The sequence below is a fragment of the Thalassophryne amazonica genome, chromosome 9 (assembly GCF_902500255.1).
Source record: "Thalassophryne amazonica chromosome 9, fThaAma1.1, whole genome shotgun sequence".
NCBI classification, from domain to species: Eukaryota; Metazoa; Chordata; class Actinopteri; order Batrachoidiformes; family Batrachoididae; genus Thalassophryne; species Thalassophryne amazonica.
Genome location: NC_047111.1, coordinates 8,614,628 through 8,751,546, shown reverse-complemented (window position 1 = coordinate 8,751,546; position 136,919 = coordinate 8,614,628). Strand labels below are relative to the sequence as shown.

The following is a 136,919-nucleotide window of genomic DNA, read 5'->3' as shown; positions in this document are numbered from 1 at the left end:
ACAGAGCTTCTGTGCTTCTTCTGCAACCTGAATAGCATCAGCTGCATTTGCTATGCTAGTGACACCATCATCAACATAAAAGGCTTTCATGATGAACTGTGAGCCGAGGGGGAACAGATTCTCATTGTCCTTAGCGAGTTGCTTCAGTCCGTAGTTAGCACAACCTGGTGATGCAGCACCAAAGAGATGGACTTTCATGCGGAACTCCTGCGGCTCTGCATTAAAGTCACCATTTTTCCACCAGTCAGCTTCATATACATAGAACTGAAGGAACATCTTTTCTATGTCACACATCAATGCGATATTGTGCTGTCTGAATCTGAGAAGAACGCCATTCAAATTATTCAGCAAGTCTGGACCTGACAGAAGATAGTCATTCAGGCTAGTTCCCCTGTACTGAGCCGAGCAATCAAAAACCACACAAGTTTGTCAGGTTTTTTGGAGTGGTACACTCCATGGTGGGGGATATACCATTTCTCTTCTTCTTCACCTTTTCTGAAGATTTCATTCATAAAGTTCACAAGGTGTTCCTTATACTTATCATCCTCCCCCAGCTTTCCTTTAAGGTGTCTGAGCTGAACCACACAGGTAGGAATGTGTGTTCTATTCGCTGGTATACAGTCCTTGGTGTAAGCAGGAGGGAGATCAGTGGTGATTGCAGAATTGTAACCTCTCACTGTCAGACCTGACACTCTTTGACTGTGCACTAATGCATCCTTTCCCATCATGTCGTTAACTTCAGCCTTACAGGATGTGTCTAAGTTTGTAGACTACTGTTAGATATATTTCTGTGTTTTATTATGGTTTTCTTTATTTGTTTTCTGTATTTCTTTTGGTATTAAGGTACTTATTATATTTAGGGTTATATTTTTGTTTCATTCTTATTCTCACTTTCCTTTGTTCTTCCTTGGTATGTGTAGAACTGGATTTAACCAGTTTGTACCACTTAGGATAAAGAGAGTTAGGTTACAATTATAAATCATAGTCTCCTGTAATTGCGCAGGCTTGGGGCAGGGGATGGACCTCCCTGAATGCCCACGGGGGCCAATAACAAGGATTTTGCGAAATAAGGTCCGCCTTTGTTACGCATATGTAATCCTGTATAAAAACTGCTTGTATCCATTGTCCAGGGTTCTGTAAGAGCGGCTCTTGTCTGTAAGAGAAGTTCTTGCAGGGCCCAGGCCTGATTATTTTTGCTGTGACTTTAATTAAATTTAAAAGTGCGGAATAGTTTGAGTTCGTGCTTTGTAAGGGGCAGGCAGGGTTGGGTAGGATTACTTTGAAATGTAATCCAAAAGTAATCAGATTACAAGTAATCCAAATGTATGTACATACATACATGTAATCCACATGTATTCTTTCAAAGTAATCCTACCCAACCTTGGGGGCAGTATTACAGAAAGAACTGGGGGAAGAAATAACACTACTGCTAACTTCCTGGTGGTCAATGAAGACTGTATCGCTTTGGAAATCAAGCAGTGCATAAACAAGCTTTTCCACATCTGGATTGTTGACAGATGAAACCCACACTGGGACGATCATTGTAGTGTTGGGAGATGATTCCTCAGTCTCCACACTGAGAGACAGTGTGGTTGCTGTTTCCTCTGTGGTGCTCTGATTTGTGATTGGTGTGGGTTTAGCTTTAGTGTAATTGTCATCGTGGAGAAGTGTAGGATGTCTTCCTTTACAGTTATCACATGGCTGTCTACTGCGGCAGTCTTTAGCATTAATGCCTGACTTCAGACAGCCATAGCAAAGTTTCTTTTCTTTCACATATCTCCATCTTTCCTCCAGAGATATTCCTTTGAACTCAGGACAGCGATGAAGATGATGTGTACTGTCTTGGTAAAACATACAGGGTGGTTTCAAACTTGTCAACTGTCCACGAGTTTCAATCTCTGTAAGTCTGTGTATGAAAAACACTGTATTGAGACTTCTTACTTTCAGATAACATTTCTCTGAGTTAGTCTCTGATGAGTGGAGAGCGTGGAATGAGGTTATAGGATTACATGCCTCAGTTACAATGAAGATGACAAAATCTTGGAAGTTAGGAAACTCCTCATCTCTCATGACTTTACGGTTCCACTGTGATGCAGTCCAATCAGGTAGCTTTTGAACCAGTTTCTGATCTTCACAATCTTTCAAAATGTCAAGACCTTTAACATAAGGCACGGCTTCCTGACATGAGTGTTTTTAAAAAAAAATAAAACAGCAAATGCCCTGAGTCCCTCAGCATCCCTGGGATGGATCTTTGGCCATTTTGCTAGTTTTTCTCTGAATGCTCTCTGTATAACAAAACGTTGGCCGTAACGTTGGTTGAGACGATTCATGCATCTTTATAGGCTTCGTCATCATTTCTATAAAATATTCCATTTAAGTGTCTTTAGAGCTGGACCTCCTACCTAGTAAGTCCTTTTCGGCTGCTCCCTGTTTGCACTTGGGGTCGCCACAGCAAATCCAAGGTGGATCTGCCAGTTGAATTGGCACAAGTTTTATGCGGATGCCCCTTCCTGACGCAACTCCACATTACATGGAGAAATGTGGCAGGGGTGGGATTTGAACCCGGAACCTTCTGCACTGAATCAAGCGCATTAACCACTTGGACACCACACCCCGCCTCTGGACCCTACATATTTTTTTCAAATAATGCATTTGTCAGCGAAGCAATGTTCTTTTTATCTATGAGCGATGTGAAGGAAGCCTTCCACTCAGTAAACTGTCAGGAACTGTGAGGACTTGGCACGACAGGCAGATGGACACAAATACAGCACCATGTGGTGGGGACACGGCCAGAAACTGATGGTAAGGGGGTCTGTCAGGAGAATCACCAAAAGTCGAAGCTGTGAGACCTGGAGGACTAGGAGCAGAGCCCTGAATCCAAAAAACAGAGGAAACCACAGGTCTTGCAAAAACTCTCAAAATGGAAGGGGCAAGAACCCCAAACAGGGCCCCGAGCACAGTCAACCTGCTTCTGCTGGGCGCAACAAAATAAGGGAACAGATTAAACCACCAAGCAATCAAAAGCATACAACCAAAAACACATGAATCCAAAGAAAAAAAAGGATCATGGATGAATGAGACAAGAAACAAAACAGAGTGCGTCTGAACCCAAGAACCATAGTACCTCAAAAACCAAGAAAACTAAAGAACTAAATACGACGAGATATGCAATGTCTTGACAGATGGACACATCACTTGCTCATGGAATGCAACAACTGAAAAAAGTCACAAAAAGCAATGCAGTGAGAGCTGAGTACAGAAAACAGATTGGTAAAGCCACCACATGGAGGCAAAAACTGCATTGGCCAAACACACATAACCCCCCCCACAATGCACAAAGTGAACATGAGCAAATAGGAAAAAACAAAACATATATGTACGCAAGGAGTAGATTAAGGTAAGTACATAGTGAAATGAGTGGGAAACTAATTCAAATACTGAACTGTGAGCAGGCAAAACTGAAAATGAACACCATAAAGCGGCACAAAGAAATACTGAAAAGGATGATAAAGCTGCAAAAAGAAACTCTGGGACCAGTCCCACTTGGAAAAGGTAACAAAAAGACAGTGAGAAATGCAGAATAAAGACTCAAGTGAAAAAAGAAACTGCCAACTCCAAAAAGACAAAAAGTAACCCACCGTAACAAATCACAAAAACCAGTAAACAAACGTGAGGAAAAATGTTTGGCAAAAGAACACAAAAAAAAAGTGAAAAACCAACACAGAAGAACCAGGGAGCGATCAAGAACAGAAAACTTTATACTGGACCCGCAAAGGAATTTACCAAACTAAAGTGTGGCAGCTTAAGCTGTTTTGAACATAATCCTAACCAGAAGAAAACAACTTACTACTTAAAAAGTCAAGTCATTGTCATCATGAACCTGGCTTGATGTTTTAGCAGATAAATTGGATTTAACCAGATGGATACTAAACAGTTTATCCAAAAGACACAAGATGTAGAAAAGAAAAGCAAGATCAAGACTAGAAAAAAATGAAACACCAACCATCCAGAAAACTGAATCCAATGGTGGTTGAGGAGATGACACTGATGGTTGGACCAGGACAGGAGGTTCAGGAGATGCTGGCTGGACTGCAAGTTCAAGTGGACGTGTGTGCTGAGGGCGCGTCGGATGGTTGTGCTTTCTGGTGCGGGTAGTGATTGCTTAAGTACCTTGGATAGCTCTGCTACTGGGAACGAAAAGGTGCCTGAGCAGGTTGTCCTGCAGACGCCACAGGAGGTCTAGGAGCAGAGCGCGCTGAGGAGTGTGATCCGGACTACTCTGAATGGTGCTGGGAATTTTTCATCTGGTTCTGCTGGCGACTTGGTCGGCGAAGAAGTTGCATGCGGGGCAGAAGGCGTCAGTCGGCCTAATTCTTTCAGCAGGCTCTTTCCGTCTGTGGTTCTGGGTCCCTGGATGCACGGGGCCGTAGAAGGTGCTGGGAGCGTTGCAGATGGACCCCTCTGTTCGGGCGATTCTGCCTGTGGGGCTGTGATCATCTGGATCGCTGATTTTGTGGGAGAAGCACTCACTGCTGGACTTCAGTCTGAGCACGTGCCGCCGGTTCTGCTGGTGAACATACAGTAATGCGCTGAGCTGACAAAGTTTTTCCTGATGGCTTTGAAAACAGTGCTGGTGGTGCCGTGGTCTTCAGGAGCGTGGACTCAGAGGGAGGTGCTCTCACAGCTGGATGAAGTGGTGGCGCGCGTGCTGCGAGTTCTGCTGGCAGACAAGCAGCGAGGCGCAGCACTGACGAAGCACTTCCTGGTGGCTCTGATGAAACTTCCAGAGTTTGTGGAAGTGGAATCACATCAGATGTGTCAGGCAACAATGAAGCTCCCGCTCCGGTGTCAGGTGCGGCCGGGCACCGCTGCAGTTGCGCTCAGCGTTTATGTGGTGTTGGCACCGGGGGCGTGGCCGAAGACGGTGCAGATACGCCTCGGTGCAGGTATGGGTGGCTGGCACGTCGAGTGCGATGTGAGCACAGAAGGCTGACTGGGTGCCGGCGAGGAAAATCTGAGAAACGAGGCGGCTGCGTCAGACAGAGTGACTGATGAAGGTGTGTCACAACAGAAGTCATTTAGCTCTGATTCAAAAAGAAAGTCCATCGGATGTTCAATATAGGGAGGAACTCGACCCTGCTTGAACCATGTCTTAATCTGAGCCAGATCCGGGTAAGCAGACACAACATCAGGTTCTGTTTGCAGGATTTGATCAAGCGCAGAGAAAATCCGTTTTCTGTTCTGCCGGTCTGGGTTGTCCTGATATTCAAAAAATAAGTCTTGTACCCTGAAAAAATATATTTGCTGTGTCTTGGAGAGCCAGGCCTTCAGCTTCGGATTACGTGTCATCTTCGAGGTCAGTCCATTCTGATTCGCTGTCATCCAGCGGAGGGCTGGCCGGCAGGTGCAGCGCTGGTTCTTTAATCCAGCCTGGAAGCTTTTGCTAAGAATAAGTTGTCCAGATCTTCTAACTCTGGAACAGATCAAACAGCCAGGAGTTTGCCTCTAGAGCTGCCCACGCTTGATGTAAATAATCAGATTTCTCCCTTGAGAGATACAGTCACAAAAACAGATAAAAAAGAACTGTAGATCTGAGAAAATCCTCTTGATTGCAGCCATATCCGGGTTTGGGTCCGCAGAATGACTGCTTACTGACATGACGGGATCTGAGTCCGCTGTATCCGGGTTCTGGCTAGTTCGTACTGCCAGGAACTGTGAGGACTTGGCACGACAGGCAGGTGGACACAAATGCAGACTCATGGCTCAGAGGACGGATTTAGAAAAAGGTTTAATTAAAAAAACAGGCTCTGGTCCATACACAGGGTCACAAGCAGGCAGGCGGAGGTACAGACAGTCATGAGGCGGCGGGGGCGGTGGTCAGTAACGAGCAGAGTTCCAGCACAGACAAACAGGTGTATCAGAGGAGGCAAAAGCAGAGTCAAAAAAACAAGCAGGGTTCAGGCACAGAGAAGCAGGATAACTGGCTCAGGCAAAAGGCAAGGTCAAACAGGCGACGGTCATACACGGCAAGAAAACAGGCTATGGCCAGAAAACACGAGAGGCTTGGAACGAGGGCAATATGCACAACGAACTAGCAGTGAGTGGTGGAAGACAAGGGGTTTAAAAGCAGAGGATAATCATGGCGTGATGAGATGCAGGTGCAGGAAAGAAGGCGTGGCTGAGTGAGACGAGTGGAGTGACAGGTGGGCGTGTCAGACAAAGCAGCAAAAGGAGGATGTGACAGTGACAGAACAATGTTAAACAATTAGGAAATAATGATACCTAGAATCAAAATGTGAGAAACAAAATAAACAAATGAAAAGGAAGAAACAGAACAGAAAATTAAGGCTGGATCAAAACTAGAGAAGAACTCAACATGTGGCAGGAGTGTATAGAAAAACCTGAGGGACTAATGTGCTCAAAACAGAGTGACTGAATAACAAGAAAATGGGACAAAGACTAAACTAGAACGGAACTCAATAAGTGGGCTGACACAGTTCCTAACGTGATAACACAGAATGACTAAATAAGAAACAGAGACTAAACTAGAACCAAACTTAACATGGGTGAAGTGTAACAAATCATAAAACCAAGACTAAGAAACCGAAAAATAAACACTCAGAGCTAAACAGAAGGATCAAGACAGGGAAATGGACGGAGGACTGGGGGACAAACCAGATTCTGGGCAGGTCCAGGGCTAAAACCTGACATAACTGGATTGGGTTACCAGTAAATACAGACGGTTCTGGCATAGGGAGCCTGTTCATAGCTATGCTGTCTTTTGGACTGCTTGAGCCAGATAACCCACATCTGTCTGTGGAAGTGTTGCTGCCACTGTGACATTAGTTGGCTGCTGAATGAGAGCTGAAGACACAGGTTGTTGTTCACTTGTGTTATGATCACCAGAATGAACACTCATACGTCCTGGTCATAGATTGTAAACCTAGCTCATGCAGCTCTTATGTCCTTTCTACCTTTAATCTTTCCAACTCACGTCTTTGAGCTTCAAGTTCTTTTCACTGTTGTTCCTGTAGGAGTTGAATCTTTTCCTTTTGTTTCTCCTCTTCCAACAACACTTCATACTCCGCTTCCTTTGCTGCTAATTCCGCTGCAGCATCTGCTCTTTTTGCTGTGATGATGGAGTTTGCAGAGTGTTGACTGGAACTTTCACTGGACCTTGACTTGCACGTGAAGCTGTAGATCCATAGATTGAGTGAGCGTAATCTCTGTTAAGAATCTCACAAAGGCGTTGCTTTACTGTTTCACCATCATATACTCCATCAATGCCTGCTATTCTTTCAAAGGGAATCTTAACAATGTCTCTTGTGACGGCCTCACGGGCATCAATTCGACGTCTTGTCTCACTAGATGGAGTGAGGTGAGTTCTGATTTCCATATACATGTTAATAACATCCTCCTTTGCTTCCTCTAGTGTGTCTATAAGAGCCGTGATGTGGCTCTCAGAAATGTTTAGCTTAGCTGCTCTCTAGCCTTACGTGCCTGGGTCTTCCATTCATAAGGCGGTTCTTTAACTTGGCCAGACCTAGGCATTTGCCTAGGGCCTCAACCAAATCTGCCATTCATAGGGGCCCCCAATCTGACCATCCCAGCCACAGTAAATACACAAAAAACTAATCTTAATTTGTTACTGATGTAACGTAACAAAACATATTTATATTAAAAAAACACGAAATATCAAATCAATTTTATTTATATAGTGCCAAATCACAACAAACAGTCGCCCCAGGGTGCTTCACATGCAAGGCAAGGCCATACAATAATTACGGAAAAACCCCAACGGTCAAAACGACGCCCTGTGAGCAAGCACTTGGCGACAGTGGGAAGGAAAAAACTCCTTTTAACAGGAAGAAACCTCCAGCAGAACCAGGCTCAGGGAGGGGCAGTCTTCTGCTGGGACTGGGTTGGGGCTGAGGGAGAGAACCAGGAAAAAGACATGCTGTGGAGGGGAGCAGAGATCATCACTAATGATTAAATGCAGAGTGGTGCATACAGAGCAAAAAGAGAAAGAAACACTCAGTGCATCATGGGAACCCCCAGCAGTCTAAGTCTGTAGCAGCATAACTACGGGATGGTTCAGGGTCGACCTGATCCAGCCCTAACTATAAGCTTTAGCAAAACGGATAGTTTTAAGCCTAATCTTAAACGTAGAGAGGGTGTCTGTCTCCCTGATCAGAATTGAGAGCTGGTTCCACAGGAGAGGAGTCTGAAAGCTGAAGGCTCTGCCTCCCATTCTACTCTTACAAACCCTAGGAACTACAAGCCTGCAGTCTGAGAGCGAAGCGCTCTATTGGGGGTGATATGGTACTATGAGGTCCCTAAGATAAGATGGGACCTGATTATTCAAAACCTTATAAGTAAGAAGAAGAATTTTAAATTCTGTTCTAGAATTAAACAGGAAGCCAATGAAGAGAGGCCATATGGGTGAGATATGCTCTCTCCTTCTAGTCCCTGTCAGTACTCTAGCTGCAGCATTTTGAATTAACTGAAGGCTTTTCAGGGAACTTTTAGGACATCCTGATAATAATGAATTACAATAGTCCAGCCTAGAGGAAATAATGCATGAATTAGTTTTTTCAGCATCACTCTGAGACAAGACCTTTCTAATTTTAGAGATATTGCGCAACATGCAAAAAAAAGCAGTCCTACATATTTGTTTAATATGCGCCATTGAATGACATATCCTGATCAAAATGACTCCAAGATTTCTCACAAGTATTACTAGAGGTCAGGGTATATGCCATCCAGAGTAAGGATCTGGTTAGACACGTGTTTCTAAGATTTGTGGGGCCAAGTACAATAACTTCAGTTTTATCTGAGTTTAAAGCAGGAAATTAGAGGTCATCCATGTCTTTATGTCTGTAAGACAATCCTGCAGTTTAGCTAATTGGTGTGTGTCCTCTGGCTTCATGGATAGATAAAGCTGGGTATCATCTGCGTAACAATGAAATTTAAGCATGCCGTCTAATAATACTGCCTAAGGGAAACATGTATAAAGTGAATAAATTGGTCCTAGCACAGAACCTTGTGGAACTCCATAATTAACCTTAGTCTGTGAAGAAGATTCCCCATTTACATGAACAAATTGTAATCTATTAGATAAATATGATTCAAACCACCGCAGCACAGTGCCTATAAGACCTATGGCATGCTCTAATCTCTGTAATAAAATTTTATGGTCAACAGCATCAAAAGCAGCACTGAGGTCTACAGAACAAGCACAGAGATGAGTCCACTGTCTGAGGCCATAAGAAGATCATTTGTACCTTCACTAATGCTGTTTCTGTACTATGATGAATTCTAAACCCTGACTGAAACTCTTCAAATAGACCATTCCTCTGCAGATGATCAGTTAGCTGTTTTACAACTACCCTTTCAAGAATTTTTGAGAGAAAAGGAATGTTGGCAGATTGGCCTATAATTAGCTAAGATAGCTGGGTCAAGTGATGGCTTTTTAAGTAATGGTTTAATTACTGCCACCTTAAAAGCCTGTGGTACATAGCCAACTAACAAAGATAGATTGATCATATTTAAAATCGAAGCATTAATTAATGGTAGGGCTTCCTTGAGCAGCCTGGTAGGAATGGGGTCTAATAGACATGTTGATGGTTTGGAGGAAGTAACTAATGAAAATAACTCAGACAGAACAATTGGAGAAGAAAGAGTCTAACCAAATACCGCCATCACTGAAAGCAGCCAAAGAGAACAATACGTCTTTGGGATGGTTATGAGTAATTTTTTTCTCTAATAGTTAAAATTTTATTAGCAAAGAAAATCATGAAGTGATTACTAGTTAAAGTTAAAGGAATACTCGGCCCAATAGAGCTCTGACTCTTTGTCAGCCTGGCTACAGTGCTGAAAAGAACCTGGGTTGTTTCTTATTTTCTTTAATTAGTGATGAGTAGTAAGATGTCTAGCTTTACGGAGGGCTTTTTTTATAGAGCAACAGACTCTTTTTCCAGGCTAAGTGAAGATCTTCTAAATTAGTGAGACGCCATTTCCTCTCCAACTTACGGGTTATCTGCTTTAAGCTGCGAGTTTGTGAGTTATACCACGGAGTCAGGCACTTCTGATTTAAAGCTCTCTTTTTCAGAGGAGCTACAGCATCCAAAGTTGTCTTCAATGAGGATGTAAAACTATTGACGAGATACTCTATCTCACTTACAGAGTTTAGGTAGCTACTCTGCACTGTGTTGATATATGGCATTAGAGAACATAAAGAAGGAATCATATCCTTAAACCTAGTTACAGCGCTTTCTGAAAGACGTCTAGTGTAATGAAACTTATTCCCACTGCTTGGTAGTCCATCAGAGTAAATGTAAATGTTATTAAGAAATGATCAGACAGAAGGGAGTTTTCAGGGAATACTGTTAAGTCTTCAATTTCCATACCGTAAGTCAGAACAAGATCTAAGGTATGATTAAAGTGGTGGGTGGACTCATTTACATTTTGAGCAAAGCCAGTCGAGTCTAACAATAGATTAAATGCAGTGTTGAGGCTGTCATTCTCAGCATCTGTGTGAATGTTAAAATCGCCCACTATATCTTATCTGAGCTAAGCACTAAGTCAGACAAAGGTCTGAAAATTCACAGAGAAACTCACAGTAACGACCAGGTGGACGATAGATAATAACAAATAAAACTGGTTTTTGGGACTTCCAATTTGGATGGACAAGACTAAGAGTCAAGCTTTCAAATGAATTAAAGCTCTGTCTGCGTTTTGGATTAATTAATAAGCTGGAATGGAAGATTGCTGCTAATCCCCTCGGCCCGTGCTACGAGCGTTTCTGGCAGTAGTGTGACTCGGGGGTGTTGACTCATTTTAAACTAACATATTCATTCCTGCTGTAACCAGGTTTCTGTAAGGCAGAATAAATCAATATGTTGATCAATTATTATATCATTTACTAACAGGGACTTAGAAGAGAGAGACCTAATGTTTAATAGACCACAGTTAACTGTTTTAGTCTGTGGTGCAGTGAAGGTGCTATATTATTTTTTCTTTTTGAATTTTATGCTTAAATAGATTTTTACTGGTTATTGGTGGTCTGGGAGCAGGCACCATCTCTACGGGGATGGGGTAATGAGGGGATGGCAGGGGGAGAGAAGCTGCAGAGAGGTGCGTAAGACTACAACTCTGCTTCCTGGTCCCAACCCTGGATAGTCACGGTTTGGAGAATTTAAGAAAATTGGCCAGATTTCTAGAAATGAGAGCTGCTTCATCCAAAGTGGGATGGATGCCGTCTCTCCTAACAAGACCAGGTTTTCCCCAGAAGCTTTGCCAATTATCTATGAAGCCCACCTCATTTTTGGACACCCACTCAGACAGCCAGCAATTCAAGGAGAACATGCGGCTAAACATGTCACTCCCGGTCCGATTGGGAGGGGCCCAGAGAAAACTACAGAGTCCGACATTGTTTTTGCAAAGTTACACACCGATTCAATGTTAATTTTAGTGACCTCCGACTGGCGTAACGGGTGTCATTACTGCCGAACTGAATTACAATCTTACCAAATTTACGCTTAGCCTTAGCCAGCAGTTTCAAATTTCCTTCATTGTCGCCTGCTCTGGTCCCCGGAAGACAGTTGACTATGGTTGCTGGTGTCGCTAACTTCACATTTCTCAAAACAGAGTCGCCAATAACCAGAGATTGATCCTCGGTGGGTGTGTCGCAGAGTGGGGAAAAACGGTTGGAAATGTGAACGGGTTGGCGGTGTACACGGGGCTTCTGTTTAGGGCTACGCTTCCTCCTCACAGTCACCCAGTCGGCCTGCTTTCCCGGCTGCTCGGGATCTGCTGGAAGGGAACTAACGGCGGCTAAGCTACCTTGGTCCGTACCGACTACAGGGGCCTGGCTAGCTGTAGAATTTCCACGGTGCGGAGCCGAGTCTCCAGTTCGCCCAGCCTGGCCTCCAAAGCTACGAATAAGCTACACTTATTACAAGTACCATTACTGCTAAAGGAGGCCGAGGAATAACTAAACATTTCACACCCAGAGCAGAAAAGTGCAGGAGAGACAGGAGAAGCCGCCATGCTAAATTGGCTAAGAGCTAGTAGCTGCGCTAAGCTAGCGGATTCCTAAAAACACACAAAGTGAATAATGTGTAAATAATTTAGAGGTGATTCAGCAGAGGGAGTGCTTTAGTTATGGCACGTGAAGATTACACTGTGAAACAAATCGTTATCTAGTTATCTAGGTCAATCTAACTGCACAGATTAAACAGCTAACAGATACAGCAAAACACAGCTCTGCTCCGGAACAGGAAGTGATACAATACCGCAGTGAGAGCCAACCACCAGTAGAGGCCCATATCAACACAATATTGAATTAATGTCTAAATAATAGTTGTCTAAGCACACATACCCCTCCATTGCTGTTCATTGGACTAGTCCATAATATGATGACGTAGCAATATGCGACATGACGTGACTTCAAACCAAAGCAGAGAGAACTGTATGCGACTAGGTGAAAATGAAGCGGAATTATGAAAGCAGTTATGCTAAAAGAAAGAAACGAGAGGAAAGCAAAAGAATTGCAGATGCACTGCGGAAATTAACGTCCTTTTTTACACCTCCTGCTGCTACAGCATCCGCTGTAGCTCCTGAACTTGCAACATGCTCAGGCTCCGCTGTTGAGGAAAATGTTGAAGTGGAGGAGGAAGGAGAGGTGGCTTTGGAAGCCGAAGCAGAGGAACAGGTGACTCTGGATGATGCAGATGAAGACGAACATGATTTGGTGGTGAGTAGGCATATGCCACCTCAGCCGTTAACCACCAGCAGCAGTGGAGACAATTTCATAATATTAGGCGACGACCCTGCACATTGGCCAGAAAAGTTGACAGACTCCGAGCGTTGTTCAATTGTACAGAAAGGACCAGTGCAAATACGAGGAGATTTCCCCCAGAACAAACAGGGCAGACAATTTACAAACACGTACTACTATTTGAACATGAAGAATGTTGAAAAAATCCAAAGGTCCTGGCTTGTGTACAGCAAGATGAAAGACTATTTGCTTTTGTTGTCGGCTGTTTGGAGATTGCAACAAACAGCAGTTCAGCTCCGATGGCACAAACGATTGGAAAAATTTATCAGCCTTCCTAAAAGATCACGAGAAGTCTGCCGATCATCTTGCGAATATGGCTGCTTGGCGAACACTTCATCAATGGGTTCAAACAGGTAAAGCCATAGATAATGTGAACCAAGAGCTGTTTATAAACGAAGTGAACAATCAATCAATCAATCAACTTTTTTCTTATATAGCGCCAAATCACAACAAACAGTTGCCCCAAGGCGCTCCATATTGTAAGGCAAGGCCATACAATAATTATGAAAAACCCCAACGGTCAAAACGACCCCCTATGAGCAAGCACTTGGCAACAGTGGGAAGGAAAAACTCCCTTTTAACAGGAAGAAACCTCCAGCAGAACCAGGCTCAGGGAGGGGCAGTCTTCTGCTGAGACTGGTTGGGGCTGAGGGAAAAAACCAGGAAAAAGACATGCCGTGAAGGGGGGCAGAGATCGATCACTAATGATTAAATGCAGAGTGATGCATACGGAGCAAAAAGAGAAAGAAACAGTGCATCATGGGAACCCCCCCACAATCTACGTCTAAAGCAGCATAACCAAGGGATGGTCCAGGGTCACCCGATCCAGCCCTAACTATAAGCCTTAGCGAAAAGGAAAGTTTTAAGCCTAATCTTAAAAGTAGAGAGGGTATCTGTCTCCCTGATCTGAATTGGGAGCTGGTTCCACAGGAGAGGAGCCTGAAAGAACAGGCTTGAACAAATGGAGAGAGATTCTGAAACGACTGATTGCCATTATTACACATCTGGCCGAGCGCAACTTAGCTTTTCGAGGGCATTCAGAGAAGCTGTATGAGCATGGCAATGGCAATTTCTTAGGCCAAGTTCAACTGATGGCTCAGTTTGACCCTGTAATGAGGGACCACGTGAAGACGGTAGCTGAGAAAGCAGTTGCTGAGAGTTACTTCAGTAAAGTGATTCAAAATGAGTTGATTTGCGTGGTCGGAAGCTGCGTGATGAAAACAATAGTGGAGAGGGTGAAGAAGTCCAAATACTTCAGTGTCATCATGGACTGCACCCCAGATGTCAGCCATTATGAGCAGCTGTCCGTGGTGCTGAGGATTGTGGACTGTATGCCTGGCAAAGGAGTGTCCATTCATGAGCACTTTGTTGGCTTTCTCGTGGCAGAGGACACAACTGGGAAAGGCCTACGCAGGTTGTTTTTGGGACACCTGCAGATACTAAATTTGGATCTTGCTGATTGACGTGGGCAATCCTATGACAACGGCAGTAACATGCAGGGGAAGAAACAGGGGGTCCAGAGCAGAATCCTGGAGCTTAACAACAAAGCACTCTGTGTCCCATGTGCCAGCCACACATTGAATCTGGTGGTTGGTGATGCTGCCAAGTCTTCTGTGACAGCTTTAAGTTTTTTTGGACTGTTACAGCGACTGTATGCTCTTTCAGTGCTTCAGTTCACCGCTGGACAATCCTCCAAAAACATGTGAAGGATTTTTCCATTAAACCTCTCTGTGCACCAAGATGGGAGGCTAGGGTGGAGTCCGTGAAAGCTGTCCGATACCAGCTGCCTGAAATTCTGGATGCCCTGACAGCTCTGAAGGAGTATGTAGAGGAGAAGCAGGACTCTGAATGTGCCTCCAGTGCTTACAGCTTTCACAAAGAGATGAAGAAATGGTCTTTTCTGGTGAGTACTGTCGTGTGGTACAATGTCCTTTTTCACATCAACAAAGTCAGCAAGGTCTTGCAGAGCCCCAAGGTGTCAGTGGAGGTAATGAGAAGTGAGGTCCTTGCAGTGATAGCGTTTATGAAAGATTATCGAGAGGATGGATTCAACTCTGCTAAAACAGATGCCAGGGAGATAGCAGAGAGGATTGATTTGGAGATGGCCTGGCCAGAGATGTGCCAGAGAAGGAAAAAAAAGGCAGTTTGAATATGAGGGGAGAGAGGAGACAGTGTGTACTGCAGAAGAGCTTTTCAGAAGAGAGTTTTTCCTGCACATGGTGGACACAACCCTTGTGACAGTCAGGGAGAGATTTTCACACATGGAGGCTGTTTTTTGAGCTATATGGCTTTCTGTACTTCACTGACCAGATGCAAAATGCCATGCAGGGAGAGGAATTAGAGGAATGTTGCCACAGGCTCGAGAAGAAAATGAATGATGTCGATGCAGAGGACCTAAAGCAGGAAATCATTCATGAAGTCAAAGCATTTCCCCCACATGTCTCTTCGCCTTTCCAGATGCTGGATTATGTGTACAGGGAAAACAACCTTGACACTTACCCAAATTTGAGTATAGCTCTGAGACTACTGCTCAGTCTCCCTGTGACTGTGGCATCAGGCGAAAGAAGTTTCTCATCACTAAAACGACTCAAGACTTATCTGATATCCACCATGTCTCAAGACCGCCTGTCTGCCCTTACTGTTATCTCTATTGAGCATGAAATCACAAAAACACTGGACATGGACTCAGTGATCACAAGATTTGCAGAAGCCAAAGCTCGCAGGGTCAGACTGTAGAATGTATACAAGGCCTCTCAGCTATACACAAGTGATGTCAGATGATTCAACCTGAAATGAGAGAGAATGAGACTGTTGAAAACCCAAGAAAGTTCAGAAAGTTCAAAAACAATAGAAACTTGTATTAATGGCAGGACAAGAACACGAAGAAGAGACTAGTAAGACAGGCACAAAGGATAGAATGAGACCTGATAAAGGGCAGGAAAAGTACATGAAGAAGAGACGAGTGAGACAGGCACAAAGGAGAGGAGACTTGACGGCAAAACAGGGACACAGATGAATCATTAAAAAACATTTTTTGACTTGACTTGAGTTGGATATTTATTTCTAATGCTCCATGATTGACCTGGTGTTGTTTTTTGTCATAGTGAGAAGACAACAAGGGAAAAGACGGATGAACAACATCACCTTCTATCAGTTAGCCCTGGCTGAACAAGGTATTTGATTTGACAAAGTACATTCCTGTTGTATAAAGATCATTGACAAATGAAACACAGTGTAGTGAGTGTTTTTGTTCTAATGCTGTGTTTATGTGTGTTTATTTCAGGTTGGGTTCCATACTGCTGCTCACCACTTTTCTATGATATGAAGACTTCTGAGAAGACGACAACAGTAGAACTTTGCGTTTACAAATGCTTGTGTGCTCTCTGTTTCGCTCTCTCTCTCACTCACACACACACAGTTTTGCCACTCACTCACTCACATGAAATGATGAAGGCAACATGGAAAATGGACATTTGAAGATTGAGAACTTAACTAGCTGCATACCCAATCTCTCTCTCTCTCTCTGGTTTGATCTGAATAATAAACATCATTTTGGCAAATGCTGGAGTAATCTTAAACTGTTTTTAATGTGGAGAGTTAAGACCATTGTGTTGAGACCATTGAAGTGCAGGCTTCAGGCACGAGAGGGCGCTGCCGCCTCACAGGAACAGCCGGGAGTGACAGCTGTCATTCATCAACTCCTGACAGCTGTCACCTATCACCATCTCATCAACCACAGCATAAAGGCTGGACGACATCTCCACCCCGCTGCCGAGATATCACCTACCATTGGAGGTAATTCCTCAGCCATAATCTGTGCCGTATCGCACGTATTTGTTGTCTGATCCTCTACAGGAGTTCCTGGTAGCTTGTGTCAGCGGGAGGCTGAGCTGGTCGTGGACGACAGGGTGATAAGCCGCACCCTTCCCGATCCGTTCAGACAAGTGTTTGTATCAGATCTGTAGAGACTCTGTGTTCGTAATTGCGGAGGTGGAGGTGTAATTTCCACCTGTATTGCTGACTGTTACTGGGTGTGCACACACCCACACCTAACTGTTTCTGCTTCCTGCCAGCAGTACCAGATCCGACAGCCAGAGACGGTGGCCACCTGGGGACTCGGGACGTGGCGGCTCCAGTATCTTCCGGGTTCGGTGGCAGTGGAAATCGTGTGGGATCCGGTTCTTGTCTGGACAGACGTCTTCTATCCTCGAGCCTGCCCACACGTCACCTCAGTGGATTGACTACATATAAATTCCGTAATCGTCTGTATTTCGTTGTGCACATTCACAACAGTAAAGTGTTGTATTTTGGCTCATTCATTGTCCATTCATTTACGCCCCCTGTTGTGGGTCCGTGTCACTACACTTTCACAACAAAAACTGCATGAAACTATGAAAAGAAAAAGAAACACAATTTGAGCTGGGCACGAAAGGTGGCATGAAAAGAAATGACCACAAACCTTGTGCCCTTATCAGCCAGGCACTAATTTAAACAATACTGCTTTTCTTGCCGTCACCATCAGCTATACAGACACACTGACCATAAAAAAAAAACTTCAGAAACGTTTTTCGGTGAGATGCCTTTCAAAATAAAAGCAGCAAATCTAATGTCTTGTTATAACTGGAGAAATAACCTGGCCTTAAATAATGCTCAAAAACAAATGAATTAACGTGAAAAAAAACAACAAACAAGTTTTAGAAATTGTCTGATGCAAAAGGTCATTTACAGATGTGACGTGACTAGCGGCGTGTGCACGGCGGCCATTATTAAGGGTGGAGAGACCGCCTTGAGCCAGTAAACAGAAGCGAAATGAGGGGAAAAAAGGCAGCCAGTGCTTCACCATCAACTGCACAAACTAAAAACAACAAATTCTGGAATACTAAAATGAACTGTACAAGAGCCTGTAATTATGTAAAACAAATGTCCATTTAAAAGTCGTTATTGTTATGTGGGCCGCTGAAGAGGAGGTACTGCTGGCCCACCACCACCAGAGGGCGCCCTGCTTGGAGTGCGGGCTCCAAGCACGAGAGGGCGCCGGACCCTGAAGAAGTGACAGCTGTCATTCATCCCCTGCACCAGCTGTCACTCGTTCATCATCAGCATCACCATCTTAAAAGCCGGATCGGAACTCCACCTCCTCGCCGAGAAATCGACTACCGTAAGGTAATTTCTCTGCTGACTCATACGTTGAGTAATAACCTGAACTTTTGTTGCAGCCGGTATCCTGTGGTGTTCGCCCTTATCTGGGAAGTGGCGTGGAGCGTGACGACGACAACCGCGCTACAGATAAGTGGTCACACCCGGAGCTGCACGAGTGTGTGATTCGGAGGTGGAGGTTCTCCTCCTAACTGTGTACAGACTATAGACCACTGAGTGTAAGGAGTTACACTCATTCATCTTTTCTCTGCTTTCTGCCAGCAGTACCAGGGTCGACAGCCGAAGACAGAGGTCACCTGGGGATTCGGGACTTGGCGGCTCCGGTGTTCTTCAGACCGTTGGTGGTGGAGGCCGTGTGGGACGCGGTCTCTCTCTCGTCGGGGTCTTCTATCTTCGAGCCTGCCCACACGTCACCTGGTGTTAATTGACTTTGCAATTTCTGTACATTTCGTTGTGTATTGTCACAACAGTAAATTGTTACCTTTTGGCTTACTCATTGTCCGTTCATTTTGCGCCCCCTGTTGTGGGTCCGTGCTACGACACCTTCCCAACAGTTATGTCGCAATTGTGGGGACTTTGAATGTTGGTAGAATGACTGGTAAAGGGAGAGAGCTGGCTGATATGATGGAGAGGAGAAAGGTAGACATATTGTGTGTGCAAAAGACCAAGTGGAAGGGAAGTAAGAGCAGGAGCATCGGTGGTGGGTACAAGTTGTTGTAACATGGTGAGGACAGGAAGAAAAATGGTGTTGGGGTCATTTTAAAGGAAGAGTATGTTAAAAGTGTGTTGGAGATTAAGCGAGTGTCTGACAGGGTGATGAGTGTGAAGTTGGAAATTGAAGGGGTGCTGATGAATATCATCTGTGCATATGCCCCACAGGTAGGTTGTGAGATGAAGGAGAAAGAAGATTTCTGGAGTGTGTTAGATGAGGTGGTGGAGAGTGTGCCCAAGCATGAATGAGTGGTGATAGGAGCGGACTTCAATGGGCATGTTGGTGAAGGGAACAGAGGTGATGAGGAAGTAATGGGTAGATATGGTATCAAGGACAGGAATGGGGAAGGACAGATAGTAGTTGATTTTGCAAAAAGGATGGAAATGGCTGTGGTGAATACCTACTTTAAGAAAAGGGAGGAGCACAGGGTAACATATAAGAGTGGAGGAAGGTGCACACAGGTGGACTACATTCTTTATAGGAGATGCAAGCTAAAATAAATCAGAGACTGTAAGGTGGTGGCAGGAGAGAGTGTCATGAGACAGCATAGGATGCTTGTTTGTAGTATGACTTTAGAGGTAAAGAAGAAGAAGAGAGTGAGAGCTCAACAAAGGATCAGATGGTGGAAGCTGAAGGAGGAAGACTGTTGTGTGAAATTTAGCGAGCAGGTGAGAGAAGCACTGGTTGGAGGGGAAGCAGTTTTGTACAACTGGAAATGTACTGCAGATGTGGTGAGGGAGACAGCTAGGACAGTACTGGGTATGACATCTGGACAGTGGAACGAAGACAAGGAGACTTGGTGGTGGAATGAAGAGGTCCAGGAAAGCATAAGGAGAAAGAGGATGGCGAATAAGTTTTGGGATAGTCAGAGAGATGAAGAAAGTAGACAGGAGTACAAGGAGATGCAGTGTAAAGCAAAAAGAGAAGTGGCAAAAGCAAAGGAAAAGGCATATTGTGAGCTATACAAGAAGTTAAATAGTAAGGAAGGAGAAAAGGACTTGTACCGATTGGCCAGACAAAGGGACGGAGCTGGAAAGGATGTGCAGCAGGTTAGGGTGGTAAAAGATGCACATGGTAATGTGCTGACAAGTGAGGAGTGTGTGCTGAGAAGGTGGAGGGAATATTTTGAAGAGCTGATGAATAAAGAAAATGAGCGAGAAAAGGGTGGATGATGAGGTGAGAGTAAATCACGAAGTACAAGAGATTAGTAAGGAAGAAGTGAGGGCTGCTATGAAGAGGATGAAGAGCGGAAAGGTAGTTGGTCCAGATGACATTCCAGTGGAGGCATGGAAATGTTTAGGAGAGATGGCAGTAGAGTTTCTAACCAGATTGTTTAATAAAATCTTGGAAAGTGAGAGGATGCCTGAGGAGTGGAGACGAAGTGTGCTGGTTCCTATTTTCAAGAACAAGGGTGATGTGAAAAGCTGCAGTAACTACAGAGGCATAAAGCTGATCAGCCACAGCATGAAGTTATGGGAAAGAGTAATAGAAGCTAGGCTTAGAAAACAGGTGAAGATCTGTGTGCAGGAATATGGTTTCATGCCGAGAAAGAGCACTACAGATGCAATGTTTGCTCTGAGAATACTGTTGGAGAAGTACAGAGAAGAACAGAAAGAGTTACATTGTGTGTTTGTGGACTTAGAAAAAGCTTATGATAGGGTGCCAAGAGAAGAGTTGTGGCATTGTATGAGGAAGTCTGGAGTGGCAGAGAAGTAGGGTAGTGCAGGACATGTACAAGAATAGTGTGACAGTGGTGAGATGCGCAGTCGGAATGACAGACTCATTCAAGGTGGAGGTGGGACTACACCAAGGATCAGCTCTGAGTCCTTTCTTGTTTGCAGTGGTGATGGACAGGTTGATGGATGAGATCAAACAGGAGTCCCCATGGGCTATGATGTTTGCAGATGACATTGTGATCTGTAGTGAGAGTAGAGAGCAAGTTGAGTCTATTCTGGAGAGGTGGAGATATGCTTTGGAGAGAAGGGGAATGAAAGTCAGTAGAAGCAAGACTGAGTACATGTGTGTGAATGAGAGGGAGCCCAGTGGAATAGTGCAGGTACAAGGAGTAGAAGTGGTGAAAGTAGATGAGTTTAAATATTTGGGGTTAACTGTTCAAAGTTATGGAGAGTGTGGTAGAGAGGTGAAGAAGAGAGTGCAGGCAGGGTGGAGTGGGTGGAGAAAGGTGGCATGAGTGATTTGTGACCGAAGAATATCAGCAAGAGTGAAGGGGAAAGTTTACAAGACAGTACTGAGACCAGCTATGTTGTACGGCTTAGAGACGGTGGCACTAACAAAAAGACAGGAGGCAGAGCTGGAGGTGGCAGAGATGAAGATGTTGAGATTCTCTTGACAGTGACAAGAATGGACAAGATTAGGAATGAACATATCAGAGGGACAGCTCAGGTGGGACGGTTTGGAGACAAAGTCAGAGAGGCGAGATTGAGATGGTTTGGACATGTGCAGAGGAGGGACCCAGGGTATATAGGGAGAAGGATGCTGAGGATGGAGCCACCAGGCAGGAGGAGAAGAGGGAGGCCAAAGAGGAGGTTTATGGATGTGCTGAGAGAGGACATGCAGGTGGTTGGTGTGACAGAGAAAGATACAAAGGACAGGGTGAGATGGAAACGATTGATCTGCTGTGGCGACCCCTAACGGGAACAGCCGAAAGACAAGAAGATACTGAGGATATAATTCAACGCCATAAGTTCTTTTCATTAAGCTGCGTTCACATGCATACAAATAAGGAAACAAAAATGTTTAAATATATTTATGTGTGTGTGTATATATATATATATATATATATATATATATATATATATATATATATATATATATATATATATATATATATATATATATATATATATATATATATATATATATATATATATATATATATATATATATACACCTCTACTGGTGGTTGGCTCTCACTGCGGTATAGTATCACTTCCTGTTCCGGAGCACAGCGGTGTTTTTCTGTATCTGTTAGCTGTTTACTCTGCGCAGTTAGATTGATCTAGTTATCTAGATTACGATTTGTTTCCCAGTGTAATCTTTACGTGCCTTAACTAAAGCACTCCTTCTGCTGAATCACCTCTAAATTATTTACACATTATTCACTTTGCGTGTTTTTAGGAATCCGCTAGCTTAGCGTAGCTACTAGCTCTTAGCCGATTTAGCATGGCGGCTTCTCCTGTCTCTCCCGCACTTTTCTGCTCTGGGTGTGAAATGTTTAGTTATTCCTCGGTCTCCTTTAGCAGTAACGGTACTTGTAATAAGTGTAGCTTATTCGTAGCTTTGGAGGCCAGGCTGGGCGAATTGGAGACTCGGCTCCGCACCGTGGAAAATTCTACAGTTAGCCAGGCCCCTGTAGTCGGTGCGGACCAAGGTAGCTTAGCCGCCGTTAGTTCCCCCCTGGCAGATCCCGAGCAGCCGGGAAAGCAGGCTGACTGGGTGACTGTGAGGAGGAAGCGTAGCCCTAAACAGAAGCCCCGTGTACACCGCCAACCCGTTCACATCTCTAACCGTTTTTCCCCACTCGACGACACACCCGCCGAGGATCAATCTCTGGTTATTGGCGACTCTGTTTTGAGAAATGTGAAGTTAGCGACACCAGCAACCATAGTCAATTGTCTTCCGGGGGCCAGAGCAGGCGACATTGAAGGAAATTTGAAACTGCTGGCTAAGGCTAAGCGTAAATTTGGTAAGCTTGTAATTCACGTCGGCAGTAATGACACCCGGTTACGCCAATCGGAGGTCACTAAAATTAACATTAAATCGGTGTGTAACTTTGCAAAAACAATGTCGGACTCTGTAGTTTTCTCTGGGCCCCTCCCCAATCAGACCGGGAGTGACATGTTTAGCCGCATGTTCTCCTTGAATTGCTGGCTGTCTGAGTGGTGTCCAAAAAATGAGGTGGGCTTCATAGATAATTGGCAAAGCTTCTGGGGAAAACCTGGTCTTGTTAGGAGAGACGGCATCCATCCCACTTTGGATGGAGCAGCTCTCATTTCTAGAAATCTGGTCAATTTTCTTAAATCCTCCAAACCGTGACTATCCAGGGTTGGGACCAGGAAGCAGAGTTGTAGTCTTACACACCTCTCTGCAGCTTCTCTCCCCCTGCCATCCCCTCATTACCCCATCCCCGTAGAGACGGTGCCTGCTCCCAGACTACCAATAACCAGCAAAAATCTATTTAAGCATAAAAATTCAAAAAGAAAAAATAATATAGCACCTTCAACTGCACCACAGACTAAAACAGTTAAATGTGGTCTATTAAACATTAGGTCTCTCTCTTCTAAGTCCCTGTTGGTAAATGATATAATAATTGATCAACATATTGATTTATTCTGCCTAACAGAAACCTGGTTACAGCAGGATGAATATGTTAGTTTAAATGAGTCAACACCCCCGAGTCACACTAACTGTCAGAATGCTCGTAGCACGGGCCGGGGCGGAGGATTAGTAGCAATCTTCCATTCCAGCTTATTAATTAATCAAAAACCCAGACAGAGCTTTCATTCATTTGAAAGCTTGTCTCTTAGTCTTGTCCATCCAAATTGGAAGTCCCAAAAACCAGTTTTATTTGTTATTATCTATCGTCCACCTGGTCGTTACTGTGAGTTTCTCTGTGAATTTTCAGACCTTTTGTCTGACTTAGTGCTTAGCTCAGATAAGATAATTATAGTGGGCGATTTTAACATCCACACAGATGCTGAGAATGACAGCCTCAACACTGCATTTAATCTATTATTAGACTCTATTGGCTTTGCTCAAAAAGTAAATGAGTCCACCCACCACTTTAATCATATCTTAGATCTTGTTCTGACTTATGGTATGGAAATAGAAGACTTAACAGTATTCCCTGAAAACTCCCTTCTGTCTGATCATTTCTTAATAACATTTACATTTACTCTGATGGACTACCCAGCAGTAGGGAATAAGTTTCATTACACTAGAAGTCTTTCAGAAAGCGCTGTAACTAGGTTTAAGGATATGATTCCTTCTTTATGTTCTCTAATGCCATATAACAACACAGTGCAGAGTAGCTACCTAAACTCTGTAAGGGAGATAGTATCTCGTCAATAGTTTTACATCCTCATTGAAGACAACTTTGGATGCTGTAGCTCCTCTGAAAAAGAGAGCTTTAAATCAGAAGTGTCTGACTCCGTGGTATAACTCACAAACTCGTAGCTTAAAGCAGATAACCCGTAAGTTGGAGAGGAAATGGCGTCTCACTAATTTAGAAGATCTTCACTTAGCCTGGAAAAAGAGTCTGTTGCTCTATAAAAAAAGCCCTCTGTAAAGCTAGGACATCTTTCTACTCATCACTAATTGAAGAAAATAAGAACAACCCCAGGTTTCTTTTCAGCACTGTAGCCAGGCTGACAAAGAGTCAGAGCTCTATTGAGCTGAGTATTCCATTAACTTTAACTAGTAATGACTTCATGACTTTCTTTGCTAACAAAATTTTAACTATTAGAGAAAAAATTACTCATAACCATCCCAAAGACGTATCGTTATCTTTGGCTGCTTTCAGTGATGCCGGTATTTGGTTAGACTCTTTCTCTCTGATTGTTCTGTCTGAGTTATTTTCATTAGTTACTTCATCCAAACCATCAACATGTTTATTAGACCCCATTCCTACCAGGCTGCTCAAGGAAGCCCTACCATTATTTAATGCTTCGATCTTAAATATGATCAATCTATCTTTGTTAGTTGGCTATGTACCACAGGCTTTTAAGGTGGCAGTAATTAAACCATTACTTAAAAAGCCATCACTTGACCCAGCTATCTTAGCTAATTATAGGCCAATCTCCAACCTTCCTTTTCTCTCAAAAATTCTTGAAAGGGTAGTTGTAAAACAGCTAACTGATCATCTGCAGAGGAATGGTCTATTTGAAGAGTTTCAGTCAGGTTTTAGAATTCATCATAGTACAGAAACAGCATTAGTGAAGGTTACAAATGATCTTCTTATGGCCTCGGACAGTGGACTCATCTCTGTGCTTGTTCTGTTAGACCTCAGTGCTGCTTTTGATACTGTTGACCATAAAATTTTATTACAGAGATTAGAGCATGCCATAGGTATTAAAGGCACTGCGCTGCGGTGGTTTGAATCATATTTGTCTAATAGATTACAATTTGTTCATGTAAATGGGGAATCTTCTTCACAGACTAAAGTTAATTATGGAGTTCCACAAGGTTCTGTGCTAGGACCAATTTTATTCACTTTATATATGCTTCCCTTAGGCAGTATTATTAGACGGTATTGCTTAAATTTTCATTGTTACGCAGATGATACCCAGCTTTATCTATCCATGAAGCCAGAGGACACACACCAATTAGCTAAACTGCAGGATTGTCTTACAGACATAAAGACATGGATGACCTCTAATTTCCTGCTTTTAAACTCAGATAAAACTGAAGTTATTGTACTTGGCCCCACAAATCTTAGAAACATGGTGTCTAACCAGATCCTTACTCTGGATGGCATTACCCTGACCTCTAGTAATACTGTGAGAAATCTTGGAGTCATTTTTGATCAGGATATGTCATTCAAAGCGCATATTAAACAAATATGTAGGACTGCTTTTTTGCATTTACGCAATATCTCTAAAATCAGAAAGGTCTTGTCTCAGAGTGATGCTGAAAAACTAATTCATGCATTTATTTCCTCTAGGCTGGACTATTGTAATTCATTATTATCAGGTTGTCCTAAAAGTTCCCTAAAAAGCCTTCAGTTAATTCAAAATGCTGCAGCTAGAGTACTGACGGGGACTAGAAGGAGAGAGCATATCTCACCTATATTGGCCTCTCTTCATTGGCTTCCTGTTAATTCTAGAATAGAATTTAAAATTCTTCTTCTTACTTATAAGGTTTTGAATAATCAGGTCCCATCTTATCTTAGGGACCTCGTAGTACCATATCACCCCAATAGAGCGCTTCGCTCTCAGACTGCAGGCTTACTTGTAGTTCCTAGGGTTTGTAAGAGTAGAATGGGAGGCAGAGCCTTCAGCTTTCAGGCTCCTCTCCTGTGGAACCAGCTCCCAATTCAGATCAGGGAGACAGACACCCTCTCTACTTTTAAGATTAGGCTTAAAACTTTCCTTTTTGCTAAAGCTTATAGTTAGGGCTGGATCAGGTGACCCTGAACCATCCCTTAGTTATGCTGCTATAGACGTAGACTGCTGGGGGGTTCCCATGATGCACTGTTTCTTTCTCTTTTTGCTCTGTATGCACCACTCTGCATTTAATCATTAGTGATCGATCTCTGCTCCCCTCCACAGCATGTCTTTTTCCTGGTTCTCTCCCTCAGCCCCAACCAGTCCCAGCAGAAGACTGCCCCTCCCTGAGCCTGGTTCTGCTGGAGGTTTCTTCCTGTTAAAAGGGAGTTTTTCCTTCCCACTGTAGCCAAGTGCTTGCTCACAGGGGGTCGTTTTGACCGTTGGGGTTTTACATAATTATTGTATGGCCTTGCCTTACAATATAAAGCGCCTTGGGGCAACTGTTTGTTGTGATTTGGCGCTATATACAAAAAATTGATTGATTGATTGATATATATATATATATAATATTATATACTTGCAGTTGTTTAATATAATATGAAAATTCAGTAAGGTATATATTATATTCCAATTGTAAGGTGGAACTATGCTAATATATAAAGGTATATCTAAAAAGGAAGAGTAAAATAGAAGAGTATAAAAGAGTAGAGCAGAGCCAGTTTGGTGCCTGGTCTTGAGAACCAGGGATGGTGAAAGGCTTAATATCTACTTGTAATAAAATGCTAGTAAAAATCATATACGAGGTCTATTAGATAATAAACCGACCCTTTTATTTTATTTTTTTAACTATATGGATTTGAATGACGTGCGATTACACCAATCATGCTTGAACCCTCGTGCGCATGCGTGAGTTTTTTCATGCATGTCGGTGACGTCATTTCCCTGTGGGCAGGCCTTGAGTGAGAATTCCTTTGTTTCACACGCTGCTCGAGACGGCGCGCGTTGCTTTATCAAAATTTTTTCTGGACCTGTGAGGAATATCCGAGTGGACACTATTCGAGAAATTAAGCTGGTTTTCAGTGAAAAGTTTAACGGCTGATGAGAGATTATGGGGTGTTTCTGTCGGTGTAAGGACTTCCCACAGAGCGGGACGTCCTGCAGCGCTTCCAGGCGCCGTTGTCGGCCTGTTTCGACCTGAAAACATCCTAATTTAAGGCTTAATTCACCCAGGACGTCGTGAGAGAACAGAGAAGATTCAGAAGAGGCTGGCATGAGGACTTTATGCGGACATTCCACTGTTTAAGGACATTTTTTAATGAAAGACGTGCGCGCAAATTCGCCGAGTCGTTTCCGTGACGACTCGGCAAATCTGTGCACCGAGACAGGAAAAACACCTCTGTGTTGAAAACCATTTGTAACATTCAGGCGGCTTTTGATGGCTTTCAACAAGTGAGTAACTGAGAAATTGTTTAACAGCATGGGCATCTTCCAACTTGCCCATTAAGGTTTCCAACGGAGGTGTTTTTCCTGTCGCGACCCCCGGCGGTCGGGTCTGGCCCGACATGCGACTCTGCCCGCACGTTCTTTCATTACAAAATGTCCGTTAACAATGGAATGTCTGAATAAACTCCTCATGCTGACTTCTTCTGAAAGTTCTCTGTTCTCTGACGACTTCCTGGGTCAACAGAGCCTGAAATGTGGAAGTTTTCAACTTGAAACGGCGAGACGCTGCCGCCTCGAAGTGCAGATCACCATCAGGTGCCATGGGCCGTCCTTACGGCGACACTACCAGACCAAAATCTCTCATCAGCCGCTAAAATTTTTACCAAAAACCAGCTGAATTTATCAAATGGTGTCCACTCAGTTGTGCCTTACAGTTTTGAAAAAATTTTGATCAAACAAAGCAGCAGTCTCTGAGCCATTCCTAAACAATGAAAAAATCGACGAGAGGGTGGGCGACTCCTCACTCAAAGACTGCCCACAGGCGAATGACGTAACCGACAGGCGTGAAAAAACTCTCGCATGCCCACGAGGGTTCAAGCATGTCTGATGTAATCACACGTGATTCAAATCCATATGGTTTTTGAAAAAAATAATAAGGTCGGATACTTTTCTAATAGACCTCGTATATGTTGTCATTAAAACACTAGCAGTAATATTACAGTGGAAAAAGCAGCAAGGTAAATGACAACAATGGCAAGGCATACTTCAGATTTATATTTTAATACATAAGGATTTTTTTATCCAAGCTTTTAATCAGCTTGAATACAACTTACAAGGCTTAATTTATAAAAATCCATTGAGAATTATGATGACAGGAAAAAAAAACACAGTAAATTCCCCAAATTTCCAGACTTTACATAAAACATTTTTTTCTACCCAGGCGTGTATGGGTTCATTAGAAAAATCAATTAAAGGGCTTTAAAACAAGCCTACTTTTATTAAAATCTGTTAACAAATAGCGACAATAGAGCGAGAAAAGCAGCACAGTTTGTCATAATTTCCCCAAATTTCTGCATTTTACATAAAAGTTTTTTCATCCACACATGCATAGGTTCAATGGAAAGAGCTTTCAAGGGGCTTTAAAACAAGCCTACATTTATTAAAATCCGTTAAGAAATAGCGATGCTAGTGCAAAAAAAGTGGTCAGTTTATTATTTATGATCTGCACATTTCCACCCTTAGTAATGGTGCCTTCCTGTCCTGAGTGACAGGTTGAGGCGCGCACGTCCATTCCAGGTCTATATTTCATGGTGCAGGGCATTCTGGGTAAAGGTGATAGTAAATGTGTTTAAGGGCACTGATGGGCTTTCTGAAGGGCGTTATAGGCGTTGTGTTCATCTGGATAGGTAGTTCCAACTTTGTTGCTTCGTTTATTATTATCGTTGTTATTTTTGTTTTATTGCTATTATTTTTTATGTGCACTTAAAACACACCAGAATGTAACCTGGAGTATCTATACATCCATTGACACATCCGGTACAGTCGGTGGCGGTATGGACCTAAGGTGATGGTTGCCACCCGCCAATCAAAGAAGGGAAGAAGAAGAAGAAGTAGTAGCTCTCGTCAGCTGACCTCCGTGCGGAGGAAGAGAAAAATCCATGAAGTGCGGATTAAACTGGAAAAGGTGAGTTACGAAAATGACTGAAATATTTACAGCGACCTATTTAACGTTGAACATTCAGACTTTGTTTTAGGTTTTTAACAACAAAAAGATAACATGTCGAGAAGAAACATGAAATTGTATTCGCCCTGTGGGTTGGACAGAGAGTGACGTCAACTCAGAACATGGCGCCATTTTGGGTCTAACTGCTGAATTACTGAATGAACCTTTTATGTTTTCAACAGTTTTTAAGTCATTTAACTACATACAGCAACACATCCAGGTACAGGTGCTATCAAAATATAAAAATAGTTAAGATATCAAATTTATAATTTATGATGATTTATTTAATTAATTTAAAGTCTGATTTATGCAGCTGCAGCTCTGTAACTCCGTGTCATGCAATGACGTGTGTGACAGTTTAAAGTTCTCTGGATTTTGCTTTATTCTGGACTAATTTGACCATCAACAAGCTATTCTTTCTGCACTCATCACTTCCAAATCAAAGGTAAGCTGTACATTTTCCTCTTACCGACTTTGTGCTGTAAATGTGATGTGGGCTTTTCTGATCCATTTGTAATCAGCGTGTGCGGACGAAGGCTCAAAAGCAGAAAAGTGTCAAATCAGTCTTTTGTGTCTGATTTAACAGGTGCATGTCAGGCTGCGGGTGCGAATCTGAACATGGTGTGAAAAAAATAAACAGTCCAACTTTTAATCACAGAAATGACTGCGGTTCCACTTTCCTCAAATTGGCGAGTGTCAGAGCTGAACTTTAATTTGTACCTCTGTTACGGTGCACGCCCAGACTGCTCTGGGTTTTTAATGTAAATACGTTGAGATCGGACGGGACATTTTATCTGATATGAGCGAAAAATCCCCTGTACAAAATCCGTTATATATGATGTTTATTACATGGAAAATAATACAAAAACGTTGGGACTTTTTTGTCTGGTGACTAGGGCTAAAACGATTAGACGAGTAATTCAAATAATTCAATTACAAAAAATGTTTGAGGTAAATTCTGTGCCTCGACGCTTTGTTTAACGTTGTAGTACATATGCCAGGCCTGTATGTGGTGCTGTAAGTCCCCAGAAAAAAAACAAGTAGACTAGAGCATGCATAAGCTGTGTAAGTGCTAATCAAATTAGCACAACACCTACAGCTTTCCAACGCAACGCAAGAGTGCGTGAGATAACTTACTGCGCATTTAAAGTGAAGCAATGTGTTTGTTTGTCCGCTGCCTGCTCTCCACTCTACGTGGGAGTGGCTATTTGCGCGGCGGCCTCTCTTCTGTGCAGGGGCGTGCTAGGAACATTTTTCAGCCCGGGAGTTTCATATCCAACCGGCCTACAAACCGCCAGCGCACAGGGATAATAAGAGTTCTGCTGTGGCATTTATGTGCTGACTGACTGTGAAAATTCGGTGGCTTATACAACCCCTGGCAAAAATTATGGAATCACCGGCCTCGGAGGATGTTCGTCAGTTGGAATCACTCAATTCTGAGGAAAAAATTATGGAATCACCCTGTAAATTTTCATCCCCAAAACTAACACCTGCATCATATCAGATCTGCTCATTAGTCTGCATCTAAAAAGGAGTGAACACACCTTGCAGAGCTGTTGCACCAAGTGGACTGACATGAATCATGGCTCCAACACGAGAGATGTCAATTGAAACAAAGGAGAGGATTATCAAACTCTTAAAGAGAGTAAATCATCACGCAATGTTGCAAAAGATGTTGGTTGTTCACAGTCAGCTGTGTCTAAACTCTGGACCAAATACAAACAACATGGGAAGGTTGTTAAAGGCAAACATACTGGTAGACCAAGGAAGACGTCAAAGCGTCAAGACAGAAAACTTAAAGCAATATGTCTCAAAAATCGAAAAATGTACAACAAAACAAATGAGGAACGAATGGGAGGAAACTGGAGTCAACGTCTGTGACCGAACTGTAAGAAACCGCCTAAAGGAAATGGGATTTACATACAGAAAAGCTAAACGAAAGGCATCATTAACACCTAAACAGAAAAGAACAAGGTTACAATGGGCTAAGGAAAAGCAATCGTGGACTGTGGATGACTGGATGAAAGTCATATTCAGTGATGAATCTCGAATCTGCATTGGGCAAGGTGATGATGCTGGAACTTTTGTTTGGTGCCTTTCCAATGAGATTTATAAAGATGACTGCCTGAAGAGAACATGTAAATTTCCACAGTCATTGATGATATGGGGCTGCATGTCAGGTAAAGGCACTGGGGAGATGGCTGTCATTACATCATCAATAAATGCACAAGTTTATGTTGATATTTTGGACAATTGAAAGGATGTTTGGGGATGATGAAATCATTTTTCAAGATGATAATGCATCTTGCCATAGAGCAAAAACTGCAAAAACATTCCTTGCAAAAAGACACATAGGGTCAATGTCAGTGAGCAGATCTGATTTGATGCAGGTGTTAATTTGGGGGATGAAAATTTACAGGGTGATTCCATAATTTTTTCCTCAGAATTGAGTGATTCCATATTTTTTTTTTCCTCTGCTTGGTCTAAAAAAGTAACCGTTACTGACTGCCACAATCTTTTTTTCTTGATTTCTTATAGTGTTTCTTAAAGCCAGAAAGTTGCCATTTGAAATGACTTTAGTTTTGTGTCATGTCTGTGATCTGCTTTTTTTGATTGAACATCCTCCGAGGCCGGTGATTCCATAATTTTTGCCAGGGGTTGTAATAGAAAGTAAAAGTTAGTTAAACTGGGCATACATTGTACGATATTTTCAATTGTTGTACTTGGCTCCAGCTGAAACTGTGCGACAGAACCGCAGGGTTTAAAAGTTCAGAGCGCACGATTCATGTTCTCACACTGTATGGCCCGATGCTCTGATGCGATCTGACTGCTCACATTGTACGTTCAGAAACCACGTCGGGAAGCAAAACGTAACAATGTTTTTTTTTTTCGTTTTTTTTTAATTTATTTCATGCCTATCAGCGCGCACAGTGAGTAAAATCAGGTGGGGAGACTGAGCGCATATGCGCACGTGCGCACACACAGCAGACAGCAACATGATTCACGAGAGGATGGTAAAAAAGAAAACATAAACATTCATAACAGGTGTTGCTACTTACACTGTTGTATAAATAAACTATAGTTCATACGGAGTCATACAGCTGTGCTCATCTGTCGTAAATCCTGTTATTGTCTGCTGTGTGTGTGCGCGCACGTGCATATACGTTCAGTCTCCCCCCACCTGATTCCACTCACTGTGCGCGCTGATAGGCATGAACTTTAATATGATATTAGGTTATTGTGAGGGAACGCAAAAAAAAACAAACAAAAAAAAAAACAAGACTTTACATGAGATCACTGTTTGCTCTCTCCGGTGTTTGCTCTTGGACAGTGCGCGAGGTAATCAGCGCGTAGACGCTTGTAGCGCTGCTTCAACAGTGCGGGCATGCCCGGCCCTATTTACCATTTCCCTCTTTGCTCTGTCTTCTTGAAAAAATATCTGTGAGCTTTGCACACTTGGCAGCATCTTCCTCCAAAGCTTTTCTTTTTCTTAATCTAGCTTTGTCAGCTCCACCTGACTTTTTTCTGTCCATCTTTTCATTCATGGGCCACTCCTCCTATACTTGCTAGTAGCACAAGTCCCATCTGAGCGCACAGGGCTTGATTGGACTGAACTAACTGTAATGAATGCATAGGGGTGTTAAATGTGTAATGGTATGTCCCTACCTTAGGCTTTGGAAAAGATAACAGCGTTGCAAAAGAAGCAGTTTGAAGTTATTTTCTTGTGAATTTTCGTGATTGTAAAACATTTATAACACTTAATGTCTTCTCTTTAAGATACAGCAGCCCAAGTTTCTTGCTGTGTAGCCTAACAGTTAGTGATGGTCATATATGTATGCATATATTAACAGCGCCTCACAACGGCCCCAGGTTGGACCAGCCCACCGGGAAAACTCCCGACTCTCCCGATTACCCAGCACGCGGTAGCTTCTGTTTCCCTTAGACTCACACTGTTTCACTTTTTTAATTTTCACTTTTTTGGGCAACACACAACACTTCACAAATACAGTAACTCAAATAAAATAATGATTAAAACCTCCAGCTGAAATGCATCTACTGAATCGCAGAGAAAGAGGGGAAAAAAAAAAACACACAGGGACCCAGTCCACCAACCAACCCAGCGGAAGTTGAGCTGTTTTCGGATGGTTTATTTTTATTTTTTTTTTAAGTGTGGAGCTTTTTCTTTAAGTCCAGTCTTAAGGTGTTTCTGAAGCAGCTACTAGAGGGTTTCTTCAACTATCATGGGAGTTTCATGGCTCTGAGTGGCTCTTAGAGGCATTATCTTCACTTAATGAGGTGCCTCTCTGAGCGTGGCGCTAATTTCAAGAAGTTCAAAGTTTAGTAACAGCAGCGTTTGGCAGTTTGTGTACGAGTTACTGCGACGACTTAGAGGCATGTGTGGTGCTTATGAGGCTGCTAAAATCCCATTAACCGTGGGCCTGGCAGCTACGCAGGACCTGAGAGGCTGTTTTTGGAGCGGCTGCCCTCTTGCACACACAATTCCACCTGCTCTGTGCTCCGGACTCTGTATATAGAATAATTATTTTGTGGCGGATTAATCATTTTCTGCCAAACCTTGGATCCTGAAAACACCTCTAATCTCTTCTGGAATCACAGAGGACTGTTTCATCTGGACGCTTTTTTCTTCTTTCCTGCTCCATGTGGAATGTATTTTGAACAGCTTAAGGTAGCTCACTATTTTTTAATGTTTTTAGAGCTTGATAAAATAGTTGCTAGCTGTGTCTATAGTTGATTTAATATCTTGTTAATGAATCACATGAGCTCCTCTCGGTAAGTGCACAATCAGGTGTTACCATTTTAATAATGCAATGTTACCAACCTATATCTCATAAAATAATGTCATAGACATTAGAAGCTATTGCTAAGGACCCTTGGGCATACCTTTATCTGTGCCCTGCTTTTTACAGTTTGGAAATGCATTAAAAAAAACCTTAAAAAATGGTGAAAAAATGCAATTTTTTTTACGTTACCTCATTTCATGTGAAATTTGCTCATTATATAATAAAGCTGATATTTATCCTCTCGAACCTTTCAAAGAACTACACCAATCAGTGACATTCCCAGTATTTCTCTGGTCATGACACACATTACGGAATCAAAATATCTTCACTTGGAGCCAAGCAGCAGTCATTTGAGTAAAATAATAGGTTTGTAACCAGAATCCAAATTTGTCAATTCATTTGAGAAAACACTATGTTCTAAACATAAATCCTTTAATTTCATAATTCCTGTTTATTAGATTTGACACCTAAATGGATCCCCTACAAAACAGTGCTAGTAATTTGTTTCAGTTTTATTGCTGGAACTTCTGGGAAATTCACATAATCAGGGATGTGGATGTCCCCCAAAATATTGTAGTCTCCGTAGTAGCATACTCACAGAGAGGCAACACTAGGTGCAGGAATGATACCAATATATTTCACTAGAGTGTCTTTGTCTCAACTATGATCTAGAAATTGGAAGTGATATATTTATTTTTAGTACCTCAAGAATGACAATTTGTGCCAAATGTAGTCTCCGTAGAGCCTTGTAGTCTCTGTAGTAGTAGTTCTATACTGGAATCACTTGTAAAACTATGATGGAGGTTTTACAGCAGAAATTTTGGTCCAGTCTTTTGACTCACATTATAGTCTCCGTAGTACCTGTTTTTGTTCACAAGGATCAAGCACTCAGTCTGTCACCGAAAAAAATCTAAATGGTATTTGCTCATGAAATTCTGCATGAAGATCCCTTGGGATGTTGTTATCATTGTGAAACAAACTATTAAGCATTATACTGAATTTCATTTTTCGCCAAAAGTGAAACACTAGTGGTACACCTGATTGTGCAATTACCGTCTGTGTGTGCACGACCTGACACAGTGACTCATCACGCTCCAAAGGAGCATTTAGGCAGTACGCCAGCTCACAAAAGAGTGATTTTTCAGTCAATATTGGACAAAAACAAAGTTAAAATCTGGATGACTGTGTTAAAGCCGCAAAAGAAATAACTCCAGTGAAGCCGCTAAAAGCAGAGCAGAGCTGTGCAGCAACACAGAAGGAGCAAAAGCGCGCAAAAGACCGATTTTGAAGACCAGGGGTCGAAATACATTTTTTAACCTACTTGCACTGGTGCTAGTAACAAAAAATTACTTGCACCAAAAAAAGTTACTTGCGCAACCAAAAGTCACTTTCACACCGGGCCCACTTCGAGTTGCTTCTTCTTGTGGCTAGGGCTGTCACGATTAGGAATTTCTGGAGACGATTAATTGTCAGGCAAATAATTGTGATTGACGATTATATTGTCTTTTTTTTTTTTTCTTTTTTCCCCTTCTTTATATTCTGCTATCGTAGTATGATTACACAACTCTGGAAGAACGTTTGGCTTCTGTGAGTGTAGAAACTGGGAATAGTGCAACATTTTTATTTTTTATCTTCATTTTACATACAGTCCCAACTTTTATGATTTGTGGTTGTTTCTCTTGCATTTCTGAAATTACAGAACTGCTATAAAGAACAGTGTGAACATTTTATATTGTGTTTTAAAACTTTGTGGAGCAAACACCAAACTCTTATAAAGAAGGAAAAACACCTGGACATGTGCAGGAAAACTGATATAAACTTAACAGAGCAATGCAGGCTGATTACACTCCCTATATATATATATATTTTTTTTTTTGTATAAATAAATCAGAATACAATAAGAGGCAACTCACTTTGAAATAATTAAAACATATAGCTACAGCTTAATAACCTTGAAAAATAACAGAAATCAGCAGCTTGTATTTTTTTCTGACTCCAGTTCATTTTAGTGTGATGAAGTCATCCTTTTTTTCTCATCAGTCACGTTTTGTGCTTGAACACTACATTAAGCTCAAGATTGAACAAATACATACCTTTGGAAAATAAACAGCTGTTAAAGTTCAGCTTTTTGTGATCTGTGCCTCTGCACAGCTTCTCCACATCATTTTTTAAGGATGTTTTAAGGATATTTGACCGTTTATTTCATCTCGTGATCTCATAAATTCAGTATACGACGCGCACATGGTGTGAACAGGTCGGTGCCATCAGAACCCCACGTGTAGAGAAAGTACAGAGTAAAGGCAGCCCCAAGGTTTTTTTTTTTTTTAACATGTTCACTCAGGTTAAAATCCTCTCTCTGCTCCACGCTCGCTGTCTTAAGTGCACTGATGGTTCACAACAGAGCGTAACGTCTCGTGCCTCCGTTCAGGAATCTCACTCCCTCACCTGCTCCCTCCCTCGCAGTCTGTAGTGAGTTGACTCTGCGCGCACACACGCACATACACACAGCTCCTTCCGTAAACTACCCATTTTAAATGGCTTTGAATAAGACGGCCACTGTTTTAATCGGCCGTATTATTCAAAATTTGAATGTCCAAATGACAGCAGGACGGCTGCCTAAAACTATGAATTGAGAGGAAAAACAAAGACTTAAATAAAATAAATGACTCATCAACTACTAAATTAGTTGTTAACGATTTCAGTCGTCAACGTAGTCGTGACAGCTGTACTTTAAACTGAAATGTATCCACAGCGGTGCCGTGGTACGTGGCTTTGGAACCAGAACCTCCTCACGCTCCGTGTTATTATCCGAGCCTCGCCATCCATCCGACCAAGACGAGAGGAAACAGAGTGAGTCAGGCAGTGAGGCTGTGTGTGGCTGCTGCAGCACGATGACGTCAGATTGAGTCATTTTATGCAACTTTGTGGATAAAGTAAGTTATTCATGGTAATCGCGATTATGAAAAATATTCGCGAATATGAAAAATAATCGCTATTGGCGAATATTGTAATAATTGTGACTGCCCTACCTGTGGCGTCATGACGACGCAGGAATTTCTGCATCAGGTGCGTGCATCAGGGGGCAGAGAGGTGAGAACGCAGCCTGCAGGTTCTCCGCACAGAGAACTCAGAGTGCACGGTTTGGCTGCAGCCAGACTATGCACTTCTATGCACAGTCCTCTTCTAGTTTATATTTGTTCTTGTGCTGAGCTGCAGGTCTGCGCTCTGAGTTCTGTTGTAGTTTATCTGGCCTCCTGTGACCGCGAGGTGCGCGCGCATGTGCGCACGAAAGAACCGTCCGTGAGTAAATGTGGAGATGTCTGAAGTTATACTACATGTGGACATGTCCTGTCTCTGGCAATCAGTCTGTGAGCAGGACTTATGTCCTTTTTTTAACACAGTGATGAGAGAGTTTGAGTGGAGAGCAAGGAACTAACAGCCTGCAGCCAGTTTTTTTTTCACGTGCGCATGCGAATCGTCATAGCAACTCGCTCCGTGTGTGAGAGTCATAAAACGCAGGGAAGACGAAGACAACACACTGGAAATTTTTTCCCCTTATTTATTCCTTTATTGGTTCATTCTACTGGTGCTTGTAGTTGATAAAACTTGGAAAGTTACTTGCACCAGTGCTAGTACAGTATAACTATTTCGAGCCCTGAAGACATAACACAAAGTTAAGTTGTATCACAGTCACTTGTAAGCTGCGGAAGAAATAAAGAAATATATATTTCTTTTTGAAAGTGATCCACAGTATATAATTAAAGTGGCCACCTCATTGTGTATGCAGAACGGCACCGCGCACAAAAGAGCGATTTTGCAGAAATAAACGGATGAACACAAAGTTTAAAGTGGGATCCTGGTGTGAAAATGACTGTTTAAAGCCAGGGAAAAAATAAGCCAGCAAGCTGTGGATGGAAAGGAAGCCAGTGAGAAGGAGCACAGAGACAGCTGTCCATGAATGGAGAACAGCAGCGTGCGCAAAAGAGTGATTTTGCAGAAATAAACGGACAAACATCAAGTTAAAAGTGGGATCACGGTGTGTATGTTTAAAGCCAGGGAAAAAATAAAGCCAGCAAGCCGCGGAGCCAGCGAGGAGCACAGACGCGGCTCTCCAGGAACCCGTGGTTTGGTTCTAGCTGGTCTGGTGCATTACAGGTGTACAGCAGCCTGGTGCACAGCGCACAACCACGGGACTGTACTGGAGCATCTATTTTTGGACTGCGTTTAAAAAAAAATGCGACATCATTAAATGCTGCTGTGAATCTGTGAATTGAAAACCCACACTTTAAAGGGACCAGGTGTGGGAGGGCTGAAGGTTTGGACCAAACCCATCATGCCTAAACGTGCGGCAACATTGTGTTATTATGGCGCTATCACGACGCTACTTGGCTTAGTGTGGCTGATGCGAGCCATCTGAGGCTCTAATGACAGGTCAGTCGTGGCTCACTAGAGGTTGCTATGTGGCACATGCGGGGTACAGAGGGGCACATAGAGGCACCTTCATAGCGGATACGTGATAGATGAAAACGTGGGTCATTCTTCGAATAATCGCTGACACACCCATGCGTGGCTCATTATTCATCCATCATTATTTGGTGGGACCTAGGCTTTATTTGGACCACAATGGAGAAGAAACCTTGGAGGAAAACCTTCAGTCTGACAACATTGATGATATTGGCAGAGTTCAGAACACAAAATGGTGACTATAAAAACAAAAAACAAGCAAAAAAATAATGCATGTGATTTCAGCATGCGGGTGGAGATTAATGAATATTGAGCTTGGTACATAATTGCAATGTATTTTGACATTTTGGATTTAGCATAAATTATGTGTCTTCCAACTTAATTGGTCATCAGTAATAACTCCAAGATGTTTGATTTCAGTTCCAATTTCAGTTTCAGCATCATGTATTGTTAAGCTGTTACTTCAATTCCTGGGCTTATTTCCAGATATAATACGCTTTGTTTTATGAAGATGAATGTGACTTTTCAGGTTTCTGCCAGTGACTTTTTCATGTGTTTTTTGTAGGTCATTTACTACAGGAAAACATGGGCGACTCCACTCGCCGTGTTTTGGTTACTGGAGCAACTGGTCTCCTGGGTCGAGCTGTGTGTCAAGAGTTTCAGAGCAATAACTGGTTTGTTATTGGAACTGGCTTTAGTCGAGCCAGGCCCCGCCTTGTTCGCTGTGACCTCACAGATGAGGATGCTGTCCGAGAACTACTGCAGGAATCCAAGGTACAGAAGACGGGGTTCGTGCAGGGTGTCATAGGTCAACTTCAGAGAGCCAAACAGATTAAAAAAATGTTTTTTTTTTCTCTGCTGCTTCAGTGGATTTCAGTGACTTCCTTCTTAGTCTTAATTTTGACATCACAGTTACTTATGGACATTATGTGAACAAGCTTGAAGACACTTTACAACCAGAATGGAAATTTCAAATTGTCATAAAAAAATAACTGAAAATTAATTATTGTTACAATTGTCCCAGAATCCTTTGCCCTGCTGTGATGTCTACACATTGCTGTCTTTATTAAGGTGAAAATAACATTCCATTTTAAATTAAAATTTGCAGGAAGGAAAAGATTTGTTTTTATGCCAGTATAGCAGGCAGGACTGTAACAGTTCAAAGGATGGCGGTAACCCAGTCGTGGAACATATTTACAGTTCTGCTGCTGTAGTCTGCATGTACCGTTTAGATCTGAATCGGCTTATTTAACATTTGCACAATCACTCTGGAATAATTACAGCTCACCGTTCAGCAATGCTATGTTTTTTATTTTTATTTTCATTTAAAATATAAATGCAACACTTTTGTTTTTGCTCCCATTTTTAATGAGCTGAACTCAAAGATCTAAAACAATTTCTATATAACACAAAAGACCCATTTCTCAATATTGTTCACAAATCTGTCTAAATGTGTGTTATTGAGCACCCACTAGATAATCACCTCACCTGTAAGTTGAGATACCCGATGGAGGCATCTAATGTCTATCAGTTGTATCTGTGGCCTTGCGCTTTTAGTCATTTCCCACAGTTCATGACTGTAGGTGGGGATGGAGGCATAAATCGAGAGTCTAGCCTTCAGCCTTTGGAGGCAAAATTTCAAACTTTGGACCAAAAGGACTCTGGCTGTTTGTGGAAGGAAGAGTCAGGAGGTTGCCTGTTTATCAAAATTAACAGGTTTATTATACAAAGCGCTTTGGACACACCAGCGAGCAGCATACAGCAAGTGTCTGAGCGTGTGTGTGAATCAGCACTTAGAGTGCACCCTTATGCACACGTCAGGACAGTGTTTGTACACAAGGTCTCATGAGCTGATCTCCCCAACCTGATACTGGTAGCTATCTGAAAATGACTTCATCTGGAAACCGGCTGTGGAGAGACGAATTCCCACAAAAATGTTTTGTCTCAAGGCTGCAGTTAGGCGCCCATCAGAACAGACTCTGTGTCACTCTGGGTCAGACAGAAACATGTCTGCGCAAACTGCATGAACAGTCTCTGGAATAAGCAAGGACATTTCACAGTGCATTCCCACAGTGATGAACACAGTATTAAATAAACATGGCGTCACATCAAGACTATTATTTTGGTTTCACAAGCCTCAGCTCTATCTTCACTACCAGTCCGGTACAGCATCCGCAGAACCTCAGATGCAGCCCCAATCCTTCTGTTTATGTTGAGCTTCATGTGACACCCCCCCCCCCCACACTCTCAAACAAGACCCCGAGATATTTGAATTTCACTTGAGGCAGTAACTCTCCATTAACCCAGAGGGGACAATCCACCCTTTTCTGACAGAGGACCATGGTCTCAGTTTTTAGAGGTGCTGATCTCCATCCTATTCTCTTCACACACAGCTTCAAACCTGCTCATTGTACATTGGAGGTCACTGTCTGTTGAAGCCTATAGAATCATCTGCAAAAATCAGACATGTATCAGACATGTAATTTTGAGGTCGCCACTCTGGACACCTCCAGTACCTGACTGCTGCTTTAAGTCCTGTCCATGAAAAAGATTAACAGCATTGGTGACAAGGGGCAGCCCTGACAGAGTCCACCACCTACTGGGAACAGGTCTGATGTGATGCAGAGAATGCAGACACAGCTCCTACTTTGGTCTATATGACCAAAGTAGGAGGCCATATAAACCATTGCAGCGGTTCCACTACCGCTAGGATGTGCACAGTTGGGGACAGTGACATTTGAATGTTTTGCCAAGATGTATGTAAGCTTAACGCTTCCAACTGTACCTTTACTGATCACACAACACTGAGGGCAAACAACAATGTTGTGATAAATTGTCCTTTGCATTTATATCATGTATTTCTGATGTGTCAAAGGCTCCTTTTAAGGAGTGTGTGGGTCATTCAAAATAAAGTTATTGGTTTCAACGCCTCTTCCCCATATGAACAGAGCTCAAACTATGCCCCCCCCCCCCCCCCCCCCCCCCCGACAATGGCCATCCAGTAGGTTTTGTCTCTGGAGTCTTCCCATGGATTAGTGGGATCCAGCGTCTTTGGACATTGAGAATGATTAGCCAAAAACTGGTTACTGACTTTGGTGCTGGTCCAGAATAGATTGTGCCAGAGTTTGGGGTAGGTCTGGAGTAAAGAGGCAAATACTGGATTATTGTCTGGATAACAGTACTTTTGTCTTTAGTTGGAGGTATGGTTTCAGTTTCCATATCGAGTTTTACTGATGTCTTGTGACTGTCTGTCAGCCTGATGTGATCGTCCACTGTGCAGCTGAGAGACGTCCAGATGTAGTTGAGAGACACACGGAGGCAGCTGTTAATCTCAATGTGCATGCCACAAGCACGCTCGCCAAGGAGGCAGGTTGGTCTGTCTTTGAGTCTCTGTCTCACTGTCTGTAGCTGTCTTGTCTCATTGTGTGTCACACTGACTGTTGTGTCTTGCTGTCTGACTTGCTCTTATTTCTCACTGAGTCTTGATGACTGTCTTTTCCTCTAACTGGCTCTGACTGTCTCACTCATTCTTGTCTCACTGGCTACGACTGTCTCACTTTCACAAAACACAGTGACAGTTTCATGATGCTTTGGTCAGGACCTTCCCAGCAATGAGCACAACGTGAGTGTAGTTCAAACAAAGGACTTTGTTGCAGTTTGGTCTCAGTTCACAACCAATCTACAAAGGAAAACAAGACCAAGTCCAAGTAAGGCACAAAGGAAACTAAAGTCTCGACACTAAGGTGGCCTGCGCAAAAGGTCCTGTAATATGAGGCAAACTTAGTTCTGGGGCCCCCCTCGAACTGCCACCTTATCATGGTGGGGGAGTTTGCATACCCGGATGATCCTAGGAGCTATGTTGTCGGGGGCTTTATGCCCACGTGGGCAGCAACAGTGAGACCTGGAGGGGGGTGATCGGGAAGGACGGCCTCCCTGATCTGAACCGGAGTGGTGTTCAGTTGTTGGACTTCTGTGCTAGCCACAGTTTGTCCATCATGAACACCATGTTCGAGCACAAGGGTGTCCATAAGTGCATGTGGCACCAGGATACCTTGAGCCGGAGGTCGATGATCGACTTTGTAGTTGTATCATCTGACCTTCGGCCACGTGTCTTGGACACTCGGGTGAAGAGGGGGCTGAGCTGTTGACCGATCACCACCTGGTGGTGAGTTGGATCCGCTGGGATGGGAGGAAGCCGGTCAGACCTGGCAGGCCCAAACATATCATGAGGATCTGCTGGGAACGACTGGCGGAACCTTCTGTCAGCGAGGTCTTCAACTCCAACCTCCGGGAGAGCTTCTCCCAGATCCTGGGGGAGGTTGGAGACATGGAGTCCGAGTGGACCATGTTCTCCACCTCCATTGTCGATGCGGCCGCTCACAGCTGTGGCTGCAGGGTCTCTGGTGCCTGTCGCGGCGGCAATCCCTGAACCTGTTGGTGGACGCCGGAAGTAAGGGATGCCGTCAAGCTGAAGAAGGAGTCCTACTTGTCTTTGTTGGCAGGTGGGAGTCCGGAGGCAGCTGACAGGTACCGGCAGGCCAAGTGTACTGCAGCCTGTGTGGTCACAGAGGCAAAAACCCGGGTCTGGGAGGAGTTCGGGGAGGCCTGGAGGGGAGCTGTTGGTCGGCCTTGAAGAAATTCTGGCAAACCGTCCGATGCCTCGGGAGGCAGAAGCAGCTCTCCACCAACACTGTCTACAGTGCAGGTGGGGAGCTGTTGACCCTGACTGGGGATGTTGTCAGGTGGTGGAAGGAATTCTTCGAGGATCTCCTCAATCCCATTGTCACGTTTTCCAAAGAGGAAGCAGAGACTGCGGACTCAGAGATGGACTCATCCATCACGCAGGCCAAAGTCACCGAGGTGGTCAGAAAGCTCCTCGGTGGCAAGGCTCCTGGGGTGTATGAAATCCGTCCGGGCCATACCTTAAGTCTCTGGAAGTTGTGGGACTGTCTTGGTTGACACGTGGTGGTGGTCCCTCTGGTTAAGAAGGTGGACCGAAGGATGTGTTCCAACTACAGGGGGATCAGACTCCTCAGCCTCCCCTTACCGGGGAGTGTACAAAAAAGGCCCGAGTCGCCTCCACCTCCTGAGGAGACTGAGATCCTTTGGAGTGAGCAGGCCTCTGCTTAAGACCTTCTTCGACTCTGTTATTGCGTCTGCTGTCGTCTGTTGGGCCCCGGGCATCACAGAGTGGGAGAGAGAGAGACTGAACAAGCTGGTCAGGAAGTCCAGTTCTGTTCTGGGTTGTCCTCTGGACTCTCTGGAGGAGGTGGCTGAGAGGAGGGTGTTAACAAAGTTCAAATCCATCATGAGCAACTCCTCTCACCCTCTGCACCGAACTGTAGTGGAGCTGACCAGCTTGTTCAGTGACAGACTGAGGCACCCTCAGTGCAAGAAGGAAAGATACCGCAGGTCGTTCCTCCCTGCTGCTGTCAGGCTGTACAATAACACTGTAAAATAACCACATGCAATAATATGTCCACATATCCCGTGCAATATTAATATGTCCATAAATCATGTGCAATAACAAGTCGTTTACAAATCACTGCACTGTCACCTTACCACACCTAAACTCCATTTCACATATTGTAAAGAAGATGCTCCTATCTCCTTTTCAATCCCAATCACGTGTGTGTGTGTGTGTGTGTGTATATATATATATATATATATATATATATATATATATATATATTTCTTATGTCTCGTACTGTTACAAGTATTATTATTATTATTATTATTGCTTATCTTTGCACACTGGTTGATGAACATTTTCCTCTACTTGCACCCATCTTGTGTGTTTTTTAAGAGCTGACGTAACATGAATTTCTCCTCTGTGAGATCAATAAAGTTTATCTTTAAGGACTATTCCAGAGTACTGGAGAGGAGAATTTGACCGATAGTTGAACCTCAGATTCAGGAGGAGCAGTGTGGTTTTTGTCCTGGTCCCGGCACACTGGACCAGCTCTACACCCTCCATCGGGTGCTCAAGGGTTCATGGGAGTTTGTCCAACCAGTTCACGTGATTTGTGGATCTGGAGAAGGCATTTGACTGTGTCTCTCAAGGCGCATTGCCGGTAGTAAGTCAAGCCTGTTCCCAGTGCACGTCGGCCTCCGCCAGGACTGCCCTTAGTCACCGGTTCTGTTCATTACCTTTATGGACAGAATTTCTAGGCGCAGTCAGAGTGTTGGGTGGGTCTGGTTTGGGAACCACAGAATCTTGTCTCTGCTGTTTGCGGATGATGTGGTTCTGTTGGCTTCGTCAAATCAGGACCTTCAGCGTGCACTGGAGCGGTTTGCAACCGAGTGCGAAGTGTCCCGGATGAAAATCAGCACCTCCAAATCCGAGACCATGGTTCTCGACCGGAAAAAGGTGCTTTGCCCTCTTCAGGTCGGTGGAGTGTCCTTGGCTCAAGTGGAGGAGTTTAAGTATCTTGGCGTCTTGTTCACGAGAGAGGGACGAATGGAGCGTAAGATTGACAGACGGATCGGTGCAGCATCTGCAGTGATGCCGTCGCTGTATCGGACCGTCGTGGTGAAGAGAGAGCTGAGCAAGGGGGCAAAGTTCTCGATTTACTGATCGATCTGCGTTCCGACCCTCACCTATGGCCATGAGATTTGGCTCATGACCGAAAGAACAAGATCGCCAGTACAAACGGCGACATGAGTTTCCTCCACGGGGTGGCTGGCCACTCCCTTAGAGATCGGTTGAGGAGCTCGGAGTCGAGCCGCTGCTCCTCCACGTCAAAAGGAGCCAACTGAGGTGGCTTGGGCATCTTTTTTGGATGCCCCCTGGATGCCTCGCTGGAGAGGTGTTCCGGGCATGTCCCATCGGGAGGAGGCCCTGGGGAAGACCCAGGACATGCTGGAGGGACTATGTCTCGCAGCTGGCTTGGGAACGCCTCGGGGTTCCCCCGGAGGAGCTGGGGGAGGTGTGTGTGGATTGGGAGGTCTGGGCGGCTTTGCTTTTGCTGCTGCCCCGGTGACCTGACCTCAGGTGAAGCGGAAGAAAATGGATGGATGGATAGTTCTGGGGCAGGCAGTTCGTCAGTAACTCTTCGTACTGGAAGTCAATCAATAACTGTTTAATACATAACAGAATTTTTGAACAAAGGAAGTCGGTGAAAGGGGACTTAAATCCAAACCCATGGATACCGTACTTAATAGAACTGACTGGGCAGTTAAATGCAAATCCTCTAACCGAGAATATATTACAGAAGAAAACATCAAGTTCAGATACCAAAAACAGCTTTTGAACGGCACTGGGAACAATAGTGGCACTGAGAACCTTATGCCGCGTTCACACCGGGCGCGATGCGAGTGACAGCAGCAACAGGTTGCTATGTAATCCCTATGGAACGACGTGTTTTGGCGCCAAGTCACGCAGTGCGACGCGAGTGAAGCGATTTTGAGCGATTGCGCGTTTGTGGCACGATATTGCGTCACGTCGCGTTGCCGTCCTCCCCAAGTTGAAAAATCTGAACTTTTTCATCTCGACGCGCCACGATGACCAATCAGGGACTGAATATGTGGTGACGTGGAGATGTCTGGAGTTTGACTGAAGATGTGAACATGTCCTGTATCTGGTAGCAGCCTGTGAGCAGGACTTATGTCTCTTTTGTCCTTTATTTCACAATTATGACAAAGGTTTTGGAGCGAGCAGCAGGGGCAGCGGAGTTTTTTTCCGTCTTCTTTTTACCTGCGCGCACGAGCAAATCGTCTGTGGAGAATATTTTATTAATTAACTACACAGATGTATAATAAAACAAATGGTGACTGATTTCTAAACACAATTATGACAGTTTTTTTGGGGGGAAGAGCGAGCTGCAGCAAACGGGCGAGTTTCTTTGTTTTTTTAAATTGTTTACATGTGCGCGCGTGAACAGGACAGGAGGTCCTCAAACGGGGTCCCTCAGAGGCGGAAGGACCGCTGAAAGCAGCCGTCATCCAGACGCCGCTCCTGTAGCAAATAATGATACTCCCTGAATTGGGAGCTTTCCACAACAACTCGCTCCGTGTGATCAAGGTCCGTCATGTTAACTTGACTGACAACCGGAGCCGGCTAGCGGAATGGAAACTCCTCCTATTTGATGACGCACCGGGCGAATTTTCGCAGCAAAAGCAGAGCGACACACCGGGCGAAGGAGGCATGTCCGTTGCCATGAGACCCCCGCGAATTTGTAGCATCTGATCGCGCCCGGTGTGAACGCGGCATTAGAATCAAGAGCAAAATGACACAAAGCACTGAGTTTGTTAAAGTAGAGCTGCATTGAAATAAATGTGGTCAGAGCTGAGAAATAAATAGCTATGTATTTATATGACCCTTATGAATGTAGTAAAGTAAATCTGCAAGCCCAAATTTGTAATTCAGCGGAGAAATCTTCGTTTAAAAATTACAAATTTGCAGCTAAAATTTGGCCATCCACAAAAACTATTTGTACATCCGGGACAAGACAGAGCACTAGCGCCTTCAGTCTGATCCCGCGTGTTGAGTGAATGTAATACTAGCTATTTCTCAATAGAAATTAATTTTATCTGTTAGTAATGTTACACATCCTGGTTTCAACATCCAAAAGTAAGCTGCAATGAATGCCAGATACAGCTCTGCATGCTCAGATCAGCAGCGACATCGACAGCGGGCGACGTTCTTCCGCGACCCTTACTGCGCCAGCCCGCGCGCCTGCTCGCTAATCAGCATGGGAGCGGGTTGTTGCGGTAACCCCGACCCCAGCCCTGCCCCGTGAGAAAATATTGGCTTGCATGGAGTGCCTTCATCCGTTCACTCATACTGCAGCTGCATTGATCATGCAGATTCTTCTTACATTGCAAAAAGTCCAGAAAATATCATTTTTATGCAGTCCATAAACATTCATTCAGTCTTAGAGCAAGATAATATAAAACTCACCAATAATTGTTTTTTACAGGGAAATATGATCGAATATAGATCTAGTCTAAAGGCAAAACAATCATAAACAACCTCGAAACGGCGGTAAGCAGTAGATTTTCAATGCGACACCACAATCAAATGGGCGTATGAAAAAGTCCCCAAAAATAATTTGCAGGCAGAAATAAAAGAAATGTATACTCACCAAACGTACCGCAAGACAATATGAAGTTTTAAAAAAAGTCAATCCTTCCGTATAAAACAATAAAAAGGTGCTTTTGTAAGAGATGCAAACTGACATAAATCCACAGATTACAGTTGCGCAATGCATGCTGGGATAGGGTCTTCTCGCTGACATCTCGGCAATGTCCTGAATTTGATGACAGTTTTGCAGAGGGCCAAATTTTATCTGTAAATCTGTCATTTTTTTTAAACGAAGATTTCTCTGTTGAATGACAGCTCTGGACTTGCAGATTTACTTTACTACATTCAGAAGGATCTTATGTATAAATATGTAATTTTTTGGTCCAAAGATCTGACTGCATTTATTTCAATGCAGGTCTACTTTAATGAATGAGCTACCAAAATATTAACCCAGAAAAGTAGAGGCTGTTCGTATAACATCAAGCACATCAGCCACTGAGATTATGAACTGGAAATAAGGAATTAATTGAGGATGTTCTTCCAAAACACCAATAACAATAACACAGAGCCAGCTAACAGATACAGTACAGTAATAAAAGAATAAGCGAGTAGCGAATGTTAGCACAAGCTAAGTGCTAAAAAGAAGCTAACCACTCCTAGGATTCACACTGCAGTTAAAGTTCATAACTGCACATCCAGCGTAAGAACTGTATGCATGGGGACACCCCAGGGCTGTGTGCTGAACCCCCTACTCTACACACTCTTCACATATGACTGTGAAGCCTCCCGGAACAACACCAGCATCATTAAATTTGCGGATGACACTACAGTAATCGGTTTTATCTTGACATTTCTCAGTGACCTTGACCTTGGATTACACAAACGACCCCATGAATGAACTTCCCAAACCCAAAAAACATACAACAGAATGATACCCCATTTGCTGAGATATATCAAATATTTCTCATTTCATGAGCATTTTTCAGTTTCCCTACTCCTCCAGAATTTGACCCTGGGTGTTATATGGCTGGGGGGGCCTGGCTGCCGGTTTGTTGCTGTCTTTTGGTTTTCCTCCCAGGTGGCGTGCGTTTGGGACTGAGTGGCTGTGTTGCTGAGGCTGTCAGGACCTCACCCTGATCACCTGCGACTCGTCAGGACTCACAGCTGTGGTGCATCTGGATGGATTGGAACATGTTGGCATTTAAGACTGGAGTGCACAGTGTGTATTTGCCAGAGACTCAACCTTGTGACCAGACGGGTGAGATCGTCGTCTCGGGAGCCATCTCATCAACAGCGGATGCTGAGAACGTCCAGGTTTGATGCACAGTCTGTGAAAGAGGAGGGGGTGAGGTTTCACGCTCGTCAGCACACTTCCTGAGGTACGTTAGATTTTGTGACTAACATTTATACAGTCAGTAAATGTGGTGTCCCTCACACCTTATTATATTGAGCTGTTTGTTAGTCATGTATCAGCTTTCACTGCAGTGGAGTTTTGTGAACTGATTGTTCCATGCCTGCAGGTTGGGAAGCTGATTAGTAATCAAGCCAGGAAGTGTTTGCTGTTTGTACACCTTTAAGTGTTCTGTGTGTAGAGTGTGGACTCACATAATGGTTCCTTCTTTCACAGACTCAGTTGTTGCGGCCACCTGGGGGGTGTCGGCGGGGTCCTTGGGTCCGAAACAGCTTCTGGCTCCGGACCGTTAGCGCTGCTGGGAGCGCACCACGCCAGGCCGCACCTTTTATTATATTATCACTGTTATGTATTAAATTCAGTTAGCCTTTGTACCGTGCTCTGCTTATTTCATACTGGGTCCTTCAAACGCTGGTCGGTTCTCCGAGCTGCGTCCGACACATAACACTGGGAGGGCAACATATGAATTTTGAAAAGTTTGAATAACTGAAATATATACAAAAAGTTCCGCCAGATGGACAGTGAATCTTTGATATCTGGAGGATGGTTGATGATGCCCCATAGGCACTTTTTCAAACCACGCACTTCTAGATGGGCATTGTTGCCTCAAATTTGGGCATTTTTACTATATCAAATTTTGAATTGACCAAAACTTAAGTAAAATTTTGCCTGATGGGAAAAACAAATTTATCATGCCCAATCAGTCTGTTTGAAGGGTAATTGGTGATAATTTGATCAAAATCTGAGTCGGGCCATGCGGACACCTACATAGGCAGCCGCCTTTTTTTTTTTTCCTTCCTTCTTCTCAAGCTCCCGCAGCCGCTATTAGTACCAGTTTTGGACTGAATATGTGTGTGAACTATAGCTTAACCGAACTGATGGCCATCAGAAACAGTTCGGTCTGCACCATATCACCAGAGCTGAAATCTGCATTCGGGAGACAGCGGCTCCTGAGGACAATGGAGTGGCACAGCAGAGTGCGGGGAGCTCCCCGCAAGAGGAAGTGATGCACCTGAAACCAGAACCCCTGGCTGAATGCTGAGGTGAGAGCTCTGCTGAAAGCTAGAGATGCTGTCCTCAGGGCATGTGAGGCATCAGCGCTCACAGCGGCAAGGAAGTAGCTGAAGGCCAGCCATCACATGGGCCAAGGCCACATACGAGGGCTGTCAATAAAGTATAGGTCCTTTTTATTTTTTTCAAAAACTATATGGATTTCATTCATATGTTTTTACGTCAGACATGCTTGAACCCTCGTGCGCATGCGTGAGTTTTTCCATGCCTGTCGGTGACGTCATTCGCCTGTGAGCACTCCTTGTGGGAGGAGTCGACCTTGTACGCCCAGAAAATCCAGGGTCACTTTACCACCAACAACCCCCTGCGCGTGTGGCAGGGCATAAAGTGCTTCATGGATTACAACATCAGGGATGCACAATGCCCAAGACGCACTCCACAGGTTCTTCGCCTGCTTCGAGGACCTGAACATGTTCCCCAGTACCAGACTCACACTACTTCCTGGTGACACGCCCCTCAGTGTGACCGCAGCAGACGTAAGGAAGAACCTCCAGAGGATTAATCCCCGGAAAGCTGCAGGCCCCGATAACATTCTGGGGCGGCTACTGAAGGACTGCACACACCAGCTGTCTGAGGTCCTGACAGACATCTTCAACACAGCGCTAACTCTGGCATCTGTCCCCACCTGCTTAAAGACAATTGTCCCCAAGTGCTCCACAGTGAGAGGCCTGAATGACTACCAACCTATAGCTCTAACGGTAGTTATGAAGTGCTTCGAGAGGCTGGTCATGACTCACATCAAAGACTCCATCAACATCACTGTAGACCCCCACCAGTATGCCTACAAGAGGAACTGCTCCACTGAAGACGCCATTTTATCGGTGATTCACACAGCTCTCACCCATCTGGAGAGTGGGAACTCACACGTCCGCCTGCTCTTCCTGGACTTTTCTTCCGCCTTTAACACCGTCATCCCACAGACTCTGGTGCAGAAGCTCCCCTCCATTGGTCTGAGCTCCACACTGGGGAACTGGGTCCTGGACTGTTCAGCAAGGCATTCCACCTGTCATATAGTGAAGTTTGTTGACTACATAGCAGTAGTGGGACACATCAAGGACAATGATGAGTCCATATACAGAAAGGAGGTGGAACATCTGGTGCAGTGGTGCAGAGATAACAAGAAGACCAAGGAAATGGTGATGGATTTTAGGAGGAACAAGTGCCCTCCCGCTCCCCTGTACATCGGATGAGCAGCTGTGGAAGTGGTCTCCAGCTTTAGGTACCTGGGTGTGCACATATCCAGTGACCTAAGATGGGATGCCAACACCTCCTGTTTGGTCAGGAAAGCACACCAGCACCTCTACTTCCGCAGGAAGCTGCGGAGAGCTGGACGTGGGAGTTCCATTCTGAGGAGCTTCTATTATTGTGCAGTGGAGAGCATCCTCTGCACCTACATTACTATGTGGCACAGCAGCCGCACGGCTGCTGAGAGGGGGGCTCTGCAGAGGGGGGTAAAGGCTGCACAGAGGACTGTAGGGTGCAGCCTTGCCTTCAAATTCAAATGTATTAATTTATGTAGCGTCAAATCACGACAGGTCACTTCAAGGTGCTTCACAAACATTATTTAAAAGGTAGAATAAAATGAATTAAGATTTAAAACATAAGTAAAAGAAATAAAAGGAATAAAAGACACACAATCGTATAAAATACTAATGATAAAACAGGACAGAAACCACCACCTCGGATCTCTACTCATCACGGTGCAACTCCCATCCTGCACACAGTCTGTTTCAGACCTTCCCCTCAGACAGGCAGCTCAGGAGTATTCAGAGACAGTTTCATCCCTGAGGCTGTTAGACTGTTGAACTTGAGCCGTGCGCCATAGAACCTATGTCATATCACATCTCATACAGACTGCACTAAAACACCTTAATTGCCCATGTGCAATAATCTCCTGTGTGTAATATACATACATTGTTGGTTTTCACTTCATTCCCAGTGTAGTAGTATAATCTACACTCAACAAAAATATAAACGCAACACTTTTGGTTTTGCTCCCATTTTGTATGAGATGAACTCAAAGATCTAAAACTTTTCCCACATACACAATATGACCATTTCCCTCAAATATTGTTCACAAACCAGTCTAAATCTGTGATAGTGAGCACTTCTCCTTTGCTGAGATAATCCATCCCACCTCACAGGTGTGGCATACCAAGATGCTGATTAGACACCATGATTAGTGCACAGGTGTGCCTTAGACTGGCCACAATAAAAGGCCACTCTGAAAGGTGCAGTTTTGTTTTATTGGGGGGGGATACCAGTCAGTATCTGGTGTGACCACCATTTGCCTCATGCAGTGCAACACATCTCCTTCGCATAGAGTTGATCAGGTTGTCAATTGTGGCCTGTGGAATGTTGGTCCACTCCTCTTCAATGGCTGTGCGAAGTTGCTGGATATTGGCAGGAACTGGTACACGCTGTCGTATACACCGGTCCAGAGCATCCCAAACATGCTCAATGGGTGACATGTCCGGTGAGCATGCCGGCCATGCAAGAACTGGGACATTTTCAGCTTCCAAGAATTGTATACAGATCCTTGCAACATGGGGCCGTGCATTATCCTGCTGCAACATGAGGTGATGTTCTTGGATGTATGGCACAACAATGGGCCTCAGGATCTCGTCACAGTATCTCTGTGCATTCAAAATGCCATCAATAAAATGCACCTGTGTTCTTCGTCCATAACAGACGCCTGCCCATACCATGACCCCACCGCCACCATGGGCCACTCGATCCACAACATTGACATCAGAAAACCGCTCACCCACACAACGCCACACACGCTGTCTGCCATCTGCCATGGACAGTATGAACCGGGATTCATCCGTGAAGAGAACACCTCTCCAACGTGCCAAACGCCAGCGAATGTGGGCATTTGCCCACTCAAGTCGGTTACGACGACAAACTGGAGTCAGGTCGAGACCCCGATGAGGACGACGAGCATGCAGAGGAACTTCCCTGAGACGGTTTCTGACAGTTTGTGCAGAAATTCTTTGGTTATGCAAACCGATTGTTTCAGCAGCTGTCCGAGTGGCTGGTCTCAAACGATCTTGGAGGTGAACATGCTGGATGTGGAGGTCCTGGGCTGGTGTGGTTACACGTGGTCTGCGGTTGTGAGGCTGGTTGGATGTACTGCCAAATTCTCTGAAACGCCTTTGGAGACGGCTTATGGTAGAGAAATGAACATTCAATACACGAGCAACAGCTCTGGTTGACATTCCTGCTGTCAGCATGCCAATTGCACGCTCCCTCAAATCTTGCGACATCTGTGGCATTGTGCTGTGTGATAAAACTGCACCTTTCAGAGTGGCCTTTTATTGTGGGCAGTCTAAGGCACACCTGTGCACTAATCATGGTGTCTAATCAGCATCTTGGTATGGCACACCTGTGAGGTGGGATGGATTATCTCAGCAAAGGAGAAGTGCTCACTATCACAGATTTAGACTGGTTTGTGAACAATATTTGAGGGAAATGGTGATATTGTGTATGTGGAAAAAGTTTTAGATCTTTGAGTTCATCTCATACAAAATGGGAGCAAAACCAAAAGTGTTGCGTTTATATTTTTGTTGAGTGTACTTGCTGTTCACACTTATATTTGGTAGTAAACATAGTTAATTTCAGCTTTTATTTTATTTATTTAATAGCTTAGATTTATAGTTTGTTTGTTGTTGTTTTTTTTTTTTAAATAACCAAGACCTGAGTAGTAATTTCGTACCATTAACATGTAAATGTTAGCTGGCACAACAAATAAAGTTCCTTGAATCCTTACATGGACAACTCACTCACACACACTCATCTTCAACTGCTTAGTCCAATTAAGGGTCAGAGGGGGCTGGAACCAATCCCAGCAGTCATAGAGCGCAAGGTGGGGTACACCCAGGACAGGACACCAGTCTGTCGCAGGGCCACAAACAGCCAAACGAACACATTCACACCCACTCGCACACCTGCGGACAATTTAAAGATTCCAATCCACCTAACCTGCATGTCTTTGGATGTGGGAGGAAACCGGAACATCTGGAGGAAACCCACGCAAACACGGGGAGAACATGCAAACTCCACAGAGAAAGGCCACAGGTGGGAATTGAACCCATGACCTTCTCACTGTCAGGCAACAATGCTAACCACTAAACCACCCTGCTGCCCACATAGACATCATTAAATAGAAAATAAGAAGCTGCAGTTCACTATGGTACTATGGTATTCAATAAAATGACAAGGGTGCCCATATTTATGCACCTGCCTAATTTTGTTTAAATAATTATTGCACACTTTCTGTAAATACTAGAAACATCATTTCACTTCTCAAATATCAGTGTGTTCGTCTGCTATATGATATATTTAACTGAAATTTCTGATCTTTACAACCACAATTCCAATGAAGTTGGGACGTTGTGTGAAATGTAAATAAAAACAGAATACAATGATTTTCAAATCCTCTTCAACCTATATTCAATTGAATATACCACAAAGACAAGATCTTTAATATTCAGACTGATAAACTTTATTGTTTTTGTGCAGATATTTGCTCATTTTGAAATGGATGCCTGCAACACATTTCAAAAAAGCTGGGACAGTGGTATGTTTACCACTGTCATCACTGTTACATCACCTTTCCTTCTAACAACACTCAATAAGCGTTTGGGAACTGAGGACACAAATTGTTGAAGCTTTGAAGGTGGAATTCTTTCCCATTCTTGCTTGATGTACGACCCTCAGTTTTTTCAACAGTCTGGGGTCTCCGTTGTCTCCACTCGCACACTAATGTCAATGTGTTATTGTGCATGGTGCTTAACTGTACACTGGGGATTAAGGATCTTGCCCTAGGGTACTTTATGGTTTTCTGGTCTGGCAGTGATTTGAACTGAGGAGCCCCTGGTCACAACAATTTCAATTCAATTTCAGTTTACTTTCATTTATATAGCACCAAATCAACAACGTTGCCTCAAGGCACTTCACACAAGTAAGGTCAGACCTTACCAACCCAACCTTACAACACCACTTCTTCAACCTTTAGATCATCACCTCCCATTTACATGTGGATCCACTTCTGTCTGTCTGTCCCTCATGCTCTCTGTCTCATTGACTTTTGGTCTTTTGTCTTTTCTGTGTTGTGCAGCTGTATCTGGAGCATTCTTCCTTTATATTAGCACTGACTATGTATTTGATGGCCGGAATCCTCCATACGGGGAAGATGACAGTCCAAACCCTCTGAATCTGTATGGACGGAGTAAACTGGATGGAGAGAGAGAAACATTGAGACACTGTCCAGGTACTCTTATGTGTCCATCTTTTGCCCACTTAACCCTGGTGTGTTAAAGGGGAACAAACGCTTTTTGAGAATCTGTTTGTGCATTCCTTGGTAAAAATTGTTATTCATACACTTGCAAAATGTTTGAGCACAGTGTAGATAATATTTGAATCAAATTTGCTGCTAAATTGACATGTAAATAGCCATTGGCTGAAGTCAGTGTAGGACACTTCTGGGTGACGTCACTGGTTGGGGTCTCCTCTGCTGGGAACGAGTGCAGTTTAAAGCTGGAAAGCTGCGCATGTTGGCAAAGCCACAAATGGAGGAAGAAGGGAGACAGTATTTCCTTCCATAAGTAAGTGGTTTTGGTTCTTCTTGTCACTTTGTCCGTGATATTTGGTTGATAAACAGGTGTGTGTTTCCTGCCTTTGTCATCCGAGGACATGGACCACACTTGCACACACCACTCACACACAGATGTGCACACATACACACGCCACTGACTTCATGAATGAAACTCAGTCAATAAAGGATATTGTCTATATATAATGTGTGTGTGTGTATATATATATAATATATATATGTGTGTGTGTTTGTGTGTATATATATGTGTGTGTGTGTGTGTTTGTTTCGTAATGGTTTTAGGAGCCGCGCTGTTAACCCCCAAAACATGAATCAGCTGCAAATCGTTAATTGCAAAATGCGAATACTGAAAAATATCTCCCAAAACGTGAATGCGAGTCCCACAAAATGTGATATCATTCATAATGTTTTGTTTTTTTTTCAGTTTAAGTAGTTTATGGATTTCAGTTTACAGCTCAATTACTGCAGGAAATCTTGATCACCAAGAAATTTCTTCTCTACAAGAGTCAAGACAGAAGTCAGACTACCAGAGCAAGATATTTAGCTGAGGAGGCTTCTGCGATTAGAAGCGAAACGTCCTCGCTTCAAGCAACCCAGTCCAGTCAAAGATTCAAGCTTGTCTACTACATTTAAATACACTCCAAACAAGGTAACAATCAGAAAATAATGTAACAGAACAATCAATAATATGATGTGCAAATAAACAAAAAGAACCACAAAAACAATTAGCCTAATATAACATACTATCGTAAGAAATTGCATTGTTTTTATAACTCTAACTTTTAACTCCTTCCAGTGTACCACATGATTTAATACTATCAGAACAATTATTCCAAATTCTAACACCTTTTAGAGAAATACAATGACTTTTAACAGTAGTTCGACTCTTTCTTCTTTCAAATATCAATGTCTCTGGTGTCTTTGGACAGCTTTTTGGTCTTAGTCGTGTTAGTAGTTGGAGTCTTACTGATTGTGTGGGGTGGACAGGTGTCTATGCCGCTAACAACCTCAAATAGGTGCTTCTAATTTGGAATAATAAGTGGAGTGGAGGTGAACTTTTTAGAGGCGGACTAACAGGTCTTTGAGGGCCAGAATTTCTGCTGATTGGTAGGTGTTGAAATATGTATTTGCAGCAGTAACATGCTAAATAAATTAATTAATTAATTAATAAAAAAAATTAAAAAATAAATAAATTAAAAAAATCATACATTGTGATTTATGGAATTTTTTTATTTTTTTATTTTTGTCCCTCACAGTGGACATGCACCTAAGATGAAAATTGCAGACCCCTCCATGATTTCTAATGACCCAGTCACATGGCACTTAACGAAGGGCAACGAAGCCCTGACGAAACAAGAAATCTGGACTTTCGTTGACTTTCATTGGCATTGTTTAACCTTCGCGTAGCTTTGTTCCTGCAGCTGGCACCTCATCAGGATTTTTAAACAGTTGAAAAATTTGAACGAAGGGCAACAAAAACTTCAATTCGTCTGTTTTGTTTTGCTGTCATTCTTGAGGTTTTTTTAATTGTTTGTTTAGTTTTTGTAACGTTATTGTTAAATTTGACTTCACTGGAGCAGCTGAGTGTTTTCATACAGTGCAGAAGCTGGGTTGTGAGTGCTGAGGCTGCTGCTGCGTTCATGTACCATTGGAAATTACAGAGCAAACTCAGCCTGCTTGCTTGGATTTTTTTTTTATCTGTGTGGGGGGGTCAGCTTCAACAGCCTCAGGCACCTTACATAGGCCAGAATTAATCTTTTGTGTGGATATAATTAATTATTTTTGCCACAAACAACTGTTGAATTTGAAACAACACAAAAAGCTGAGTAATTTCCAGCGGTACTTGAATGCAGCATTAGCAGCAGCAGCAGCGCCTGCGTGCACTTATTATTTTGTATTAAATATAACAATGTGAGTGTAGGAATGATAATCAAGTCCTTCTGTACATGTGGCAACAGGTAGATGAATCAAAATGATGATATAAAGAGCTGTTCTGGAAGGAAGAATTCACGTTGTGGATCAGTGATCAGCTGGTGGAAATAACCGCACATGAGTCGATGCGCGTGTTCGCACGCACTGACCAATTTACTGCTCTGATATGTTCAATCATCTTTACACTTATATTTATATTTATTCTCCCTTTTGACAGTTTTCAGTTATAAATCAATATATATGTCTTAGAACATAATACAGATACAGCAGTGACCACAGCACACTTTTTTAATTGGAGTAAGACGGAGTGTGCAGCGTGTCATCAGACAGTGTCGATTCTGATGATGATGGAGATGATCCCTCTTTTGTTCTGGACGAGGAAAGTTGGGAGGAAAGTCAGAATCAAAGGCACACCATCTAAATAAAAATAGCATCTTCTGAATTTTTGTAAGATTTGTTACTTTGTGCCATATTCTCAGAGTCACCTTTATCCAGTGGTTACCAGACTCTCCAATTTGTCCTTCCAAAATTCTGTCCACTATCACTGCTTGCAGGGGGAATGGCATGGACTGGCACCTCCCTACCTAGCTGACCTAATTAAACCTTACATACTGGCCCGGGCTTTACGTTCTCAGGGTGCAGGACTACTTTGTGTCCCTAGGGTGAATAAGAAGTCTGTGGGTCACAGAGCTTTCTCTTATCGTGCCCCTGTTCTGTCAAATGGTCTCCCTGCATCAATAAAACAGTCAGATTCTGTGGAGACTTTCAAGTCCAGACTTAAGACGCACTTCTTTTCCCTTTCATTTGGCTAGCATACTGGTACAGTTTTGTTTCACGCTTTTTACTCTTTTAATTCATTTTCTTAGTAAACCGAGTGTGTCACGGCTTCAACTTTACCTAAATTCTGGGTCTTTTAGTGAAGCTCAGGGCTAGTGGCCGGCGATCACCTTAGTACAACCCCTGGCAAAAATTATGGAATCACCGGCCTCGGAGGATGTTCATTCAGTTGTTTAATTTTGTAGAAAAAAAAGCACATCACAGACATGACACAAAACTAAAGTCATTTCAAATGGCAACTTTCTGGCTTTAAGAAACACTATAAGAAATCAAGAAAAAAAGATTGTGGCAGTCAGTAACGGTTACTTTTTAGACCAAGCAGAGGAAAAAAATATGGAATCACTCAATTCTGAGGAAAGAATTATGGAATCACCCTGTAAATTTTCATCCCCAAAACTAACACCTGCATCATATCAGATCTGCTCGTTAGTCTGCATCTAAAAAGGAGTGAACACACCTTGGAGAGCTGTTGCATCAAGTGGACTAACATGAATCATGGCTCCAACACGAGAGATGTCAATTGAAACAAAGGAGAGGATTATCAAACTCTTAAAAGAAAGTAAATCATCACGCAATGTTGCAAAAGATGTTGGTTGTTCACATTCAGCTGTGTCTAAACTCTGGACCAAATGCAAACAACATGGGAAGGTTGTTAAAGGCAAACATACTGGTAGACCAAGGAAGACAAAGCGTCAAGACAGAAAACTTAAAGCAATATGTCTCAAAAATCGAAAATGCACAACAAAACAAATAAGGAACGAATGGGAGGAAACTGGAGTCAACGTCTGTGACCGAACTGTAAGAAACCGCCTAAAGGAAATGGGATTTACATACAGAAAAGCTAAACGAAAGGCATCATTAACACCTAAACAGAAAAAACCAAGGTTACAGTGGGCTAAGGAAAAGCAATTGTGGACTGTGGATGACTGGATGAAAGTCATATTCAGTGATGACTCTCGAATCTGCATTGGGCAAGGTGATGATGCTGGAACTTTTGTTTGGTGCCTTTCCAATGAGATTTATAAAGATGACTGCCTGAAGAGAACATGTAAATTTCCACAGTCATTGATGATATGGGGCTGCATGTCAGGTAAAGGCACTGGGGAGATGGCTGTCATTACATCATCAATAAATGCACAAGTTTATGTTGATATTTTGGACAATTGAAAGGATGTTTGGGGATGATGAAATAATTTTTCAAGATGATAATGCATCTTGCCATAGAGCAAAAACTGCAAAAACATTCCTTGCAAAAAGACACATAGGGTCAATGTCAGTGAGCATATCTGATTTGATGCAGGTGTTAATTTGGGGGATGAAAATTTACAGGGTGGTTCCATAATTTTTTCCTCAGAATTGAATGATTCCATATTTTTTTCCTCTGCTTGGTCTAAAAAAGTAACCGTTACTGACTGCCACAATCTTTTTTTCTTGATTTCGTATAGTGTTTCTTAAAGCCAGAAAGTTGCCATTTGAAATGACTTTAGTTTTGTGTCATGTCTGTGATCTGCTTTTTTCTACAAAATTAAACAACTGAATGAACATCCTCTGAGGCCGGTGATTCCATAATTTTTGCCAGGGGTTGTATTTCTTCTGTTTTTCTTGTTGATTAATGCTGGCAAATTATACAGTATTTTTGTCTTACTGATGCCTGATTCTGTTATTTCTCTAAGGTGCAGCTCCATCCAGAGATGGGAGTTGTATTTGTGTTGGCGACCCTCCTGTCCTGTGCGCCAACAGCATTTCTTGTATATTTGTCCGTGAATTGTTCTGTAATTTGTCTGTAGCATGGCCCAAGCAGAGTGTCACCCCTTTGAGTCTGGTCTGCTTGTGGTTTCTTCCTCAGAGGGAGTTTTTCCTTACCACTGTTGCTCTCGGGGTTGGTAAGGTTAGACCTTACCTGTGTGAAGCGCCTTGAGGCAAATCTGTTGTGATTTGGCGCTATATAAATGAAAATAAATTGAAATTGAAAATTGAATGCATTGATCATCCTGTGCTCTAGTTCTTTCCACTTTGATTTGTATTCCTCATTGCAACAGTACAGGAGTGGGATTAACTGAGATGCATAATAATAATATTTTAAACACGGAGGAGCCATTCCCCCATCTTTTTTCCTCAATTGCATTGTACTATACTTAATATGTGGCTTTTTTTTCCATGCCAAATAAACCGTGATATCTGTTTATCCCACTTCCTAAACTGACTTTCAGATACTTCTGTTGGAAGTGTTCTAAACAGGTACAATAGTTTCGGTAGCATTGACATTTTAATGACATTTACTCTGGGGGTTCGACTTAAAAAGTGGATAAAACTCCACCCATGCACGTCTTCCTAAATCTTTAATAACAATGGCTCATAATTTGTTTTAAAAAGTATTGCTAAATCTTTGGTTACAGTTACACCCAGATATTTTATTCCCTGAGATTCCCAATTTAAATTGTAACTATTTTGTAAATTTGTTGAAGCTATGTAATTTAGTGTCATTACTTGTGTTTTTTAGCATTAGGTTTATACCCTGGTAAATTTCCAAATTGTCTTAGTAGATTCATTAAGCCATTGAAAGATCTCTCTGGTTCCTCCAGGTAAACTATTACATCATCAGCAAACATTGCCACCTTGTGTTCAATTCCTGCAACTGCAATTCCTCTTATTTGATCACTTTGTCTTAATAATTGCCCAAGGGGTTCGATAAATAAAGCAAACAAAAGTGGTGAAATTGGGCAGCCCTGTCTGCTTCCTCTTTCCAGAATGAAACAATTTGACAAATTGCCATTAACCTTTACCTGCGCCATTGGCTTTGAATACAAAGATTGAATCACCTTAATAAAATTTCTATGAAAGGCAAATTTATCCATTATTTTGAAAAGAAACAGCCATCTTACAGAATCAAAGGCCTTTTCTGCATCAAGACTAACTATTGAGGCACCAGTTTTCTCCTGTAATACATAGTCAACGATGTGCAAAGTCCTTATGTTATCCATTGTTTGCCTCTGTTGTATAAATCCTGTCTGATCTAAATTTATTATTTCCGGTAATATGGCGTGCTAGGATGGAAGTAAACGATTTGCAGTCGACATTTAAGACACTTATTGGCAGATCAATACTTTCATTACCGGCTGAAGGCTGTTTGTATAACTCATGATAATACATTTCAAAACATTCTTTAATCTTTGCCCATGAATGTTCAGTTTGGCCAGTTGTGGGATTTTTAATTTTGTAAATAGTACAACCCCTGGCAAAAAATTATGGAATCACTGGCCTCAGAGGATGTTCATTCAGTTGTTTAATTTTGTAGAAAAAAAAAAGCAGATCACAGACATGACACACAACTAAAGTCATTTCAAATGGCAACTTTCTGGCTTTAAGAAACACTATAAGAAATCAGGAAAAAAAATTGTGGCAGTCAGTAACGGTTACTTTTTTAGACCAAGCAGAGGAAAAAAAATATGGGAAGAAGCCATCATTTCAAATATATTCTTACAGAACAACCAGTCACTTCCTGAGGGAGCATAAACATTAATCAGAGTAACATCGACATCTTCTAATTTACCAGTAATTTTAATGAACCGACCACTTCCGTCTACCATTTCAGACTTATGTTCATATGTAAGTCTACTAGATATGATTATGGCCACCCCTCGTTTATGTGAAGACTTGTATGAAGAGGAAAATACATGCTTAAAGCCTTGCTTCTTGAGCTTTGCATGTTCAGATTTAAGCATGTGAGTCTCCTGGAGAAAAGCTATTTGTGTCCCTTCTTAAGTTTTGACAACACTTTGGTCCTCTTGACTGGATTTAATAGCCCATTTACATTAAAGGAAATATTTTAAGGTCTCCACTATGCATCTTGAAGATTTTAAACAAGGAAAATGAAAATTCTTCCTTCCACCAATATGTGAAGCTTCCCCTTTGAAAAGAGTTGAAAACATAACAACATGACGAACAACTTTAGAACTCCTAAACAAAACTATAAAACTGTTATACTTTGAACAGTCGTCTTAGAAACCACTTCCAGAGTTGAGGTCACACCTCTCTTGGACCTCCTTCGAGGGAAAGCCTCTATGGCCAAACGGACGTTGAGGGCCCTCTACCATATTTGTCTGTCCTTTCAAGTCCTCATTTACGACATATTTATTAATTTGTAATAAAAATCCAAACTTCAGATCTACTCACCAATCTTTTTCACGTCATAAACCAAGAGTCCAAAAATAGTTTCATCAGGCGTTTGTGCTTTGAGACTGGCTCCATCTAAATGCTTGTAGCTTTTCCTTGAATCCTGGTGTGTGACGAGCAGGTGTCCAGGTGTTCCGCTGCAGCCTTTCCAGAAGCGTGTCCGAGTCTGTGCGCACCACTTGAGTGACAGGTAGCCCCCTTTCCACCAGGTCGAATGCTGCATCCTCCGCAGTATCGTATATTTTGATCTCTTATTTGAAGAAAACTCAGTCTAGCCGTGTAGAGAGTGAAATCTTATATTGCTGTCCTTCAGGATTCTTTGTATCTCTCCGTACTCCCTGTGCTTCGCCAGTACATCCGGAGCATAGTCATGGTCTATGCTGATTTTGTTATCGTTGAACATATAAGCCTTTCTTTTGCCACGTCGTCTTTAGTACTTCGTCTTTCATTCGGTAGCTCTGGAATCTGGCCACCAACAATCTGGGTTTACCGTGGGCTGGGGGATGCGGGCCCAGTGCTCGGTGCGCCCTTTCAATCTGTAAATCTTTAGTGGGGGAATTCTCAAGTTTTCACGCAATAATTTTTTCAAAGATGGGACAGCTGAAGGAGACATTCCTTCTGCCAGCTCTGGGACTCCGTATATCCTTATGTTCTTTCTTCGGGAGTGTCCCTCTGCATCAGATAACTTTTGTTGGAAATTCACTTGTGGCTTCGCTAATTCTATTATGACCTCCTCTGCAGCTTGTATGCAGTCTTCAAAAGCTGCAATCCGTTTCTCTGCATCATCCACTCTTGTATTTGTTTTCGTAATCTCTTGCTTGAATTTAACGAATTGCTTACTGTCGTCGTCACAAAACTCTGATTTCTTTTAGAATCAAAGCAAACTTGTCTTCACTCCGAGCTTCGGTGCTATCGTGTACATCTTGGCTGGCTAAAGCAATGCTAGCTTGTTCTTCATCCTTGATGTGCCTTTCCATTGCTTGAGCCGTCTTCTTTGTCTTTGATTTGGATGTCATTTCAGTCCCCTTTCTAAATCACTTTTTACCGTAATTACTCGATGACATTTGGCTTTTGGGGAAATTATTTATGAATTTGACGCTAGAGGCTTTTCACGCTGCCATCTCTAGCGATGACCCGGAAGTACTCTCGAAATAACTTTTTAAATTTTAGATTTGACATAATTCATGTGAGTTTTCCAACTTATCATCAATAAAAATTCTAAGAAATTTATCTTGATACAATTTCAGCACTGTTCAATGATAAGCCTAGGAATTTAAATAGAAACTTATTTCCAAATATAATACACTTAGTTTTCCCAAAATGAAGTGACACTTTATTAGAATCAAACCAGTAGTTAAAATGTAATACTTCTTTCTCCATCCTTTCCAAAAGTTGTCCCCACTACCGAACACAGTTGTGTCATTGGCAAACAAAATACAACACACAGACTTTGACACCAAACTTATATCATTAACATACAACAAAAACAGCAACGGCCCAAGGACTGACTCTTGGGCACCCCACATGTGATCCTCAATAATTCTGAATTTGTCCATCCTAAATGAACACACTGTTACCTATTTGATAAGTAACTAGCTAACCAATCAAGGGCTAATCCTCTAATGTTGTACTTCTGTAATTTGTCCAATAATAAAGAATGATCTGTGGTATCAAATGCTTTCTGTAAATCAAAGAAAACTCCTACAGTGTATTGCTTCATCTCTATTGCATTTGTAACTTGTTCAACAAAATCAATTATAGCCAGAGAAGTGGTGCAACTCTTTCTAAAACCATACTGCTGTTCACTATGTATATGATGTTTGAATATAAAATCATTCAGCCTTTTTACAAATATTTTTTCCAGAATTTTAGAAAACTGTGATAACAAAGAAATTGGCCTGTAATTTGAAAAGACATGCTTGTCACCAGATTTAAACAAATGTATCACCTTAGCTGTTTTCATTTTAGAAGGGAATTTCCCAGTCATTAGTGACAAATTGCACATATAAGTTAAAGGTTTAATAATACAATGAATAATATTTTTAATCAAAAACATATTAAAGTTATCACAGTCAGTTGATTTTTTTCCCCCTTTAATTTATAAACAATGTTGATAATTTCATTTTCATCTACGTCTCTAATGTATATTGAATCCAAAACAGTATGAATTAATTTATTGTTGTCCATAGAATGTGTTTAACAAGATATAATTGAATTTGATCAATTTTTTTACCACAGTAACAAAATTATTATTGAAACGATCTGCAATAACTTTGTTTTTTACGCTTTTATCAGAAACTGTGTAAAAATACATTGGATAATCTTTAACTGTTTACCTCTTGTTAATAATTTCATTTAATATCTTCCAGGTGCCAGTAATGTTTTATTTTTTACCAATAAGTCGCAATAATATTGCTTCTAACGCGATCGCATGATATTTGTTAATTTATTTTTGTATATCTTATATTTACTTTCAGCCTCCTTATTTCGAATTTTATAAGCTGCTTGGACAAAAGATTTTTGCATGCATTCTGGAGTCCCTTTGTAACCCAAGGTTTTAGTTTTTGAGCATTTTTACTTTGTGGCACCAACGGACAATATCTATCGTACAAATTCGAAATAATAGTGATAAAAGATTCATATGATTTGTTGACGTCATCATTACAAATATCACACCAATCCTGCTGCATTAAGGCCCTTCTAAAATTCTCAAGGGTAACTTCAGTTAATTTTCTTCTGAAATGTACAGGTTCTTTCTTGTCCTATCCATCAACTAAGGCCTGGAAAGCTGCAAAAAACTGGCATATGATCGCTGACATCATTGAGTATTCCACCAGTTATATGATTACTGGATACAATCCCATACAAAACAGAGTTTTATAAATTCAGTTATTTGTACCTGACCATACGGATTTAAAAAATCCATATTTTTTTGTATATAGCGCCAAATCACAACAAACAGTTGCCCCAAGGCGCTTTATATTGTAAGGCAAGGCCATACAATAATTATGTAAAACCCCAACGGTCAAAACGACCCCCTGTGAGCAAGCACTTGGCTACAGTGGGAAGGAAAAACTCCCTTTTAACAGGAAGAAACCTCCAGCAGAACCAGGCTCAGGGAGGGGCAGTCTTCTGCTGGGACTGGTTGGGGCTGAGGGAGAGAACCAGGAAAAAGACATGCTGTGGAGGGGAGCAGAGATCGATCACTAATGATTAAATGCAGAGTGGTGCATACAGAGCAAAAAGAGAAAGAACAGTGCATCATGGGAACCCCCCAGCAGTCTACGTCTATAGCAGCATAACTAAGGGATGGTTCAGGGTCACCTGATCCAGCCCTAACTATAAGCTTTAGCAAAAAGGAAAGTTTTAAGCCTAATCTTAAAAGTAGAGAGGGTGTCTGTCTCCCTGATCTGAATTGGGAGCTGGTTCCACAGGAGAGAAGCCTGAAAGCTGAAGGCTCTGCCTCCCATTCTACTCTTACAAACCCTAGGAACTACAAGTAAGCCTGCAGTCTGAGAGCGAAGCGCTCTATTGGGGTGATATGGTACTATGAGGTCCCTATGGGACCTGATTATTCAAAACCTTATAAGTAAGAAGAAGAATTTTAAATTCTATTCTAGAATTAACAGGAAGCCAATGAAGAGAGGCCAATAGGGTGAGATATGCTCTCTCCTTCTAGTCCCCGTCAGTACTCTAGCTGCAGCATTTTGAATTAACTGAAGGCTTTTTAGGGAACTTTTAGGACAACCTGATAATAATGAATTACAATAGTCCAGCCTAGAGGAAATAAATGCATGAATTAGTTTTTTCAGCATCACTCTGAGACAAGACCTTTCTGATTTTAGAGATATTGCGTAAATGCAAAAAAGTAGTCCTACATATTTGTTTAATATGCGCTTTGAATGACATATCCTGATCAAAAATGACTCCAAGATTTCTCACAGTATTACTAGAGGTCAGGGTAATGCCATCCAGAGTAAGGATCTGGTTAGACACCATGTTTCTAAGATTTGTGGGGCCAAGTACAATAACTTCAGTTTTATCTGAGTTTAAAAGCAGGAAATTAGAGGTCATCCATGTCTTTATGTCTGTAAGACAATCCTGCAGTTTAGCTAATTGGTGTGTGTCCTCTGGCTTCATGGATAGATAAAGCTGGGTATCATCTGCGTAACAATGAAAATTTAAGCAATACCGTCTAATAATACTGGCTAAGGGAAGCATGTATAAAGTGAATAAAATTGGTCCTAGCACAGAACCTTGTGGAACTCCATAATTAACTTTAGTCTGTGAAGAAGATTCCCCATTTACATGAACAAATTGTAATCTATTAGACAAATATGATTCAAACCACCGCAGCGCAGTGCCTTTAATACCTATGGCATGCTCTAATCTCTGTAATAAAATTTTATGGTCAACAGTATCAAAAGCAGCACTGAGGTCTAACAGAACAAGCACAGAGATGAGTCCACTGTCCGAGGCCATAAGAAGATCATTTGTAACCTTCACTAATGCTGTTTCTGTACTATGATGAATTCTAAAACCTGACTGAAACTCTTCAAATAGAACATTCCTCTGCAGATGATCAGTTAGCTGTTTTACAACTACCCTTTCAAGAATTTTTGAGAGAAAAGGAAGGTTGGAGATTGGCCTATAATTAGCTAAGATAGCTGGGTCAAGTGATGGCTTTTTAAGTAATGGTTTAATTACTGCCACCTTAAAAGCCTGTGGTACATAGCCAACTAACAAAGATAGATTGATCATATTTAAGATCGAAGCATTAAATAATGGTAGGGCTTCCTTGAGCAGCCTGGTAGGAATGGGGTCTAATAAACATGTTGATGGTTTGGATGAAGTAACTAATGAAAATAACTCAGACAGAACAATCGGAGAGAAAGAGTCTAACCAAATACCGGCATCACTGAAAGCAGCCAAAGATAACGATACGTCTTTGGGATGGTTATGAGTAATTTTTTCTCTAATAGTTAAAATTTTGTTAGCAAAGAAAGTCATGAAGTCATTACTAGTTAAAGTTAATGGAATACTCAGCTCAATAGAGCTCTGACTCTTTGTCAGCCTGGCTACAGTGCTGAAAAGAAACCTGGGGTTGTTCTTATTTTCTTCAATTAGTGATGAGTAGAAAGATGTCCTAGCTTTACGGAGGGCTTTTTTATAGAGCAACAGACTCTTTTTCCAGGCTAAGTGAAGATCTTCTAAATTAGTGAGACGCCATTTCCTCTCCAACTTACGGGTTATCTGCTTTAAGCTACGAGTTTGTGAGTTATACCACGGAGTCAGGCACTTCTGATTTAAAGCTCTCTTTTTCAGAGGAGCTACAGCATCCAAAGTTGTCTTCAATGAGGATGTAAAACTATTGACGAGATACTCTATCTCACTTACAGAGTTTAGGTAGCTACTCTGCACTGTGTTGGTATATGGCATTAGAGAACATAAAGAAGGAATCATATCCTTAAACCTAGTTACAGTGCTTTCTGAAAGACCTCTAGTGTAATGAAACGTATTCCCCACTGCTGGGTAGTCCATCAGAGTAAATGTAAATGTTATTAAGAAATGATCAGACAGAAGGGAGTTTTCAGGGAATACTGTTAAGTCTTCTATTTCCATACCATAAGTCAGAACAAGATCTAAGGTATGATTAAAGTGGTGGGTGGACTCATTTACCTTTTGAGCAAAGCCAATAGAGTCTAATAATAGATTAAATGCAGTGTTGAGGCTGTCATTCTCAGCATCTGTGTGGATGTTAAAATCGCCCACTATAATTATCTTATCTGAGCTAAGCACTAAGTCAGACAAAAGGTCTGAAAATTCACAGAGAAACTCACAATAACGACCAGGTGGACGATAGATAATAACAAATAAAACTGTTTTTTGGGACTTCCAATTTGGATGGACAAGACTAAGAGTCAAGCTTTCAAATGAATTAAAGCTCTGTCTGGGTTTTTGATTAATTAATAAGCTGGAATGGAAGATTGCTGCTAATCCTCCGCCTCGGCCTGTGCTACGAGCATTCTGACAGTTAGTGTGACTCGGGGGTGTTGACTCATTTAAACTAACATATTCATCCTGCTGTAACCAGGTTTCTGTAAGGCAGAATAAATCAGTATGTTGATCAATTATTCTATCATTTACCAACAGGGACTTAGAAGAGAGAGACCTAATGTTTAATAGACCACATTTAACTGTTTTAGTCTGTGGTGCAGTTGAAGGTGGTATATTATTTTTTCTTTTTGAATTTTTATGCTTAAATAGATGTTTACTGGTTATTGGTGGTCTGGGAGCAGACACCGTCTCTACGGGGATGGGGTAATGAGGGGATGGCAGGGGGAGAGAAGCTGCAGAGAGGTGTGTAAGACTACAACTCTGCTTCCTGGTCCCAACCCTGGATAGTCACGGTTTGGAGGATTTAAGAAAATTGGCCAGATTTCTAGAAATGAGAGCTGCTCCATCCAAAGTGGGATGGATGCCGTCTCTCCTAACAAGACCAGGTTTTCCCCAGAAGCTTTGCCAATTATCTATGAAGCCCACCTCATTTTTTGGACACCACTCAGACAGCCAGCAATTCAGGGAGAACATGCGGCTAAACATGTCACTCCCGGTCTGATTGGGGAGGGGCCCAGAGAAAACTACAGAGTCCGACATTGTTTTTGCAAAGTTACACACCGATTTAATGTTAATTTTAGTGACCTCCGATTGGCGTAACCGGGTGTCATTACTGCCGACGTGAATTACAATCTTACCAAATTTACGCTTAGCCTTAGCCAGCAGTTTCAAATTTCCTTCAATGTCGCCTGCTCTGGCCCCAGAAGACAATTGACTATGGTTGCTGGTGTCGCTAACTTCACATTTCGCAAAACAGAGTCGCCAATAGCCAGAGTTTGATCCTCGGCCGGTGTGTCGTCGAGTGGGGAAAAACGGTTAGAATTGTGAACGGGTTGGCGGTGTACACGGGGCTTCTGTTTAGAACTACGCTTCCTCCTCACAGTCACCCAGTCGGGCTGCTTTCCCGGCTGCTCGGGATCTGCCAGGGGGTAACTAACGACGGCTAAGCTACCTTGGTCTGCACCGACTACAGGGGCCTGGCTAGCTGTAGAATTTTCCAAGGTGCGGAGCCGAGTCTCCAGTTCGCCCAGCCTGGCCTCCAAAGCTATGAATAAGCTACACTTATTACAAGTACCGTTACTGCTAAAGGAGGCCGAGGAATAACTAAACATTTCACACCCAGAGCAGAAAAGTGCGGGAGAGACAGGAGAAGCCGCCATGCTAAATCAGCTAAGAGCTAGTAGCTACGCTAAGCTAGCGGATTCCTAAAAACACGCAAAGTGAATAATGTGTAAATAATTTAGAGGTGATTCAGCAGGAGTGCTTTAGTTAAGGCATGTAAAGATTACACTGGGAAACAAATCGTAATCTAGATAACTAGATCAATCTAACTGCGCAGATTAAACAGCTAACAGACACAGAAAAACACCGCTGTGCTCCGGAACAGGAAGTGATACAATACCGCAGTGAGAGCCAACCACCAATAGAGGCAAGCAAGAGAGTCAAAAACTTATTTTTCATTGTATTGTACGTTTCAGTCAATTTATCCACAAATGTCTTTATATTAGATCCTGGAGCTCTGTAAACACAACTTATATATATATATATATTTTTTTAACATTAAATTTCCACAGTGGCAGATTACATATTTTCCAAAGAAAATGACATAGTTTGTACAATTTGACATTGATAATCTGAAGATACATAAAACACCACCCCTCCACCATGTTTTTGCATCCTGTTTATGGCAAAAAAAAAAAAATATCCCTCAAACTGCACGACATCAACTAACTCCTCTCAACCAAGTTTCAGTAGTTGCAATAACTGAAAAATGTTTGTTAGACATTCTTAAACAGTCCTGTATTTTTGAGAAATTTGCAAGAAGACTTCTACTGTTAAAATGTATAATGGAGAAAGTTCCATTTGTAATAGGATAATCCTTCAGTTGTTCTTCAGTAAAGTAGTAACACTGACTAATTTTCAAGAAAAAAAAAATCAGGATCAATATTGTTTATAAAGTAGTGAAATCCGTGTTCACTATCTTCAGAAATTCTTAAATTAAGTGCATGAGCAGGAACTTCATCAGATGAAGAAAAACAATCTATAGGATTAGACATTGATTTGATGAAGTGTCACCATTTTGTTTCCTTGTTTGCACCTTTCTTCAGTTATACTTCTACAGATCTTGTTCATCTCTAATAGTGTTTTAGCTTCTTCTGGTGAGCCATGTAGTTTAATATAGATTTTACAATTTGATGTCCATGTAGCCTGTATCTTGATTTGCTTTTTCATAAATTGAGCCTAAGTTTTTTTGTTTTTTTTTTTTTGTTAGATGTTCATTATTGTACACTAACCAATAGTTAATAGTAATATGTACAACCCCTGGCAAAAATTATGGAATCACCGGCCTCGGAGGATGTTCATTCAGTTTAATTTTGTAGAAAAAAGCAGATCACAGACATGACACAAAACTAAAGTCATTTCAAATGGTAACTTTCTGGCTTTAAGAAACACTATAAGAAATCAGGAAAAAAAACTGTAACAGTTACTTTTTTAGACCAAGCAGAGAGAAAGAAAATATGGAATCACTCAATTCTGAGGAATAAATTAAGTAGTAAGTAGCAACACCTGTTATGAATGTTTTTCTTTTTTACCATCCTCTCATGAATCATGTTGCTGTTCAGTCTCCCCCCACCTGATTTCACTCACTGTGCGCATTGATAGGCATGAAATAATTTTTTTTTTTTTTTAAAGAAAAAAAAAGCTTCCAACATGTGGTTTTTGAACGTACAATGTAAGCAGTCAGATCGCATCAGAGCATCGGGCTGTACAGTGTGAGAACATGAATCGTGCGCTCTGAATTTTTAACCCCTGCAGTTTTGTCGCACAGTTTGAGCTGGAGCCAAGTACGATTGAAAATATCGTACAATGTATGCCCAGCCTTAGACAAGTGTGGGGATGGAAACATGAACATTTCCAAGTCACTGAATATGTCTTGGACTTTATTTACAGTGATGAAAATAAGTATTTGAACACCCTGCGATTTTGCAAGTTCTCCCACTTAGAAATCATGGAGAGGTCTGAAATTTTCATCTTAGGTGCATGTCCACTGTGAGAGACATAACACTATGTAACACAGTTTTTGTTCCTGGCTTCTAAGTGTAATATTTCAACTGCTTATTTCTAAAGTCTATGGAAAAATGACTACATTCAGCACAAACTTTGATTTTATTTTTTTTTTACGTTGTAGGAAGTTCTAAAAGTTTCTTGAAATTTCTAGATAATTCTGGACAGTTCTAGCAGTTAAAGAATATTCTAGAAGACTACTCAGTAGTAGTGAAGGCGAATCGAGAATATTCTTGAAAACAGACAAATTTCAAAATATTGTCCTGATCACAGAAGCAGTTTCTGTGGAATAACAGCTATTTTTTATTTATTTAAGGCATAACAGGTTAGAAAAACACACTGTCTACCCAGGAACAAAACAAAAATAAAAATTTGTTACATAGGTTGGATTTGTGAGAATCTACTGGTAGCTGGAGGTACTTCCTGTCTTCGGAGTGAGATTGCATCTGAATTTTGGCTCTCTGTTGGGACTGTTTACACAGAGACTGCTACCTGCTGCTTTGGACTTTGAACTAACAGTCTTTTTCAAGACTTTTTTACCTTTTTACTTTTTTTACTTTTTTACTGTGCTCCAACGCCTAAGGAAGACCTCTAACGGTCGAAACATCGCGACGGAGCACTTTTATCAGCTAACTTTCATCAGCGTTGGCAAGCTAACTAGCTTGCTAACGCTTTCGTTTTTATTTTTTTAAAATTTTTTTTAGCACTGTTGTCGTGCGTTACCTGTGCTGCTCCACAGCGTGTTTAGTCGATTTTTATTTTATTTTAGCACCGTTGTCGTGCGTTCGCTGTTGTTGTGCGTTACCTGTGCTGCTTCATGGCCTGTTTGGTGCCTTAATTAAGGCACTCCTTCTGCTGAATCACCTCTAAATTATTTACACATTATTCACTTTGTGTGTTTTTAGGAATCCGCTAGGTTGCGTAGCTACTAGCTCTTAGCCGATTTAGCATGGCGGCTTCTCCTGTCTCTCCCGTACTTTTCTGCTCTGGGTGTGAAATGTTTAGTTATTCCTCGGCCTCCTTTAGCAGTAACGGTACTTGTAATAAGTGCAGCTTATTCGTAGCTTTGGAGGCCAGGCTGGGCGAATTGGAGACTCGGCTCCGCACCGTGGAAAATTCTACAGCTAGCCAGGCCCCTGTAGTCGGTGCGGACCAAGGTAGCTTAGCCGCCGTTAGTTCCCCCCTGGCAGATTCCGGGCAGTCGGGAAAGCAGGCTGACTGGGTGACTGTGAGGAGGAAGCGTAGCCCTAAACAGAAGCCCCGTGTACACCGTCAACCCGTTCACATCTCTAACCGTTTTTCCCCACTCGACGATACACTCGCCGAGGATCAAACTCTGGTTATTGGCGACTCTGTTTTGAGAAATGTGAAGTTAGCGACACCAGCAACCATTGTCAATTGTCTTCCGGGGGCCAGAGCAGGCGACATCGAAGGACATTTGAAATTGCTGGCTAAGGCTAAGCGTAAATTTGGTAAGATTGTAATTCACGTCGGCAGTAATGACACTCGGTTACGCCAATCGGAGGTCACTAAAATTAACATTAAATCGGTGTGTAACTTTGCTAAAACAATGTCGGACTCTGTAGTTTTCTCTGGGCCCCTCCCCAATCAGACCGGGAGTGACATGTTTAGCCGCATGTTCTCCTTGAATTGCTGGCTGTCTGAGTGGTGTCCAAAAAATGAGGTGGGTTGTTAGGAGAGACGGCATCCATCCCACTTTGGATGGAGCAACTCTCATTTCTAGAAATCTGGCCAATTTTCTTGGATCCTCCAAACTGTGACTGTCCAGCGTTGGGACCAGGAGGCAGAGCTGTGGTCTTATACACCTCTCTGCAGCTTCTCTCCCCTTGCCGTCCCCTCGTTGCCCCGTCCCCGTGGAGACGGTGCCTGCTCCCAGGCCACCAATAATCAGCAAAAATCTATTTAAGCATAAAAATTCAAAAAGAAAAAATAATATAGCACCTTCAATTGCACCACAGACTAAAACAGTTAAATGTGGTCTATTAAACATTAGGTCTCTCTCTTGTAAGTCCCTGTTGGTAAATGATATAATAATTGATCAACGTATTGATTTATTCTGCCTAACAGAAACCTGGTTACAGCAGGATGAATATGTTAGTTTAAATGAGTCAACACCCCCGAGTCACACTAACTGTCAGAATGCTCGTAGCACGGGCCGGGGCGGAGGATTAGCAGCAATCTTCCATTCCAGCTTATTAATTAATCAAAACCTAGACAGAGCTTTAATTCATTTGAAAGCTTGTCTCTTAGTCTTGTCCATCCAAATTGGAAGTCTCAGAAACCAGTTTTATTTGTTATTATCTATCGTCCACCTGGTCGTTACTGTGAGTTTCTCTGTGAGTTTTCAGACCTTTTGTCTGACTTAGTGCTTAGCTCAGATAAGATCATTATAGTGGGCGATTTTAACATCCACACAGATGCTGAGAATGACAGCCTCAACACTGCATTTAATCTATTATTAGACTCTATTGGCTTTGCTCAAAAAGTAAATGAGTCCACCCACCACTTTAATCATATCTTAGATCTTGTTCTGACTTATGGTATGGAAATAGAAGACTTAACAGTATTCCCTGAAAACTCCCTTCTGTCTGATCATTTTTTAATAACATTTACATTTACCCTGATGGACTACCCTGCAGTGGGGAATAAGTTTCATTACACTAGAAGTCTTTCAGAAAGCGCTGTAACTAGGTTTAAGGATATGATTCCTTCTTTATGTTCTCTAATGTCATATACCAACACAGAGCAGAGTAGCTACCTAAACTCTGTAAGGGAGTTAGAGTATCTCGTCAATAGTTTTACATCCTCATTGAAGACAACCTTGGATGCTGTAGCTCCTCTGAAAAAGAGAGCTTTAAATCAGAAGTGTCTGACTCCGTGGTATAACTCACAAACTCGTAGCTTAAAGCAGATAACCCGTAAGTTGGAGAGGAAATGGCGTCTCACTAATTTAGAAGATCTTCACTTAGCCTGGAAAAAGAGTTTGTTGCTCTATAAAAAAGCCCTCCGTAAAGCTAGGACATCTTTCTATCAATCAATCAATCAGTCAACTTTTTTCTTATATAGCGCCAAATCACAACAAACAGTTGCCCCAAGGCGCTCCATATTGCAAGGCAAGGCCATACAATAACCATGAAAAACCCCAACGGTCAAAACGACCCCCTATGAGCAAGCACTTGGCCACAGTGGGAAGGAAAAACTCCCTTTTAACAGGAAGAAACCTCCAGCAGAACCAGGCTCAGGGAGGGGCAGTCTTCTGCTGAGACTGGTTGGGGCTGAGGGAAAGAACCAGGAAAAAGACATGCCGAGAAGGGGGGCAGAGATCGATCACTAATGATTAAATGCAGAGTGATGCATACGGAGCAAAAAAAGAAAGAAACAGTGCATCATGGGAACCCCCCCACAGTCTACGTCTAAAGCAACATAACCAAGGGATGGTCCAGGGTCACCCGATCCAGCCCTAACTATAAGCCTTAGCGAAAAGAAAAGTTTTAAGCCTAATCTTAAAAGTAGAGAGGGTATCTGTCTCCCTGATCTGAATTGGGAGCTGGTTCCACAGGAGAGGAGCCTGAAAGCTGAAGGCTCTGCCTCCCATTCTACTCTTACAAACCCTAGGAACTACAAGTAAGCCCGCAGCCCGTATAAGTAAGAAGAAGAATTTTAAATTCTATTCTAGAATTAACAGGAAGCCAATGAAGAGAGGCCAACACGGGTGAGATATGCTCTCTCCTGCTAGTCCCCGTCAGTACTCTAGCTGCAGCATTCTGAACCAACTGAAGGCTTTTTAGGGAACTTTTAGGACAACCTGATAATAATGAATTATAATAGTCCAGCCTAGAGGAAATAAATGCATGAATTAGTTTTTCAGCATCACTCTGAGACAAGACCTTTCTGATTTTAGAGATATTGCGTAAATGAAAAAAGGCAGTCCTACATATTTGTTTAATATGCGCTTTGAATGACATATCCTGACCAAAAATAACTCCAAGATTTCTCACAGTATTACCAGAGATCAGGGAAATGCCATCCAGAGTAACGATCTGGTTAGACACCATGCTTCTAAGATTTGTGGGGCCTAGTACAATAACTTCAGTTTTATCTGAGTTTAAAAGCAGGAAATTAGAGGTCATCCATGTCTTTATGTCTGTAAGACAATCCTGCAGTTTAGCTAATTGGTGTGTATCCTCTGGCTTCATGGATAGATAAAGCTGGGTATCATCTGCGTAACAATGAAAATTTAAGCAATACCGTCTAATAATACTGCCCAAGGGAAGCATGTATAAAGTTAATAAAATTGGTCCTAGCACAGAACCTTGTGGAACTCCATAATTAACTTTAGTCTGTGAAGAAGATTCCCCATTTACATGAACAAACTGTAATCTATTAGACAAATATGATTCAAACCACCGCAGCGCAGTGCCTTTAATACCTATGACATGCTCTAATCTCTGTAATAAAATTTTATGGTCAACAGTATCAAAAGCAGCACTGAGGTCCAACAGAACAAGCACAGAGATAAGTCCACTGTCCGAAGCCATAAGATCATTTGTAACCTTCACTAATGCTGTTTCTGTACTATGATGAATTCTAAAACCTGACTGAAACTCTTCAAATAGACCATTCCTATGCAGGTGATCAGTTAGCTGTTTTACAACTACCCTCTCAAGAATCTTTGAGAGAAAAGGAAGGTTGGAGATTGGCCTATAATTAGCTAAGATAGCTGGGTCAAGTGATGGCTTTTTAAGTAATGGTTTAATTACTGCCACCTTAAAGGCCTGTGGTACATAACCAACTAACAAAGATAGATTGATCATATTTAAGATTGAAGCATTAAATAATGGTAGGACTTCCTTGAGCAGCCTGGCAGGAATGGGGTCTAATAAGCATGTTGATGGTTTGGATGAAGTAACTAATGAAAATAACTCAGACAGAACAATCGGAGAGAAAGAGTCTAACCAAATACCGGCATCACTGAAAGCAGCCAAAGATAACGATACATCTTTGGGATGGTTATGAGTAATTTTTTCTCTAATAGTCAAAATTTTGTTAGCAAAGAAAGTCATGAAGTCATCCCTAGTTAAAGTTAATGGAATACTCAGCTCAATAGAGCTCTGACTCTTTGTCAGCCTGGCTACAGTGCTGAAAAGAAACCTGGGGTTGTTCTTATTTTCTTCAATTAGTGATGAGTAGAAAGATGTCCTAGCTTCACGGATGGCTTTCTTATAGAGCAACAAACTCTTTTTCCAGGCTAAGTGAAGATCTTCTAAATTAGTGAGACGCCATTTCCTCTCCAACTTACGGGTTATCTGCTTTAAGCTACGAGTTTGTGAGTTATACCACGGAGTCAGACACTTCTGATTTAAAGCTCTCTTTTTCAGAGGAGCTACAGCATCCAAAGTTGTCTTCAATGAGGATGTAAAACTATTGACGAGATACTCTAGCTCCCTTACAGAGTTTAGGTAGCTACTCTGCTCTGTGTTGGTATATGACATTAGAGAACATAAAGAAGGAATCATATCCTTAAACCTAGTTACAGCGCTTTCTGAAAGACTTCTAGTGTAATGAAACTTATTCCCCACTGCAGGGTAGTCCATCAGGGTAAATGTAAATGTTATTAAAAAATGATCAGACAGAAGGGAGTTTTCAGGGAATACTGTTAAGTCTTCTATTTCCATACCATAAGTCAGAACAAGATCTAAAATATGATTAAAGTGGTGGGTGGACTCATTTACTTTTTGAGCAAAGCCGATAGAGTCTAATAATAGATTAAATGCAGTGTTGAGGCTGTCAATCTCAGCATCTGTGTGGATGTTAAAATCGGCCACTATAATTATCTTATCTGAGCTAAGCACTAAGTCAGACAAAAGGTCTGAAAATTCACAGAGAAACTCACAGTAACGACCAGGTGGACGATAGATAATAACAAATAAAAGTGGTTTTTGGGACTTCCAATTTGGATGGACAAGACTAAGAGACAAGCTTTCAAATGAATTAAAGCTCTGTCTAGGTTTTTGATTAATTAATAAGCTGGAATGGAAGATTGCTGCTAATCCTCTGCCCCGGCCCGTGCTACGAGCATTCTGACAGTTAGTGTGACTCGGGGGTGTTGACTCATTTAAACTAACATATTCATCCTGCTGTAACCAAGTTTCTGTTAGGCAGAATAAATCAATACGTTGATCAATTATTATATCATTTACCAACAGGGACTTAGAAGAAAGAGACCTAATGTTTAATAGACCACATTTAACTGTTTTAGTCTGTGGTGCAATTGAAGGTGCTATATTATTTTTTCTTTTTGAATTTTTATGCTTAAATAGATTTTTGCTAGTTATTGGTGGTCTGGGAGCAGGCACCGTCTCTACGGGGATGGGGTAATAAGGGGATGGCAGGTGGAGAGAAGCTGCAGAGAGGTGTATAAGACCACAGCTCTGCCTCCTGGTCCCAACGCTAGACAGTCACAGTTTGGAGGATCCAAAAAAATTGGCCAGATTTCTAGAAATGAGAGCTGCTCCCTCTAACGTGGGATGGATGCCGTCTCTCCTAACAAGACCAGGTTTTCCCCAGAAGCTTTGCCAATTATCAATGAAGCCCACCTCATTTTTTGGACACCACTCAGACAGCCAGCAATTCAAGGAGAACATGCGGCTAAACATGTCACTCCCGGTCTGATTGGGGAGGGGCCCAGAGAAAACAACAGAGTCCGACATTGTTTTTGCAAAGTTACACACCGATTTAATGTTAATTTTAGTGACCTCCGATTGGCGTAACAGAGTGTCATTACTGCCGACGTGAATTACAATCTTACCAAATTTACGCTTAGCCTTAGCCAGCAATTTCAAATGTCCTTCGATGTCGCCTGCTCTGGCCCCCGGAAGACAATTGACAATGGTTGCTGGTGTCGCTAACTTCACATTTCTCAAAACAGAGTCGCCAATAACCAGAGTTTGATCCTCGGCGGGTGTGTCGTCGAGTGGGGAAAAACGGTTAGAGATGTGAACGGGTTGACGGTGTACACGGGGCTTCTGTTTAGTGCTACGCTTCCTCCTCACAGTCACCCAGTCAGCCTGCTTTCCCGACTGCACGGGATCTGCCAGGGGGGAACTAACGGCGGCTAAGCTACCTTGGTCCGCACCGACTACAGGGGCCTGGCTAGCTGTAGAATTTTCCACGGTGCGGAGCCGAGCCTCCACTTCACCCAGCCTGGCCTCCAAAGCTACAAATAAGCTGCACTTATTACAAGTACCGTTACTGCTAAAGGAGGCCGAGGAATAACTAAACATTTCACACCCAGAGCAGAAAAGTGCGGGAGAGACAGGAGAAGCCGCCATGCTAATCGGCTAAGAGCTAGTAGCTACGCTAAGCTAGCGGATTCCCAAAAACACACAAAGTGAATAATGTGCAAATAATCCAGAGGTGATTCAGCAGAAGGAGTGCCCCAATCAAGGCACCAAACAGGCCATGAAGCAGCACAGGCAACGCACGACAACGGTGCTAAAATAAAATAAAAATAAAAAAAATAAAAACGAAAGCGTTAGCAAGCTAGTTAGCCTGCCAACGCTAATGAAAGTTAGCTGATAAAAGTGCTCCGTCGCGATGTTTCGACCGTTAGAGGTCTTCCTTAGGCGTTGGAGCACAGTAAAAAGTTAATAAAAAAAAATGTAAAAAGTAAAAAAGTAAAAAAGTCTTGAAAAAGACTGTTAGTTCAAGTCCAAAGCAGCAGGTAGCAGTCTCTGTGTAAACAGTCCCAACACTGTCTAAGAAACACGAAGAGCTACTCATCACTAATTGAAGAAAATAAGAACAACCCCAGGTTTCTTTTCAGCACTGTAGCCAGGCTGACAGAGTCAGAGCTCTATTGAGCTGAGTATTCCATTAACTTTAACTAGTAATGACTTCATGACTTTCTTTGCTAACAAAATTTTGACTATTAGAGAAAAAATTACTCATAACCATCCCAAAGATGTATCGTTATCTTTGGCTGCTTTCAGTGATGCCGGTATTTGGTTAGACTCTTTCTCTCCGATTGTTCTGTCTGAGTTATTTTCATTAGTTACTTCATCCAAACCATCAACATGTTTATTAGACCCCATTCCTGCCAGGCTGCTCAAGGAAGTCCTACCATTATCCAATGCTTCAATCTTAAATATGATCAATCTATCTTTGTTAGTTGGTTATGTACCACAGGCCTTTAAGGTGGCAGTAATTAAACCATTACTTAAAAAGCCATCACTTGACCCAGCTATCTTAGCTAATTATAGGCCAATCTCCAACCTTCCTTTTCTCTCAAAGATTCTTGAGAGGGTAGTTGTAAAACAGCTAACTGATCACCTGCAGAGGAATGGTCTATTTGAAGAGTTTCAGTCAGGTTTTAGAATTCATCATAGTACAGAAACAGCATTAGTGAAGGTTACAAATGATCTTCTTATGGCTTCGGACAGTGGACTTATCTCTGTGCTTGTTTTGTTGGACCTCAGTGCTGCTTTTGATACTGTTGACCATAAAATTTTATTACAGAGATTAGAGCATGTCATAGGTATTAAAGGCACTGTGCTGCGGTGGTTTGAATCATATTTGTCTAATAGATTACAGTTTGTTCATGTAAATGGGGAATCTTCTTCACAGACTAAAGTTAATTATGGAGTTCCACAAGGTTCTGTGCTAGGACCAATTTTATTCACTTTATACATGCTTCCCTTAGGCAGTATTATTAGACGGTATTGCTTAAATTTTCATTGTTACGCAGATGATACCCAGCTTTATCTATCCATGAAGCCAGAGGATACACACCAATTAGCTAAACTGCAGGATTGTCTTACAGACATAAAGACATGGATGACCTCTAATTTCCTGCTTTTAAACTCAGATAAAACTGAAGTTATTGTACTTGGCCCCACAAATCTTACAAGCATGGTGTCTAACCAGATCGTTACTCTGGATGGCATTTCCCTGATCTCTAGTAATACTGTGAGAAATCTTGGAGTCATTTTTGATCAGGATATGTCATTCAAAGCGCATATTAAACAAATATGTAGGACTGCCTTTTTGCATTTACGCAATATCTCTAAAATCAGAAAGGTCTTGTCTCCGAGTGATGCTGAAAAATGAATTCATGCATTTATTTCCTCTAGGCTGGACTATTGTAATTCATTATTATCAGGTTGTCCTAAAAGTTCCCTAAAAAGCCTTCAGTTGGTTCAGAATGCTGCAGCTAGAGTACTGACGGGGACTAGCAGGAGAGAGCATATCTCACCCGTGTTGGCCTCTCTTCATTGGCTTCCTGTTAATTCTAGAATAGAATTTAAAATTCTTCTTCTTACTTATAAGGTTTTGAAAAATCAGGTCCCATCTTATTTTAGGGACCTCGTAGTACCATATTACCCCATTAGAGCGCTTCGCTCTCAGACTGCAGGCTTACTTGTAGTTCCTAGGGTTTGTAAGAGTAGAATGGGAGGCAGAGCCTTCAGCTTTCAGGCTCCTCTCCTGTGGAACCAGCTCCCAATTCAGATCAGGGGGACAGATACCCTCTCTACTTTTAAGATTAGGCTTAAAACTTTCCTTTTCGCTAAGGCTTATAGTTAGGGCTGGATCAGGTGACCCTGGACCATCCCTTGGTTATGCTGCTTTAGACGTAGACTGTGGGGGGGTTCCCATGATGCACTGTTTCTTTCTCTTTTTGCTCTGTATGCATCACTCTGCATTTAATCATTAGTGATCGAACTCTGCCCCCCTTCACAGCATGTCTTTTTCCTGGTTCTTTCCCTCAGCCCCAACCAGTCTCAGCAGAAGACTGCCCCTCCCTGAGCCTGGTTCTGCTGGAGGTTTCTTCCTGTTAAAAGGGAGTTTTTCCTTCCCACTGTAGCCAAGTGCTTGCTCATAGGGGGTTGTTTTGACCGTTGGGGTTTTTTCATAATTATTGTATGGCCTTGCCTTACAATATAGAGCGCCTTGGGGCAACTGTTTGTTGTGATTTGGCGCTATATAAGAAAAAAGTTGATTGATTGATTGATAGTGTAATCTTAAAAAAAAAAAAAAAAAAAAAAAAATCTGGAAATCACAATGTATGATATATATATATATATATATATATATATATATATATATATATATATATATATATATATATATATTTTATTTTTTTTAAATCATTTATTTGTATGTTACTGCTGCAAATAAGTATTTGACCACCTACCAACCAGCAAGAATTCTGGCTCACACAGACCTGTTAATTTTTCTTTTAAGAAGCCCTCTTATTCTGCACTCTTTACCTGTATTAATTGTACCTGTTTGAACTTGTTAACTGTATAACAGACACCTGTTCACACACTCAGTCAATCACACTCCACCCTGTCCACCATAGCCAAGACCAAAGAGCTGTCTAAGGACACCAGGGACAAAACTGTAGACCTGCACATTGCTGGGATGGACTACAGGACAACAGGCAAGCAGCTTGGTAGAAGACAACAACTGTTCTGATTATTTATTAGAAAGTGGAAGAAACACAAGATGACTGTCAATCTCCCTCGGTCTGGGATTCCATGCAAGATCTCACTTTGTGGGGTAAGGATGATTCTGAGAAAGCTAAGAAGTACACAGGAGGACCTGGTCAATGACCTGAAGAGAGCTGGGACCACAGTCACAAAGATTACATTAGTAACACATGATGCTGTCATGGTTTAAAATGCTGCAGGGCAGCAAGGTCCCCTGCTCAAGCCAGCACATGTCCAGGCCCGTTTGAAGTTCACCAGTGACCATCTGGATGATCCAGAGGAGGCATGGGAGAAGGTCATGTGGTCAGATGAGACCAGAATAGAGCTTTTTGGAATCAACTCCACTTACCATATTTAGAGGATGAGAACAACCCCAAGAAAACCATCCCAACCGTGAAGCATGGGGGTGGAAACATCATATTCTGGGGGTGCTCTTCTGCAAAGGGGGCAAGACGACTGCACCGTATTGAAGGGGGGATGGATGGGGTCATGTATTGTGAGATTTTGGAAAACAACCTCCTTCCCTCAGTAAGAGCATTGAAGATGGGTCATGGCTGGGTCTTCAACATGACAATGACCCCAAACACACAGCCAGGGCAACTAAGGAGGGGCTCCGTAAGAAGCATTTCAAGGTCCTGGAGTGGCCTGGCCAGTCTCCAGACCTGAACTCAATAGAAAATCTTTGGAAAGAGCTGAAATGCCAAACCTGAAAGATCTAGAGAAGATCTGTATGGAGGAGTGGACCAAAATTCTTGCTGCAGTGTGTGCAAACCTGGTGAAAAACTACAGGAAATGTTTGACTACTGTATCAAATATTAACATTGATTTTCACAGGTGTTCTAATACGTATTTGCAGCAGTAACATACAAATAAATTATTAAAAAATCATACATTATTTCCGGATTTTTTTTTTTCCCAGATTGTGTCTCTCACAGTGGACATGCACCTAAGATGAAAATTTCAGACCCCTCCATGATTTCTAAGTGGGAGAACTTGCGAAATCGCAGGGTGTTCAAATACTTATTTTCCTCACTGTACATCAATTATGAAGAAATACAAAAGTTTCTTTCACCAAAACATCAAATCTAGGCTTTCATCTCAAATGTACTTTCTGTCAATTTGTAGCTGAACTTTCAGGTCTTCTTTTTAAGAAAATCTTCCTCTACACCACTTCATCAGGAAGCTGGATTTTATATTTTTAATTCATTTATATCAAGTTGTAGAGATTTGCTTTCAGTTTTAGTTTAAGGAAGATAATTTTAGAAATAAAATGTATTTGAAATGGAATAAACAAATTAAAATGTGTGAAATACCAAGTGTTCCAATACTTTTGAGGGCAATTGAGAAACACTGAGTAGCAGCGTCTTACATCTCATATATTCTGCAGCAGATAAGAGAATATTTATAGGGAAATCCGGCAAATGATGTTACAAGCATCAATTTTGCCACAAATAATCCATAGACATTAACTCTTCAAAAAACTGATTGGCCACTTGAATTTTCAATAGGCAGCCAGGTAGGGGTCAATTGAAGAATTACACAGGGGTCAAAATTAGAAGATGCTCCAATCATATAGAAAACTTCACCACATTATTTGCTTGATCATAAAGATTCCAAAAAGGTATAGTTTGGGCAATCTGTGACTGAATGTTATGGAGTTTTGATAATTAGCCAGAGCCCAGGCTTGCTGGTAGGTGACCGCAGCCAAAGCCCAGGCCTGATAGTGCAGCCACCGCTGTCACTCGCCCTGCGCCTCTGGCGCTTGTCAGCTCCGCAGCTGCTGCTGAAAAATTCCACCATCGGCACTCGTCACCTTCACCATCGAGGCCCGCCAGCCCAGCCGCCACTGCTGGAAAAACTCTGCCCTCGGCACTAGTCAGCCCTGCTGTCAAAGCCCATCAGGTCCGCCGCTGCTACTTCGTCAGCTGCGTCGTCGAACCTCGACAGTGCCACTGCTGCTGGACTGCATCACACTCTCCGAACTGCGTCACACTGAACAGACTGTGTCACTCTGACCAAGAAGCCCGTCACTGACCAGGAAACATGATGAATTGGTCGTGGACCTACTAAAGGTGATAGTGGTTCAACGTCCTTCCTGGATGATGAGGTAGCCCTATTTAGGGATACCCCGTCTGCCTCAATTCGAGGACGCCTCTAGCAAAGGTAAGGTAAATGAGGCTCACCCATTCCCTCAACCTGGCTCGCATACCACGGTCAGCGGGTCTCCAATTATGTGGTAGCAAATGATGGCAAAGAATTGAGATTGCATGCTGGAATGTACGGTCCCTCCTCAACAACCCTCTCAACCCGATCAGAAAATCTGCCCTCTTCAGGAAGCAACAGAATGAGTACTGTATTGACATTGTTGCCTATTGGAGATGATATTTACAGACTCGGGAAGAGCGCAAAAACATTACATTACACCTTTTTCTGGTCCGGTGTCACCAACTGAATGTTCTTATTTGCTTTTATGGTAGGAGGGCTGATTGGGTTATGCGCTGCCCTGACCTACCGGAAAATTGGCAAGATGGCTACTATCAGAACCACAACCCCACAACTGTCCGTCATGATTACTGAGGTGGGCAAGGCAGTACACTCTCAGACTGTTAACGTTTGACCTAAATGCAAGTTGGAAAACATCTCAGAGTAAATATCTGCTTTGCAAAGGAAGATGTTGGAGACCAAGGAATATTCATAAATTGGATTTCAACAGTCAGAGGAGCAGCAGATGGAATTTCTGTGTCTTTCTGCCAAACCCAAAACAACAGCCTTATCAGTTACTGAAGGTCAAATTGCCCCAATTGTTTTTGCTCCAGAAGGATTTCAGCGGTTTTGGTGAAGCATTCGGCTCCCCGCTTATCTGCCCTTATTCCCTCTGCTACAGCCTGATGTTGTCAAGGCAACTCCAGACTTTATGCACACACGGACAGCGACTTAAACTCATTTGCACACATGCCTAAAAAATCGATTCACTCCGAATCGCGATTCTTATTTATTACGATTCTGAATCGATTCTGAGTTAAATACATTCTGGACCACAACTCACTCCGCATTCTCTATTGCTCACTGATCTTACCATATTTACACTATTGTGCAGAGGTCTGGGGCAGTAATTATAAATATACAACACAACCATTATTCATACTGCAGAAAAGAGCTATAAGAATAATTCATAATACTGGTTATAGAGACCATACAAATTCACTATTCTTAAAATCCAAAATTTTAAAATTTACTGATCTGGTTCATTTTCAATCAGTACAAATCATGTATAAAGCAATAAACAATTCCTGGAAATATTAAAAACATGTTCTTTAATAGAGTAAGGGATTATAATCTGAGGGGGGAGTTTAACTTAAAACATCAGTGGGCACGTACAACATTTAAAGGTTTTTGTATTTCTGTTTGTGGAGTGAGGATGTGGAACAGATTGAGGGTGGAGCTCAAGCAATGTCCAAGCATGAATCAGTTTAAGCAGCGGTATAGGTACATGTTTTTTTTTTTTTCTAGGTATAAGGAGGAGGAAGGGTGTTGAGGGTTAGGGTGTTTTGTTGATCAATGTTTAGTTGTGTGCACTTTGTTTTTCTATCTTGTAAATATGTAGTATAGAATCACATGCATTGCATATGTATGTGGGTATGTGTGTATATATGTATGTATCTACACTAGAGATGTTTATGATGACGGGACTTGAGTTTGTGTTGTGTTAAATGTGTTTGTAGCATGGCCCAAGCAGAGGGTCACCCCTTAAAGTCTGGTCTGCTTGAGGTTTCTTCCTCAATACATCGGAGGGAGTTTTTCCTTACCACTGTCGCCTGTGTGCTTGCTCTGGGGGTTGGTAATGAGTACGTATATATGTATGTATGTATATGTATGTGTATGTGTATATATGTGTGTATGTGTGTGTATGTGTATATGTATATATGTGTGTATATGTACACTCAACAAAAATATAAACGCAACACTTTTGGTTTTGCTCCCATTTTGTATGAGATGAACTCAAAGATCTAAAACTTTTTCCACATACACAATATCACCATTTCCCTCAAATATTGTTCACAAACCAGTCTAAATCTGTGATAGTGAGCACTTCTCCTTTGCTGAGATAATCCATCCCACCTCACAGGTGTGCCATATCAAGATGCTGATTAGACACCATGATTAGTGCACAGGTGTGCCTTGGACTGTCCACAATAAAAGGCCACTCTGAAAGGTGCAGTTTTATCACACAGCACAATGCCACAGATGTTGCAAGATCTGAGGGAGTGTGCAATTGGCATGCTGACAGCAGGAATGTCAACCAGAGCTGTTGCTCGTGTATTGAATGTTCATTTCTCTACCATAAGCCGTCTCCAAAGGCGTTTCAGAGAATTTGGCAGTACATCCAGCCAGCCTCACAACCGCAGACCACGTGTAACCACACCAGCCCAGGACCTCCACATCCAGCATGTTCACCTCCAAGATCGTCTGAGACCAGCCACTCGGACAGCTGCTGAAACAATCAGTTTGCATAACCAAAGAATTTCTGCACAAACTGTCAGAAACCATCTCAGGGAAGCTCATCTGCATGCTCGTCGTCCTCATCGGGGTCTCGACCTGACTCCAGTTCGTCGTCGTAACCGACTTGAGTGGACAAATGCTCACATTCGCTGGCGTTTGGCACGTTGGAGAGGTGTTCTCTTCACGGATGATGCGAAGGAGATGTGTTGCACTGCATGAGGCAAATGGTGGTCACACCAGATACTGACTGGTATCCCCCCCCCAATAAAACAAAACTGCACCTTTCAGAGTGGCCTTTTATTGTGGACAGTCTAAGGCACACCTGTGCACTAATCATGGTGTCTAATCAGCATCTTGGTATGGCACACCTGTGAGGTGGGATGGATTATCTCAGCAAAGGAGAAGTGCTCACTATCACAGATTTAGACTGGTTTGTGAACAATATTTGAGGGAAATGGTGATACTGTGTATGTGGAAAAAGTTTTAGATCTTTGAGTTCATCTCATCCAAAATGGGAGCAAAACCAAAAGTGTTGCATTTATATTTTTGTTGAGTGTATGTATGTATGTATATATGTGTATGTGTATATATGTATGTATATATATAAGGGGTGGGTGTTTATAAGCTTTGCTTCTGCTCACCCCCTTTTGGTTACACATGTCACTGTGGAATTGTCTTGTGTATCAGTTTTTTGTTACTGTTGAGTTTGTATGCCAAATAAATTCATTAATTCATTCATACTCACTACCTATTTTGGCCTTCTGTGGTTCTGTTGTTCACGTAATCTGTTCACATCAGTATTTATGCAACCACCAGCAAAGATCGCATTATACTTTAGTGTAGTGCCACCTTTTCTTAATGTAAATATTTTGTATGATTCTTGCTGCTGCAACAAGTGATTTTCCCCATTGTGGGATCAATAAAGTTTATCTTATCTAAATTTGGCAGTCAGAGCAATTGTTAAGTTGAACTTTTTCCATGTGAGGCAGCTGGTCAAAATAAAGTCTGTTCTCTCAAGGCAACACTTTGAGACAATCATGTCTTTGTTCCTACTCAGCTGAATTACTGTAATTCACTGTATGTGGGCGTTAGTTTGTCCTCCACCTGCACGTCTTTTGCTGCCACATAAAAAGGAGCAGATTTCCCCCGTTTTATCCTCACTCCACTGGCTGCCCAAACAGTTTAGGATTCATTTTAAAATTCTTTTCTTTGTTTTTAAATCTCTGAATGCTCTTGCCCCGGCCTCCCTCTCTGAGTTCCTACACGCTTATAAACCCAACGGCTCTCTCAGGTCAGCTGATCAGCTGCCCCTGAATGTGCTGCAAACTAAGCACAAGCTCAGAGGGGATTCGCTGCTCCAGCTCCAAAATGATTTTCCGACCTGCCTCAGCAGATTAGACAGACCTCATGTCTGTCTGCTTTTAAATCTTTAAAAACTCTTCTCTCGTCCTTGACCTTTGACACCTATTAAGACATTTACTTCATTTATTTGATTTTATCTTATTCCTTTTTAATCATGTGGTTGCTATTTTTACTTGTGTTATGGTTTTTAATTATTTTAGTTGTATTTTATTTACAATTGTACGTCTTGTGTGAACTGTTGATGATTTTCATTTATTCTTCTGTACAGAATTTTGGCCTTCTGTGGTTGTTTTGAAGTGCTTAACAAATAAATTTGGTTGGTAATCAGACTGATGTGCAGCCTCGGCAGTAAAGATGGGTATCGATAAGATTATATCAATTCCATTATTGATATTGATACCATTATCGATCCGATTCCCTTATTGCTTATTTTTATAAAGCTTATTTTTATTCTCTTTCTTATGATAGTTTTTATTTTTTTTTTTATCTGTTTTATTCTTTTACTTCTGTTTTTAATTATGTATTTGATTTTTTTTTTTTATGTTGAACTGTTCTATGTGAGGCACCTTGAGACAGCTTTTGTTGTAATTTGGCGCTTTCTAAGCTGATTGAATTGAAATTGAACATTTTATTGAGTCTTATGCTGCGTTCACACCGGGGGCGAAGTGAGCGACAGCAGCGACAGGTTGCCATGTAATCCCTATGGAACGACGCGTTTTGGCGCCAAGTCACGCAGAGAGAGATGAATGAAGCGACGCGAGTGAAGCAATTTTGAGTGATTGGCGCGATATTGCGTCGCATTACGCCGCGTTGCCCTCCTCCTTAAGTTAAAAAATCTGAACTTTTTCGTCTTGTTGCACCACGATGACCAATCAGAAACTGAATATGTAGTGATGTGGAGATGTCTGGAGTTTGACTGAAGATGTGAACATGTCCTGTATCTGGTAGCAGCCTGTGAGCAGGACTTATGTCTCTTTTGTCCTTTATTTCACAATTATGAATTGTGAGTTATTGGAGCGAGCAGCAGCACCACCGCAGGGGGAGCGGAGTCTCTTTTTCGTATTATTTTATGTGCGCGCGCGAGCGAATCGTCCATGGAGATTATTTTACTTAACTACAGATGTATAATAAAACAAATGGTGACTGGTTTCTAAACACCATTATGACAGAGTTTTTTTGGGAAGAGCGAGGAGCAGCCCCACAACAAGCAGCGAAGTTTCTTTTTTTTTTTTTTTACGTGCGTGCATGAGCGAATCGTCCATGGGGGAGCGGAGTTTGTTTCTTTTTTCTTTTACGTGCGCGTGCAGCGAATCATCTGTGGAGAATATTTTATTAATTAACTACACAGATGTATAATAAAACAAATGGTGACTGGTTTCTAAACACAGTTATGACAGAGTTTTTGGTGGAAGAGCGAGGAGCAGCCCCACAGCAGGCAGCAGAGTTTCTTTTTATCGTTTACATGTGCGCGCGTGAACGGGACAGTCCTCAAACTGGGTCCCGCAGAGGCGGAAGGACCACTGAAAGCAGCCGTCATCCAGATGCAGCTCCTGCAGCAAATAGTGATACTCCCTGAATTGGGAACGTCTCATGACGTTTGTCAGCTTTCCACAACAACTTGCTTCATGTGATCAAGGTCTGTCATGTTAACTTGACTGACAACCGAAGCCGGCGAGCGGAATGGAAGCTCCTCCTATTTGATGACGCACTGGGGCGAATTTTCGCAGCAAAAGCAGAGCGACACACCGGGCGATGGTGGTGCGTCCGTCGCCACGCGACCCCCGCAAATTTGTAATGTCTGATCGCGCCCGCTGTGAACGCGGCATTAAAGTAAATAAATATGAAATTGGTCACTGGATCCTTAAACTTTGGACATAATAAACGCTACATGGTGGATCCTTGATCTCTGGACATAAATAGGACTAAACAAAATCTGTAGTTATTGTCAAAAGCATTTCCTTTCAGACATTATTGGCATGAATGTTTTTCCATACATCTGAGGTGAGCTCAGCCGGCTGTGCTGCACGTCAGGATGTAATTTATAAAGAATGCAGGACGTCTCATTTTGGGAGGAAAAAAAACGTTTTAGTCGATTGTAGTTTCTTGTCTGTATTGCAATGTTTGTAAGAGGTGGCATTTTATTTAAAGTGGTGATTCATTTTGAAGTTATTAATTCGACCGGGACTCTGTCTCAGCAGAGAGCCGCACAGCGTTTGAAGCTGTGCCAACAGAACGGAGGATGATTCTCGTTTCTTGACTACAAAACAAGAGTCCCATTTAGTGACTTTAACTCACTCGATGTCATTGGCTCTTAAATGTGTCTTTTCCGATAGTAACGCTCAGCGCCAAAGACGTTTTTTTCTTCTGATAAAGGAAAGTCTGAAGTTTCTTTTGGTATATTTGTTGTTGACATGGACATAGAACTCAATTTTCTATGGGTCTTGAAAAAACACTCAAATGCTGAAAAAACCTGGCACTGGGATGTTCTGAACTTTGAAAATGGCTGGCACTCAATGAATTAATCAACACAAAAGTGACTCATGATATTTTAATGGCTTTGAGAGGGGTTTTGCTACTTCTGAAAAGCAGCGAATCAAAGAACCAGTGAGCTAGTGGATCGAAGCATTGCGTCATTGGTTCACGCTTCAAAGTGGTGTCGCGCTGCAGAAACAGTTGATTACAGAGCCGCTGCAGGATCTGTAATCAATGTAGAGGAATGATCATTTAACTGACAAACACCCTTAAAAACAATGGCCGCTCTGAAGGACCGATAAGGGAATCGTTAAGCAAAAAGGTTATTGATATTGGTGGATTGATTCATTTCTTAACGATACTCAAAAAGAACCCTACTCGGCAGTGATACTGGAGTCACTAGATGGTCACCAAGAGGAGCTCGATCTAAAACGTACCAATTTACTCTATTTCCGTCACTTTTTGACATGATCAGAGGGAATTAAAACGGAGAATAATTTGACAGACGTGCTCAGTTGTTGATTGAGAAATGTAATTTGTCTGACACTTAGGGGCTGCGGTCCTGCGAGTGCCGGTGCTGTACGGTGAGGTGGAGTCTGTGTTAGAGAGTGCAGTGACCATACTTTGGCTAAAGGTCCAGGAAGGTGTGACGGAAAGCTGCACTCTGGATCACTGCCAGCAGAGGTTCCCCACTGATGCACGAGATGTCGCCACGGTCTGCAGGAAGCTGGTGGAGAGAGGGACACAGGTACACATTATTTTTATGAAGAACTACTCAGGTTTACTTTTTTTTATCAAAATCTACTTGCAAAGGGGAAACTGTACTTTTCAGTCCCATTTCCTCTGTTTTCTCAATCAAAATTAACTTCTCACAGGACAGGGCAGCTCGGTGGCTTAGTGGTTAGCACTGTTGCCTCACAGCAAGAAGGTCTTTTTTTTTTATATATATATATATATATATGTATTTAGATGTACCTTAGTATACACTAGTAGAGTTCCACCTTAGATTTGGAATGTATAATAGAAGATATACCTTACTGAATTTTCATGGGCTCGATTTCCACCTGTGGTCTTTGTGTGGAGTTTGTATGTTCTCCCTGTGTTTGTGTAGGTTTCCTCCATGTGCTCCAGTTTCAAATTCAAATTTATTAATTTATATAGCACCAGTTCGTGATGAGATCACCTCAAGGCGCTTCACACGCATAATAAAAAAGAGAAAACTGAATTAAAAAATTTAAAACACAGTAAAAGACAAAACTATGAAAGAACACAAGAATAAAAACAGTTGAACCTTTGATTGAAGAGAAACAATGCAGGTTCCGTCATGGTCGCGGAACAACCGACCAGCTCTTTACTCTCACAAGGATCCTGGAGGGGGCCTGGGACTATGCCCATCCAATCTACATGTGTTTTGTGGACTTGGAGAAGGCATATGATGGGTTGCCCCGGGAGATACTGTGGGAGGTGCTGCGGGAGTATGGAGTGAGGGGGTCCCTTTTCAGGGCCATACAATCTCTGTACTCACAAAGCGAGAGCTGTGGTTGGGTGCTTGGCAGTAAGTTGGACTTGTTTCCAGTGGGGGTTGGCTTCCACCAGGCCAACACCTTGTCACCAATCCTGTTTGTGATATTCATGGACAGGATATCGAGGCGTAGTTGGGGGGAGGAGGGTTTCCAGTTTGGTGGGCTCAGGGTCTCATCACTGCTTTTAGTCAATCAATCAATCAATTTTTTTATATAGCTCCAAATCACAACAAACAGTTGCCCCAAGGCGCTTTATATTGTAAGGCAAGGCCATACAATAATTATGTAAAACCCCAACGGTCAAAACGACCCTGTGAGCAAGCACTTGGCTACAGTGGGAAGGAAAAACTCCCTTTTAACAGGAAGAAACCTCCAGCAGAACCAGGCTCAGGGAGGGGCAGTCTTCTGCTGGGACTGGTTGGGGCTGAGGGAGAGAACCAGGAAAAAGACATGCTGTGGAGGGGAGCAGAGATCGATCACTAATGATTAAATGCAGAGTGGTGCATACAGAGCAAAAAGAGAAAGAAACAGTGCATCATGGGAACCCCCCGCAGTCTACGTCTATAGCAGCATAACTAAGGGATGGTTCAGGGTCACCTGATCCAGCCCTAACTATAAGCTTTAGCAAAAAGGAAAGTTTTAAGCCTACCTTAAAAGTAGAGAGGGTGTCTGTCTCCCTGATCTGAATTGGGAGCTGGTTCCACAGGAGAGGAGCCTGAAAGCTGAAGGCTCTGCCTCCCATTCTACTCTTACAAACCTAGGAACTACAAGTAAGCCTGCAGTCTGAGAGCGAAGCGCTCTATTGGGGTGATATGGTACTACGAGGTCCCTAAGATAAGATGGGACCTGATTATTCAAAACCTTATAAGTAAGAAGAAGAATTTTAAATTCTATTCTAGAATTAACAGGAAGCCAATGAAGAGAGGCCAATATGGGTGAGATATGCTCTCTCCTTCTAGTCCCCGTCAGTACTCTAGCTGCAGCATTTTGAATTAACTGAAGGCTTTCTAGGGAACTTTTAGGACAACCTGATAATAATGAATTACAATAGTCCAGCCTAGAGGAAATAAATGCATGAATTAGTTTTTCAGCATCACTCTGAGACAAGACCTTTCTGATTTTAGAGATATTGCGTAAATGCAAAAAAGCAGTCCTACATATTTGTTTAATATGCGCTTTGAATGACATATCCTGATCAAAAATGACTCCAAGATTTCTCACAGTATTACTAGAGGTCAGGGTAATGCCATCCAGAGTAAGGATCTGGTTAGACACCATGTTTCTAAGATTTGTGGGGCCAAGTACAATAACTTCAGTTTTATCTGAGTTTAAAAGCAGGAAATTAGAGGTCATCCATGTCTTTATGTCTGTAAGACAATCCTGCACTTTAGCTAATTGGTGTGTGTCCTCTGGCTTCATGGATAGATAAAGCTGGGTATCATCTGCGTAACAATGAAAATTTAAGCAATACCGTCTAATAATACTGGCTAAGGGAAGCATGTATAAAGTGAATAAAATTGGTCCTAGCACAGAACCTTGTGGAACTCCATAATTAACTTTAGTCTGTGAAGAAGATTCCCCATTTACATGAACAAATTGTAATCTATTAGACAAATATGATTCAAACCACCGCAGCGCAGTGCCTTTAATACCTATGGCATGAACCATGGCCTGTTGGCTTCATTGGCCGGTGACCTCCAACAGTCACTGGATCGGTTCACACCCGAGTGTGAAGTGGCTGGGATGAGGATCAGTACCTCTAAATCTGAGGCCATGGTTGTCAGCAGGAAACCGATGGATTGTCTACTTCAGGTAGGGAATACGGCCTTGCCCAAGTGAAGGAGTTCAAGTACCTCTGGGTCTTGTTCACGAGTGAGGAGGCGGTGTTCCATTCACTCTATCGTACTGTTGTGATGAAAAGGGAGCTCAGCCAAAAGGGCGACGCTCTCAATCTACTGGTCAGTCTTCCTTCCTGCTCTCACCTATGGTCATGAGGGTTGGGTCATGACCAAAAGTACTAGATTGCGGGTACGAAATTGGCTTCCTCAAGAGGGTGGCTGGTGTCTCCCTTAGAGATAGGGTGAGAAGTTCGGTCATCCGTGGCAGGCTCGGAGTAGAACCGCTGCTCCGTCTTGTTGAAAGGAGCCAGCTGAGGTGGTTCAGGCATCTGGTAAGGATGCCTCCTGGGTGCCTCCCTAGAGAGGTGTTTCAATTCAGTTCAAGTTCAATTCAAGTTTATTTATATAGCACATTTAAACACAGCTGCAGCTGACCAAAGTGCTTCACAGTAATAGCAAAAAATAACTGTAAAATATTAACAAAGGAAAAGAATAACAAATCTAAAAATACAGAGCAAAATAGCAGAGCAAAGCATACACCACTTAGCCAGTGTTAAAAGACAGGGAAAAGACATGGGTTTTCAGTCTGGGCTTAAACTGTCCCACAGACTCTGAGGACCTAACAGACAGATGAAGACTGTTCCAGAGGCGTGGCGCTGCCGCAGAAAAGGCTCTATCACCTCTGGATTTAAACCTGGCTTTAGGAACAGCCAGGAGAAGCTGGTCAACTGACCTCAGAGCCCTACATGGAGTGTACGGCTGCAAGAGCTCACTCAGATACATTGGGCCTATACAGTGCAGACACTTAAAAACAATCAGCAAAACTTTATATTTAACACAAAAGCTGACAGGGAGCCAGTGTAAGGTGCAGAGCACAGGGGTGATGTGCTCATGCTTCTTTGTTTTAGTCAAAAGGCGGGCTGCAGCATTCTGTACACTCTGCAAGCGCTGTAGGGAGCACTGGTCCAGCCCAACATAGAGAGCATTACAATAATCCAGATGTGTCGTTATAAATGCATGGATAGCTCTTTCAAAATCAACTCGAGTAAAATAAGATTTAATCTTGGAAAGAGTCCTCAGCTGAAAGAAGCTGGCCCTGATGACAGAGCCGATGTTCTTATCAAATCTGAACAATGGGTCAACTATCACCCCTAGATTTTTTACAAAAGGGTGGCAAAAAGTGGACAGAGGACCAGTAACACTGTCTTGTTCTTGTACAGGGTCACTTTGCCCGAACACTAAAATCTCAGTTTTATTTTTATTAAGATTCAGAACGTTAGTTCTCATCCAGACTTGTACATCATTCAGACAGTCCTGTAGTGTTTTTACAGTAGCCTGGGTATCACAGGAAGTTACAGGAAGGTAAATCTGAATGTCGTCTGCAAAACAATGAAAACAGACTGTGTGCTTTTTAAAAACAGACCCAAGAAGGATCATGTACAAAGCAAAGAGAAGTGGCGCTAAAATTGAGCCCTGGGGCACGCCATATTTAAGAGGAGACAGAGAGGAAGAGTACTGTCCTACGTTAACAGAAAAAAACTTCTGTTGGAAAGATAGGACCAAAACCAATTTAGCGCAGAACCCTTAATACCTATGTGCATCTCGAGGCGTTTCACAAGGACACTGTGGTCCACTGTGTCAGAGGCTGCAGATAAATCTAAAAGCAGAAGAACAGCAGAATTCCCAGCATTAGCAGTTAAAAGAAGGTCATTAAAAACTTTTAAAAGGGCTGTTTCAGTGCTGTCTTAATTTAAAACCAGATTGAAACTTCTCCCCTATTTCATTAAGATCCATATAAGCCTGCAATTGGTCATAGACAACTTTCTCTAAGACTTTAGACACAAATGGCAATTTAGAGATCGGTCTATAGTTGGACAACACATTTGGGTCAAGATTGCCCTTTTTGATGAGCGGCTGGACTACAGCATGTTTAAGAGCTGATGGAAAACAGCCACTTAGTAGAGAGGCGTTCACAAGTTCAGTGATAAATGGACCAATACACTCAAAAATATCTTTAAACAAATGGCCTGGAACAATGTCCAAAGTGCAGGAAGAAGGCTTAAGTGGATTAAAAATTTTAGTCAGCTCACAAACAGATACAGCATTAAAACAATCAAAGACAGCATGACACATGGATGGATCTGCTCACTCCACCTCAAACACAGGAAATAATCTAAGATCAGATATTTTATCTCTGAAATAAGAGAGAAAATCTTCACAAAGGCTGGCCGAGGGCACAGCAATATTGCTCGCACGAGGACTGATGAGTAAATTCAGTGTTAAAAAGCACCTGAGGCTTATGACAGTTTGAGGACACAAGATCTGACAATCTACATTTAGCGGCTTTAGCTGCTCTCTGATACTCAGTCAGTCTGTCCCTCAGTATAGTTCCAGGCACATCCATCTGGGAGGAGACCCCGGGGAAGACCCAGGACTAGATGGAGAGATTATATCGCCACACTGGCCTGGGAACGCTTCGGGATCCCCCAGTCAGGACCCCGGCTGGTACATAGGGCCTTACCAGGTCAGCCAGATAGGGAGGTGCAAGTCCATGAACAATTTTATAAGCAAATAACAGAACCTTAAAATCTGATCTTGCAGCGACTGGAAGCCAGTGTAGAGATGCCAAAATGGGCGTAATGTGGTCAAACTTTGTGCTTTGTGTCAAAAGTCTGGCTGCAGCATTTTGAACCAGTTGGAGACATTTAATACTGGACTGTGGTAAGCCAGGAAATAGAATATTACAGTAGTCCAGTCGAGAAGAGACAAATGCATGAATCAGGGTCTTGGTATCAGCCATAGACAGGATGGGTGAATCATCACTATATTTCGCAAGTGGAAGAAAGCACTCCTCATAATGTCTCTAATGTGGAGGTCAAAAGACAACGTAGTAGGGCTGCAGCTATCGATTATTATAGTGATCAAGTATTCTATCAATTATTCTGGCAATTAATCGAGTAATCGGATAAAAAGTACTTCTGCGTTTTTAGTCCAGGGCTCTCCCTAAGGAATCGCACAAAATCGCTGCACCAAAGTGTTGACATTTTGCTGAAATGGCGATGGATGGCTTTCTGTTTTGTTTTCTCCAACTTGTAAAATTGAACCATTTTTAAGTTTTTGTTTTGTTTTTTTTATAAAGGTTGGTGGACTGGGTCCCTGCTTGATTTTGTTTTTATCCCTCTTTCTCTATGATTCAGCTAATGCATTTCAGCTGGAGGTTGAACATGCAAGCTGTTTTTAATTTTTTTTTTTTAAATTAAAAAAAAAATTTAATTTAAATTTAATTAAAAATTTAATTTAAGTTTTTAAATTATTATTTTATTTAAGTTACCGTGTTTGTGAAGCATTGTGTGTTGACCAAAAAGGCACAAAATAAAAAGCGAAACACAGATGAAATACTGGACTTCTGCTGACAAACAGCAGAAGTCCAACTCTTCACTCACTCCGGTGACGTAGCTGTGACTCGCACTGAGCAGAGAGAGACAGTAGCCAGCCGCCGGGTCAATAATCACTCCCCACGTCGAGCGGTCCATGTGTTTTTCAAAAATAGACAAACACACTGCTTCCTACTTCATTTTCTTATTTATTATATTGTTACAGGTATTATTATTATTGCTTTATCTTGCACACGCTGTTTGATGCACATTTTCTTCTACTCGCACTCATCTTGTGTTTATTAAGAGCTGACGTAACATGTGAATTTCTCCACTGTGAGATCAATAAAGTCTTATCTTAGTGAGAGCCGTCTCTGTGAAATTATATTTGTGAAACCACTTTTTCCAGAATCTTACAGCAGAATGATAGATTTGATATTGGCCCATAATTTTTCAATAAACTAGTGTTAAGATTATGTTTCTTAAGTAATGGTTTAATCACTGCAGATTTGAAACATTTAGGAACAGATCCAGAAGTTAAAGAAAGATTAATCACTTCCCGCACAGTCGGCCCAAGAGTGGGCCACAAGTCCTTAAACAGTTTTGTTGGTATAGGATCATATAAGCAGTTGTGCTTTTTGTAGACATTACGAGTTTCATCAGCACGCCAAGTGAGATACTCTCAAATTCTGTAAATCTAGGTAATACCTCAGTAATGGCGCCCACCTTAATAGCAGGGTGTAGTGGCTGGATTAAGGCAAAATACCTAATGTCTTCTATTTTCTTCTTGAAGTAATCCAAGAAATCTTGTGCTGTAAAAGGAGAGCAACTTACAGGTGGTTGTCCATGAATAAGTGTTGTCACCATGTCGAACAAGAACTCTGAGTTATACTTGTTTTTGTTGATCAAATCAGAGTAATAGGTCCACTTTGTAGCCAGTAATGCATGCTTATAGTCTAAAATAGCATCACGCCACGCAAGGTGGAATACTTATAATTTGGAACTTGTGCCATTTCTGTTCTAAACCTCTAGCCTTTTGGCTGAGGTCACGCAAGTAACCACTGAACCAAGGCGACTGTTTTGGGAAGGTGTGGTTTTAATAGAGTTGGCGCAATCTTGTCAAGTGTAGTTTTGAGTGCTGAGTTTAACTATCCGCAAGACTGTCTACTGATTGGGTATTCTCCATATGTGACGCTAAGATACCAGGCAGTCTAGCTTCGAGTTCAGTCGTAGTTGAAGAGTTGATGCATCGTCACAGTGATAAATAAGGTTGTTGTTCCACTAAACATGGCAGCGAAACTGTAAGCCAAATAAGTGAGTGGTCAGAGACCACCAGTGCAAGAGGCTTGATGTCAATATTCATAATGGCAATACCACACACAAGAACCAAATCCAGTGTTTCGAGTCCTGAATGCATTGCTGAAATCCTAATGCATCCACAATTTCCATAAATGATTTGCAGAGGGGATCAGAAGGCTTATTTATATGAATGATAGTCACCAATAATCAGAATGTTATCTGCACTAGTTGACAAGTTAGAGATGAACGCACCAAATTCATCTAAGAATTCAGAATATGTGCCAGGGGGCCTATATACAGTGACAAAACAACACGGCTGATTTTTATTTTTCTGACCCTGGCAATATGTAGCATCATGGGCAGATTGAAGAATCAGATGCTTAAAAGAATTATATTTGTGACCCCCAACAGCTAATAAGGTAAATGTAAATGCTTCACATCACGAGGAATGTGACTTCATCACGAGGAATGTGACTAAATGTATATGCTGGTGGGCAGGCCTCATTTAAGGGGAGGACAGCTGTAGGCTTAAGCCAGGTTTCACATAACCCAGTCATATCTAAATGATGATCCATAATTAGATCATTAATCAACAATGATTTTGAGGATTTTAGTGATCTGATGTTAATGAGACCCAAATTAAGGACCTCAGTGGGGTTGACAGTTGGACTGTTTGGATTTAGGCATGGTTCCAGAGTAGCATATATAAGGTGCCTGGAAGTAGGTTTAAGTTAGAGACATTCCATGCGGATTGTAGGTAACAGACACAAAATATTTAATATTTCTGGAACAGTCAGTAGGCCATTCTCAATTTCATCCATCCATCCATGTTGTGAAAGTGTAGGAACACGGACCCACAACAGGGGGCGCAAATGAACGGACAATGGAGGAAGTCAAATAACAACACTTTACTGTTGTGAATGAGCACAACAAACACGGCAGGTCACAATAGTATGCAATGAAGTCAATGTACAGAACATGTCATGTGGGCAGGCTCGAAGATAAGAGACGTCTGTCCAAAGCAGAACCGGAACCACACGATTTCCTCCGCCACCGAACCCCGGGAATACTGGAGCCGCCAAGTCCCGAACTCCCAGGTGGTCACTGCCTCCGCTTGTCGGATCTGGTACTGCTGGCGAGGAACAAAAACAGTTAGATGTAGGTGGGTTTACACCCAGCAACACGTATGGTGGGAAAATCCACCTCCACCTCTCATCAAAAAGCTGGTAAATGCAGGAGTATGGTTACTTATCAACAGGTAGGAGAAAAGTCCAACTCGGTCTCCAGCTGCAAGCACTCACTCTGCTGTCAAAAACACAAAGCAACAATATTCTGCTGTCAGAAAGATAATTCAATCGGCTGAGCTCGTTACCTCCTAAGAATAGCGATATCTCGGCAAAGAGGTGGAGATGTCGTCCTGCTGATATACAGATGAAGATCAGATGATTGGTGACAGCTGTCACCCCGGCGGCTCCTGTGAGGCGGCAGCGCCCTCTTGTGCCTGGAGCCCACACTCCAGGCAGGGTGCCCTCTGGTGGTGGTGGGCCAGCAGTACCTCCTCTTCAGCGGCCCACACAACAGGACCCCCCCCTCAACGGGCGCCTCCTGGCGCCCGACCAGGCTTGTCCGGGTGGCGGCGGTAGAAATCGGCCAGGAGGGCCGGGTCCAGGATGAAGCTCCTCTTCACCCAGGAGCGTTCTTCCGGTCCGTACCCCTCCCAGTCCACCAAATACTGGAAGCCCCGGCCCATCCGACGGACATCCAAGAGCCGGCGCACAGTCCAAGCCGGCTCTCCATCGACGATCCGGGCAGGAGGCGGTGCCGGTCCAGGAGCACAGAGGGGTGAGGTGTGATGCGGTTTTACACGGGACACATGGAAAACCGGATGGATCCGCAGTGAGTCCGGAAGCTGAAGCCTCACTGCGGCTGGACTGATGACCTTGAGTATCTTGAAGGGACCGATGTAACGGTCCTGCAGTTTAGGGGAGTCCACTTGGAGGGGAATGTCCTTTGTTGATAACCACACCTCCTGCCCTGGCTGGTAGGCAGGGGCCGGGGACCGCCGGCGGTCTGCATGGGCTTTTGCCCTCGTCCGGGCCTTCAGCAAGGCAGAACGGGCGGCGCGCCACACCCGACGGCACTTCTGCAGGTGGGCCTGAACCGAGAGCACACCGACCTCTCCCTCCACCACTGGAAACAACGGGGGCTGGTACCCCAGACACACCTCAAAAGGGGAGAGGCCGGTGGCAGAAGACACCTGGCTGTTATGGGCGTACTCGATCCAGGCCAAATGGGTACTCCAGGCCGCCGGGTGCGCGGCTGTCACGCAGCGCAGGGCCTGTTCCAATTCCTGATTGGCCCGTTCTGCCTGCCCGTTGGTCTGAGGGTGGTACTCGGACGAGAGACTCACCGTGGCCCCCAGTTCCCGGCAGAAGCTCCTCCAGACCTGTGAGGAGAACTGGGGGCCGTGATCGGAGACGATGTCTGTTGGAATCCCATGCAGCCGGACGACGTGGTGGACCAGGAGGTCTGCTGTCTCCTGGGCCGTCGGGAGCTTCGGGAGGGCCACGAAGTGGGCCGCCTTGGAGAACCGGTCCACTATCGTGAGGATGGTGGTGTTGCCCTGGGACGGCGGGAGGCCCGTGACAAAATCCAGGCCGATGTGGGACCAGGGGCGATGAGGCACAGGCAGCGGCTGGAGCAGTCCCGGTGCCCTGCGGTGGTCGGCCTTGCCCCTGGCGCAGGTGGTGCAGGCCTGGATATAATCCCGGACGTCGGCCTCCAGGGACGCCCACCAGAAGCGCTGCCGGACAACTGCCACAGTTCTCCGCACCCCTGGATGACAGGAGAACTTGGAGCCGTGACAGAAGTCCAAGACTGCAGCCCTGGCTTCTGGTGGGACGTAAAGTTTGTTCTTCGGCCCGGTTCCGGGGTCCGGGCTCCGTGCCAGGGCCTCCCGGACGGTCTTCTCCACGTCCCAGGTGAGGGTGGCCACGATAGCGGACTCCGGGATGATAGGTTCCGGTGGATCCGACAACCCAGTTTTGACTTCGTCTTCATGCACCCGGGACAAGGCATCCGATCTCTGGTTTTTGGTCCCGGGGCGGTAGGTGATCCGGAAGTCAAAACGGCCGAAGAACAGTGACCAGCGGGCTTGCCTGGGGTTCAGCCGCTTGGCGGTCCTGATATACTCCAGGTTCCGGTGGTCAGTGAAAACCGTGAATGGCACGGACGTTCCCTCCAACAGATGTCTCCACTCTTCAAGAGCCTCTTTCACCGCAAGGAGTTCTCGATTGCCGACGTCATAGTTCCGTTCTGCCGGGGTCAACCTGCGGGAAAAGTAGGCACACGGGTGAAGGACCTTATCGGTCTCTCCGCTCTGGGAAAGCACAGCTCCTATCCCAGAGTCCGAGGCGTCCACTTCAACCACAAACTGGCGACTAGGATCGGGCTGCACCAGAACGGGTGCAGACGAGAAGCGCCGTTTCAACTCCTTGAACGCGGCATCGCACCGATCCGACCAGGTGAAGGGGACTTTTGGAGAGGTCAGGGCTGTCAGGGGGCTAACTACCTGACTGTAGCCCTTAATGAACCTCCTGTAAAAATTTGCAAAGCCGAGGAACTGTTGCAGCTTCCTACGGCTTGTTGGTTGGGGCCAGTCTCTCACCGCCGCAACCTTGGCCGGATCAGGAGCGACGGAGTTGGGGGAGATGATAAACCCCAGGAAGGACAAAGAAGTGCGGTGAAACTCTCACTTCTCGCCCTTCACAAACAGCCGGTTCTCCAACAACCGCTGCAGGACCTGACGTACATGCCGGACATGGGTCTCAGGATCCAGAGAAAAGATGAGTATATCGTCCAGATATACGAAGACGAATCGGTGCAGGAAATCCCGCAAGACATCATTAACTAATACTTGGAACGTCGCGGGGGCGTTTGTAAGGCCGAACGGCATGACCAGGTACTCAAAGTGACCTAACGTGGTGTTGAATGCCGTCTTCCACTCGTCTCCCTTGCGGATCCGAACCATGTGATACGCATTTCTAAGATCCAGCTTAGTGAATATTTTGGCTCCATGCAGGGGCGTGAACACTCAATCCAACAAGGGCAATGGGTATCGGTTACGAACCGTGATTTCGTTCAGCCCCCTGTAATCAATGCATGGACGGAGCCCGCCATCTTTTTTCCCCACAAAAAAGAAACCTGCACCCATCGGGGAGGTGGAATTCCGGATCAACCCGGCAGCTAAAGAGTCCCGGATGTAGGTCTCCATTGATTCGCGCTCAGGTCCTGAGAGGTTGTACAGCCTGCTGGACGGGAACTCAACGCCTGGAACCAAATCAAAGGCACAATCGTACGGACGGTGCGGGGGAAGGGTGAGCACCAGATTCTTACTGAACACATCCATAAGGTCATGGTACTCCACCGGCACCGTCGCTAGATTGGACGGGACTCTGACCTCCTCCCTAGCCTGGGAACCGGGAGGAACCGAGGAACCTAAACATACCCGATGGCAGGTTTCGCTCCACTGAACCACTACCCCGGACGGCCAATCGATCCGGGGATTGTGTTTTAACATCCAGGGGAACCCGAGAATCACGCGGGAGGTGGAAGGAGTCACAAAAAACTCGATCTCCTCCCGGTGGTTTCCTGACACCACCAGAGTTACTGGTGGTGTCTTGTGTGTGATTAGAGGGAGTAGGGAGCCATCTAGTGCCCGCACCTGTACTGGCGAAGTAAGCGCCACTAGAGGGAGCCCTGCCTCCCGAGCCCATCTGCTGTCTAGCAGATTCCCTTCAGAGCCCGTGTCCACCAGTGCTGGGGCCTGAAGGGTTAAATCCCCATAAAGGATCGTAACTGGGAGTCGTGTGGCAATATGGGTATGTCCCACGTGAATGTCTTGGCCCACCCTTAGCCCAGTTTCTAGGGGCGGGCTATGGTGTTTAACAGCTCGGGGCAGTCTCTCACTTGATGGTCTATCGAGCCACAAACAAAGCACGCTCCCCGGACCAGCCTCCTTTGTCTATCTGGTGGCCTAAATGTGGCCCTGCTCGTGTCCATAGCTTCGTCAGCAGGGGGAGCTGTAACCACACGGAGCGTAGAGGCCGTGGAGCGTGGGGAGGGCGGAACTCGGTCGGAACCGGAAGGAGGAGGGACGGCGCGTGCCCGGCCACGCCCTTCGTCTCGTTCCCGGCGGCGTTCTTCTAGCCGATTGTCTAGCCGTATAACGAGATCGATAAGCCCGTCTAAATCCCGCGGTTCGTCCTTAGCCACCAGGTGCTCCTTCAGGACCAACGAAAGTCCGTTTACGAAGGCGGCACGGAGGGCAGTGCTATTCCAGCCGGACCTCGCAGCCGCGATGCGGAAGTCGACTGCATAAGCAGCTGCGTTCCGGCGCCCCTGTCTCATTGGCATTCTGCCTTACAGAAACCTGGTTACAGCAGGATGAATGTTACTTTAAATGAGTCAACACCCCCGAGTCACACTAACTGTCAGAATGCTCGTAGCACGGGCCGGGGCGGACGATTAGCAGCAATCTTCCATTCCAGCTTATTAATTAATCAAAAACCCAGACAGAGCTTTAATTCATTTGAAAGCTTGACTCTTAGTCTTGTCCATCCAAATTGGAAGTCCCAAAAACCAGTTTTATTTATTATCTATCGTCCACCTGGTCGTTACTTTGCTCAAAAAGTAAATGAGTCCACCCACCACTTTAATCATATCTTAGATCTTGTTCTGACTTATGGTATGGAAATAGAAGACTTAACAGTATTCCCTGAAAACTCCCTTCTGTCTGATCATTTCTTAATAACATTTACATTTACTCTGATGGACTACCCAGCAGTGGGGAATAAGTTTCATTACACTAGAAGTCTTTCAGAAAGCGCTGTAACTAGGTTTAAGGATATGATTCCTTCTTTATGTTCTCTAATGCCATATACCAACACAGTGCAGAGTAGCTACCTAAACTCTGTAAGTGAGATAGAGTATCTCGTCAATAGTTTTACATCCTCATTGAAGACAACTTTGGATGCTGTAGCTCCTCTGAAAAAGAGAGCTTTAAATCAGAAGTGCCTGACTCCGTGGTATAACTCACAAACTCGTAGCTTAAAGCAGATAACCCGTAAGTTGGAGAGGAAATGGCATCTCACTAATTTAGAAGATCTTCACTTAGCCTGGAAAAAGAGTCTGTTGCTCTATAAAAAAGCCCTCCGTAAAGCTAGGACATCTTTCTACTCATCACTAATTGAAGAAAATAAGAACAACCCCAGGTTTCTTTTCAGCACTGTAGCCAGGCTGACAAAGAGTCAGAGCTCTATTGAGCTGAGTATTCCATTAACTTTAACTAGTAATGACTTCATGACTTTCTTTGCTAACAAAATTTTAACTATTAGAGAAAAAATTACTCATAACCATCCCAAAGACGTATCGTTATCTTTGGCTGCTTTCAGTGATGCCGGTATTTGGTTAGACTCTTTCTCTCCGATTGTTCTGTCTGAGTTATTTTCATTAGTTACTTCATCCAAACCATCAACATGTTTATTAGACCCCATTCCTACCAGGCTGCTCAAGGAAGCCCTACCATTATTTAATGCTTCGATCTTAAATATGATCAATCTATCTTTGTTAGTTGGCTATGTACCACAGGCTTTTAAGGTGGCAGTAATTAAACCATTACTTAAAAAGCCATCACTTGACCCAGCTATCTTAGCTAATTATAGGCCAATCTCCAACCTTCCTTTTCTCTCAAAAATTCTTGAAAGGGTAGTTGTAAAACAGCTAACTGATCATCTGCAGAGGAATGGTCTATTTGAAGAGTTTCAGTCAGGTTTTAGAATTCATCATAGTACAGAAACAGCATTAGTGAAGGTTACAAATGATCTTCTTATGGCCTCGGACAGTGGACTCATCTCTGTGCTTGTTCTGTTAGACCTCAGTGCTGCTTTTGATACTGTTGACCATAAAATTTTATTACAGAGATTAGAGCATGCCATAGGTATTAAAGGCACTGCGTTGCGGTGGTTTGAATCATATTTGTCTAATAGATTACAATTTGTTCATGTAAATGGGGAATCTTCTTCACAGACTAAAGTTAATTATGGAGTTCCACAAGATTCTGTGCTAGGACCAATTTTATTCACTTTATACATGCTTCCCTTAGTCAGTATTATTAGACGGTATTGCTTAAATTTTCATTGTTACGCAGATGATACCCAGCTTTATCTATCCATGAAGCCAGAGGACACATACCAATTAGCTAAAGTGTAGGATTGTCTTACAGACATAAAGACATGGATGACCTCTAATTTCCTGCTTTTAAACTCAGATAAAACTGAAGTTATTGTACTTGGCCCCACAAATCTTAGAAACATGGTGTCTAACCAGATCCTTACTCTGGATGGCATTACCCTGAGCTCTAGTAATACTGTGAGAAATCTTGGAGTCATTTTTCATCAGGATATGTCATTCAAAGCGCATATTAAACAAATATGTAGGACTGCTTTTTTGCATTTACGCAATATCTCTAAAATCAGAAAGGTCTTGTCTCAGAGTGATGCTGAAAAACTAATTCATGCATTTATTTCCTCTAGGCTGGACTATTGTAATTCATTATTATCAGGTTGTCCTAAAAATTCCCTAAAAAGCCTTCAGTTAATTCAAAATGCTGCAGCTGGAGTACTGAGGAGGACTAGAAGGAGAGAGCATATCTCACCCATATTGGCCTCTCTTCATTGGCTTCCTGTTAATTCTAGAATAGAATTTAAAATTCTTCTTCTTACTTATAAGGTTTTGAATAATCAGGTCCCATCTTATCTTAGGGACCTCGTAGTACCATATCACCCCAATAGAGTGCTTCGCTCTCAGACTGCAGGCTTACTTGTAGTTCCTAGGGTTTGTAAGAGTAGAATGGGAGGCAGAGCCTTCAGCTTTCAGGCTCCTCTCCTGTGGAACCAGCTCCCAATTCAGATCAGGGAGACAGACACCCTCTCTACTTTTAAGATTAGGCTTAAAACTTTCCTTTTTGCTAAAGTTTATAGTTAGGGCTGGATCAGGTGACCCTGAACCATCCCTTAGTTATGCTGCTATAGACGTAGACTGCTGGGGGGTTCCCATGATGCATTGTTTCTTTCTCTTTTTGCTCTGTATGCACCACTCTGCATTTAATCATTAGTGATCGATCTCTGCTCCCCTCCACAGCATGTCTTTTTCCTGGTTCTCTCCCTCAGCCCCAACCAGTCCCAGCAGAAGACTGCCCCTCCCTGAGCCTGGTTCTGCTGGAGGTTTCTTCCTGTTAAAAGGGAGTTTTTCTTTCCCACTGTAGCCAAGTGCTTGCTCACAGGGGGTCGTTTTGACCGTTGGGGTTTTACATAATTATTGTATGGCCTTGCCTTACAATATAAAGCGCCTTGGGGCAACTGTTTGTTGTGATTTGGCGCTATATAAAAAAAATTGATTGATTGATTGATTTGATTGATTGATTGATTGACAGCAGCACGGCTGAAGTGGTCTCTCCTCTATTTGGGTGATCGAACACTGTTCTGAACTACCTCACAAACCCATCGTATGTCAGAAGGAGCCATGAATTTTGTTCCCAGAGCGCTGTAGCCCAAGCGCGTGCCTCACCGCGAAGCAGATTAATCACATAAGCTATCTTACTAGCATCAGTCGCGTACATGACGGGACGTTGTGCGAAGACGAGCGAACACTGCATAAGAAAGTCCGCGCACGTCTCCACACAACCCCCGTACGGCTCTGGAGGGCTTATGTATGCTTCAGGGGAAGGTGGGAGGGGTCGTTGAACGACCTGTGGAACGTCACTGTTGCGCACAGGATCGACAGGAGGGGGAGCCGCAGCAGCGCCCTGGGGGCGCGCTTCCACCTGCGCGGCGAGAGCCTCCACCCTGCGGTTAAGGAGGACGTTCTGCTCGGTCATTAGATCCAACCGAGCAGTAAAAGCGGTGAGGATTCGCTGCAACTCACCGATCATGCCTCCTGCAGACGCCTGTGCGCCCTGCTCTTCCATTGGCCGTTCAACAGCCGGGTGACGCCCCTCGGGGTCCATGACGCTGGCTGAGATATCCTGTTGTGAAAGTGTAAGAACACTGACCCACAACAGGGGGCGCAAATGAACGGACAATGGAGGAAGTCAAATAACAACACTTTACTGTTGTGAATGAGCACAACAAACACGGCAGGTCACAATAGTATGCAATGAAGTCAATGTACAGAACGTGTCATGTGGGCAGGCTCGAAGATAAGAGACGTCTGTCCAAAGCAGAACCGGAACCACACGATTTCCTCCGCCACCGAACCCCGGGAATACTGGATCCGCCAAGTCCCGAACTCCCAGGTGGTCACTGCCTCCGCTTGTCGGATCTGGTACTGCTGGCGAGGAACAAAAACAGTTAGATGTAGGTGGGTTTACACCCAGCAACACGTATGGTGGGAAAATCCACCTCCACCTCTCATCAAAAAGCTGGTAAATGCAGGAGTATGGTTACTTGTCAACAGGTAGGAGAAAAGTCCAACTCGGTCTCCAGCTGCAAGCACTCACTCTGCTGTCAAAAACACAAAGCAACAATATTCTGCTGTCAGAAAGATAATTCAATCGGCTGAGCTCGTTACCTCCTAAGAATAGCGATATCTCGGCAAAGAGGTGGAGATGTCGTCCTGCTGATATACAGATGAAGATCAGATGTCACTCATCACCTATGACAGCTGTCACCCCGGCGGCTCCTGTGAGGCGGCAGCGCCCTCTTGTGCCTGGAGCCCGCACTCCAGGCAGGGTGCCCTCTGGTGGTGGTGGGCCAGCAGTACCTCCTCTTCAGCGGCCCACACAACAATCCATCCATTTTCTTCCGCTTTGCGGGGGCAGCAGCTCAAGCAAAGCCGCCCAGACCTCCCGATCCACACACACCTCCCCCAGCTCCTCCGGGGGCACCCCAAGGCGTTCCCCAGCCAGCCGAGAGATGTAATCCCTCCAGCTTGTCCTGGGTCTTCCCTCAGGCCACAGTCTCAACTTGATAAATTTCCCTCCCTAAAAATGCACCATCACCACAGTGAGTTTTCTGCACTAATTTCCCTTCTAAGCTAATGGATTCCACACCCACATTTGTCATAAACCTTGCAGGGTCTCTAATCCCCTCCTCTGTGGCCTGCTGTAAAATCCTAATATTCCCCTCCATGTAGAACTCTATCTGTGTTCGCAGACAAGCTTGTGGCGCCTTCCCCAGTAGGGTGAAGGCCGTCTGGCATCAGCAAGTCACGTCGGCCCCAAAATAAAGGCCAGTTATCAATAAAACTAAAGCCTTTCTGTCTACAAAACTGTACCAGCCACCTGTTTAATGACGTCAGCCTGCTAAATGCCTCATCATTAACCCGGGAGGGGAGGGGATCAGAGACTATTAATCAATGCCGACACATTTTTTTCGCAAGGTCACAAGTCCTCTCTATATTCATTTTTGTGACTGAGTGCTTCATCCAGACATTGTTGCCGACGTGAATAACTATGTGACTGTATCTCGTGTCATGTTCCTTTGTCTGTCTACCCTTCTGCAGCATCAGCACCCTAAGATTGGAGGCAATGTCAGGAGCTCTAGCCTCAGGAATACTTTTAACGTCAACCAACGCCTGTAGCCTGACTTTGCGGGTGATAGAATCCCCTATCACTAAACTCTGGTGTTTCGGCCTGGAGACAGGAATGGAATAAGCATTCATGACAGCCATTTCAGTCCTTTTTGCTAAATGGACCATCGTCTGGCCATCCATATGCAACATTCATTCATCCGTTTTCTACACCTGCTTACTCCAGTCAAGATTTACATGGGGGGGTGTAAGAGCCTATCCTAGTGTGCCTAGATGGAGTGAGTGGTGTCAGAACATGGCGCCATTTTGGTTCCAACTGCGCTGAACTACTGAATGAACCTTTTGTGTTTTCAGTATTTTTAAAAAAAAATTATTTAACAACATGCAGCAACACATCCAGTTGCTATCAAAATAAATATAAAAATAATTAAGCTATCAAATTTATAGAAATTTACAATTTATGATTATTTATTTAATTGATTTAAAGCCTGATTTATGCAGCTGCTGCTCTGTAACTCCGTGTCATGACGCCAGTGTGTGTGACAGCTTTAAAGTTCTCCATCTCTGGATTTTGCTTTATTCTGGACTAATTTGACCCTCAACAAGCTTTTCTTTCTGCAATCATCACTTCCAAATCAAAGGTAGGCTGTACATTTTCCTATTTTACCGACTTTGTGCTGTAAATGTGCAGACTTTTCTGATCCATTTGTAATCAGCGTGCGCACTGTAAATACTATTATAATATGATGGCAGACTAAGGCTTGAAAACAGAAAAGTGTCAAATCACAGCCAGCGTGTAGATCACCGCGAATTGGCTGGGTTTTCGTTGTTGGCTGGTAGAACTTATACAGAAGTTCCCTTGATGGCGAGCTGAAGCCCATGAAAAGAACAGAGCCAAGGAAAAAACAGAGTACACTTGCTCAGGAATCATCATCTCTCTCCATCTCCACCAGTGCGGTAGGAGATGTTTGGCCCAATCCCCCATTGCTCTTTTACTGCTGCCACATCACAAACTGTTGCTGATGAAAGAAACTGAACTTATAAACTTTTACCATATCAACTCTTCTTCAACTCAACTCCCCTAGAAAAGGGGAGCTTTGGCCCTGAACTCTGGGGACGAGATCTTGGACCTTTTCTTTTTTTGTGTGGCCGTTTAACTATTGTATTTCACTGAATCACTGGTCATGACCAATGCACTGTAAATATTTGCACTTTCATATTTAACAAAAAAAAAATAATAAGGTACCTGCATTTAAAAATCAACTTGGTCTGTTTATTATACTGTCTAAAAACCTCTCAGAGCGAATCTAGATCTCCTCATTCAGTTGCCCATTGCTGCACTACATTTACTAGCCCATAATATATAAATTCCAGCAAATTCAAATTACTTTGTAGTATAAGGGCGTAAGTGCTACACCAGGACAGTGTTCGTGCACAAGTTCTCATGAGCTCATCTCCCCAAACTTGTAGCTATCTGAAAATGACTTTATCTGGAAAACCGGCTGTGGAGAGATGAATTCCCACAGAAAATGTTTTTGTCTCAAGGCTGCATTTAGATGCAATTAGAACAGACTCTGTGTCACTCTGGGTCAGACAGAGACATGTGGCTATCAGTCGTTTGTGCAAACTGCATGAACAGTCTCTGGATTAAGGACATTTCACAGTGCATTCCCACAGTGATGAACACAATATCAAATAAACATGGCATCATATGGAGACAGTTATTTTGCTTTCACAATCTCTCCCTTTTGATCATATATGATCAATCAAATCATAGCAAAATAATAAGAACATAACAGAGCATCTGTATTGTCACACCTTTGCAAGTTTAAGACATGTCATGGGATTACATTCTTCAAAATCATAGACATTCCCCAGGCCAAAGAATAATGTCAACCATGATGGATGGATTTGGGTTGGTTGAAGTCTCTTTAGGTTGTTGGGGGAAGGGGATCAAGAACAAGGGCCAGTTCTTTCAGTACTTTTATGCAGTGAGTTGTGTGTATCCACGTCGATCTTTCTGCCACCTTGATCTGTCTGGTCTGCTTGAGGTTTCTTCCTCAGAGGGAGTTTTTCTTTATCACTGTTGCTCTGGGGGTTAGTAAGGTTAGACCATACCTGTGTGAAGCACTTTGAGGCAACTCTGTTGTGATTTGGCACTATATAAATGAAAATAAATTTAATTGATGGTGGTATGCGTCGTCAATTGCACTTGGAAGGGGCCTATCCAGCGATGATCATTCCAGAGCTTTATCAGATTCTTTACGATCACAAAGTCTCCAGGGTGGATGTCATGGAGTGGTTGTTCAGCTGACAATGGAAGGGCTGCCTTCACTCGAGACCTGCACACAGAAAGAGCTTGTGAAAGCTTAATGCAATAAGACACAAGATTGTGATCAATGGACACTGCATCTTCTCCTGTCCACATCTATGTGGGGTGGTCTTCCAAACAGGATTTCAAAGGGTGACTTGGCTCTCATTTGCATCAGAGCCAGTGGTAACATTTTATCCAGTTTAGGCCTGTTTCAGTGGTACATTTTGCCATTTTGTTTTTTAATGTACCATCCTCCCTCTCTACAGCTCCTCCTGATTTTGGATGATAGCTGTTGGGTATTTTCTCGCTGTGTGTCCAAGACAGCACTCAGCTCTTTGATCACTTCATTCACAAAGTGTGTACCATTGTCTGAAGAAAGTTTTTCTGGAACTCCCCATCTGGGAAGAACGTCTGCAGCTTTTGCTGCTGCCTTTGCTGACGCGTGTTTTGTTGGAAAACGTGTCCACTATTACAAGGCAGTACTTCTTCTCCTCTGCGGGGGTAATTCAGTGAAATCCATCATAAGGTGTTGGAAAGGAATTTGAAGCTTCCCTCTGCATTTGTGCGTGTGCACGTGTATGCTTCTTCCCCGACACCTTCAACGTCAGTTCTCTGCTCACAGTCTGAAAAAAGCTTTTGGACATAAAATTTCCCTGTTTCTCATTTTGGCCAATGAAAGTAACTTCAGACTTTACAAACAAATTTTTTTTTGTGACACCTTATGTCCCTTTGCCAGGTGTGAAAGAAGCAACAAAGTGTCGCACTCACACTGCTCCTTAGAAGGAGACACAATCAGCAAATCATCAACATACTGCAAGAGGGCGGTTCCCTGTGATAAGGTCAAAGAGGTCAAGCTGTCAGCCAAAGCCTGACAACACGTGAGGGCTACTAGTAACCCCTTGGGGTAGGCGGTCCAGGTATACTGTTGACCCTTGAAAGTAAAACCAGAACTGAGAATCTGGATGCACAGGAACAGAAAAGAAAGCATTAGAGAGGTCGACCACAGAGAAGAACTGAGAATCAGTCGGGGCTTGAGACAGAATTGTGTGTGGATTTGGTCCCACAGGAGCTGGTGGTATGATTGAAGCATTTACTGATGGAAATCTCAAACAAAAGTCCATTCAGTGGGTTGTCCTGCAGGATGAATCTTTTTCACTGGGAATACTGGCGAGAGTTTTGGATGGGTGTCACAATTCCTGCATTCAACAGGAATTGAAAAACAGGGTTATTCCATCCACAGCTTCCTGCCTGAGTGGATATTGTGTTTTTTTTTTGTTTTTTTTTTTTTTTAAGCTCTAACAGCGTTTCACCAGTAGAAGATCTCACAGTCAAGTCTTGTGACAACATACACAGCTCTGTCTGATCAGGAGAAGAGGAGATTTTTATTCCCTGGTCTGTGTAAGACAGGACGGCATCACAAGAGTACAAAATGCCTCGACCTAGAAAATTTATTGGACACTTTGGAGACATGACAAACTCGTGTTGAAACTGATGATCTCCGATCTCTCAACAGCACAGAGCTGGTTTGGAAAATGGTTCACTCAGTCTCCCCACTAGCACAGACTGACACACAATGGTGGGCACAGATAACCAAAAAATTAACTTTGATAACAGATAATCAGATAACTGAAAACGTTATTTTTGATAAAGATAAAACAATAAACCACCCAAAAATGTATCAGAAGTTACAGATAACTGATAAATTCCAGTATTGTCTCTGGTACATTTACAACTACTAACAAACTGAATTTGAGTTTTAACATCACAATCGCTTCTGGTAGCATCAAAAGCGACAACAAACCCAAACAATGAGCCCACACTTCTGTCTTTGAACATCTTGCCCCCTGCTGGAAGCTCTTGTTTACTATACAACGCTCCGGTCAGGCAGAGGTCTTGGAAAATAAAGCAGTGCTGACTTATGTTTTGGTGTATAAATAACATGAATACTGATAGAATAACTCCATTATGTTAATTGTTAATGTGTTTATTTTATGTAAACATGCAGAATCACAGGCTGTCTCTCCATTATTTTCAATGGGAGCTGCTGAGCTACACTCGCTTCCTGATCATGTCGTTCTGGGGGAAAGTGAAGTTTGCTCTTTAACATCTTGATTATTGTTCTTTACAACACTGTTTCTCCTTTTTGTTCCGGACTAATATATGTAATATGTCTGAAATTCGGTTTGCGTTTATTAAATTCCATGCAGATTAAACGTAACAGACACGGATTATTTGTTACAATTGTTTTAGCAACATTTCAGTTTATCAAGCAGCAGTCTCTTGTTAACGTGATGAAAACCATAAAAAAATTACATTTGTGTAGTATAATATTCATTTACAACTAATATCGTGTTGACTGCAGCGACTCTCTGGCACGCAAGGGATTATGGGATATGTCAGTAGGACGAATGAACACTACTGGCCAGTAGATGGCAGAAGAGACCTTGAAAACTTGCCAAAACAAAATTCCAGATAATCCGTGTCTGCTACATTTAAGATGCGTGGAATTTAATAAACGCAGACACAATAACGTCTATAAACCCAGAGAATATAGTCACAAGAGTTTTAGGCACTAGAGCAGTGGTCTCCAAACTATTCCAGAAAGGGCAGAGAGGGTGCAGGTTTTCTTTGCAGCCACTGGCTTCAGCAGGTGATTTCACTGATTAACATCCCTTTGAACAGGTGGGATGAGTTCATCAGTGAAATCACCTGCTGAAGTCAGTGGCTGCAAAGAATACCTGCACCCTCTTGGCCCTTTCTGGAATAGTTTGGAGACCATTGCACTAGAGTTTAATGCTGTTGTCCGTAGAGCCTGATCAGAGTGTTTCAAATGCATTTCTCATGTTGTGAACGTACTGAGATTACCCTATCCTACCCATAATGCACTGCTGGGCACAGCATATATCCACATTAAAACCTTAAAAATTAGCGCATTACTTTAAAACTAAAACATATATCTGATATTTTCACTTTATAAAACTTCAGAAATGACATTAATTTAAATAACTTGTCCGAAAATAGTTTGTTTAAAAGTTGAACCATAAGTTAAAAATGTATGCCTCTGGATGACTTGGGTGATATTGCTGCGTTTTAGTATGGGGTTAAGTTCTCCTTTAGTCCTTTACCTGCAGAGGATAGTGTGTTTTTTTCTTAAAGCAACTCTTCTCTGTTTTGCAGAAGGTAGAACTACACATCAGCTACGAAACATTTAACAAGTAGGTGCTCAACTGATTTTAAGTTTTATAAATATTTGTAGCTGTTCAGCTTTATTTACCACTCCACCCTGCCTGCACTCTCTTCTTCCCCTCTCTACCACACTCTGCATTACTTTGAACAGTTGACCCCAAATATTTAAACTCATCTACTTTCACCACTTCTACTCCTTGTAACTGCACTATTCCACTGGGCTCCCTCCCATTCACACACATGTACTCAGTCTTGCTTCTACTGACTTTCATTCCCCTTCTCTCCAAAGCATATCTCCACCTCTCCAGACTAGACTCAACTTGCTCTCTACTCTCACTACAGATCACAATGTCATTTGCAGACATCATAGTCCATGGGGACCCCTGTCTGATCTCATCCGTCAACCTGTCCATCACCACTGCAAACAAGAAAGTCCTCAGAGCTGATCCTTGGTGTAATCCCACCTCCACCTTGAATGAGTCTGTCATTCCGAATGCGCATCTCACCGCTGTCACACTATTCTTGTACATGTCCTGCACTACCCTAACATACTTCTCTGCCACTCCACACTTCCTCATACAATACCACAGCTCTTCTCCTGGCACCCTATCATAAGCTTTTTCTAAGTCCACAAACACACAGTGTAATTCTTTCTGTCCTTCTCTGTACTTCTGCAACAGTATTCTCAGAGCAAACATTGCATCTGTAGTGCTCTTTCTCGGCATGAAACCATATTGCTGCTCACAGATCTTCACCTGTTTTCTAAGCCTAGCTTCTACTACTCTTTCCCATAACTTCATGCTGTGGCTGATCAACTTTATGCCTCTGTAGTTTCTGCAGCTCTGCACATCACCCTTGTTCTTGAAAATAGGAACCACCACACTTCGTCTCCACTCCTCAGGCATCCTCTCACTTTCCAAGATTTTATTAAACAATCTGGTTAGAAACTCTGCTGCCATCTGTCCTAGACATTTCTGTGCCTCCACTGGAATGTCATCTAGACCAACTGCCTTTCAGCTCTTCATCCTCTTCATAGCAGCCCTCACTTCTTCCTTACTAATCTCTTGTACTTCCTGATTTACTCTCACCACATCATCCAGCATTTTCTTTATTCACCAGCTCTTCAAAATATTCCCTCCACCTTCTCAGCACACACTCCTCACTTGTCAGCACATTACCATGTGCATCTTTTACCACCCTAACCTGCTGCACATCCTTTCCAGCTCTGTCCCTTTTTCTGGCCAATCAGTACAAGTCCTTTTCTCTTTCCTTACTATTCAACTTCTTGTACAGCTCGCAATATGCCTTTTCCTTCGCTTTTGCCACTTCTCTTTTCACCTTATACCGCATCTCCTTGTACTCCTGTCTACTTTCTTCATCTCTCCGACTATCCCAAAACTTTTTCGCAAACCTCTTTCTCCTTATGCTTTCCTGGACCTCTTCATTCCATCACCATGTCTCCTTGTCTTCCTTCCACTGTTCCGATGTCATACCCAGTACTGTCCTAGCTGTCTCCCTCACCACATCTGCAGTACTTTTCCATTTGTCCAAAATTGCTTCCCCTCCAACCATTGCTTCTTTCACCTGCTCGCTAAATTTCACACAACAGTCTTCCTCCTTCAGCTTCCACCATCTGATCCTTTGTTGAGCTCTCGCTCTCTTCTTCTTTACCGCTGAAGTCATCCTACAACCAACCATCCTATGCTGTCTAACGACACTCTCTCCTGCCACCACCTTACAGTCTCTGATTTCTTTTAGCTTGGATCTCCATTAAAGAATGTAGTCCACCTGTGTGCACCTTCCTCCACTCTTATATGTTACCCTGTGCTCCTCCCTTTTCTTCACCACAGCCATTTCAATTCTTTTTGCAAAATCAACTACCATCTGCTCTTCCCCATTCCTGTCCTTGATACCATATCTACCCATTACTTCCTCATCACCTCTGTTCCCTTCACCAACATGCCCATTGAAGGCCGCTCCTATCACCACTCTTTCATGCTTGGGCACACTCTCCAGCACCTCATCTAACACACTCCAGAAATCTTCTTTCTCCATCGTCTCACAACCTACCTGTGGGGCATATGCACAGATGATATTCATCATCACCCCTTCAATTTCCAACTTCACGCTCATCACCCTGTCAGACACTTGGTTAACCTCCAACACACTTTTAACATACTCTTCCTTTAAAATGACCCCAACACCATTTCTCTTCTTGTCCTCACCATGGTACAACAACTTGTACCCATCGCCAATGCTCCTGCTCTTACTTCCCTTCCACTTGGTCTCTTGCACACACAATATGTCTACCTTTGGACAGTATGTCCATCATATCAGCCAGCTCTCTCCCTTTACCAGTCATACTGCCAACATTCAAAGTCCCCACTCTCATTTTCACCCTTCTAGTTTTCTTCTTCTCCCGCTGTTTGTGGAAACGTTCTCCTCCTCTTCTTTGTCGTGTTCGCCCAGCAGTAGCCCAGTTTTCACCGGCACCCTGTTGGGCAACAGCACCGGTGGCGGACGTTGTTAACCCGGGCCGTGACCGATCCGGTATGGAAATTAGATTCTTAGTCTGCATAGTTGGGTTGGCTTGTTTTACGCCGGATTCCCTTCCTGACGCAACCCTCCTCATTTATCCGGGCTTGGGACCAGCACTCAGAATGTACTGGCTGCACACCCTGTGTGGCTGAGTTGTCAATCTGCCTGTTGTGCGCAGTTCTCAAAACCTGAGGAGAGAAGGATTTTCGTATAAACAACCCGATCAGATCTAGGCTTGCACCTCAGATGCACATTTGGGTAAATTGTAGCTCAATGTTCAAATCCTCTTTTTAAGAAAATCCTCTTCTACACCAATTCATCATAAAGCTGTATAACGGATAAGATAAGACTTTATTGATCTCACAGTGTAGAAATTCACATGTTACATCAGCTCTTAAAAAACACACACACAAGATGAGTGCGAGTAGAGGAAAATGTGCATTAAACAGCGTGTGCAAAGATAAGAAATAATAATAATACTTGTAACAATACAATAAAATAAGAAAATGAGGTAGAAATAGAATATATATATGTCTGTGTGTGTGTGTGTGTGTGTGTGTGTGTGTGTGTGTGTGTGTGTGTGTGTGTGTGTGTGTGTGTGTGTGTGTGTGTGTGTATACATACGCACACACACACACATAAGCATATATGCATATATAAACATGATTGGAATTGAAAAAAAAATAGGATCATCTTATTTACACTATGTGAAGTGGAATTTAGATGTGATAAGGTGACATGAGTGCAGGGATTTGTAAACGAGTTGTTATTGCACGTGATTTGTGGACATAATAATATTGCACGTGATTTGTGGACATAATAATATTGCACGTGATTTGTGGACATATTAATTTTGCACGTGATTTGTGGACATATTATTGCATGTGGTTATTTCACAGTGTTATTGTACAGCCTGACAGCAGCAGGGAGGAACGACCTGCGGTATCGTTCCTTCTTGCACTGATGGTGCCTCAGTCTGTCAGTGAATGAGCTGCTCAGCTCCACTACAGTCTGGTGCTGAGGGTGAGAGGAGTTGTCCATGATGGATTTGAACTTGGTTAACACCCTCCTCTCAGCCACCTCCTCCAGAGAGTCCAGAGGACAGCCCAGGACAGAGCTGGATTTCCTGACCAGCTTATTCAGTCTCTTTCTCTCCCGCTCTGTGCTGCCCGGGGCCCAACAGACGACAGCATAGAGGAGAGTCATAGAAGGTCTTAAGCAGAGGCCTGCTCACTCCAAAGGATCTCAGTGTCTTCAGGAGGTGGAGGCGACTCTGGCCTTTCTTGTTCAGGGCGTCAGTGTTGTGAGTCCAGTCCAGTTTGTTGTTGAGGTGAACACCCAGGTATCTGAAACTGTCCACAGTCTCTATGTCCTCCCCGTGGATGTTCACCAGTGGGTGAGGTGGTGGTTTCGTCCTGAAGTCGATCGCCATCTCCTTCATCTTACTGGTGAGTCATCAGAGATCTTCTGGAGATGGCAGCTGTCCGTGTTGTAGGTGAAGTCCGAGGTGTAAAGGGTGAAGACGAAAGACGAGAGGACGGTGCCCTGGGGCCCCCGGTGCTGCACATTACCACCTCAGACTGACAGCCGCGCAGCTGCACGTACTGTGGGCGGTCAGTGAGGTAATTGATGGTCCAGGCGGCGAGATGTCCATCCACACCTGCATCCTCTAGCTTCCCCCGCAGCAGTGCTGGTCTGATGGGGTTGAAAGCACTGGAGAAATCAAAGAACGTGACTCTCACAGCGCTCCCGCCGGTCTCCGGGTGGGTGAGTGCCCGCTGCAGCAGGTACATGACAGCGTCATCTACCCTGATGTTGGGCCTGTAGGCGAACTGCAGTGGGTCCAGGATGTCGCTCGCCACGGTGCGGAGATGAGACAGGAGGAGTCACTCCATGGTCTTCATGAGGTGGGAGATCAGGGCAACTGATCTGTAGTGGGTTGTTCTTTGGTGTGCGGTGTTTTGGGAACCAGGACCACACAGGAGGTCTACCACAGTGTGGGGACCACCCCCATGCTGAGGCTCTTGTTGAAGATGTGGCTGAGGACCTCACAGAGCTCATCTGCACAGGTCCTCAGCAGCCTCGGGGAGATCCCATCAGGTCCTGCTGCTTTTCTCTGCTTCAGCCGCAGGAGCTGGCCTCTCACCTCAGTCGGAGTTACAATGGGGGGGGGGGGGGGGGGGGCTGAGGTGGGCTGGTGCTGAATACAGTCCGGGGAGAGGAGGGACAAAGTCTGGGGTGCAGTGGAGGTGACCGGGGGGAAGAAGGTGGGGGGGTCAGAGGGACTGGAGGGCTGGCTGCTGGAGACGTGTGGAGAGTCGGGATCAGGTGGGGGTGGGGGGGAGCAGGTTTGGAGGAGCCAAAACAGTTAAAGTAGCTGTTTAGCTCCTCTGCAAACCGAGAGTCTCCATCTGCAGTCCTGCTGGTACCCTGCCCAAATCCGGAGGCGGTCTTAAGGCATCTCCACACGTCTGTGACGTTGTTCTGGGTCAGCTGCTCCTCCATCTTCCTTCCATACTCCTTCTTGGCTGCCCGGATCTTCCATTGGAGTTCCTGTTGGACTCTACGCTGCTCCTCTCTGTCTCCCGAGTAGAAAGCCCTTTTCTTCTGGGTCCTCCACATTAGCGTAAAAAAGGTCCAGTATTCTATTGTCCCTGGTTTTACACGTGACATACTGGGTGAACGTGGGGAGGGTGGCAGAGAGGAGGGCGTGGTTAAAGTCCCCTGTGATGAGGAGGAGCGTGCGGGGGTGTTGTGTCTGCAGTCGCGTGACTGTACTGTGGATCCGCTCACAGGCAGCGGTGGCATCTACAGAGGGAGGAATATACGTGCAGAGCGTAATCACACTTCCAAACTCCCGTGGGAGATAGTACGGCCTCATGCTCACCGCAAGTAGCTTCACGTCCGAGGAGCAGATCTGATCCTTCACGTGAACATGAGCTGTGCTGCACCATCTCTCACTCACATAAACGGCGAGACCCCCTCCTCTTTTCTTCCTGCTCTCCGCCAGCATCCTGTCCACACGGATGAGTGTAGCCGTTCATGTTAATAACAGAGTCCGGTACATGTTCATCCAACCACATCTCCGTGAAGCACATGAGACTGCAGCCTTTATACAGCCTCTGGAAACAGGTTAGTGCTGCTAGCTCCTTGGTCTTGTTGCAGAGAGACCTTACGTTCCCCATGACCACAGATGGAATATAAGTCCTTCTCTGCTTCGTCCGTCCACCTCTGCAGCCTCTCCGTCTCCTTCGTATGTCTGCATGTATGTCCAGGTGCTCAGCATAGTGGGGACCCGGCCCACTGTACATAGAGTCTCTTAGTCCAAGCAGCTGATCCCGGCTGTAAACAATGGGACGTCTGGAGCCGGGAACAAAGGGATTTCCTCTCGCTGCCTCAAAAAATGCCAAAAGAAGCAGAAAACTAATCACAAGAGTTACAAAAGTGGTTTTCCCATGTGCACACTTGCACAGGGTACCACCCACTGCAGATAAAAACAGTTACTTCATGGCCATTGATTATTCTCTGATCAATCACTTCACATATTTTCAAGAAACAAAGTTCATGAGTCCTTTCACGGTCTTTGACTTCCTGTTTGGCGCCTTCATCAGTGCTCTGCCATGTGGATCTGTCAACGTATTTCTTGCGACAATGGTTATGATAGCATGCCTCTATGGCAAAAAGATCATAACCTCGAATACGGTTGGCGAGTTCTTCATCGCCTCTTCGCTCTGACAGAGGTAATATTGAGTCCCCACCACCATGGGCAAAGTGCGACAAACCTTCCATGGTCCAAGACCCATTGACGAGGACTTTCTTTCGCCCATGGCTTTTACAGAAGATGCAGTTCTGCTCAAATATGAACTTTTCATTTGAACTGCGACGACTCTGTCTTGTTGGCCGTTCTTCATCAGTAGCATTAGTTGGCTTCAGGCGGCTAAGATGATTGGTGAAACTCAAGTGGCATTCACGATGGTAACCGTGATTTTCCCCAAGCTGCTCGGGAATTTGGGCACAAATGGCATCATGCCGATGTACCGACCCATGCGGCTGAGCTAGTCTCTTATGCCTGACTTCAAGTATTTTTTCAAATCATTCCTGGGCATTTGGTAGATTTGAGAAGCGTACAAAGTCAGTTGTGTTTGCCTTACTGTTATGAATGATGCAGATGTCATTGCTGCTGGGTGCTGGTCTTTCAGTGCTGGCCTTTCTTTTCGGCATTCTGCTGATGTCAGGCTACCTGAAATAAGCAAGAATGGCACCATTAATTGGTGAAACTTGGTCGTCTAAGGATGTAGTCATTATACACTTGGAGAATTGACCTGTTTATTTTCTACACTATTTAAGTTCTACACTGATATTGTTTAACTCGAATATTCATAAAACAACACCACCCAATAGCCTACATTGTAAATACAAAGATCTGCAGGTATTAAGGTGAGCTTATACAAACCCATGTGTGTACTCCTATAGATACACCTTGCCTACATCTGTATACAGTATTTTTGTTTATAGCATATCTCATGCTGAGAGTTATTTGTTGTGGCATACTTTGTTCATAAGCAGTGAGACCTTTACTGTGTTGAAATCTGATCATTTTGAGTTTTCTAAAATTTGCCCCTTTTGTGTAAAACACTGAGTCATTATTTTAGAAAATAATTAAACATTGGTGGATTAAAACATGTAAAGGGATGTTAGAAAGAGGTTTTACGGGGTCCTAGGTGAATACTTTCCTATTTGGCAACTTCAGGGAACATTTACAGGCCCAACTTCCAGATTTTAGGCATTCCCTAAATTTCTTGATCTTTTGACCTCTGTTGACCTAAATATGGACATAATTTGCATATTGATGATTTCAAACATTAGAGTGGCCCAAGACAAACATTTTGATGGGTCATACACTTTCCTGTGACAGCCCATTCAAAAGTTATGTCAATTTAGATTTCCCCTACCCCAAAACCAACCGAAGGAAAATTTAGAGCCACGCCCACAAATAATACCCCAGGAGTGCCACTAAGTCCCTATATTTTCGGTGGCAACATGGAAAATATGGATCTAATACTACAACCTACATCAACTTTCATCACTTTTGGGGGGGGTGCAAGGTGAGCCCACCCAGCCCATGGACTATAACACAGTAAACTTGTACATGCACACCAATTGTGAGTGCCCTTGAAACAACACAGGTGCTCTGGGGATGTCTGTCACAGCAGATAACTGACCTGCATGAGCCTAACCTTCTTTGAAGAGCTACATTCATATTTAGCATAAGGGTGTACCCGGGTGATCCCCCGACACTTTGTATTAGTGATTTGTGGGAACCAGAGGTGATGACTCTTGTTTCTTTCTGTCTTTCTCTTTAGGATCCCTCCATCAGAGGAATCTTCCATTACTCAGCTAAAGAGCAGATGACCAAATATGAGATTGCTGTGGCCATTGCTCAGGCCTTCAGCCTGCCATCCACTCACCTCATACCCGTAAATACAAATATAAAAATACACATTTTAATGCATTCTCTTTCATGGCTTAGATGTGAGAAAATTAGCTGTTAATTGTTGCTAACGTAGTTCTATTACTAGACGCAAGGAACTTCAATCAATTCAATCAATTTTTTTTTTTTTATATAGCGCCAAATCACAACAAACAGTTGCCCCAAGGCGCTTTATATTGTAAGGCAAGGCCATACAATAATTATGTAAAACCCCAACGGTCAAAACGACCCCCTGTGAGCAAGCACTTGGCTACAGTGGGAAGGAAAAACTCCCTTTTAACAGGAAGAAACCTCCAGCAGAACCAGGCTCAGGGAGGGGCAGTCTTCTGCTGGGACTGGTTGGGGCTGAGGGAGAGAACCAGGAAAAAGACATGCTGTGGAGGGGAGCAGAGATCGATCACTAATGATTAAATGCAGAGTGGTGCATACAGAGCAAAAAGAGAAAGAAACAGTGCATCATGGGAACCCCCCAGTAGTCTACGTCTATAGCAGCATAACTAAGGGATGGTTCAGGGTCACCTGATCCAGCCCTAACTATAAGCTTTAGCAAAAAGGAAAGTTTTAAGCCTAATCTTAAAAGTAGAGAGGGTGTCTGTCTCCCTGATCTGAATTGGGAGCTGGTTCCACAGGAGAGGAGCCTGAAAGCTGAAGGCTCTGCCTCCCATTCTACTCTTACAAACCCTAGGAACTACAAGTAAGCCTGCAGTCTGAGAGCGAAGCGCGCTATTGGGGTGATATGGTACTACGAGGTCCCTAAGATAAGATGGGACCTGATTATTCAAAACCTTATAAGTAAGAAGAAGAATTTTAAATTCTATTCTAGAATTAACAGGAAGCCAATGAAGAGAGGCCAGTATGGGTGAGATATGCTCTCTCCTTCTAGTCCCCGTCAGTACTCTAGCTGCAGCATTTTGAATTAACTGAAGGCTTTTTAGGGAACTTTTAGGACAACCTGATAATAATGAATTACAATAGTCCAGCCTAGAGGAAATAAATGCATGAATTAGTTTTTCAGCATCACTCTGAGACAATTGCGTAAATGCAAAAAAGCAGTCCTACATATTTGTTTAATATGCGCTTTGAATGACATATCCTGATGAAAAATGACTCCAAGATTTCTCACAGTATTACTAGAGGTCAGGGTAATGCCATCCAGAGTAAGGATCTGGTTAGACACCATGTTTCTAAGATTTGTGGGGCCAAGTACAATAACTTCAGTTTTATCCTAGTTTAAAAGCAGGAAATTAGAGGTCATCCATGTCTTTATGTCTGTAAGACAATCCTGCAGTTTAGCTAATTGGTGTGTGTCCTCTGGCTTCATGGATAGATAAAGCTGGGTATCATCTGCGTAACAATGAAAATTTAAGCAATACCGTCTAATACTGCCTAAGGGAAGCATGTATAAAGTGAATAAAATTGGTCCTAGCACAGAACCTTGTGGAACTCCATAATTAACCTTAGTCTATGAAGAAGATTCCCCATTTACATGAACAAATTGTAATCTATTAGACAAATATGATTCAAACCACCTCAGCGCAGTGCCTTTAATACCTATGGCATGTTCTAATCTCTGTAATAAAATTTTATGGTCAACAGTATCAAAAGCAGCACTGAGGTCTAACAGAACAAGCACAGAGATGAGTCCACTGTCCGAGGCCATAAGAAGATCATTTGTAACCTTCACTAATGCTGTTTCTGTACTATGATGAATTCTAAAACCTGACTGAAACTCTTCAAATAGACCATTCCTCTGCAGATGATCAGTTAGCTGTTTTACAACTACCCTTTCAAGAATTTTTGAGAGAAAAGGAAGGTTGGAGATTGGCCTATAATTAGCTAAGATAGCTGGGTCAAGTGATGGCTTTTTAAGTAACGGTTTAATTACTGCCACCTTAAAAGCCTGTGGTACATAGCCAACTAACAAAGATAGATTGATCATATTTAAGATCGAAGCATTAAATAATGGTAGGGCTTCCTTGAGCAGCCTGGTAGGAATGGGGTCCAATAGACATGTAGCTGGTTTGGATGAAGTAACTAATGAAAATAACTCAGACAGAACAATCGGAGAGAAAGAGTCTAACCAAATACCGGCATCACTGAAAGCAGCCAAAGATAACGATACGTCTTTGGGATGGTTATGAGTAATTTTTTCTCTAATAGTTAAAATTTTGTTAGCAAAGAAAGTCATGAAGTCATTACTAGTTAAAGTTAATGGAATACTCAGCTCAATAGAGCTCTGACTCTTTGTCAGCCTGGCTACAGTGCTGAAAAGAAACCTGGGGTTCTTATTTTCTTCAATTAGTGATGAGTAGAAAGATGTCCTAGCTTTACGGAGGGCTTTTTTTATAGAGCAACAGACTCTTTTTCCAGGCTAAGTGAAGATCTTCTAAATTAGTGAGACGTCATTTCCTCTCCAACTTACGGGTTATCTGCTTTAAGCTACGAGTTTGTGAGTTATACCACGGAGTCAGGCACTTCTGATTTAAAGCTCTCTTTTTCAGAGGAGCTACAGCATCCAAAGTTGTCTTCAATGAGGATGTAAAACTATTGACGAGATACTCTATCTCACTTACAGAGTTTAGGTAGCTACTCTGCACTGTGTTGGTATATGGCATTAGAGAACATAAAGAAGGAATCATATCCTTAAACCTAATTACAGCGCTTTCTGAAAGACTTCTAGTGTAATGAAACTTATTCCCCACTGCTGGGTAGTCCATCAGAGTAAATGTAAATGTTATTAAGAAATGATCAGACAGAAGGGAGTTTTCAGGGAATACTGTTAAGTCTTCAATTTCCATACCATAAGTCAGAACAAGATCTAAGATATGATTAAAGTGGTGGGTGGACTCATTTACATTTTGAGCAAAGCCAATAGAGTCTAATAATAGATTAAATGCAGTGTTGAGGCTGTCATTCTCAGCATCTGTGTGGATGTTAAAATCGCCCACTATAATTATCTTATCTGAGCTAAGCACTAAGTCAGACAAAAGGTCTGAAAATTCACAGAGAAACTCACAGTAACGACCAGGTGGACGATAGATAATAACAAATAAAACTGGTTTTTGGGACTTCCAATTTGGATGGACAAGACTAAGAGTCAAGCTTTCAAATGAATTAAAGCTCTGTCTGGGTTTTTGATTAATTAATAAGCTGGAATGGAAGATTGCTGCTAATCCTCCGCCTCGGCCCGTGCTACGAGCATTCTGACAGTTAGTGTGACTCGGGGGTGTTGACTCATTTAAACTAACATATTCATCCTGCTGTAACCAGGTTTCTGTAAGGCAGAATAAATCAATATGTTGATCAATTATTATATCATTTACCAACAGGGACTTAGAAGAGAGAGACCTAATGTTTAATAGACCACATTTAACTGTTTTAGTCTGTGGTGCAGTTGAAGGTGCCATATTATTTTTTCTTTTTGAATTTTTATGCTTAAATAGATTTTTGCTGGTTATTGGTGGTCTGGGAGCAGACACCGTCTCTACGGGGATGGGGTAATGAGGGGATGGCAGGGGGAGAGAAGCTGCAGAGAGGTGTGTAAGACTACAACTCTGCTTCCTGGTCCCAACCCTGGATAGTCACGGTTTGGAGGATTTAAGAAAATTGGCCAGATTTCTAGAAATGAGAGCTGCTCCATCCAAAGTGGGATGGATGCCGTCTCTCCTAACAAGACCAGGTTTTCCCCAGAAGCTTTGCCAATTATCTATGAAGATCAATCAATGAAACGTTCTCTTGAAGGCCTTTAAAGTGCATATCTTTGTCTAGAGAACATTCCTTTTTACCTTCTTTTTAATTCTTTTCTTCCAAATCTTTAACTTGTGGAGGCACTGATATAGCTGCCAAAAATAAAATGAGGCTGATTTGTCACCATTTCGATCTTGATACAGGAGCCGGGTTCTGACTTTGCTGCTGATGTACAGTATGAAATCAAACCAGCTTAAACCAGCTTGTCATCTGAGTATGAAACCGAAAGAGCGCTGCCAGGTGTTTTGAAGATTATTATTATTAATAATGTAACACTGCTGCTAACAAGGTTAAATGACTGAAACTTACCTACACGGTCTCTTTTTTTTAGCAGAAAATTCTGTCCTTTTTTTAGGTCGTCCTTTCCATGTCCGGGTTCTGTGGCAGTTATTCACTTTTATGTCCACTCACCAAATTTTGCCACGTGGGCAAAAAGCTAAGCTAGCTTGTTTTACTAGTGGTTCAGCACTGGCTGTAAACGGTCAGGCCTCAGAGTCCTTCACTCTGTGTCTCCGTGTCCCCGCCCACAACACACCTGCTCATCATTTTCAAGTAGTCCATGTGAAAATATGCAAAGTTCCAAACGTAACAAGTCATTTCTGTCCGTCTGTTTTGAATCACTTCTGCCTCAGAGTCAGTCGCTCTGAGGTGGAAACCCAACGTGACGTCATTCCCGGTGAATTCTCTGAACCTTTCAGGCAGGAGGTTAATTCAGGCTGAAGTCCCGTTTTTATTGTTTCATATCTGACAGCACCAAAAATTTAAAATTTGCTCATTTGCTGTTTTGTGCACATTAAGCTCCTCTCAGGTGGATGAAAGTAGTCCATGATGTTATGTGTTGTGATGATATTTTATCCTGTCAAATTAATTTATGGCACTGGTGGCTAAATTTGCTCGCTTTAAGCGTCCCTACAGTTATATCTAGGAAGTTTTGGTATTTTTGCTGTGTAGCAGATTCATGTCACTCGGTCCTCTGCTAGCTGCGGCATTGCAGGTTTGAGCCTGGTTCGTATTAATCCAGGATTCTCTCATCCTCCAGTTGACAGAGCAGCCGGCAGACTCAGCTCTTCGACCAATCAACAGCCAGTTGAACTGTTCTCGCCTGGAACTACTGAGCCTGAGCGTTGAGCCACGACCTTTCACCTCTGCCATCGTAGACTGTCTGTGGCCGTTCCTGGCTGACAAACGGTGGCGACAGACGGCCTTCCACTGATGGACAGACTCCAACTCAGTGGTTAATCGACAGCGTGGAGCGGGATTAGTCGTACCTTTAACCAGTGTTCATTTTGACAGCATATGAAGTTGTTGGCTTTACTAAATGTCATTTAGTTTTAGTCATGACTTAGTCACCTGAATTATTTCTCTAGTTTTAGTCTAAATCTACAGATTTTTAAAATATGTTGTCAAAATTTACAACTCTGTGTCTTCAGTTCTGTCTCATAATAATTTCAAAGTCGAGTCGCTGTGGACAGTTTTTAGTTGTCTCAACATGGTTCTTACATTCCACCATTACAGAAAAAAGTTAATCTGCTCCAGTTATCTGCTGTGTTGGTTAATGAAGTGAGACTGAAGCTGAATGTGATTTGACACTTACTGTCATTCGCCGGGTGATAAATCCTCACACTTACAATAAAGATATGGATTCAGATTCCTTATTGTCATTTTAACAAAGTACAATGAAAGTTAAGGTTCAAGCCGTCAACTTCAAGTATAAACCTGAGTAAACCACATGCAGACATTAAAGGTCTGGGGAAAAAAGGGAATAAACATAAAATTTAACCGAGTGAAAAAGGTATGTCCAGAGCGCAATATACATACGTACATACAGGTGCTGGTCATATAATTAGAATATCATGAAAAAGCTGATTTATTTCAATAATTCCATTCAAAAAGTGAAACTTGTATAATGTATACATTCATTCCACGCAGACTGATATATTTCAAGTGTTTATTTCTTTTAATTTTGATGATTATAACAGACAACTAATGAAAATCCCAAATTCAGTATGTCAGAAAATGAGAATCTTGTGAAAACGTTCAGTATTGAAGACACCTGTCAGTCAGACTCTAATCAGCTGATTAACTCCAAACACCTGCAAAGGTCTTTAAGTGGTCTCTCAGTCTAGTTCTGTGGGCTACACAGTCATGGGGCAGACTGCTGACTTGATGTCTTGTCTGGACTAAGACAAAAAGGACTGGACTGCTGCTCAGTGCTCCAAAGTTATGTTCTCTGATCAAAGTACATTTTGCATTTCCTTTGGAACTCAAGGTCCCAGAGTCTGGAGGAAGAGAGACGACCTCCTGTTGCTTGATTTTAACCCATGTGTCATCAACATATCTGAACACATGGGTTAAAATCAAGCAACAGGAGGTCGAGGACTTTACAGAACACATCAATTCGGTGGACTCCAATATCAAGTTCACACGTGAGGATGCCAGAAACAATCATTTAGCTTTCTTGGACTGTGATGTTACGATTGGAGAGAACAGGCAGCTCCAGACAGAGGTTTACAGAAAACCCACTGACCAATATCTGCTCTTTGGCTCAAACCAACCCCTTGAACACAAGCTCGGGGTGATCACGACTCTTCAACACAGAGCCCTACAGGTGCCCACAACTGCAGAGGGAAGGGCTAAAGAGCAACAACTTGTACAGAAAGTCCTCACAGTATCTGGGTACCCACGTTGGTCCCTGGACAAAGTGCAGAAGTCCCAGAAAACAAAGAGACCAGATAGACAGGAGACGGAGACAAGAAGAAGAGTGTCTCTCCCTTATTTAGCAGGAGTAGGGGAAAAACTACAGAGGATCTTCAGACAGCACAAAATCCCAGTTTATTTTAAACCAGTCAACACCTTGAGACAGAAATTAGTTCACCCTAAGGACAGGATCCCTAGTTACAAACAGAGCAATGTAGTGTATCATGTCAGGAAAACTGTAATGAACACTACATAGGTGAGACGAAGCAACTTTTACACAAGAGGCTATACCAGCACCGCAGAGAGGGCACCAGTGGACCTCAGTCTGCAGTTCATCTCCTCCTGAAAGACACTAACCACACGTTTGAGGACAAGGAAGTTAAAATCTTAGCCAGAGAAAAGAAATGGTTTGAGAGAGGTGTCAAGGAAGCATTCTTTGTAAAACAGTTGAAACCCAGCCTTAACCGCGGAGCGGGTCTCAGACACGCTTTGTCCCCTGTTTACAATGTGGTACTCAGGTCAAAGCAGTTTCAGTCTTTTGTTCATGGTAATGAGTCATTCACGTCATCAGGAGAGAGTCGTCAAGGGAGCCATCAGGGGAGGCTTCCGTCCTGTCATTAGGAGAGTGCTAACTAGAGCACAATAGGTGCTAATTAGAGCTATTGTTTAGTCACTAGCCTATAGCAGTCAGCTTCTCGGTAGGTGGGGTCTGGTTAGGTTAAAAAACTCCAGCTTTTGTTGGCTTCTGGTTTATTCTTCTCTACAAGAGTCAAGACAGAAGTCAGACTACCAGAGCAAGAATTTTAGCTGAGGAAGCTTCTGTGATTTGAAGCGAAACATCCTCACGTCAAGCAACCCAGTCCAGTCGAAGATTCAAGCTTCTCTACTATGGAAACCACCTGGACAACTGAGAGCCTACACAGAAACAAGTCATGTGAAGGGTTGGGTATCGAGAACCGGTTCTTTTCGAGTATCTTTAACAAATGATTTGATCCACTGATAATCAACCGTAATCAACCGTTTCTGCAGTGCGACACCACTTTGAAGCGTGAACCAATGAAGCAATACTTTGATGCACTAGCTTGTTGGTTCTTTGATTCGCTGCTCTTCAGAAACGGCAAGTCCGCTTCTTAACCCCTCTCAAGGCCATTACAATACCGTGAGTCACTTTTGTGTGTATTAAAGTCACTAACTGGGACTCTTGTGTTGTTGCAGTCAAGAAACGAGAATCGTCCTCCTTTCCGTTGGCACAGCTCCAAACGCTGTGCGGCTCTCTGCCGAGACAGAATCCAATCGGAATTAATAACTTCAAAATGAATTGCCGCTTTAAATAACATAACACCTCTTACAAATGTAATACAGACAAGAAACTACAATCAAATAAAATGTTTTTTCCTCCCAAAATGAGACGTCCTGCATTCTTTATAAATTACATCCTGACGTGCAGCACAGCCGGCTGCAAGGCAAGAGCTCAGCTCAGATGTATGAAGACATTCATGCCAATGATGTCTGAAAGGAAATGCTTTTGACAAAAACTTCAGATTTTGTTTATTTCTATTTATGTCCAGAGATCAAGGATCCACCATGTAGAGTTTATTAAGTCCAAAGTTTAAGGATCCAGTGACCAATTTCATATTTATTAACTTTAAGACTCAATAAAATGTTCAATTTCAATTTATCGGCTTATAAAGCGCCAAATCACAACAAAATCCGTCTCATGGCGCCTCACATAGAACAGTTCAACATAAAAAAAATAAATAAAAAAAAGTTCAAATACATAATTAAAAACAGAAGTAAAAGAATAAAACATTAAAAAAAACTTTTCATAAGAAAGAATAAAAAATAAGCTTTAAGTCTTGACTTACAAATGTCCACGGACTCTGACTGCCTCACGGTCGCAGGAAGACCGTTCTACAGAACGGGTGCACGATAAGAAAAAGGAATCGGATCGATCCGATTGTTGTGTGTTAGGGGGGTGTGGCTGGACATTTTGGTGTTCTTTTCTTTTCTTTGCTCTCCAGGTGGTATGAAAACTGATTTGTCTGTGGAGAAGGTGCTGGCTGAAGAGTCCTTCACCCTCAGCGTTATGTACAGCACCTGTGGATGGTGCTCACATGCAACCTTAAAGACTTTCAGCTGAAGCAGATAATTAGATGGCGTTCTGCATTTAAGCCATGTGTGATTCAAGCAGAATTGCCGGGAACTCGACCTTGTGGTGTTCGTTTGTGAGACGCTGAGGATCGCGCCTGGGTTTGACACATCGTGCCTGTGAAGGAAGAAGGGTGAGGGACACATGCTGTCAGCACACATCAGAGGTGAATAATTGTTTGACTAATTGTTGATAGTAACTTGGTATTTTGTTACGCAGTATATTTGAATTGTGATGAGAATTGTGCAGCTCGCTTCTCACTGCCGTGGCGTGCGGACAACTGATCCTCCACCTGTTGTGAGAAGCTGCTCATTTACATAAAGCTTAAATACAGACCTGAATGTGTTGCTGATAGTGTGTGCCTTTTGAAGGATATTGCTTGTAACTGCTGACTTACCTCACCTCTTCTATCCTTCGCAGAGAGTCGGTTTGTCGTGTCCACCTGGGGGGTGTTTGGCGGTAAAAGTGAGTCCAGAAGCGCCGGGCCTCGATCCTTTTGGGCGCTGGAGAGCGTGCCAGCCTTCACTCCACCAGACTGACGCTGTTTTAGTTTGTACATGTTGTTATGCACCAAAGGGTGGAAGAAATAAATTGTTTTGTTATTGGAACCGCTTTCTGGTTATTTAGCGCTGGGTTCCGTCAGACGCAGGTCCGCTCCTCAACCCGCGTCGACACATAACACCGATTCCCTTATTGATGCCTCTTGTGAATTTTTTGTGTACTAAAAGTAGGCTTTACAGATTTTCTGTCGTGGGAGATACTATAACAAAACACCAAGAATTTATGACTAAATATAAAATTAAAATAAATACCGATATGAAACAGATACCATCCTTTTACTGGCTTCCAGAAATGCACAAAAATCCAGTAGTGAGTAGATTTATAGCGGCCTCTACTGCATGTACAACTAAACCATTATCCCAACTACTAACCTCTAGCCTGAAATTAGTTACAAAACATTTTAAACAGTACTGCGAAGGTACAGTGTAACTCGGAACACTGGAGTTAACTGTTTTTGGATTATCGATAATGCCACAGAGGTTTAAAATAAACAAAAAAAGTTAAAACAAAAGTACCTACACATTTTCATAGTTTTGATTTTTCCACCTTGTATACGAACATTCGACATGACCAGCTTATACAGTAGTGTTCAGAATAATAGTAGTGCTATGTGACTAAAAAGATTAATCCAGGTTTTGAGTATATTTCTTATTGCTACATGGGAAACAAGGTACCAGTAGATTCAGTCGATTCTCACAAATCCAACAAAACCAAGCATTCATGATATGCACACTCTTAAGGCTATGAAATTGGGCTGTAAGTAAAAAAAAGTAGAAAAGGGGGTGTTCACAGTAGTAATAGCATCTGCTGTTGCTACAAACTCAAAACTATTTTCTCACAAATCCAACAAAACCAAGCATTCATGATATGCACACTCTTAAGACTATGAAATTGGGCTGTTAGTAAAAAAAGTAGAAAAGGGGGTGTTCACAGTAGTAGTAGCATCTGCTGTTGCTACAAAATCAAAACTATTATGTTCAAACTGCTTTTGAAACTGTCTTGTTGAAATACCCATTTCAAGGGCATGTCCCCTTCAGCATAAGGCAACATGACCTCTTCAAGTATTTTGACATATCCAAACTGATCCATGATACCTGGTATGTGATATATAGGCCCAACACCATAGTAGGAGAAACATGCCCATATCATGATGCTTGCACCACCATGCTTCACTGTCTTCACTGTGAACTGTGGCTTGAATTCAGAGTTTGGGGGTCGTCTCACAAACTGTCTGCGGCCCTTGGACCCAAAAAGAACAATTTTACTTTCATCAGTCCACAAAATATTCCTCCATTTCTCTTTAGGCTAGTTGATGTGTTCTTTGGCAAATTGTAACCTCTTCTGCACGTCTTTTATTTAATAGAGGGACTTTGCGGGGGATTCTTGCAAATAAATTAGCTTCACACAGGTGTCTTCTAACTGTCACAGCGCTTACAGGTAACTCCAGACTGTCTTTGATCATCCTGGAGCTGATCAATGGGTGAGCCTTTGCTTTTCTGGCTATTTTTCTATCCATTTTGATGGTTGTTTTCCGTTTTCTTCCATGCGTCTCTGTTTTTTTTTTCCATTTTAAAGCGTTGGAGATCATTGTAGATGAACAGCCTATAATTTTTTATAACAGGTGCTGGCTTCATCCTTAAATAGGGGACACCTGATTCACACCTGTTTGTTCCACAAAATTGACAAACTCACTGACTGAATGCCACACTACTATTATTGTGAACACCCCCTTTTCTACTTTTTTTTTTGCTAATAGCCCAATTTCATAGCCTTAAGAGTGTGCATATCATGAATGCTTGGTCTTGTTGGATTTGTGAGAATCTACTGAATCTACTGGTACCTTGTTTACCATATAACAATAAGAAATATACTCAAAACCTGGATTAATCTTTTTAGTCACATAGCACTACTATTATTCTGAACACTACTGTATATAGTAAAAGTGAACTAGTCAGGGAAGCTTTTAGGATTAGAGGCTCTAAATACATCAATATTAGAAATGATGGCACTACATACTGGTCTAACACAACATCAACACGTGATCATAATGTAACTGAACTAATGTAACTTTTTTTTCAATATTTAGGAGTACCTTAATATACACTAGTAGAGTTTCACCATAGATTTGGGATGTATAATATACCTTACTGAATTTTCATTTGACCTGGCTGTTTGGTTCCAGTGGCATTCAAAGCTCAAACAGCAGTTAGAGGGTAGAAACTGTTTTTCAGTCTATTTGTTCTTGATTTAATGGTCCTGTACCATCTCTCTAATGGCAGCAGCTCAAACAGCCAGTGTCTAGGGTGGGACGAGTCCTTTAGGTTGGTGTTGGCTCTCCTGAGACAGTCAGAGCCATGAAGGTCCCCCAGTGTGGGTAGAGGGCACCCAGTGATCTTCTCTGGAGCTCTTTCCTGTTTGCCCCCGTGCAGCTGGTAAACCACGTCCAGAGGTAGTATGTGAGGATGCTCTCCATGGTAGAGTGGGGAAATAGACACCAGACATCTCTGGTTGATGTTATTTTTCCTGAAGATTCTCAGAAAGTGGAGTCTTTGCTGTACCTTCTTTGCCAAGTGTGTGGTGTTCCTGTCCCAGGTCAGTTTCTCCTCGATGTGGACTCACAGGAAACAGAAGTCCCTGACCCTTTCCACACAGTTCCCCCCATTGATAATGGGCTGAATGTCTGTGTGGTTTCTCTTGAAGTCTGTGATTAGCTCCTTGGTTTTAGATGTGTTCAGGAGCAGGTTATTTTCTCTACACCACACCGTCAGCTGGTCCACCTCCTCCTGGTAGGTGGACTCATCTCCTCCAGTGATACAGCCGGCCACTGTGATGTCATCTGCATACTTAATGAAGGTGTTGCTGATGTGGATGGGGTGTAGTCAGAGGTGTAGAGGGCGAAGAGCAGTGGGCTCAGCACGCAGCCTTGAGGTGAACCAGTGTTGAGTGTGAGAGCTGTGGATATGTGGGGACCAATCCTGACTCTGTGAGCCATCTGACAGAAAGTCCTTAATCCAAACACGTGGACTGAGGTAGAACAAGGTTCAGCAGGTTCCTCACGAGGCCACAGGGGAGGATGGTGCTGAATGCTGAACTATAATCCACAAAGACAAAACGGGCATAGTTACCCTGCTGCTCCAGATGGGTCAGTGTGGTGTGGAGGGCAGAGGTCACAGCATCCTCTGTTGACCTATTGACCTTGTAAGTGAATTGGTTTGGGTCTGAAGTGGAGGTTACATGATGGAATGACATGATGTGACCTTTAACCAGTTTGTCAAAACACTTCATCACCACCGGTGTGAGTGCAGCAGGCCGGTAGTCACTGAAGCTGGTTATGGGGGTTTCTTGGGTTGGGGGACTATCTGTGGTGGAGGTCTTCAGGTGTGACGGGAAAGCAGAATGTGTCAGGGAGCGGTTGAAGATTTTAGTGAAAATCCCAGCAAGCTGGTCTGCACAGTCTGTCAGCACCCATCCAGAGATGCTGTCGGGGCCCGTTGCTTTGCATGGCTGCTCCTGGTGTCACAGTGTCTAAGGGAGCAAAGAAAAAAATGTAACTCTTCTGCCAATGCGGCGTCACCTTCAGCAGCTCTTATACCGGGTTTGTAGTTGGTGTGGTGCTGGACTGCCTTCCATGCCTGCCTGCTGTTGTTGCTAGCCAGGTGAGGGAAAGAGGGCACAGCAAGCACTCAGTCTGTGGCCCAGGATGTAGCAAGGTGGGGGCGGGGGGTGTTGTAGAGCTGGCAGCTGCCAGCCACCTTCACCCCATGGTCCTTCCAAGTTAACAGCTGGAACCACTGGCGGTTTTTGATAACAATAATAATAATATAATATAAATATAATAATAATATAATAATAATAATTGTCTGCGCTTTAACACAGTGTGTGGAATTGAGTAATTGGCGCCCCCTGCAGCTGTACAGGCACCTTTGCTTGCTGACGAGGACAGCGCAGAGAAGCAATGCGAGAAAGGGGCGGGGCTCACGGGGGACATTTCATCTCTGGGTTTCTCTAATGGAAGGAAGGGGCGGGGGGTTGTTGGGCTGAAGTCAGTTTCACCTTGACTTCAATCAATCAATTTTATTTATATAGCGCCAAATCACAACAAACAGTTGCCCCAAGGCGCTTTATATTGTAAGGCAAGGCCATACAATAATTATGTAAAACCCCAACAGTCAAAACGACCCCCTGTGAGCAAGCACTTGGCTACAGTGGGAAGGAAAAACTCCCTTTTAACAGGAAGAAACCTCCAGCAGAACCAGGCTCAGGGAGGGGCAGTCTTCTGCTGGGACTGGTTGGGGCTGAGGGAGAGAACCAGGAAAAAGACATGCTGTGGAGGGGAGCAGAGATCGATCACTAATGATTAAATGCAGAGTGGTGCATACAGAGCAAAAAGAGAAAGAAACAGTGCATCATGGGAACCTCCCAGCAGTCTACGTCTATAGCAGCATAACTAAGGGATGGTTCAGGGTCACCTGATCCAGCCCTAACTATAAGCTTTAGCAAAAAGGAAAGTTTTAAGCCTAATCTTAAAAGTAGAGAGGGTGTCTGTCTCCCTGATCTGAATTGGGAGCTGGTTCCACAGGAGAGGAGCCTGAAAGCTGAAGGCTCTGCCTCCCATTCTACTCTTACAAACCCTAGGAACTACAAGTAAGCCTGCAGTCTGAGAGCGAAGCGCTCTATTGGGGTGATATGGTACTACGAGGTCCCTAAGATAAGATGGGACCTGATTATTCAAAACCTTATAAGTAAGAGGAAGAATTTTAAATTCTATTCTAGAATTAACAGGAAGCCAATGAAGAGGCCAATATGGATGAGATATGCTCTCTCCTTCTAGTCCCCGTCAGTACTCTAGCTGCAGCATTTTGAATTAACTGAAGGCTTTTTAGGGAACTTTTAGGACAACCTGATAATAATGAATTACAATAGTCCAGCCTAGAGGAAATAAATGCATGAATTAGTTTTTCAGCATCACTCTGAGACAAGACCTTTCTGATTTTAGAGATATTGCGTAAATGCAAAAAAGCAGTCCTACATATTTGTTTAATATGCGCTTTGAATGACATATCCTGATGAAAAATGACTCCAAGATTTCTCACAGTATTACTAGAGCTCAGGGTAATGCCATCCAGAGTAAGGATCTGGTTAGACACCATGTTTCTAAGATTTGTGGGGCCAAGTACAATAACTTCAGTTTTATCTGAGTTTAAAAGCAGGAAATTAGAGGTCATCCGTGTCTTTATGTCTGTAAGACAATCCTGCAGTTTAGCTAATTGGTGTGTGTCCTCTGGCTTCATGGATAGATAAAGCTGGGTATCATCTGCATAACAATGAAAATTTAAGCAATACCGTCTAATAATACTGCCTAAGGGAAGCAT

At 43.0% G+C, this 136,919-nt stretch overlaps 1 protein-coding gene and 1 long non-coding RNA gene across 2 annotated transcripts; one reads left to right on the top strand and one right to left on the bottom strand.

Annotated features, from left to right (window-relative positions):
* Positions 1 to 15,344: 15,344 nt before the first annotated feature.
* Positions 15,345 to 40,473, bottom strand: LOC117516720. Its single transcript, XR_004562532.1, has 4 exons — positions 40,403 to 40,473; positions 27,403 to 27,407; positions 25,015 to 25,018; positions 15,345 to 15,356 (listed from the first exon to the last, which is right to left on the bottom strand). It is a non-coding gene; the product is annotated as an uncharacterized LOC117516720 (long non-coding RNA).
* mat2b (methionine adenosyltransferase II, beta) lies at positions 28,756 to 127,788 on the top strand. The gene is made up of 7 exons (XM_034177549.1): positions 28,756 to 28,844; positions 38,715 to 38,923; positions 41,405 to 41,519; positions 54,779 to 54,931; positions 90,795 to 90,991; positions 122,266 to 122,379; positions 127,180 to 127,788. Exons 2-7 carry the CDS (start codon positions 38,735 to 38,737, stop codon positions 127,351 to 127,353), a joined length of 942 nt encoding a protein of 313 aa, XP_034033440.1. The 5' UTR covers positions 28,756 to 28,844; positions 38,715 to 38,734; the 3' UTR covers positions 127,354 to 127,788.
* The last annotated feature ends 9,131 nt before the right edge of the window (positions 127,789 to 136,919 follow it).

Coding starts and splice junctions, on each gene's coding strand:
- mat2b (XM_034177549.1), top strand. CDS start 38,735: ATGGGCGACTCCACTCGCCGTGTTTTGGTTACTGGAGCAACTGGTCTC. Junction 38,924..41,404: donor AACTACTGCAGGAATCCAAG/GTACAGAAGACG, acceptor ACTGTCTGTCAG/CCTGATGTGATCGTCCACTG. Junction 122,380..127,179: donor CATCCACTCACCTCATACCC/GTAAATACAAAT, acceptor CTCATCCTCCAG/TTGACAGAGCAGCCGGCAGA.